General features: G+C 37.7%; 4 protein-coding genes and 1 long non-coding RNA gene across 7 annotated transcripts; 1 reads left to right on the top strand and 4 right to left on the bottom strand.

The window, feature by feature from the left end:
• Nucleotides 1–3,598: 3,598 nt before the first annotated feature.
• Nucleotides 3,599–14,009, top strand: LOC126825515 (uncharacterized). Its single transcript, XM_050555163.2, has 6 exons — nt 3,599–4,004; nt 6,265–8,551; nt 8,975–9,681; nt 10,295–10,378; nt 10,544–10,651; nt 13,317–14,009. The coding sequence occupies exon 2, from the start codon at nt 6,268–6,270 to the stop codon at nt 7,804–7,806; it is 1,539 nt and encodes a 512-aa protein (XP_050411120.1). The 5' UTR covers nt 3,599–4,004; nt 6,265–6,267; the 3' UTR covers nt 7,807–8,551; nt 8,975–9,681; nt 10,295–10,378; nt 10,544–10,651; nt 13,317–14,009.
• A 7,542-nt stretch (nt 14,010–21,551) lies between these two features.
• LOC126825220 (uncharacterized) lies at nt 21,552–24,589 on the bottom strand (the record flags this gene model as incomplete). Its single annotated transcript, XM_050554785.2, has 1 exon — nt 21,552–24,589. A coding segment is annotated over one exon (1,413 nt), but the record flags the coding sequence as incomplete, so codon positions are not given.
• A 3,662-nt stretch (nt 24,590–28,251) lies between these two features.
• Nucleotides 28,252–29,241, bottom strand: LOC130013211 (uncharacterized). The gene is made up of 2 exons (XR_008788574.1): nt 28,731–29,241; nt 28,252–28,640 (listed from the first exon to the last, which is right to left on the bottom strand). It is a non-coding gene; the product is annotated as an uncharacterized LOC130013211 (long non-coding RNA).
• Nucleotides 29,242–38,271: 9,030 nt separating this feature from the next.
• On the bottom strand, nt 38,272–42,578 carry LOC126825510 (putative ankyrin repeat protein RF_0381). 2 transcript variants are annotated; one of them, XM_050555154.2, is made up of 2 exons: nt 42,477–42,578; nt 38,272–40,919 (listed from the first exon to the last, which is right to left on the bottom strand). In XM_050555154.2, exon 2 carries the CDS (start codon nt 40,777–40,779, stop codon nt 39,136–39,138), a length of 1,644 nt encoding a protein of 547 aa, XP_050411111.1. In that variant the 5' UTR covers nt 40,780–40,919; nt 42,477–42,578; the 3' UTR covers nt 38,272–39,135. The 2 variants fall into 2 exon arrangements, with proteins under 2 accessions (XP_050411111.1, XP_050411110.1); XM_050555153.2 differs by lacking the exon at nt 42,477–42,578 and adding an exon at nt 41,306–41,453.
• Nucleotides 42,579–45,854: 3,276 nt separating this feature from the next.
• Nucleotides 45,855–55,040, bottom strand: LOC126825522 (ankyrin repeat domain-containing protein 50). Of its 2 annotated transcripts, none has more exons than XM_050555171.1 (2): nt 54,914–55,040; nt 45,855–50,007 (listed from the first exon to the last, which is right to left on the bottom strand). In XM_050555171.1, the coding sequence occupies exon 2, from the start codon at nt 49,765–49,767 to the stop codon at nt 48,664–48,666; it is 1,104 nt and encodes a 367-aa protein (XP_050411128.1). In that variant the 5' UTR covers nt 49,768–50,007; nt 54,914–55,040; the 3' UTR covers nt 45,855–48,663. The 2 variants fall into 2 exon arrangements, with proteins under 2 accessions (XP_050411128.1, XP_050411129.1); XM_050555172.1 differs by lacking the exon at nt 54,914–55,040 and adding an exon at nt 52,680–52,776.
• Nucleotides 55,041–110,671: the final 55,631 nt, after the last annotated feature.

Genomic DNA, 110,671 nt, shown 5'->3' with positions numbered 1-110,671 from the left:
AAAAAAGTTTTAACGGATGATAAATTAAATGAATGTAATTCAAATAAAGTACAGGAAATTGACAACTTGCGTAAGGCAAAATTGAAGAAGGAAAAGGGAATAAAAAATGTACAGAAAGCTCTGAACATAGACTGTAAAAGAGAAGAACTTGCAGTTGTACCATATCAAAGAATTATATGTAGAGGTTTTGGGTATGGTTTGTCAGAAGAGGATTTAGACACACTCAATACTCCACACTGGTTGAATGATCAAGTGATAAACTTCTATTTGAAAGCTGTAGAAGGAGAATCACAACTTTTGGGCAATAATATTAAAGTGTTGGACACATTCGCATATGTAAGAATAGAAATGAATTGCACTGATGCTATAGAAAGTTATGCAAACTGGAATTTATTGAACTATGAAAAGCTGTTGATACCAGTACACACCCCTGGACACTGGAGTTTAATAGCAGTGTTTGTACAATTGAGAACAGTAAAGTATTATGATTCAGTTCATCACCCTAGAACGGGAATCAAATGTATGAGAACTGTAAAGAAGTTTTTAAAAGGAATTGATGTAAATAGTACCAGAGACTGGGAATGTGTATATGAGAAAAATGTTACACAACAAAATAATAGCTTTGATTGTGGGGTACATATGTGTATGAATGCAGAAAGAATATTGGCCGGGAACACCCAGCAGTACAGTACCAGAGAAGTAGCGGAGTACAGGAACATAATGCTTAGCACAATAATGAATCTTGGATGTTAAATACACACGAATACAAAAGGGTGTATTGTTATCTGTACATCTAAGAAGGAATTGCTAAATCACATCATGAAACTGAGGTTTGAAAATTAGGTGGACATTTTGTAATGTAGAGTCAGGATTGACATATTTTCAAAAACATGAGCAGAAGGAAATCGCATGCAGATCAAGAATGTTGGAAGTATGGTGATTGTGTAGTTAAATGTCCATGGAAAAGAGAACATTCGATGTAACGATTGGAAAGTTAGCAAAGTAAATCATAGCCATGTAATGAATATAACAGTATGGAGTTGCATAAGCAAATGGATGATAGAATGAACGGAATTTTTGGGGTGATAGTTTTTCACTTTTGCAGAAAAGAAATCATGGAACAATTATTTCATTTATATGTCATAATGCTACGTTTATAAAAAAAAATGTCAAAGCAATGTGCACTCCACTAAAAAGTAAAATTTAAAAGAATCCAACAGAATTTAGAAAAAAATGGTATTGGCAATTTAATAAAGTTTAAAACCACGCCCTAGGAATAGGTAGGGAGCAGTACAGGAATCCTTTCAATGAGAAACGAAATTGCTGTTTCACAACTTTGATCACATAGTTTAATATACATTTTGTATCTGTAAAACATTTATATCCAACTGCAGTTTGTCACTGTTATTCATTTCAGGATACCATTATCTGTTATTTAAATATTGAGAAAATGAGTTTGGTAACCTTAAGCAAAGAGCTGCTTTGGAAATATATACAAAAAGTAATCTTCTATTTCTAATATTTGGGAAAATAAGTCTTTTAACTAGGGATTCCTGCATTGTTGTTGGGGGTGGGGGAAGGCTACAAATTTTTTTTCAGGGTCTTAAAAGTTCTAACAGAAAGTGTATTCTGCAAAACCTCTGGACTTTTAAAAGGGGTAGATGTATAAGAAAAGGAAGAAAGATTCGTTCTATGGTATATGCTGTAAGTAACGGAAATTAAGCGTTCCCACTAAGACACAATGTCTCAAACAAATGCTTAAATGTGGCTGCTTGTAGACATTTCATATTTCATTCTCATCATTTAAAAAAAAAACCACCATGTCATTCATCTTAGGAATGTTGACGTATATTTCCAAAATTAAATGAAATGGAGTTTAACGTCCTTATGCTGTTCTGCTCCTAAACCTGTGCAAATAAAGACTGTCGTTTTTCCAAGGTTTTCAAAATAATCTTTGAGTTTCCTAACCAATGAGTTAAGAGGTTAGATTTATTGATTGCTTTCTGTAATGGTCATATAGAACTGTCCGTAAACAGGGGCGGATCCAGATGGGGTGGGGGTGCCAAATCCTACCCTGCTCAGCACCCCAAAAAAAATAATGCCTTGCATCAATGAAATTAAATCACAATATGATCCTTCATCATTATAAAAGAAAGTGATTTCACTCTTTAAAAAGCTGAATTTGTATGTATGCCTTGGGCGCCGATTCCGACTTTATTGCCAACTCAAAATATATACTGAGCGCCATAGTAAACGCATCACTTAGTTTTTCTATGGCGCTCAGTATATATGTTGGGCTCTATAAATATGACAAACTGGGATTTATTTCTTTTGTAAACTTTGAATTGATGCTGAACTCCAAATATATATGACATCTAAACTTGGACTTGAAGCTAAGCTCAAGATTTATATATGATCAACTCCAAATATACGACTTTCTTCTTGTATAGATGACAAACTAACTATAATATATTTGGAGTTGATCATGTATATTAATTTTGAGTTTACCATCAAGTCTAAGTTTACATGTCATATATACATTATATGCGGAACTTTCTAAATACAAGTTTCTCATTTTGGTGTGTTTCACATCAAAATAAGAAATAACGCGTCCGAAATTGACACACGGGATCACATGCTAGTGACTTTGATTGCGGCTCCACGTACTTGGAAACTAGGGCATTATATTGCCGCCCCAACACTCTGCTGCACCCCTACTTTTAAAATCCTACAATATCAATAAGGCCCTGTACACCGCACTACATTAACGTCATCTATGGTCCGAGTCCAGTATTGCCGACGCATAATATTATTGAGTCTTTTTAACTGTGGTTTAGGATTATATACTACGGTCATGTTAGACTCAATTTGGATCCAATAACCTCTCATCGTCATCTATATTTGACGTCAAAGCCTTACAAGTTATGGGTCGAAACGATTCCAAGACTCCAATAACAAAATAGCAAAATTTTAAGACCAGTAATCCGAGTCTAACTTAGCACGTATTTAGAAAGTTCCGTATATAATGTATATATGACATGTAAACTTAGACTTGATGGTAAACTCAAAATTAATATACATGATCAACTCCAAATACATGACGTTCTTCTTTCAAAGATGACTAACTAAATAACGTATATATGGAGTTTAGCGTCAATTTGACCAAAGAAATTAGGCTAGGTTTGGCATAGTTATAGAGTTTGACATATATTTTGAGTTGACAATAAAGTCGCAATCGGCACCTCATATATGCCTATGTAATTTAGAGACGATGATGCCTGATTTCCTTAACCGGCAGGAACCTGGCAAACCCCCTCCTGGGGATTCCTGGATCCGCTCCTGGTAAACTGGTTTCTTATTTTCAAAACATCGGCACTTATTATTTAGCACTCAAACTAAATGCCAGATTAATATAGCCATTCATAGTTGACCATGTTTTCAGTTTCTTTTTTTTTTTTCTTTTAAATTGATTTTTAAATGGTTATAACTTGTCAATTACAACATGACCATTTATTTATTGACTATAAATTCGAAAAACTAAGGCGCATTATTGTCTTAATATTTGAAGATAATGATTTATAGTATACGACACGCTGTTATGGATGTAAAATTATAATAACGCATATGTAATGCGACAGCGACGAATCTTTTTCTCGAAACGTGACGTCAGTCGATTACTCTATGTCGTGAGACCATCAGTTCCATGTTCAACACTACTAAGAAACCCCAATTAAAAGCTACTGATTATTTTCCCCAATCGCTAAAGTTTCCAGCCAATCAAAGAATGCGAGCGCGCTGGCTCCGCCTCCCAGCTCATTATTTATTTCGCGCCGTTTTCGTCACGTGATTCCCAAATCTCGTGAATTCTGCGACTGATTTATACTCACTGCTGCCATTTGCACATTGGCGTTACTATTATGTAGATATCAGTGATTGCAGCGGCTAAACAAATTTTCAACTTTATTTATTCAAGACCTAATTTATCATCGGAAACAAATATTGGGGTAAGTACGCTATTCTGATAAACCTACTCATATAACCGATTTATCAAATGAAATGAAAACGAATAATGTACAATAACTTGTCTTGACTCTTAATTAAATAACCGATTAACAACGACAAACCCCACATCAAAATTTGAATATATAAATTGGATTACATTGTCGTGTTCAATCGCTATAATAATAGAATTATAAAAACCCGGGCGACTGTCTTTTAAAACTTGATCTGTTGTGTTACGTATCGGTAGGCCTATTGGCTTGCAATACATGTAGCTATTGCTGAAACGGTAAACGGAACTTTGAGAATATAATAGGACCTCACCTAATCTAACTAATGTAGTCTTTATGCATAAAACACTATGCCAAAGCTAAATCTGCCTCAACCGAGGCTAATATCTTGGTTTAGGGTGTGGCAATTTTACTGAACATTTCAGCATATTCTGTTAAAGTTATCTTATTTAACTATTAGTATAAGGAGAACTGTCAACTTTTTATCCAATCTCCTTTAATCCCCCTTCAATACTTTCCCAATATTCTCATGCGTTACCGGTACTAGTCTTTAGTCCTGATGATAACATTAAATTATTAGGCTGCTGTGTGCACTGTGTAAATAAATTTATTTAAACTACAGCTTTTGCCTTTACTTTGATAAGATTGCATTTTCTAAATCCACAAAAAAATTTCATTCAGTTAAAGAAAGTAGCCTAACAATGGGATTTAATGTCTTACATTTCTACACCACAGTTAAATGAAGGCCCCTTTTGATAATCTGAGTTTTACCAGAGAAAATTCAATTAATTTCCCCATTTCATTGAATCAATGAATATCATTTCCATACCTATCAAAGATAATACTAATAATAGGGAATGTTTAGTAAATCATCTAAAGCCACTGGACAGGCCCAAAGTATTTGATGATTCACACAACATATATATAAACAAGAGAAAAACCATGTTGAGCGCACTCAGCAAGCATGATTGACTTCACTTCAATTTGGACTATTCACAAATTTCACATAAAATAAATATAGAAATTACAATTTTAATTTTTTTCTTATGTCAATGTAAATTAGTTTACACATTCATATGAAATAGGCATAATGGCAGATTAGATAAATAAGCTGACAGTTCTCACTATGATGGTTAAGGTAAAGAGAATATACTGAATTTTCAGACAAATTCCTCTGTTCTGAACCAAGATATTAGCGATTGACATTTATGCATAAACTAAAACATAACTAAAGTCAATAAAATAAAAACAAACCCTTGATTATTCATTTTAATGTTAAATCTTCCAACACAAAATGTACTCAAAATACTCAAATCCAATAAATATCGCAGCTGATCGGCAGCATTTAGTTGATTATGTTTAAATTAACATCCTTTTCAACCCATTTTTGTCCATTTTAAATTTTCAAATATAGCCTATAAAATTTGTAATGGTATATCTTGAGTACGTATAAGCTATAAGCCTATAATCCAACTTGCATGACAAAATTCACGATGACATATATCAATCTTCATTAGCCCTGACAGTGCAAAAAAGAGGATGTTGAACCATTTCATTTAGAACAATGTAAAGAATGTTGTGTAGGACTTAATTAAGTTTACCAATATACCACCAAATATTTTAAATCAAAATATTGTAGATGTCAGAAAAATGTAAGACTTTAGAAAAACATATTGAAAGTTTCAAGGAAAAGCATGCTAACAAAGGAGATAATTTTGAAATGATGATAAGAGCTGCAAAATATGATGTAATCGTAGGAGATAAACCTGCATTAGAACGTGATTTGGATGTATTAAAGAATGAATTATCTGTATACTGTAGAAACATAAATGCATTTATAGCACAGATAAAAAATGATTGCAGTGGGATAAGTAATGAAACAGAAGTTACTGACAAATTAGTGGTTGAATTGCGTAAGAATTGTAAGTCATTAGAAAAGAAATTAGCGGAAACACGAGATGAATTGGATGAGTCCGCAATGATTAAAATGTTGCAAGACGAAACGCCAATAGCATCAACACCGAAAAGAGACGACGAGAGTACAAGTAGAGAAATTCAGGAAAAAACAATTGACAATTCAGCTATTGAACTGAATGAACTGTCTGATGAAAATCAAGATAGATCAGTATTTCAAACAGAAAGTCAGAATACTGCAGTAGATTTGTTTAAGAGGAAAGCATCTTGTGAGAAAAATGCAGAAGAACCATCTAAAAAGGCAAAAAGATAACACTGTATACATGTTTTCTATTTACAGTGTATGAGTGAGGAAAAGAAAGACAAAAGTGGCCACCCCAGCCTGTCGGTGGATGAGAATGAGATAGAGGAAGTTGGAAAAAGGGAAGTAGATATTGAGACAGAGGAAACAGAGGTACTTGGGCTTGACAAACATTTGTCAAGCAGTTTAAGTAAATTGAGCATGGATGAGGAGCCAACAGCCATGGATAGAATTTTGAAATTGCTGACAGAACTTGAACAGAAAGTAGACAAGAACACAGAGGCAATAGAGAAAAGCAGTAAAATGAATCAATTGAATGTATCCTTGCAGCAGCAGGTACAACAACTCACGGAAGAAAATGGAATTTTACGATCAGAAAACAGAAAATTGAAAGAGAGAAAAGATGAGGACAAATTTGCAATGAAAAGCTCACATGGAAAAAAAAGAATAGTTTCATTCAATGAAGAGCCTATGGATGACGACAGTTTGTCACCTAGAGAAAGCAGGGGAAAACTTCTAGCATCCGAAATTGTAAAGTCTAGCTTGAAAAGTATTCCTGATGAAACTGTACATGCATGTAGATCACCAAGTACCAATACTCAGGCACAATTGTCTGCAACGGAATTAGTAGAGCAGAGTTGTAACAGAATGAAGAGAGGTTTGAAAAGAATGGGAAGTACCGACAGTATTAGCAGTATTGGAAGTACAAGTGGAGTTTCTGGAAAAGATTTCAGAATATTGAAAGATGGAATGAAGATGGAATTGGACAGTAAATGCGCATTGATAGGGGATAGTAATTTGAAGCCATTTACCACAAGTAAACAGTTGGTAGAATGGGTAAGAGAGGAAGGTGCCATCATAAGATGCTATGGCGGAATGACAGTATCAGAATTTCTCAAGAATAAGAAAACCTGCATACCTGAAAATGGGAAAGTGAAGCATGTCATTTTGAATTTAGGAAGCAATGATCTTAGCAGCTGCTCTGATGTGTTGGAAGAATTGACAAAAACAGGGGATGAAAACACAGTAGAAGAAATTTTTGAGGTAATTGCTGGTCATATCGTATCTGCAGCGAGAGTTTATATGGACTTGAGAAAGAATGTTGGTGTCCTTTTGCCAGGACATAGAAAGGGGTTGAAAAAAGAATATGTAGTGAGACTGAATAAGATATGTAAAACGAAATTGGAAGATCTTGGAATTGATTATGTGGATGTGGCAGAAGATATGGAAGATAATGGAGGAGTAAGAGTATGTACAACAGGGGATGGTATACATTTCAAGTTTACATATGTAACTAGAATTGTAGGTATGTTGTTTAACAAAATGGGATTGGATTTTGAATTACCTACAGAGGCCCTGGAAGTTAGTTGGTCAAGGACACTAGCAGGACTTTGTATGAGATGTGGAAAAGACAGACATTCCAGACTGACATTTTGTAATGTAGACTCTGAATGTGCATGTTGTGGAAAAGATGGACACAAGGAAAATGTGTGCAGGTCGCGGTTTGAGCAATGTCAGGGATGTGGAAAGTATGGACATTATGTATTTAAATGCCCGTGGAAAAGAGACAGGAAGATGTAAATATTTGAAATAGTGCAGCATAATGTATGAAGGAAATGAACAATATGGAAATGTAGAAAAAAAGGGATGATAGAATGAAGGGAATTGTTGGGGGTGATGGTTTTCCACTTTTCAGAAAAAAAAACATAACCAATTACTTCATTTATAATATAAATATAATTAAATCTATAGTGTTCATCCTGAATTATTACAAAGTCATAACAGTGTGCACTGTGCACTTCATTAAAAAGTGAAACATAATGAAAAAAAAACCACATGATATTGACAGTTTTATTTGCTAAAGTGAAAAACGACCACCCTAGGAATAGGTAGGGAACAATGCAGGAATTCTTTCAATGAAAATACAAAATTTCTTCTATGCTTGTATCAAATAATTAATCATATATTCAACTTAAAATTGACATGAAATTACCAACATTCTTATCCACTTAAAATTAACAAGCTTTCATATTCCAATATTTTGAAATTGAACCCTGCAACCTAATCAAAAAATACTTTGGAATTAGATACAAAAGCTAATCTCTGATTTCTTTTAGCTAAGATCTCCTGCATTGTTATAGGGGTAGCTGTAGGGGAGAAGGGAGGCTACCATTTTTTTTCAGATTATTAAAATTCTTTCAAGATCAAATAGAATTTGTATTCATACAAATTCGTACAAATCTGGTGGACTTTTAAAGCAGCTACATACAATGTATATCAGAAAACTGAAGAGAGATTTGTTCCGATGGATGTGATGGCATATACTGTAAGTAACTGAAAAGAAAATTAAAGCTCAATAAATCTAACATACAAATTTCAGCTTGAGCCTTTTAAATGACAATTTTGCTCACTCAAATGTTAGTGTTGAACTCTTTACTGCTGATGTAATTTATCACACACAAATGCAAATTAAACAAAAGTTTCGGGAAAAATTATGCAAGACTTAGAAATAGAGCTAATTATTCTTCCTGTAACGGTTCAAAAAGTCATAATGTAAAATGAATAATTTGAAAATTTTATTCAAATTTCTCTATTGCGGACAAAGATATTAGCCTTTGATGGTTTGACAAGATGTGTACATGTATAATAGTGCAATCAGCGTTTTGGTTCTTCAAAGTTAGTCACACTCCTTTATTTTTAGATTATATCAAAATATGCCTGAACCATTTTAATCTTTTTAATATTGTAGAAATTCAATGCCATCGATAGTACCAAGAGATGTAAATATTTGAAATGGTGCAACATATGTATGAAGAAAATTAACAGTATGGAAATGTAGAAAAATGGATGATAGAATGAAGGGAAATTGTTGGGGCTGATGATTTTTCACTTTTCAGAAAAAAAAACATAAGCAGTTATTTCATTTATAATATAAATATAAGTAAATCTATAGTATTCATCCTGAATTATTACAAAAAGTCATAACAGTGTGTACTATGCACATGATATTGACAGTTTTATTTGCTAAAGTGAAAAACCACCACCACAATGCAGGAATTCTTTCAATGAAAATACAAAATTTCTTCTACGCTTGTATCAAATAATTAATCATATATTCAACTTAAAATTGGCATAAAATTACCAACATTCTTATCCACTTAAAATTAACCAGCTTTCATATTCCAATATTTTGAAATTGAACTCTGCAACCTAATCAAAAAATACTTTGGAAATAGATACAAAAGCTAATCTCTGATTTCTTTTAGCTAAGGGCTCCTGCATTGTTGTGGGGGAGTAGGGAGGCTACCATTTTTTTTTTTCAGATTATTAAAATTCTTTCAAGATCAAATAGAATTTGTATTCATACAAATCTGGTGGACTTTTAAAGCAGCTACATACAATGTATAGCAGAAAAGTGAAGAGAGATTTGTTCCAAGGGATGTGATGGCATATACTGTAAGTACATGTAATGGAAAAGGAAATTAAACCTCAAAAAATCTGACACACAAAAGTTAGCTTGAGCCTTTTAAATAACATTTCTTTGTACACTCAAATGTTAGCGTTGAAGACTTTACTGCTGATTAAATTTCTCAGACAAAAATGCAAATTAAACAAATTTTTAAGAATGAAAATTGAGACTATATAATTGAATGCATGTCGGAAACCGAAATGTGCTTCAATAAAATTGACATCAATAATGTTGACAATTATATTGCGCATGTGTGGGCCGCTTAATTCTCACTCCTTTATTTTTGAATTGTATCAAAATATGGCTGAACCATTCTAATCTGTTTAATATTGCCATCGATAGTTGATTATGGTCTAAATCAGTTAATTATTGTCTTAATTGATAATTTAGGAAACATTTCGGCCTAAAGAAAGATCTGTAATAGGCAGAGTTTCACTTACATAATGTGTCTTTAAATTTAAAGTCTTTCAATGGGGCAATAGTTTTACTGGGGATAAAATTCCATTTGAGGAAAGATATACATACTTATATGCAAGACACTGTTGTACATAAATTGTTTCATGTTTCTAATTTTTTTATTTCAATTTTTTCTTTTACAAGCAACTATGCATGATGTTCATGGATTGGAGATGACTTTATTAATATATGGTGAATATGTACTACAATCAACAAACATAAATTAAGGTAAATGCTATGAACATTTAGATATATATAATTTATTCTAACTTTGCATCTTTTAAGTTCACATATTTTAAACTGCTCTTGTACTTTACACCTAATAAATTTTTACATATGTTGTCAAACTATGCCTGTTTTAAAAACTACATTTAGATTTTTTTTATATTATAGGATTCAGATAATAAACAAAGAAACCAGCTTTTGTGGCACTTAGCTAAAAGTCATGTAAAATACAGAGAACAGTAAAAATACTGAGAAGAGTAAATAATCCATGTAGATGTAAGTAACAATTATAATTGTTATCCATATATAGTAAAATCAATGCCAAATGTCATTCATGTTTTACCTAGGATCAGCTTTGTTGAAATCAAGCAAGCTATTATCTTTTCTGGAATTCCATAATACACTCATTGGAACCCATTTATACATATAAGCGCACATGTGCTCGTTTATCAACCCCACCTGACCAAACTGATGAAGACAGCCATGTAATGTTCCATCAAATCTTGTGCACACAAAGCACTACATTGCAAACATGTTATAACATGCATACCAATGTAGAAGGTTACATTAAAGTCATTTACTTTCAGAAAATTCCAATAAATACTGTTACTGCCCTTCATCAATTTAAAAAAATCTTGTTGACACTTTAGAAGCAAATGTTATCATCCAAATGACTTGAAATATATACTGTTTCTTTTGATGAAATAAAAAAGTCGATTAATTTTCAAATTCCCAATAAGTACTGGAAGAGTTATGTCCCTTGATCGGTTTAAAAAATCTTGGGTTTGTTGAGGATTCCTATACATAAGATAGCAAAGTAAACCAACACCTTAATTAGGGTTTCACACTGCGTAGCTTGTGTGAAACACTATTGTTTTTGTTAAAATTATTATTCTTATTATTATTATTCAGATTCCAATTTGAATAGATCTCAGCAACTACGTGTCGCATCGTTATGATTTCTTCGGTTTTACTGGGAAAGTGGGTGTGACTTAGAGGATAAAGCTATTTTGAACGTTCTGCGACAATGCGAAATGTCCGAAATCACCAAATTATCGTTTTTTAAAATATTGCAGTAATTTTAACAATAATCATTGAATTTTAACTTTCGATACATTTTGGCATAGCTGGAGACAGGGCACATAGCTACGCTACTTTCGATTTTTGATTTTCGGCAAATCTTCGAAGATATTAGGCGCCAAATTTCGAAAATTTAAAATTTTACAAAAAACTTTTTTATTTATGAATATTTTTTAGTCGTATTGTGCACAGAATTAAAGAGTCATCTGACTAGTGCAAAAATGTTAAAAAATTTTGTCTCAGTAATTTTCCTTGGCCGCCATTGGCTAATTCAGTTTTTCAGTCCTAGATTAATTTTTTATTGATCGATTTGTATAAAACAAAGTTCATATGCTTCGTTGTCTCAATTGTCATTTTTTTTATTACCGGAAGTGTTATCTGTCAGCACCGGAAGTGGCATAATTTTACCAAAAACTACAATTTTGACAGTTAGGTACCATTTTTCGAAAACAAATATTATTTTTTTGAAAAATTATTTGACTCAAAGAGTGTGCCCTTTCAAGGCGCAAAAAATGTCGGAAGCAGTTTTTTTAATTTCGATTTCATTTTCGAGCAAATTCGATTAAATGGCTAAAAATGGTGTAAAATTGACCTATTTACAACCTATTCAGGCTTTTCAGATTTTAAAATATTTCTTCGTAACTTTTATAAACTTGTAGCTATAATCCATACGAAGAAAATGTATGTTAAAATTAGTTTGTAATATAAGCAGTTCCCAAGAAATGGGCAGTTCTGTACAAGTCACTGTTTTCGTTATTTTGCCTGTAAAATAGTCAATTATTATTGGATTTTTATAAAAGTGACATCATTTGATTCAAAAAGCATGTAGTGTCATATCAAGTTGATTACAATTTAAAATTGACACCGGAAGTGACGTCATTTGGTCAAAAACTGCATTTTAAACTTTTTAAATCAATGTTTTATTCAACCATGAATAACTTAATATGTATTAATAATTTTAACTTTTGGTTTAAATTCACATATAAATACAACTCATATGGTCATATAGATATCATAAAATTGTTTCTAACTTGTTCGGTTGCCGAGAAATAGACGGTTTTCTACAGGTCACTTTTGAAGGTTTCGGGGCCATAAGTGTCAATTGTTATTCGATTTTCATAAACGTTACACCATGTTATACCTAATGCCATTTGTGATTTCATACAAGTAATTTAAGATTTTCATTATCATCGGAAGTAACGTCATTTTGGCAAAAACTGAATTTTTAGCCTTCAAAACAGATATTTTATTCGAATGAGTCTGTTTTGAAATCTTTTTCAAATTATGGTATTTGATGCCAATCAACAAATAGAATGAACCCATACGATCATACAGATACCAAAAAATAGTTTCTAACTTGTACGGTTGCAGAGAAATAGCAGATTTTCTACAAGTCACTTTTCAAGTTTTTTGGTCTTTAAAAGTGGCAATTATTATTCGATTTACATAAAATTGTCACTATATGATATCGTATGCCATTTCTGATTTCATAAGACTAATTGAACATTTTCATTAACACCGGAAGTAATTTAATTTTGTCAAGATCATTTACAAGTAACAAATGTATAAAATGACTTGATATTGCTGGATTGATTGATTGATTCTACGTCCATTTTATTTGTGTGCAATGTTAATTTGGAAACCTGTTTAGTGGTTTCGTTGGTACCGGAAGTGACATATGTTCAAGTGTAACTTGGCACCGAAAGTGACATGTTTAAGAGTAACTTGGCACCAGTGAAACCCGTCATTCCTGCATGCAGGTCTAGTTTACAATCTTTTTACCAAAAAAAGAAATTTTTCTGCAGATGTTTTATTTCTGCAGATGTTGTTTTATTTCTAATTTGTTTAATTTTTTTTTCAGATTTTGTTGTTTTGCTCATCCTACTTTTCTGAAGATAACAAGACACCAAGAAATTATGCCAAACACTTCTCAAAGTCCATGCTTTTAGAATAAAGACAGTAATTCTTTTAAAAAAATTGTTGTGTTAATGTGAATGAAATGTTGTACTGATAGCAGTCCTACAACCCAGTTTAATTTGACAAGCCCTCCACATAAACTGGATCATATCGATCAAAGCAACAATATGGACTGTATATTGCTGCTAAGGTGTATTGCTGCATTAGGATTCTCTTTACGTCGTGTAGTGCACATTTCTTAATGGATCGTCTTTAAACTTGGGTTATGTATTCCTTATAGCCTCAGGATAACTGCTTAGCCGACTCCCAGGTCGCAATTCTTAATGAAGCCGCTCGGTACTTGGCATATGTATTCCTTATTGCCTTAGGGAGTCCACTATTGATTTTGGTGAATGTCTCAACCCCCAGGAGCAGAGTCACGCCCACTTTTTGCCTTTGGAATGTGAAAGGCACAATTCTGAATGCATTATCTTGGTATACTTATTAATAAGTTATACTCTAAGGACAGGAACTATTGATGTTGATGCACGACCCTCAACGCTAAACAAACCAAAAGCCTAGCCTTCTTGACAAAGTACCTTGTCAATCAAAGCAGAATTGGAATGTGGACGTATATTGTAGCGTTAGCGTTATGTTTAGTAAATTCCATTACAACCCGAATATTTTAGGTACCACACTCCCTAGAATCCCTACCAGAGGTGCTAGCAAGCTAGCAAGAAATCCACCCCTCTGCAGGATTTTTTTCTTCTGTTTCAGGGCGACTTTACGGTCCGCTAAATGTCTTAGACTACGTTTGTGTTTCGACAATCGTTTCTTGTGGTATGCCGAGAGTCGAACTCTCCCTTTCAAGATGTTAAGACAACACTCACACAATGCGTCAATGACTGGTTTACTTGCGTTTTTAATAATATGTATTCGCTGTCTTGGTTTGACCCGCTTGAGTGCTTGTAATAGCTTGGCGTGACGATCTAGACCATACATTATCTATTTTCGGACAACTGTGTGTAGGTACAGTCGAAAATCAATTGCTTTTATACCTTTGGTACGTACACCGTGGGGTTATCCCTAGGGAAAATACTACTCCGAAGTCTCAAAAAGGTCGGGGGTTGTACTCTTCAAATCGAGAAATAAATACGAATAGGGTTTCCTTGTAGCGTCCTCGTAACTTTCACGAACAAAATTAGTTTTCCCAGGGTACATCTGCTTGGCTAATTGCGTTATAGCAGACATGTCTCGAGGGTTCTTAAATATAATCATGTAATGGGCATTGAGACTGATCGTCCTGTGATGTTTACCTTTATGAAACAGATTTTGAACAATATAAATGACGGAAGTATTTTCGTGGTGACTTCCGCGGGTAAAGAGTTTTGATACTTTGTCCGTTGTCTCGTCCATCAAATCATCAATGATCAATAGTGTTCTTTCCTTGGGGTTTAGACTAGCGGATAACCCTTCGACAAATTCTACGATACCCGCTAATTCTTCGTACAAAGGTTGCCAAACACCGTAACACCACACGATACGATCTATGGGTTGATCGACAACTTGTGGTAGTTCTAGAATCAAGCGCCTGACCAATTGACGCTTACCCGATTGTGTGGGCCCTGATATCATACATGTAAATGGGGTCTTTAGCCTTACATCCATTTCGTTAGCCGGGGTAAAAATAACTAATTCCATTTAAAAATGTTTAATCTTTTATTATATCAAAGTACAAATGTAATACATATAGAAAATGAAAATTATAATCATAAAAAAAAAAAAAAAAAAAAAAAGTTATTTAGTCAACGTGTGAACACATTCTAGGATTTGAGGTTTCCAATACAACGTTGCGTGTAGAAACAACTCTTCGCTCTGATCGCGAATCTCTGGGACGAATCGTGCTATCTGTAAAAAACGATCTTTGTTCAACTCTAGAAAACAGGATTCGAAGTACAAGTCCACAAAGTTGATTTCATCGAACCAATAGTCGATCCCCAGGCATGTATGTTCAAGCTGCCCTCCACGACCGTTGAGACAACCTTCACAGCAACCGGTTACACTTTTTGAAATCTCCGTGTTGATCATGTCTCCCAATATTTGCACAACTAACGTACGTATATTTTCGGCAGGACAGTAATGGTCGTCATTGACATGCATATGTTTTGAGCACATGGTGCACGGTACGAGGTGTGTAACGTGTTCCTCCGCATCTACAAGATCCTCGTGGAAAATGAGTTGATTTTCGGCGTGGACCCCTTCTACGCGTACTTCCGTGCTGTAGCAATCAGGCTGGTCCCATCCTTCATTGTTTGCTGCAGAAACACATTCCTCTGGAGTATTGTGCCACGCCTGTCCAGATTTTAACAAACTCCAATCCTTTACCCCGAGACCCGACTTGGCAGGCGAACAACCATACACATGATAACGGCCGCGCTTGAACGATCTTGTAACTCGAGACACGCCCGTTAGGTCGGAAAAGGTTTTTTCGGGTATCACCAATTGTCTACCATTTTTTCTCTCCAGAACCATTTGGCGGGCGGTTCCCAGTTCACAGCTTAACTCACTGTTGATGGCAAATTTGGTAGGTTTTGTACAGGATAAATATCTTTTGAAACGATCAACAACCCGACTCCACTCTTTTAATGTCATCTTAAAAACCATTTTACGCTTCAACCCTAAATAACCAGCCTTCAGTAATATTTCAGGGGTTGTATTATCATTGTCCCCTAAACTCAATGTCAAACCGACTGAAACATCTGATATCTTGGGTGAAGCCATGCTGTTTCGTATGATAACTCAATAGTTAGGCATCTATTTATATATATACATACAACTCGTTATATTATTGGTTCGCACAGACCGACCAATACAAAATACGTTGGACAGAAATTATACACAAGTCTCCGCCTTTGCTAAGCCTACTACACCTAGGGGTGATTCCTCACCCGTAAAATTATTTTCACACAACTCTTTGAAGCTAACTTTCAATGCCTCCCATTGTTTCACGTTTAAATGAACACCCTTTCGGGTAGGTTTTGGCATTCGTTCCTCTTCACACCACCAAAATTTACGAATGTTGACTCCAGGGTATTTGTTGTCGATCGTTACGTACACGTCATTACCAATAGGCACTGATTTCTTTACAATGTTTTTTTGTAAATACTCATCTATCTCTGAGGCAGTGTTCATCAAGGCCTGCCATTGCCGCTCGAAAAACATGATACCATTGGGTGTTGGATATCTATCACTCTTAAAACCGTAACCATACAGTCTGATGTGATAACACACATCTTCTTGCCAAATACATTTTACAACCAAATAATCATTTCCAATATCCTTTCGATACAAGTCAATACTCATAATGTTAATCTCTTGTTTTCAACTTCATAAAACAATTCTACATTTGAACGTGTAATCAACCCCCTTTTATACCTAGATTTTCGAAACTTAAAACCAAAATTTAACTACACCCTGTCACAAATATGTAGATTAAAACTATTGGCTTAGAACAAAATCGACAAAATCACCTGTCAAGCTTAATGGCGGAGGTCATTGTCCCTTAATACAGGTATAGCTACACTTGACGTGAACTCAATGTAACCTCTACACACCTGCCTATAAAGCGAAATATCTTCCCCCCCTACCCTCCAATAAACAATTCGAGGACCCCATACCCTCGTTACAAAAGTCAAACCTTTTTTATTATTCATAACCTCATTGTTCAGTCAACAATAACCATATTCAAACTATAAATAGAACACCTGTGGAATGCTCTGACGTCAGACCTTAGGAATGTGTGACGTCAGACCTTTGGAATGTCTGGAATTCCAAAATTGCTCCAGACTACCGCACATACTACTAACGGATAATTTGCTGGGCAGGAGAACTTCCGCCTTCACTTCACCAAACTGTAATAACTGGATAACAACTAAAGATACCGGAACAGCAGCAACGAGCTGTGATTTATCAAACGAAAATCTGTGCGTAGGATGGGAAACAGCGCAAGTAAGGACTTGTTAAGAGCATGCAAGTGTGGTGATACTTTTGATATTCTTCTGTTTCTAAAACGAGGGGCCAATGTTGAGTATAGAGATTCCTATGGCAACACTCCACTATTAACAGCCATCACGAATAACCATGCAAATCATGTACAGGTGTTATTCAACAATATATATTCCTGTGCCAACCCAGATCACACTGACACGAATGGGAACACACCTTTATTTCAAAAAAAAATAATAATATACAATCGGGAAAACCTGTATATTTTATATGCGGTATGAAACCACAGTAGGCCTAAATGAAATTCAATTATCAATGCGCGTATTCTAATGTGACCTTGAAAGTAGAGACTACATCAACTTCCGAGGGGGAAAGTCGACAGCACGACAGCAAGCCAAAATCATAGGTCGCTAATATCGCCTTTAATACTAGACTTTATCATACAGACTATTTTGTTAACGCAAATTGCATGTATTTAATTGCGACCTGGCAAATTGTGACTACAACCACTTCCGAGGCGAAACTCAAAAAGTCGCCAGTACGACAGCAAGCCAAAATGATAGCGTCGCTAATAGCGCGTGTGTTTATTTTCTAATTTCTAATTTTCGAGTTGCATTTTGGCTTGCTATGCGTGTTGGTGCCTTCGTACTGACATCAATAAGTACAAAAATATGACTAAGTCAAAAGTCGACAAGACGGTATACAAGCCAAAATGCAAGTCGAAAATAAGAAATTAGGAAAAAACGGGGAGCGCTATTATCGCTGTGTGTTATTTCTTAATTTCCTATTTTCAAATTGATTTTGGCTTGTATAGCGTGTTGGCAGCTTCTTTCTGACATCAATAAATACAAAAAGAGGGTATACAAGCCAAATTGCAAGTCGAAAATAAGAAATTAGGAAAAAACGAGGCGCGCTATTATCACTGTGTGTTATTTCTTAATTTCCTATTTTCAAATTGATTTTGGCTTGTATAGGGTGTTGTCGCCTCACATTTTGTCGTAACTTTTACTTTTCAACTTTTTGCGTTCTGAAGGGGGGGGGGCGAATGGTTAGCACGTGCGTGCTGTGGTTTCAAATCCCCGGTTGTATGTGACAAGCAGTAGGGTCGCCTGTCCAACCTCGTGGGTTTTCTCCGGGTCCTCCCACTGCTAAAGACCCCTACTCGCAAGCGAATTAATGAAATAAAATGAAACCATATGTTAGTCCCAAAATGACCTAGTTTGTGTCGAGTGGACGTTAAACTCCATTTCTCGCTCTCTCTCTATACCACATTACACTCAAATTATATCTAATGTATACCACATTACACTCAAATTATATCACATTACAGTCAAATTATATCCAATATATGCCATATACACTCAAATTATATCCAATATATACCACATACACTCAAATTATATCCAATATATACTACATTACACTCAAATTATATCCAATATATACCACATACACTCAAATTATATCCAATATATACCACATAAAACACAAATTATATCCAATATATACCACATACACTTAAATTATATTCAATATATACCACATTACACTAAAATTATATCAAATACATACCACTCAAATACATACCACATTAGACTAAAATTTTATCCAATACATACCACATTACACTCAAATTATATCCAATATATACCACATAAAAGTCAAATTATATCCAATATATACCACATTACACTCAATGGTACAGGACGGAAGGACTGGCGAGCGACAAGTTATAGTCGTTGGAATGGAACGAAAAACCGAGACCCCGTGTACACATTGGTATGCACGTAAAGGATCACTACGCAGTTGGAATTCTATATAAAAGTAGGCAGTCTTCTTTAGCCAAGCCGAAGCATAACAGTAGGACGTTAAACCCCAAACAATAAACTTATACTCACGTATACCACATTACTACATTACATTTAAATTATACCCAAATTGTACAACATTACACTCAAAATATATCGAACTTATACCACACTACACTCAAAATATATCCAATATATACCACATTACACTCAAATTATATCCAATATATACCACATTACACTCAAATTATATCCAATATATACCACATTACACTCAAATTGTATCCAATATATACCACATTACACTCAAATTGTATCCAACTTACTCTTAAACTGTATTATTAAAACTACTAAATAAAGAGTTTTACTTGTGCTAGAAGACGTTCATGTAGACTAAATATTTGTTGTTAGTTTCTATGTTATATCGGGGTATTCCCCTTTCTATTGATGCTATACAACGTGACATAACCTGTCTCTATTGATGGTGTACACTTCACGTGACCTTTCCTGGTATATTGAATAGATTCATTCAGTGATTATACATTGTTAATATATAAATGACGAATGTAAGTGACGTGTACAAGTTACTATTTATAACTAATATGTATACAGGTAATATAACCACCATAACACGATACCTTGCCTGGTAGGTAATATCACGTGTATAACAATATACCTTACCTGGTAGGTAATATAACCACCATAACACGATACCTTATCTGGTAGGTAATATCACGTGTATAACACCATACCGTGCCTTTACTTGTAGGTAATATCACATTTATAACACTATACACTGGTAGGTAATATCACGTATATAACAGTACACCTTAGTTATTTCCATTAAACGTATGGTATATTGTGTATACATAGAAAGGAGAGACACAGTCGTCGTACTAGAAAAATACTGGATTCCCTGACAAAACACCCGTGGGGCGCCCACTGCACCAAATTGTAAGGATATCACCAACTGGCAACTTGTCGGCTTATTGTCTGTTTCAGTGACGTATGTGTTTGAGTGACGTATGTGTTTAAGTGACGTATGTGTTAATCAAATGGGGAGGGGGTGTGAGAACAATTAGATACTTAAACGACGCGGGGTCACGTGGCTAAGTGGGTAAGACGCTGCCTCGCTAGCCTGGAGGTCGGGTGGCCGAGAAAGTCCCCCCCCCCCTTGTCAGTGATGCAGGACAGAGGGCCTGACAAGGACAGTCGTCTAGTCGTTCGGATGGGACGAAAAACCGAGGTCCCGTGTACAAATTGGCGTGCACGTAAAAGATCCATCGATGTTGGTTGGCATTCGTAGTGCCGATGTCCGGGCAAAATTTCCCTCATAGGACACTGTTTGGCGTATGCCCGTCTTCATTAGCCCAGGTCGGAGCTAAACAGTAGAACGTGAAACCCCATTTCATTTCATTTCTTAAACGACGTAGGGTAGTTTTCTTGCGATTAAAATGTTTTGAGAGGGATTTGAAGCAAACTATTAATTTAGTTTAAATATGATTGTAGTCACACCGTTTGTACGTGGAAATGCATCTTTAATTGTTGTATACACATGTAGTATTGTTTATTAGAACGTAGAACAGTCCGTCATTACCCTGAAGACCGTCCATCACTTTGTGACCGCCTTCACTGTCTTCTCTAACACACTGTATGATGGATTTCCACTTCAGACATCTTTGAACATTTTCGACTTCGTCTCCTAAACAATGGCCTATACTACATGTAGATGTGACTGGTTGTAGTGGGAGGTCATGTCAGGGGTAGGTGCGGATTTTGGCCCTATGACGTCAGGCATTTATTAATCAATCAATATTGACGTTTCTAGTGGTTTACCCACAGTTCCGTGCAACGGAGGCCAAGAAGTCGCCGTAACAGATGGTTTCATTGGCTAATCCCTCACGCTATCCAGAACGCAGGTTATATAACAACTCTTCCAGATCCAAGTTCAGTAAAGGCAAATTAACCGAAATTTTGAACTATAAAAACGAAACGAAATAGGATCTGTGTTTTAATCAGATTGCTAAACCACTTACTTGATTTTATCCAAAATGTATCGGATGCGATGCATATTCCAATAGAATCATCACTAGTTCACACCTGCTCCTTTGTGCAATACCGTGTAGAAATTTTGAATTGATAGTATCGAAACATAGTTATTGATCCAATAGATTGATGGTAGTAACCGTTAGGATTTGAAAATTAATTCAGACATTTTCGATGAAACCAAACATTCGAACTAAAGATGGCACTGCCTTTACAATTTAAAACTAATGCCATTTATAATCAAACTATGAAAATCAAATCATTAATTCTTTCTTTAATAGTCTTTTCAAACTTAACATCACAATTATATATGTAAGCATTTATTTAAGAAAAAACACTCCTTGCTCATATAAAAATAATTAACAAGAATAAATGATTCAATGTTATCATAAATTAGCAGTTACTAAATTTGAGAAAACTATGGCGTCTAAGGGAATCTAGAAAACCGATGTAAATAATGATCCGTATTCAATTCACCACACGATACATGGATATGTTTTTGTAGGGGATGGCGATTTAAATAATGATCCGTATTCAATTCACCACACGATACATACATGTGTTTTTATAGGTAATGGTGTTTTATTTCTAGCTGAAAAATACTTAATATAGGCTTTGAATTTAAAGTCTTTGTTTATAAATATGAAATCCTACTAAGCATAATATCTGGTGACTGACTGGTACTATATAATAGAATAATATCAGGGTTTGTACAATATCTGGTGATTGGTACTATCAGCTATTATAACATAATGTTAGAGTTTGTACAATATCTGGTGATTGGTACTATCAGCTATTATAACATAATGTTAGAGTTTGTACAATATCCGGTTATTGGTGCTATCAGCTATTATAACATAATGTTAAGAGTTTGTACAAGATCTGGTGATTGGTACTATCAACTATTATAACATAATGTTAGAGTTTGTACAATATCCGGTTATTGGTACTATCAACTATTATAACATAATGTTAGGGTTTGTACAATATCTGGTGATTGTTACTATCAACTATTATAACACAATATCTGGTGATTGTTACTATCAACTATTATAACACAATATCTGGTGATTGTTACTATCAACTATTATAACATAATGTTAGGGTTTGTACAATATCTGGTGATTGGTACTATCAACTATTATAACATAATATCAGAGTTTTTACAATATCTGGTGAATGGTTCTATCTATTATAACATAATGTTAGAGTTTGTACAATGTCTGGTGATTGATACTATCAACTATTATAATATTTGTTCTATTATTAACCAACTTTTGTTTAAAACAATATTTTATTCAGGTTGTCTGAATGGGATTGGGGAACAGGCTTAGGCTATGTAAAATCCTCTTATCTCCTGGTATCTATTAAACTGTACAATAGTCTGCTGGACACAGTTCGCAATGTTTAATACGAATTTTACATCAAAGCAAATTTGTAGCAACTATTTTATGACTTACCCGGAACTGAAACAAATTTAGTTTCATGTCAGTAGTAAATATAAAGGTTTGAGTATATACATACTTCCCCCAATCCATATCTTTGCTGATTTGAAATTTAGATTCCCATTTATTCTCGTTTTTTTTAAAAACATTTCCCACTGAAGTTAAAATTAAGTTTACCATTATTATATTTTTGTGATAAGCTTTATTTTGGTAGCCTAGCAATTTATGAAATTAAGTTTTCAAACGTTATATTATTGGAGAAATGCAGATGTTTGTAAGATTCAATTAGTTGGCAGATGACCATAATGTAGCAATGATGGCTAACTAATCTAAGCCTACTCCTATATCTCCCGTTATCACAAAGGCAATTTACCTGTATTTATTATTTACATATAAAAAACAGTATACAACTCCTTGCTAGCATCTTTGGTTGGTCAACATTCGGGGAGTTGGATGGCCGAATGGTTGGTCAACATTCATGTAACCATTCAGGGTTTGTCGTTTCATTCGTGAGCATGGTTTCAACAAATTCCATCACAAAGTTCCCGAAGACTTCCGAATCTGTGGCTACATGTTAAACACGTTCTGAATCTCAAGCATCGACAGTTCCTTGTGGAATTCCATTTAATGTTGTGGCACAAAAATTGTATCTGAACGAAATTTTCATGAAGGATATCTTCATATCTTAGAAACGATTTAAGTTTATCAGGCAGGGGCAATAACCCTACATTAAACCACATATTAGGCGGACCTAGGGATTCACAAATCACATTACGGGTTATACAAACAAGGGGCATAGGACTTGAAGCAAGTTCTTGTAATGCTTTTAGCGAGGGACTAAGATATGGCGCCCGATCGGAAGCCATGTTTTGTAATTTGTTTACAATTACATGGTAATTAAAAGCTATAGACAGCTGTGAGAGTCTATGATGTAACTCGTGGTTTTTTATTAAGTTGGACATGTACAACAAGTACAGTATGTTGATATTCTCAAATACGCAAAGATCTACGTCGTATTCAAGACGTATTTTGGGGGGCATGAACTGTGTTCGCCAACGATACATGTGGGCTATACCATACTGTATTACATGTTTAATTATTACGATACTGTGTTTAAAGCGATTGTATTGGTTAAGATGCAAATTTAATGCTCTTAAACAATTGCCAAAAGTCAGTTCATGGCCATTTTGGAGTAAAATTCCCGCCATGTCATAGTTTTCAGCATGATATGCGACATCTAATAACGACCGACCATCCTCCAGAGCACCGAAGGGACTGGCATATTTGATGTATTTTTTAACCCGCTCAGTATCTCTATATGACACAGAATAATAGATGAAAGCTGTAAATCTGGTCTGATCGTGATTCTGGTGAAGACCAGCTTGTATTAATGTGTCCACCATTACAAGGTCCCCATTACAATAAGCGTCTGACAGTAAGGAGGGTTTGACAGGCGTACCGTGTTGGATTAATTTTGTGACCGATTTTATGTCACAATAACTCACAGAATACTCCATACATTTATGTAAAAACGTGTCCACCTTAAATCTGGTGGGTTTGTAATTCTGGTTAAGACCAGCGTCTATTAAAGTGTCCACCATTGCCATGTCTTGTTTACGGTAAGCGTATTCTAGTAATGAAGCAGCAATCATTGGAGTGTCCTGTTGGATTAATTTAGTCGCTGATTTTATGTCACGATGTGGCGCAAAATACTCCATACATTTCTGCCAAACAGGGTTCACATTATCGGAACCGAGAAGTTCTTTTAATACACCGAATATAGCTGCGTTGAGAAGAGTTGTAGCAATGTCCAGTGCTGTTTCACCTTTCTTGTTAGTGAGGTTAACATCAATACCACTGGAAACAAGTAATGTAACAACTTTAACATTTTTAAATCGGACAGCCAGGTGTAGTGCAGAATCTTTAAACCGGTTCGTCTTATTTATACTGTCACGCCATCTGAGACCATTTCTGTTCGTCTTCCTCCTGCTGCTTCCATATTTACTGCTGAACTCCAGGCCATCTTTCAGGCTTTGGAGTATATCAAATTCTCTTCATCCTTAAAACACATTATATTTACTGATTCTTTGTCCTCTTTACAGGCAATAAACAATAAGCAGCTTGTACACCCTTTAGTAGCAGACATTTATCGTCTGCTACTATCACACGAGTTTAACGGCAAGGACACTGTCCTTTGCTGGCTCCCCAGTCATGTTGATATTAAAGGGAATGATCAAGCAGACTTAGCTGCCAAGTCTGCTTTAGATCTTCCCATATCACAATTTCTTTTACCTTTCACCGATTTTAAATCGTCCATTAAATTATTTGTATATGACCGCTGGCAACGGTCTTGGGATCTTGCAGACACAAACAAACTTCATCACATTAAGCCTCTCTTAGGAGACTGGCCAAGCTCCTATAGAACCAGCAGGAGAGATGAAGTGGTTTTGTGTCGCTCTCGCATTGGTCATACTTTTTTAACACACATTTTCATCTTAAAGCGAGAGCCTCAACCACAATGTGTTCACTGTCATGTTCCTTTGACAGTGAAACACATCTTGATTGAGTGCAATCATCTCAAACATATTAGATCTAAATATTACCGTTGCCAGTCAGTACGTCAGCTATTTGCTCAACCGGAGCTTTATGATGAATTGCTAGCATTTTTAAAAGAGACAAACTTTTATTCAAAATTTTAATTGTATATATTTATCATATATTGTTTTTTTAAATATTTATATATGTAAAGGAATTGATATATTTATTTTTAAGTATATTTTCTGTGATATTTGTTTTTATTTACATATATGAATACATTCCTGTGATATTGTTTTAATTTGTCTCGTTAAATTCACCATATGTTTGGCGCAATATAGCCCGGTTGGAGCTGACGTGCCATTAAACAACATTTCATTTCATTTCATTTCGTCTTATTTAATTGGCACCCACTGTTTATCAACAATTTGACAATATCTACATTATTTGCTGCCATCATTAAAGGAGTGTTCGCAGTCTTGTCTCTGTGTTTTGTATTGGCAGTGGATTATTCATTATTCAGTAACAAATCTACACAATTTGTATGATGATTCTTGATAGCTGTAAGCAGTGGTGTATTACCATATGAATCGGTATATTCAACGTTGGCTCCACGTTCCAGTAACGACACAATGTTACCATAATCACCATCCTTACATGACCTCAACAGTGCCTTACTGTCACCCATGCTGATCGTGGTGGTTTCTATGTTAAATCTCCACACTCCACATCTGTGCTGACTAGTTGTGAGTCTAACACGTGTTGTTCTTCGGTCAATCCAGTAAGCCTGTCACGTCTCTGATTGTATTATTGTTCTAAATTAGAAAAAAAGCATTAAAACGTAAAAATCCAAAACCAATAGCCAATATTATTACTTGCCTGTCGAACTTTGTGGGTTTTCTCCAGATTATCCGCCCCCCCCCCCCCCCCCACTGCTAAAGACCCCTACGTGCAAGCGAATTATTGAAATAAAATTAAACCATGTGTTAGTTCCGAAATGACCTAGTTTGTGTCGATTGGACGCGACCCCCCCCCCCCCTCTCATTTTCTATATTTTAGAACAACAATACTGGGTGAACTATAAATGTGTATTAGTGACAAACGCGACTAAAAGTCATCACCCGGGGCGATATTGTTTATACACGGCACCACGAAGTCAAGACTTTAAAAAACGGATAATTTGCTGGGCCGGAGAACTTCCGCCTTCACTTCACCAAACTGTAATAACTGGATAACAGCTAAAGATACCGGAACAGCAGCAACGAGCTGTGATTTATCAAACGAAAATCTGTGCGTAGGATGGGAAACAGCGCAAGTAAGGACTTGTTAAGAGCATGCAAGTGTGGTGATACTTTTGATATTCTTCTGTTTCTAAAACGAGGGGCCAATGTTGAGTATAGAGATTCCTATGGCAACACTCCACTATTAACAGCCATCACGAATAACCATGCAAATCATGTACAGGTGTTATTCAACAATATATATTCCTGTGCCAGGAAAAAACGAGGTGCGCTATTATCACTGTGTGTTATTTCTTAATTTCCTATTTTCAAATTGATTTTGGCTTGTATAGCGTGTTGTCGCCTCACATTTTGTCGTAACTTCTACTTTTCAACTTTTCGCGTTCTGAAGGGGGGGGGGGGGGTGGTGGCCGAATGGTTAGCACGTGCGTGCTGTATCATACGGCCTGTCATTGAGTCAACTGGCGTGGTTTCAAATCCCCGGTTGTATGTGACAAGCAGTAGGGTCGCCTGTCCAACCTCGTGGGTTTTCTCCGGGTCCTCCCACTGCTAAAGACCCCTACTCGCAAGCGAATTAATGAAATAAAATGAAACCATATGTTAGTCCCAAAATGACCTAGTTTGTGTCGAGTGGACGTTAAACTCCATTTCTCGCTCTCTCTCTATACCACATTACACTCAAATTATATCTAATGTATACCACATTACACTCAAATTATATCACATTACAGTCAAATTATATCCAATATATGCCATATACACTCAAATTATATCCAATATATACCACATACACTCAAATTATATCCAATATATACTACATTACACTCAAATTATATCCAATATATACCACATACACTCAAATTATATCCAATATATACCACATACCCTTAAATTATATTCAATATATACCACATTACACTAAAATTATATCAAATACATACCACTCAAATACATACCACATTAGACTAAAATTTTATCCAATACATACCACATTACACTCAAATTATATCCAATATATACCACATAAAAGTCAAATTATATCCAATATATACCACATTACACTCAATGGTACAGGACGGAAGGACTGGCGAGCGACAAGTTATAGTCGTTGGAATGGAACGAAAAACCGAGACCCCGTGTACAGATTGGTATGCACGTAAAGGATCACTACGCAGTTGGAATTCTATATAAAAGTAGGCAGTCTTCTTTAGTCAAGCCGAAGCATAACAGTAGGACGTTAAACCCCAAACAATAAACTTATACTCTACGTATACCACATTACTACATTACATTTAAATTATACCCAAATTGTACAACATTACACTCAAAATATATCGAACTTATACCACACTACACTCAAAATATATCCAATATATACCACATTACACTCAAATTATATCCAATATATACCACATTACACTCAAATTATATCCAATATATACCACATTACACTCAAATTGTATCCAATATATACCACATTACACTCAAATTGTATCCAACTTACTCTTAAACTGTATTATTAAAACTACTAAATAAAGAGTTTTACTTGTGCTAGAAGACGTTCATGTAGACTAAATATTTGTTGTTAGTTTCTATGTTATATCGGGGTATTCCCCTTTCTATTGATGCTATACAACGTGACATAACCTGTCTCTATTGATGGTGTACAATTCACGTGACCTTTCCTGGTATATTGAATAGATTCATTCAGTGATTATACATTGTTAATATATAAATGACTGTCACAAAATTGGACCTTTGGTTCTTTTTTGGGGCGGATTGACAGTCATGTACTTATAGTTCACATTAACAAAACACAGTATAATTTAAATATCTTTATATAACTACAATATAAGTCAATACAATTATAATATGTATATATATATATATATTTATGTAATTATTCTCTAATAATATCACCGTCTCCACCGATTCAAAAGACCACTAATCACGTTTATATGTTGATGAGATGACGATTTGATGGTACACGCGCACACAGCAGTCACCAACCATTTGACTCTCCACGGCACATTTAAAAAGATGATTAAGATGATAAGGTTGATGAGTTATTCATTCGTGTATATCTTTTAATTACCATAAAATAACTAACTGGAACAATAACGACCAGACTAACAATATAGGTAACACTATCCGTAGCACATTAACATTATCAGAATCAGAATCAGAATCACAATCACAATCAGGTCACCTATAAAACATAACACAATGTTTAACAAATAATCAAATTATTTCTATTCATCCACGATTATCAACATTACAAAAATCAAACAATACTTACAAGTAAATGTACTAATTATTGCTCATAATCACACAGATTACCATTATAACGACACACAGTCAAAACCAACGAGACACACAGTCTAACACCCATTTAGTTGAAATATATTTACGAACGATTCATGAATGATATGACCAATGAATATGTGTGATTCTCCCAAAATCCATTATTAGAGTGACAATATAAATTCATATCTCCCACCACGTATACTACAGTTTCACTCACAACCAATCAAATCACGACAACAAAACAGGCAGTTCACATGCATTCAATGCAATCATATCTGCAACCAAACATGTGGATTACTCAACCTTGGCAAATAATAACTATCATACATCTTACAAATAACAATAAAATCAAATGTTTATAATCAAACTTTATTACCACAATCTGAAAACATGTTCACCAGTTGTCATAAACTGTAATAAACAACAATAACATATATACTATATTTATTAATGTACAAATACTTGTGACCTTGAAACATTCAGCAATACCAGCGTGAATATATATGTATTATTCAGTACATCCACGACAAACCACATTGTAACCTATCATTATCTAATAAAGATATTGTCATACGTGACAATGACGAATGTAAGTGACGTGTACAAGTTACTATTTATAACTAATATGTATACAGGTAATATAACCACCATAACACGATACCTTGCCTGGTAGGTAATATCACGTGTATAACAATATACCTTACCTGGTAGGTAATATAACCACCATAACACGATACCTTATCTGGTAGGTAATATCACGTGTATAACACCATACCGTGCCTTTACTTGTAGGTAATATCACATTTATAACACTATACATTGGTAGGTAATATCACATTTATAACACTATACACTGGTAGGTAATATCACGTTTATAACAGTACACCTTAGTTATTTCCGATAAACGTATGGTATATTGTGTATACATAGAAAGGAGAGACACAGTCGTCGTACTAGAAAAATACTGGATTCCCTGACAAAACACCCGTGGGGCGCCCACTGCACCAAATTGTAAGGATATCACCAACTGGCAACTTGTCGGCTTATTGTCTGTTTCAGTGACGTATGTGTTTGAGTGACGTATGTGTTTGAGTGACGTATGTGTTAATCAAATGGGGAGGGGGTGTGAGAACAATTAGATACTTAAACGACGCGGGGACACGTGGCTAAGTGGGTAAGACGCTGCCTCGCTAGCCTGGAGGTCGGGTGGTCGATCCCTGCATTGGCCGAGAAAGTCCCCCCCCTTGTCAGTGATGCAGGACGGAGGGCCTGACAAGGACAGTCGTCCGGATGGGACGAAAAACCGAGGTCCCGTGTACAAATTGGCGTGCACGTAAAAGATCCATCGATGTTGGTTGGCATTCGTAGTGCCGATGTCCGGGCAAAATTTCCCTCATAGGACACTGTTTGGCGTATGCCCGTCTTCATTAGCCCAGGTCGGAGCTAAACAGTAGAACGTGAAACCCCATTTCATTTCATTTCTTAAACGACGTAGGGTAGTTTTCTTGAAGCAAACTATTAATTTAGTTTAAATATGATTGTAGTCACACAGTTTGTACGTGGAAATGCATCTTTAATTGTTGTATACACATGTAGTATTGTTTATTAGAACGTAGAACAGTCCGTCATTACCCTGAAGACCGTCCATCACTTTGTGACCGCCTTCACTGTCTTCTCTAACACACTGTATGATGGATTTCCACTTCAGACATCTTTGAACATTTTCGACTTCGTCTCCTAAACAATGGCCTATACTACATGTAGATGTGACTGGTTGTAGTGGGAGGTCATGTCAGGGGTAGGTGCGGATTTTGGTCCTATGACGTCAGGCATTTATTAATCAATCAACATTGACGTTTCTAGTGGTTTATCCACAGTTCCGTGCAATGGAGGCCAAGAAGTCGCCGTAACAGATGGTTTCATTGGCTAATCCCTCACGCTATCCAGAACGCAGGTTATATAACAACTCTGCCAGATCCAAGTTCAGTAAAGGCAAATTAACCGAAATTTAGAACTATAAAAACGAAACGAAATAGGATCTGTGTTTATATCAGATTCTTAAACTACTTACTTGATTTTATCCAAAATGTATCGGATGCGATGCATATTCCAATAGATTCATCACTAGTTCACACCTGCTCCTTTGTGCAATACCGTGTAGAAATTTTGAATTGATAGTATCGAAACACAGTTATTGATCCAATAGATTGATGGTAGTAACCGTTAGAATTTGAAAATTAATTCAGACATTTTCGACAAAACCAAACATTCGAACTTAAGATGGCACTGCCTTTACAATTTAAAACTAATGCCATTTATAATCAAACTATGAAAATCAAATCATTAATTCTTTCTTTAATAGTCTTTTCAAACTTAACATCACAATTATATATGTAAGCATTTATTTAAAAAAAAAAACACTCCTTGCTCATATAAAAATAATTAACAAGAATAAATGATTCAATGTTATCATAAATTAGCAGTTACTAAATTTGAGAAAACTATGGCGTCTAAGGGAATCTAGAAAACCGATTTAAATAATGATCCGTATTCAATTCACCACACGATACATGAATTTGTTTTTGTAGGTGATGGCGATTTAAATAATGATCCGTATTCAATTCACAACACGATACATGGATTTGTTTTGTAGGTGATGACGATTTGAATAATGATCCGTATTTAATTCACCACACAATACATACATGTGTTTTTGTAGGTAGTGGTGTTTTCTTTCTAGCTGAAAAATACTTAATATAGGCTTTGAATTTAAAGTCTTTGTTTATAAATATGAAATCCTACTAAGTATAATATCTGGTGATTGGTTCTATATCTAATATATGATAATGTTAGAGTTTATACATCAACTATAACATAATATCAGAGTTTTTACAATATCTGGCGACTGGTTCTATCAACTATTATAACATAATATCAGAGTTTGTACAATATCTGGTGAATGGTACTATCAACTATAGCATAATGTTAGAGTTTGTACACTATCCGGTTATTGGTGCTATCAACTATTATAACATAATGTTAAGAGTTTGTACAATATCTGGCGACTGGTTCTATCAACTATTATAACATAATGTTAAGAGTTTGTACAATATCTGGCGACTGGTTCTATCAACTATTATAACATAATGTTAAGAGTTTGTACAATATCTGGTGATTGGTACTATCAACTATTATAACATAATGTTAGGGTTTGTACAATATCCGGTTATTGGTGCTATCAACTATTATAACATAATGTTAGGGTTTGTACAATATCTGGTGATTGGTACTATCAACTATTATAACATAATGTTAGAGTTTGTACAAGATCTGGTGATTGGTTCTATCAACTATTATAACATAATGTTAGAGTTTGTACAATATCTGGTGATTGGTACTATCAACTATTATAGCATAATGTTAGAGTTTGTACAATATCTGGTGATTGATACTATCAACTATTATAACATAATGTTAGAGTTTGTACAATATCCGGTTATTGGTGCTATCAACTATAGCATAATGTTAGAGTTTGTACAAGATCTGGTGATTGGTACTATCAACTATTATAATATTTGTTCTATTATTAACCAACTTTTGTTTAAAACAATATTTTATTCAGGTTGTCTGAATGGGATTGGGGAACAGGCTTAGGCTATGTAAAATCCTCTTATCTCCTGGTATCTATTAAACTGTACAATAGTCTGCTGGACACAGTTCGCAATGTTTAATACGAATTTTACATCAAAGCAAATTTGTGACTTACCCGGAACTGAAACAAATTTAGTTTCATGTCAGTAGTAAATATAAAGGTTTGAGTATATACATTCTTCCACCAATCCATATCTTTGCTGATTTGAAATTTAGATTCCCATTTATTCTCGTTTTTTTTTAAAACATTTCCCACTGAAGTTAAAATTAAGTTTACCATTATTATATTTTTGTGATAAGCTTTATTTTGGTAGCCTAGCAATTTATGAAATTAAGTTTTCAAACGTTATATTATTGGAGAAATGCAGATGTTTGTAAGATTCAATTAGTTGGCAGATGACTATAATGTAGCAATGATGGCTAACTAATCTAAGCCTACTCCTATATCTCCCGTTATCACAAAGGCAATTTACCTGTATTTATTATTTACATATAAAAAACAGTATACAACTCCTTGCTAGCATCTTTGGTTGGTCAACATTCGGGGAGTTGGATGGCCGAATGGTTGGTCAACATTCATGTAACCATTCAGGGTTTGTCGTTTCATTCGTGAGCATGGTTTCAACAAATTCCATCACAAAGTTCCCGAAGACTTCCGAATCATGTTAAACACGTTCTGAATCTCAAGCATCGACAGTTCCTTGTGGAATTCCATTTAATGTTGTGGCACAAAAATTGTATCTGAACGAAATTTTCATGAAGGATATCTTCATATCTTAGAAATGATTTAAGTTTATCAGGCAGGGGCAATAACCCTACATTAAACCACATATTAGGCGGACCTAGGGATTCACAAATCACATTACGGGTTATACAAACAAGGGGCATAGGACTTGAAGCAAGTTCTTGTAATGCTTTTAGCGAGGGACTAAGATATGGCGCCCGATCGGAAGCCATGTTTTGTAATTTGTTTACAATTACATGGTAATTAAAAGCTATAGACAGCTGTGAGAGTCTATGATGTAACTCGTGGTTTTTTATTAAGTTGGACATGTACAACAAGTACAGTATGTTGATATTCTCAAATACGCAAAGATCTACGTCGTATTCAAGACGTATTTTGGGGGGCATGAACTGTGTTCGCCAACGATACATGTGGGCTATACCATACTGTATTACATGTTTAATTATTACGATACTGTGTTTAAAGCAATTGTATTGGTTAAGATGCAAATTTAATGCTCTTAAACAATTGCCAAAAGTCAGTTCATGGCCATTTTGGAGTAAAATTCCCGCCATGTCATAGTTTTCAGCATGATATGCGACATCTAATAACGACCGACCATCCTCCAGAGCACCGAAGGGACTGGCATATTTGATGTATTTTTTAACCCGCTCAGTATCTCTATATGACACAGAATAATAGATGAAAGCTGTAAATCTGGTCTGATCGTGATTCTGGTGAAGACCAGCTTGTATTAATGTGTCCACCATTACAAGGTCCCCATTACAATAAGCGTCTGACAGTAAGGAGGGTTTGACAGGCGTACCGTGTTGGATTTTATTTGTGACCGATTTTATGTCACAATAACTCACAGAATACTCCATACATTTATGTAAAAACGTGTCCACCTTAAATCTGGTGCGTTTGTAATTCTGGTTAAGACCAGCGTCTATTAAAGTGTCCACCATTGCCATGTCTTGTTTACGGTAAGCGTATTCTAGTAATGAAGCAGCAATCATTGGAGTGTCCTGTTGGATTAATTTAGTCGCTGATTTTATGTCACGATGTGGCGCAAAATACTCCATACATTTCTGCCAAACAGGGTCCACATTATCGGAACCGAGAAGTTCTTTTAATACACCGAATATAGCTGCGTTGAGAAGAGTTGTAGCAATGTCCAGTGCTGTTTCACCTTTCTTGTTAGTGAGGGTAACATCTATACCACTGGAAACAAGTAATGTAACAACTTTAACATTTTTAAATCGGACAGCCAGGTGTAGTGCAGAATCTTTAAACCGATTCGTCTTATTTAATTGGCACCCACTGTTTATCAACAATCTGACAATATCTACATTATTTGCTGCCATCATTAAAGGAGTGTTCGCAGTCATGTCTCTGTGTTTTGTATTGGCAGGGGAATATTCATTATTCAGTAACAAATCTACACAATTTGTATGATGATTCTTGATAGCTGTAAGCAGTGGTGTATTACCATATGAATCGGTATATTCAACGTTGGCTCCACGTTCCAGTAACGACACAATGTTACCATAATCACCATCCTTACATGACCTCAACAGTGCCTTACTGTCACTGTTGCCCATGCTGATCGTGGTGGTTTCTATGTTAAATCTCCACACTCCACATCTGTGCTGACTAGTTGTGAGTCTAACACGTGTTGTTCTCCGGTCAATCCAGTAAGCCTGTCACGTCTCTGATTGTATTATTGTTCTAAATTAGAAAAAAAGCATTAAAACGTAAAAATCCAAAACCAATAGCCAATATTATTACTTGCCTGTCGAACTTCGTGGGTTTTCTCCAGATTATCCGCCCCCCCCCCACTGCTAAAGACCCCTACGTGCAAGCGAATTATTGAAATAAAATTAAACCATGTGTTAGTTTCGAAATGACCTAGTTTGTGTCGATTGGACGCTACCCCCCCCCCCCTCTCTCATTTTCTACATTTTAGAACAACAATACTGGGTGAACTATAAATGTGTATTAGTGACAAACGCGACCAAAAGTCATCACCCGGGGCGATATTGTTTATACACGGCACCACGAAGTCAAGACTTTAAAAAACGGATAATTTGCTGGGCCGGAGAACTTCCGCCTTCACTTCACCAAACTGTAATAACTGGATAACAACTAAAGATACCGGAACAGCAGCAACGAGCTGTGATTTATCAAACGAAAATCTGTGCGTAGGATGGGAAACAGCGCAAGTAAGGACTTGTTAAGAGCATGCAAGTGTGGTGATACTTTTGATATTCTTCTGTTTCTAAAACGAGGGGCCAATGTTGAGTATAGAGATTCCTATGGCAACACTCCACTATTAACAGCCATCACGAATAACCATGCAAATCATGTACAGGTGTTATTCAACAATATATATTCCTGTGCCAACCCAGATCACACTGACACGAATGGGAACACACCTTTATTTCAAAAAAAAATAATAATATACAATCGGGAAAACCTGTATATTTTATATGCGGTATGAAACCACAGTAGGCCTAAATGAAATTCAATTATCAATGCGCGTATTCTAATGTGACCTTGAAAGTAGAGACTACATCAACTTCCGAGGGGGAAAGTCGACAGCACGACAGCAAGCCAAAATCATAGGTCGCTAATATCGCCTTTAATACTAGACTTTATCATACAGACTATTTTGTTAACGCAAATTGCATGTATTTAAATTCGACCTGGCAAATTGTGACTACAACCACTTACTTCCGAGGCGAAACTCAAAAAGTCGCCAGTACGACAGCAAGCCAAAATGATAGCGTCGCTAATAGCGCGTGTGTTTATTTTCTAATTTCTAATTTTCTAGTTGCATTTTGGCTTGCTATGCGTGTTGGTGCCTTCGTACTGACATCAATAAGTACAAAAATATGACTAAGTCAAAAGTCGACAAGACGGTATACAAGCCAAAATGCAAGTCGAAAATAAGAAATTAGGAAAAAACGGGGAGCGCTATTATCGCTGTGTGTTATTTCTTAATTTCCTATTTTCAAATTGATTTTGGCTTGTATAGCGTGTTGGCAGCTTCTTTCTGACATCAATAAATACAAAAAGAGGGTATACAAGCCAAATTGCAAGTCGAAAATAAGAAATTAGGAAAAAACGAGGTGCGCTATTATCACTGTGTGTTATTTCTTAATTTCCTATTTTCAAATTGATTTTGGCTTGTATAGCGTGTTGTCGCCTCACATTTTGTCGTAACTTCTACTTTTCAACTTTTCGCGTTCTGAAGGGGGGGGGGGTGGTGGCCGAATGGTTAGCACGTGCGTGCTGTATCATACGGCCTGTCATTGAGTCAACTGGCGTGGTTTCAAATCCCCGGTTGTATGTGACAAGCAGTAGGGTCGCCTGTCCAACCTCGTGGGTTTTCTCCGGGTCCTCCCACTGCTAAAGACCCCTACTCGCAAGCGAATTAATGAAATAAAATGAAACCATATGTTAGTCCCAAAATGACCTAGTTTGTGTCGAGTGGACGTTAAACTCCATTTCTCGCTCTCTCTCTATACCACATTACACTCAAATTATATCTAATGTATACCACATTACACTCAAATTATATCACATTACAGTCAAATTATATCCAATATATGCCATATACACTCAAATTATATCCAATATATACCACATACACTCAAATTATATCCAATATATACTACATTACACTCAAATTATATCCAATATATACCACATACACTCAAATTATATCCAATATATACCACATAAAACACAAATTATATCCAATATATACCACATACACTTAAATTATATTCAATATATACCACATTACACTAAAATTATATCAAATACATACCACTCAAATACATACCACATTAGACTAAAATTTTATCCAATACATACCACATTACACTCAAATTATATCCAATATATACCACATAAAAGTCAAATTATATCCAATATATACCACATTACACTCAATGGTACAGGACGGAAGGACTGGCGAGCGACAAGTTATAGTCGTTGGAATGGAACGAAAAACCGAGACCCCGTGTACACATTGGTATGCACGTAAAGGATCACTACGCAGTTGGAATTCTATATAAAAGTAGGCAGTCTTCTTTAGTCAAGCCGAAGCATAACAGTAGGACGTTAAACCCCAAACAATAAACTTATACTCTACGTATACCACATTACTACATTACATTTAAATTATACCCAAATTGTACAAAATTACACTCAAAATATATCGAACTTATACCACACTACACTCAAAATATATCCAATATATACCACATTACACTCAAATTATATCCAATAAATACCACATTACACTCAAATTATATCCAATATATACCACATTACACTCAAATTGTATCCAACTTACTCTTAAACTGTATTATTAAAACTACTAAATAAAGAGTTTTACTTGTGCTAGAAGACGTTCATGTAGACTAAATATTTGTTGTTAGTTTCTATGTTATATCGGGGTATTCCCCTTTCTATTGATGCTATACAACGTGACATAACCTGTCTCTATTGATGGTGTACAATTCACGTGACCTTTCCTGGTATATTGAATAGATTCATTCAGTGATTATACATTGTTAATATATAAATGACGAATGTAAGTGACGTGTACAAGTTACTATTTATAACTAATATGTATACAGGTAATATAACCACCATAACACGATACCTTGCCTGGTAGGTAATATCACGTGTATAACAATATACCTTACCTGGTAGGTAATATAACCACCATAACACGATACCTTATCTGGTAGGTAATATCACGTGTATAACACCATACCGTGCCTTTACTTGTAGGTAATATCACATTTATAACACTATACACTGGTAGGTAATATCACATTTATAACACTATACACTGGTAGGTAATATCACGTTTATAACAGTACACCTTAGTTATTTCCGATAAACGTATGGTATATTGTGTATACATAGAAAGGAGAGACACAGTCGTCGTACTAGAAAAATACTGGATTCCCTGACAAAACACCCGTGGGGCGCCCACTGCACCAAATGTTAGAGTTTGTACAATGTCTGGTGATTGATACTATCAACTATAGCATAATGTTAGAGTTTGTACAAGATCTGGTGATTGGTACTATCAGCTATTATAACATAATGTTAGACTTTGTACAATATCCGGTTATTGGTGCTATCAACTATTATAACATAATGTTAGAGTTTGTACAATGTCTGGTGATTGATACTATCAACTATTATAATATTTGTTCTATTATTAACCAACTTTTGTTTAAAACAATATTTTATTCAGGTTGTCTGAATGGGATTGGGGAACAGGCTTAGGCTATGTAAAATCCTCTTATCTCCTGGTATCTATTAAACTGTACAATAGTCTGCTGGACACAGTTCGCAATGTTTAATACGAATTTTACATCAAAGCAAATTTGTAGCAACTATTTTATGACTTACCCGGAACTGAAACAAATTTAGTTTCATGTCAGTAGTAAATATAAAGGTTTGAGTATATACATACTTCCACCAATCCATATCTTTGCTGATTTGAAATTTAGATTCCCATTTATTCTCGTTTTTTTTAAAAACATTTCCCACTGAAGTTAAAATTAAGTTTACCGTTATTATATTTTTGTGATAAGCTTTATTTTGGTAGCCTAGCAATTTATGAAATTAAGTTTTCAAACGTTATATTATTGGAGAAATGCAGATGTTTGTAAGATTCAATTAGTTGGCAGATGACCATAATGTAGCAATGATGGCTAACTAATCTAAGCCTACTCCTATATCTCCCGTTATCACAAAGGCAATTTACCTGTATTTATTATTTACATATAAAAAACAGTATACAACTCCTTGCTAGCATCTTTGGTTGGTCAACATTCGGGGAGTTGGATGGCCGAATGGTTGGTCAACATTCATGTAACCATTCAGGGTTTGTCGTTTCATTCGTGAGCATGGTTTCAACAAATTCCATCACAAAGTTCCCGAAGACTTCCGAATCTGTGGCTACATGTTAAACACGTTCTGAATCTCAAGCATCGACAGTTCCTTGTGGAATTCCATTTAATGTTGTGGCACAAAAATTGTATCTGAACGAAATTTTCATAAGGATATCTTCATATCTTAGAAACGATTTAAGTTTATCAGGCAGGGGCAATAACCCTACATTAAACCACATATTAGGCGGACCTAGGGATTCACAAATCACATTACGGGTTATACAAACAAGGGGCATAGGACTTGAAGCAAGTTCTTGTAATGCTTTTAGCGAGGGACTAAGATATGGCGCCCGATCGGAAGCCATGTTTTGTAATTTGTTTACAATTACATGGTAATTAAAGGCTATAGACAGCTGTGAGAGTCTATGGTGTAACTCGTGGTTTTTTATTAAGTTGGACATGTACAACAAGTACAGTATGTTGATATTCTCAAATACGCAAAGATCTACGTCGTATTCAAGACGTATTTTGGGGGGCATGAACTGTGTTCGCCAACGATACATGTGGGCTATACCATACTGTATTACATGTTTAATTATTACGATACTGTGTTTAAAGCGATTGTATTGGTTAAGATGCAAATTTAATGCTCTTAAACAATTGCCAAAAGTCAGTTCATGGCCATTTTGGAGTAAAATTCCCGCCATGTCATAGTTTTCAGCATGATATGCGACATCTAATAACGACCGACCATCCTCCAGAGCACCGAAGGGACTGGCATATTTGATGTATTTTTTAACCCGCTCAGTATCTCTATATGACACAGAATAATAGATGAAAGCTGTAAATCTGGTCTGATCGTGATTCTGGTGAAGACCAGCTTGTATTAATGTGTCCACCATTACAAGGTCTCCATTACAATAAGCGTCTGACAGTAAGGAGGGTTTGACAGGCGTACCGTGTTGGATTAATTTTGTGACCGATTTTATGTCACAATAACTCACAGAATACTCCATACATTTATGTAAAAACGTGTCCACCTTAAATCTGGTGGGGTTGTAATTCTGGCGAAGACCAGCGTCTATTAAAGTGTCCACCATTGTCATGTCTTGTTTACGGTAAGCGCATTCAAGTAAGGAAGCAGCAAGCATTGGAGTGTCCTGTTGGATTAATTTAGTCGCCGATGTTATGTCACGATGTGACGCAGAATACTCCATACATTTCTGCCAAACAGGGTTCACATTATCGGAACCGAGAAGTTCTTTTAATACACCGAATATAGCTGCGTTGCGAAGAGTTGTAGCAATGTCCAGTGCTGTTTCACCTTTCTTGTTAGTGAGGTTAACATCAATACCACTGTACACAAGTAATTTAACAACTTTAACATTTTTAAATTGGACAGCCAGGTGTAGTGCAGAATTCTTACATTCGTTCGTTTTATTTAATTGGCACCCATTGTTTATCAACAATCTGACAATATCTACATTATTTGCTGCCATCATTAAAGGTGTGTTCACAGTCTGGTCCCTGTGTTCTGTATTGGCAGGGGAATAATCATTATTCAGTAACAACTTTACACAATTTGTATGATGATTCTTGATAGCTGTAAGTAGTGGTGTATTACCATATGAATCGGTATATTCAACGTCGGCTCCACGTTTCAGCAACGACACAATGCTATCATAATCACCATCCTTACACGACCTCAATAGTCCTTTACTTTTACGGTTTCCCATAGTGCTTGTGGTGGTTTGTATGTTAAATCTCCACACTCCAGGTCTTTGCTGACCAGTTGTGAGTCTAACACGTGTTGTTTTCCGGTCAATCCAGTAAGCCGTTTGTTTTTGACTGTTACGTCTCTGTCTGTATTATTGTTCTAAATTAGAAAAAAAAGTATTTAAACGTAAAAATCCAAAACCAATAGCCAATATTATTACTTGCTTGTCGAACCTCGTGTGTTTTCTCCGGGTTCTCCGGTTCCCCCCACTGCTACAGACCCCTACGTGCAAGAGAATTACTGAAATAAAATAAAACCATATGGCCTAGAAATGGCCTAGTTTGTGTACGTTAAACACCATCTCTCTCTCTCTCTCTCTTTCTCTCTCTCTCTCCATTACTCTCCAATTATACCCAACTAAAACGTACAAAATCAAAACCAATAGCCTATATTACATTACACCTCAATAATACCCAACTTATACCACATTACACCCCACGTATACCACATTACATTAATTCCCTACAACTCAGTATACTACTTACGTGCAGCCAGTTTAAATGTATATCAGTAATGATTAATATTATCGATCTACTGTTCATGTTTGTTATTGAAATACACAATCTGGGGATTCCCCTTTCTGTTGACGACATAACGTATATACAATGTAAAATAACCTTTCCTAGTATACTGAATACATTCACTGACTGCGCTCGTGAGAATGGGGTGGGTTTATGCAAACACTACGCCAGTGTGTTTATAAATATCCATGTTTACGGTTGAATACGTCGCGTGGGTATAACATTTCAAATAGTATATATATTTATAATACAAAAGATGACCTCATATCTGTATTATAATTCTATATATTGCGCAATATCTTTCTCGAGATCATCAAACAACTTACGTACAGACACGTGAATTTCAATGCAATCGTCACGCGAGTCCAATATTTCAATAATTTACGCCAGGCAAGTTTTTCGTACCCTGGTACGACAACATGAACGGTTGACGTCACATCTGTATTTTAATATAATACTAGCAGGATACCCGGCTTCGCTCGGGGGTCATAACTCCGAAACCGGAAGTGGTAGACTAACGCCACCTGGCCTATGTTACTCCCCGGTCCGAGCTACCCCTATACCCCAAATTTTAGACTCGGGGCAGACCTAGTGTAGCCGCCAACCCCGAACAGACCGGCTTCGCTCGGGGGTCATAACTCCGAAACCGGAAGTGGTAGACTAACGCCACCTGGCCTATGTTACTCCCCGGTCCAAGCTACCCCTATACCCCAAATTTCAGACTCGGGGCAGACCTAGTGTAGCCGCCAACCCCGAACAGACAGACAGACAGATACCCGGCTTCGCTCGGGGGGTCATAACTCCGAAACCGGAAGTGGTAGACTAACGCCACCTGGCCTATGTTACTCCCCGGTCCGAGCTACCCCTATACCCCAAATTTTAGACTCGGGGCAGACCTAGTGTAGCCGCCAACCCCGAACAGACCGGCTTCGCTCGGGGGTCATAACTCCGAAACCGGAAGTGGTAGACTAACGCCACCTGGCCCATGTTACTCCCCGGTCCAAGCTACCCCTATACCCCAAATTTCAGACTCGGGGAGGACCTAGTGTAGCCGCCAACCCCGAACAGACAGATAGACAGACAGACAAACAGACAGACAAACGACAGTCACAAATATATATATATAATAAATTACGTTGTAGCAGCTTTGCGGAGCATTGGTGCCTTGAGTCGTGTCGTGGAGGATTTCATAGAAGACAACAGTTTTCTTTAGTTTTAATGGACTGATACTGATACGGGAAAATAAAAGTGAAACTAGAGCAATGGGTGTATTGACAACAAATTATGGTTTCTAATGCAGGAGAGCTTTCAAAGTTTCACTCGGTAAACCTCGGCAGGTTCCGTTACTGTACATCTAGCCTCGGCTGTATGACGGTAAGTGATATGTACCTACGCCTATATAATTGCGATGCGGCACCGGTTTACTTATTAGAAAAACTTGTCGCTTTTAAAAAGAAGTTATCAAAATTGCGTTGTTCGAAGCGTGTGTAGAATTTTAAGTGCAAAGTTGTCCTTGTTTGAAGAAAATCGGTTAAACTTGAAAGAAAAACAGCTTCAGACTTTGAAATGTTTGTATGATAAAACATTCTTCAAAGGCGTCGTCATGGTCAACGCCGTTGGTAATCCGGGAACTTGAAAGTAGTTCCAATGGCTTACTTGACATACAGCCGAGGCTAGATGTAGGGTACTGAAATCTGCTGAGGTTTGCCGAGTGTCAAAGTTGCAGTATTATAGTCTCGGTTAGATTAGTCTCTCTCACATAATTATGTTAACAAAACCAATCCCAAATTATATTATGTCATGTATGTGATATAACCTGCTATAATGTTAGGGTGGGGCCGAATGGTTAGCGCGTGTGCGTTTTATCATAAGGTCTGTCTTTGAGTCAACTGGCGTTGTTTCGATTCCCCGATTGTGCGTGACAAGGAGTAGGGTCGCCTGTCCAACCTTGTGGGTTTTCTGTGGGTCCCCCGGTTTCCCCCCACTGCTAAAGACCCCTAAGCACAAGCGAATTATTGAAATAAAATTGAACCATATGCTAGTCCTGAAATGACCTAGTTTGTGTCGAGTGGACGTTAAGCCCCCCCCCCTCTCTCTCCCCCCTCTCCCCCCCCCCCTCTCTCTCTCTCTCTCTGCCCTATAATGTTAAAGTATATGAACAATGTTATCTTGTTACATTATGTTATAGAATGCTTGAGATCTAAAATCCATGTAATATTCAGTCCTTATGTTTGTCTCCCTTAATAGCTGAACAAATCGGAGCCTATGCCTTATATGGTGGCATTCAATTTTTATAAGCCCAAATTTTCATGTGGAGGTATATTGTCGCCGGCCAATCATTCTGGACATAAAAGCCTGGAACTTTTATACATTTAGATCCAGTTCTCCGTTTGGGGTATTTTTGTTAACCGCCCAATGATTTTTAGAGAAATAGCTAAATTTAATTGCCAAAGATTAAAAGGTCATTATAGCCTATTTTAGATGACTACACTAAACCCTCTATTCGATTCTACAAAGGTAAGCCTCCTTAATTCGTTTCCACAAAGGTAAACCTCCTTAATTCGTTTCCACACAGGTAATCCCCCTTAATTCGCCTCCACACAAGTAAGCCCCCCCCCCCCTATTTTGCTTCCACACAGGTAAGCCCTCCAACTTTGCTTCCACACACGTAAACCCCTTTCATTTTCTTCCATACAGGTAAGCCCCCTTAAGAAAATCTTAGCACATGTTCCATGTTAGATCGCTGAGCAACAAGGCTGAACACGGCTCACTCAAATTATTAAAGATATTTGCGCATATCGGACCGTAGAAATGGTTCCACTACTGATGTCTTCCGCCTTACTCCAGCCACAGTAGTGGCTCGTCCTATGGAGTTCCTTTGCGCAAGTTTTTTAGTCAAATGACTATAGCTCCCTTAATTTACACATAAACTGACCCAAAACTGTACTGCACATAGCTTAACATATAATAAACCAATTCTCATTGAAATAAAAATGAAGTCTTACCGCATTATGATATGAAACCCAACTGCTACGCGAAATTTCTCGCCTACCGAACTTATTTCAACTGACAGGTGTCATGGCGGCTTTCACATTATACGAAACATGGCTTTGAAAATGTAGAACGCATTACCACAAAGAAAAACTGTTCGGTAACTATTTTAGTGGTGCAGTCTTCACTATTTGTGATAGAATTACTTATTTCAATACAAACTGTAATGATATGTGTTGACAATTGTGCGTTTGAACCTATTTGAACTTGCGTAAGGAGTATTAGACTGTATCAATTGTAGCGTTAAACACAGTTTAACGATATATTTAATTGTAGCTAATCGGACCGTAACTTCATGGATTATTTCCCCTCATTTTACGAAAAATCACATTTTTAGCTGCGTTCGTTGTACGTTATTACTGACGTGAGCCGTATCAGGATAATCGGTATTCTATTCACCACAACATCATATTGTTCACGTTACAGATACCATCAAGTCTTATTCACCCTTATATTATGTAGCTGATACATAAAAAATGGGATTAAACGTCCTATTTTTCTGACGTAACAGACAACATTGGGCCACCTTGACCCTTTTATTATGTCATATAATACCATCCTTGTTGGCTCGTATAAGTTCATATTATTTTTAATAAATTTATATCCCCACTACATATGAATAATAATTACACTATACATGTTCTTTCAGGTGATAAATGGGGTGTTTTGATCAAATAAAATGAAATAAAATGGGGTTTATCGTCCTACTCCGAGTAGGCTAATGAAGACAGGCAAAAAAACATGCGCCATATTATAGTGTGCTATGAGGGACATTTTGCCCGGGCAGCGGCACCATGGCCTACTCTTGTATCGAATTCTAACTGCCAAGGGCTCTTTTACGTGCACCTCGGTTTTTCGTCCCATCCGAACGACTGAACAGCTTTGCTTGTCAGACCCTCCGTATGTTTTGATCACTTAATATAGACGGTGAATATATGTTATAATGGCATGGGTAAATATGAAATCAGGTTTAATGCCCTGCTGTTCTGGGAATTCAAACTGTCATGAGTTATTTTCCGTGCACACAAATATGTACCATCCGAACGACTTAACGTTACCCCTTGCTCGACCCTCTATGATGTACCACACACAAGGGGTGGGGAGGGGGCATCGGGTAAAATAGAAAAAAAAGTGGCAAAAATACTTGATTAAAAAAAAATAATTGAATAACCTTTAAAAAATATACATTGTTTAAACATAATGAAGCAGTTTATTAACAAGAAATGAAAAAAACATTTAAACAACATACTTTATTTAAACATATTGTAATTAGTTTGTTTTAAAACATGAATAACCATTAAACAACATGCATTATTTAAACATATTGTAATTAGTTTGTTTTAACAAAATGAAAAAAAACATTTAAACAACATGCATTATTTAAACATAATATTGTAATCAGTTTATTTTAAAAAACGAAAAAAACATTTTAAAAACCTGTATATTTATATACATTGTTTAAACATAATATTACCAGTTTATATTTTTAAAAAAATTATAAAACACATGTATATACATTGTTCAAACTATTCATTACAACAGAAGCACCATATTAAATGTTAATTGGTATCTAATTTTACCATAAGTAATTAAAGCACATAATGGAAGCCCGAATAAATAATATTTTTCATCCAATACTAAAATTAAACAATAAAATAAAATCGTATAGTAACAATTACAACAACTACTACTAATAATAACAATTTGTGTTACAGAAATTATAACTACTAAACAATAATAACAATTTGTGTTACATAAATTATACCTAATAAACAATAATAACAGCTTGTGTTACAGAAATTATAACTACTAAACAATAATATCAGCTTGTGTTACATACATTATAGCGAGTTAATAATAATAACAATTTGTGTTACAGAAGTTACAACTACTAACAATAATAACAATGCGTGTTGAATAATAATAATGCGTGTTGAATAATAATAATGCGTGTTGAATAATAACAACGTGTTCTGAACTATAATAACAATAATAACAATGCGTGTGGAATAATAACAATGCGTGTGGAATAATAACAATACGTGTCTCAGAAAGTACAACTAATAACAATAATACCATTTAGTGTTGCAGAAAATAAATCATTTGGTGCGTATTTCAGCAGTGTGCGATTTTTCCTATTCCTTCACTAGTTCCCCCCCCCCTTTTTTTTTACCCGTGTCACTTTTAGCTACTAATACAGACTCGGATTGGGATCTAATCATGCGATGTGTTATGTAGGGGCACGGCACCATCTATGTAAAGTAGGGGATTGGATGGCCGAATGGTTAGTACGTGCCCGCTGTATCATAAGGTATGTCATTGAGTCAACTGGCGTGGTTTCGATTCCCCGGTTTTACGTGGCAAGGTGTAGGGTCACCTGTCCAACCTCGTGAGGTTTCCTCCCAATGCTGAAGACTCCCACGCGCAGATGAAATAAAATTATTGAACCATGTTTTAGTCCAGAAATGACTCTCTCTATCTCTCTCTCTCTCTCTCTCTCTCTCACCCACTCTCACTCTCTCTCTCTCTCTCTCTCTCTCATATTACAAAGCCATATTACAAAGCCAGTAAGAAACATAAAATTCAAATTATAATCCACTAAACAAATTAATATGATTGCCATACTGATAACAATTTGATGAAAATATATAAGAAATGAGATTGGATTTGAATCCAACTCTTGTAGTATGTTCACAATGTCGAGAGCTTGGGAACCTACAAAATAACTCATAATCTAATTCGACATGTTGATCTGGAAGGTAATGTTAAAGGACTATATTGGTGTCAGTCATTATCACATATGGTCAAATAAGTCCCAAATATAATTTTAACACGGAGTTCATTGCTACGATAGATGCGTAATGTAGGTTTCAAGTATCGGAAGTGACGAACGCAAAAGGAAACAGGAGTTATCCTTATATATATAACTGACTGTGACGAGTTATTGAGTAGTATGAATCGTGGGTCAATATAAACCCCTGAACATTAAAGGACAATATTGGCGTCAGTCGATCATTATCCCATATGTGATAGAACTGGTTAAACACGTCCCAAATATGATTTTAACACAGAGATTATTGCTACGATAGATGCGTACACCAATATTGTCCTTTAATGTACAGGGATATATATTGACCCAGGATTCTCACTACTCAACTTTTCCGAAGAATCGCTTTTACTATCCCGTATCCAATAAGTTGGTAATTCCTTCTCACTTCAAATCTGGTTCATCAAAACAAACTAGAAATTGTTTCCAACATGAGCTTAGTAAGGTCAAAACCAATCTGTGCTTTAGATTTCTAATCCCCCCCCCAACCCCTTTTCGATAGGTTCTTAAAAAGATGTACTAGACGCTGCTACATTAGTTATTTTTGTACACAAGATTCAATAAAAAAACATTGGTCGTTTCCAAATTATGTGCATCCTTCCCAAACTTGTCGAGTTCGATCAGGGATGTCCATCCGTCCCAAACTTGCCGAGTTTGATCAAGTATGTCATCCTTGCCAAACCTGCCGAGTTCGACCAAGGATGTCCATGCTTCTCAAACCTGCCGAGTTCGACCAAGGATGTCCATGCTTCTCAAACCTGCCGAGTTCGACCAAGTATGTCCATGCTTCTCAAACTTGTCGAGTTCGAGCAATTATCAATCTGATTACAATACAGATCTATATTTCGTTTCGTTTTTTATACTTTCGATGGCCAACACTACATGAAGATCTGACAAGTTATAGTGGGAGTTCACGTCAGGGGTCAAAAGACCGATTTATGACCCTTTGACGTCAGACATTTGATTTACCAATCAGCATTGATGTTACTAGTGGATTACCCACAGTGCCGTGAAAGATACGCCTAAAGCTCGTCGTAACAGACCGTTTCGTTGGTTTATCTCGGACACCATTCAGAACACGAGTTAAATAACAACTCTTCCAGATCCAAGTGTAGTAAAGACAAGTAAAACGAAATTTCGAACTATAAAAACGAAACGAAATAGGATCTGTGTTTTAACCAGATTGAGCAATTATGTGCATCCTTCCAAACTTGTCGAGTTCATTCAATGGTGTGCATTCTACCCAAACTGGTCGAGTTCGTTCAATGATGTCCATCTTTTCCAAACTTCGACCAAGGATGTTTACCCTTCCCACGCGTGTCGAGTTCGATCAAGGATGTCCATCCGTCCCCAGCTTGCTGAGTTCGATCAAGGATGTTCATCCTTCCCAAACCTGCCGAGTTCAACCAATGAAGTTCATCCTTCACCAACTTGTCGAGTTCGATCAATGATGTGACTCAATACAGTCGCGATAATATTCGTAAGGTGTAAATCCGGGCTGATCTCGATTCCTGTCAATATCCAATAACAAGGCAACCGTTTCGGTGTTTTTGCAACTGTCGGTTGGATCCAGTAATGACTCAACACGATTCAGGATATTGATGTAACTTTTATGTTTCAACAGCTTTTGAACTCGAGTATGGTCATAATGCTTTACACAATAATATATCATCGGTGTACTACTTCCCTGGTCAATCTTATGTTCCAGGCCCTTCTCGATTAAAATATTCACCATTTCGAAATCTCTATTAATATAGGCGATGTCTAGCAACGACGCATTAAAGGGAATACCGCGTTCAATTAATATTTTAGTCCACTTTGCGTCACGATATTTCACTGGATAAAATAACAAACATTTACAAGTGGATGAATCCTGGTTCAGGCATCTCTGGATTAAATTCTCCACCATTTGTGAGTCTTCTTTACGGTAAGGGATTTCTAGTAAAGCAACCTTCAAGGATGTGACGTGTTCAAGTAATAGTTGGGCCCGCGCCCTGTTATCAGACGCCAATGCATGTTGAAGCATTCGTGTAAGAATGTTCTGGTCGAAAGACTTGAAATTTTGTTGTTTGGATAACAATATGTTGCCAATCGGCCCGTTGTCAAGAAGGAGAGCCATGTCTAATGCGGTCTGGCCATTCTTATTCTTTAGTGTAACATCAATACCACTTTTCACAAGTAATTCAACCACTTCAGCATTTTCAATTCGGACAGCCAGGTGTAGTGCAGAATCCTTAAATCGATTCGTCTTATTTAATTGACACCCACTGTTTATCAGCAATCGGACAATTTCTAACTTATTTGCCGCCACCATTAAAGGTGTGTTCCCAGTCGTGTCAGTGTGATCTGGGTTGGCACAGGAATATCTATTGTTGAGTAACACCTCTACATGATTTGCATGGTTATTCGTGATGGCTGTTAATAGTGGAGTATTGCCATAGGAATCTCTATACTCAACATTGGCCCCTCGTTTTAGAAACAGATGAATATCAAAAGTATCACCACACTTGCATGCTCTTAACAAGTCTTTACTTGCGCTGTTTCCCATCCTACGCACAGATTTTCGTTTGATAAATCACAGCTCGTTGCTGATGTTCCGGTATCTTTAGTTGTTATCCAGTTATTACCGTTTGGTGAAGTGAACGCGGAAGTTCTCCGGCCCAGCAAATAATCAGTTTTCTAAAGTCTTGACTTCGTGGTGCCGTGTATAAACAATATCGCCCCGGGTGATGACTTTTGGTCGCGTTTTTCACTTATGCACATTTATAGTTCTCCCAGTATTGTTGTTCTAAAATATAGAAAAGTAAAATGTAAGACATTTAGAGAGAGAGGGAGAGAGAGAGGGGGGTGAGTTTAACGTCCAATCGACAAAAACTAGGTCATTTCGGGACTAACAGATGGTTCAATGTTATTTCAATGATTCGTTTGCGCGTAGGGGTCTTTAGCAGAGGGAGGAAACCGGAGGACCCGGAGAAATTCCACGAGGTTGGACAGACGACCCTACTCCTTGTCACGTACAACCGGGGAATCGAAACCACACCAGTTGACTTAATGGCAGACCTTATGATACAGCGAGCACGTGCTAACCATTCGGCCATCCAACCCCCCACATTTATAGAGTAAAATGGTAAATATACATTATACAAGAGCTAAATCTGCCTATTGCAGGTCTTTCGTTAGGCCTGACATGTTATATAAACTATTAATTAGACATCAATTAACTTATCAAGACCATAATCAACTCTCGATGTCATCGTTAGCCTGCGATGTTTAGTGGATTTGAATATGGTTTGTGATGGATGATTTAACGTACAAATAGATAATCGGCACTTTGTTTATGATCGTACCAACGGTAGCAATGGCGATCGAGGCTAGTCTAAAATTGAATCGCTTATATCTCGATTCAGAGCGACGCAATGTGACTAAAATTTTCAGCAATTTCTGTTTTCATTATCTTTTTTGCAACTGTTATAGCGAGAACTGTCAGCACTTTGTCTAATCTCATCTAATGTCACTTTAACTAAGGTCTATGTATAATACCGGCTAGCAATGATCTATTACAATGTGGCCCATACCAGCGCCTTCATTTAGCGTGTGGGTATGATAACCACCAAATATACATATTCGTACATATAATGTAAATTACGGGTATGATAACCACCAAATATACATATTCGTAGATATAATGTAAATTACGGCGAGTTCTGTTCCTATGCCCAAACTAATCCTATATTAAGCTAAGCAATTGAATTTGTTAGGTCGACTAAACCTTATGGTCCTAAAGCAACGGATGACACGAAAAACCGAGGTCCCGTGTTTACATTGGAATGCACGTAAAAGATCCCTTGGCAGTTGGAATTCGATATAAAAGAAGGCGATAGTGCCGCTGCCCGGGGAAAATTTCCCTCAGAGCACACTGATTGGCGTATGCCCGTCTTCATTAGCCCAGTAAAGAAGCAGAACAGTAGGACGTTAAACCCATTTCATTTCATTTCATTTCATTTCCTAAAGCAACGACCGCGAGTTATACAACATCTGACTATAGCTCGCTATTTACCTTCACTGAAGACAAGTGAACAGCAGCGTCCAAGCAGAGGTTGTGACATAAACACACTCAAATCAAACATAGCGTCCTCCACGGGAACTTTGATGTCGAACGAAACTTTTATTTTGTGGTCTTAATCCAAGAGAACAAGCATGCCTATCCGGAAGCAAACCCATGAGTATCCGGAAGCAAACCCACGAGGTTAGGCGGGCGAATCAGCTTCACGAGACGAGAGTTAACTTAGCATCATTTCTATTTAGTTCTTTCATTGTTAACCTACTGAATGTTGCAACTTTAAATCACCCCTTCCGAGGTTCCGGTTGGCGGTTTGTGTGTGATATTTCCCGCGGTTATTATTAGCTGAAGGATGCAATTATTAAAGGGAGCCACTGTATGGCGTATTCCCGTCTTCATTAAAACCTATGACTTGCATACAGAGCATATAACAGTCCTTCATTAGTCTTTGTTCGTCGGACACGCTACAGGTCACAATTTTTATCCGATTTTGACGAAACGTAAAAAATATATGTTTATATCCCAAAGATTTCGGTTTTTATCCATCTTAAAATTTGTTTAAATATATCATCCTTACACCCTTATGATTCGGATCGAATTTGCAACTGTCCGACAAAATGGCCGCTTCTGGAACGCAAATAGTGTAAAAGTATGTAATACTAAGGTTGTTGACCCGCTAGAGGTCACATGTTTTGTCCGATTTTGATGAAACTTAAAATATATGTTAATATCCCAAAGATCCCAGTTCCTTTGGATATTCACACATATCAGCCACTGATTATACGAAAAATCCTATTCTTGACTGGCAACCGCTGGTTGAGCCTATTATTATCAAATATTATGATTTATTTTTATATAGCTGCACTGACAGTAAATTTTTAGCGAAAAATGAAAACAACGCATCGATACTTTGATTAGTTTGTACATTCATTAAAGCGATAATTTCATATTTTTAAATTATATTTTTAAAATGTATTAAAATAAAGCCCTAAAATAGATGGTATCTTTAAACAGTTCTGCCTTGTTAAAGAATAATCCTATTAATCCTATAATTCACTATTGCCATTGAGAAATTGGCAAAAATATCATTTTCAACTTCAAATTTAAACATTTGAAAATAGCTATTCCATGGGGGGAATAGAAAAACATATTTCCGGGATGAATGATTTTTAAGTGTGAAAATGATAACCTATGATCGTATAATAGTGAGTTGAGAAACTATTGAGCAAAAGACAAAGAAATAATTGTGTTTTGATTTTCTTAGAAAATATGAAATTATCGCTTTAAATACACTTGACGAAACTTTTAAAAGTCTGGGAATTTCCTAGAAAATACGTGACACAATCTCAATAATAACACAGATTTTGGGAGGTCTTGCTCTCCATATTGTTCGTACGAACCCCAATAACAAATCTACTGAATCCATATGTTAAATCATCCAATCCATAAATATCTCCTCCCATAATTTCTCCCGTGATTTCTCGACTTCATCTTGAACAATAAACCGATTTAAAATCAAGGTCAAGGATGAGCGTGTTCTAACTGATCCACACGCGCGTTTATATTAACTGACACCAAGAGGACTAATCCATTTTGAAGACAGGGGTGTTTAGTTACTCATCTCGCTCTCTTCTCTCTCTCTCTCTCTCTCTCTCTCTCTCTCTCTCTCTTTGTTTTCTATGTCTGAGAGCGAGAGAGAGAGAGAGAGAGAGAGAGAGAGGGGAGCGAGAAATGGGGTTTAACGTCCACTCGACACAAACTAGGTCATTTCGGGACTAACATATGGTTTAATTTTATTTACATAATTTTCTTGCGCATGGGTTCTCTAGCCGTGGAAGGAAACCTGGGGACCCGGAGAAATCCCACGAGGTTGGACAGGCAATCCTACTCCTTGTCACATACAACCGGGTAATCGAAAACGCCACGTGACTCAATGACAAACCTAATGATGCAACACGCACGCTTTAACCATTCGGCCACAACGTTGTAGTGTCAGGGCACTAGGTGCCGAGTTCTTCCAATTTACGATCAAGTAACATGATTGGTTTTTTTTTTATTAATTTATACCAACAATTTAAAAAAAAATTACTCGGCATAGCTCCAGGCCCCTGGACAAGTGTCCCAGCTGCCCACCCCCACGGGCCCTGATTGTCGTAGATCTGCATGTTTCGTAGCAATGAAATGAAATTAGGTTCAATATCCTACTGTTCAGCACCGGCTAATGAAGTAGGATTCATGTTTGATAAACATTACGTGTATATAGGATAAGACTCTATACAGGAAATGAGATAAGACAAGTAGACATGTATATAACAGTTAGTGACGATATACGTGATATAATTATATACTTATATTATAACACAGTGTACTTATATATATATATAGAAGCGTATTGCCTATATACTGTAACACAGTCAGTGGCGTCACGCGTGACAGTTTGCTGACACATGTATCTTGTCTTAGCTATGAGTTTTTTGTTATATTCGACTCAGTCGATATGTGGACGATAATTTTTAATTACATATATATATTACAGTTTAAGAATAAGTCCAAAATGTCCAACATTAAAGCCAATGACAACGTCTTTTTGACTTAAGCTTTTGAAATGGATTCATCTTCGACATTTGTAACCATATGTTAGTCCCGAAATGACTTAGTTTGTGTCTAGTGAACGTTCAACTCTCTCTCTCTACGAACTTTCAATATTTATAGAATGAAATGGAGTTTAACGTCCTACCCGCTGAGCCATCGTGGCTCGCGGCTAATGTTATGTTAAGGGAACATTTTCCCCGGGCAGCAATCGAATTGCACCGTCATGGGTTAATTTTCGTGCACCTCGAAGTGTACATGGGACTTCGATTTTTCGTTCAACCCAAACGACTAGGCGCTATACTTTGCCAGGCTCTCCGCCCTGCATTACTGGCAGGAGCGAGCGACAAGGGAAACGAAATGAAATAAAATGTGGTTTAACATCCTACTTTTCTGCTCCGACTGGGCTAATGAGGACGGGCATACGCCATACAGTGTGCTATGAGGGAAATTTTGCCCGGGCAGCGGCGCTACGGTCTACTCTTATATCGAATTCCATCTGCCAAGGAATCTTTTACGTGCACGCCAATGTGTACACGATTTTTCGTCCCATCCGAATGACTAGAGAGCTGTCCTTGTCAGGCCCTACGTCATGCATCACTGACACGGGGAAACAATGCCGGAAAATCTGGATGAACTTTCTCGATCAATGCAGGGATCGAACACTCGAACTCCAGGCTGGTGAGCCAGTGTCGTACCCACTTAGCCACCGTGGTTCCGTACAACTAAAACTTATTTACATATATTTAGTATGTCGTATCTTGTTTTATTAAATCCCGAACTACAAGGGAGGATACACGGTAAAGAGAACACTGCAAATAATTCCCTAAACTGACGTGTAGGCTACTGTTAATCTACATCGGTTACATTGAGGATTTAAAATATACATACATACGCTTCGTTGTTAGTTGTAGGCCATGTAGACAGAAAGAACTTAGCTAAGAACCTCACATCACGGACAGGTCCCTATAATCCCTGGAATTCCCACACAACTGTTTGTAAAGATCCTTTAAATCCCTAAAAAAAACAACAACAAATAACTTACCCTGTTGTAAGAGGCGTCCATGTATCTCCTTGAACGGTTGAATCCCTCGATTAACCATGTGGAACTATTATGACTACTAGTGTTGATAGATATACACACATCTACATGAACCTGCTGTTAAATTATAGACATACTTTCATCTCACCCCTATATCAGTATCAGGGAAATACCCTTTTAATAAAATTAACACTCATCTCGTATATCTTGGTTTAGACAATATTGTATTACTTCAAAGGTATGTATATAGACTATGAATATAATAACAGAGTGAGGGAGGGCGGGAGAGGAGGAGGAGAGAGAGAGAGAGACTGAGAGAGAGAGAGAGGAGGGGGGTCTTTAGCATTTGGGAGTGGACGGGAACTGGAGGAACCCGGCAGGCGACCTACTCTTTGTCACGTAAAACCGGCGAATCGAAACCAAGCCAGTTGACTCAATGACAGACCTTATGATACAACGCGCACGTGCTAACCATTCGGCCATTCACCCTCACCCCCACCGAATATAACAAACAATGCTGCTTATGTGAAAAGTTCATAATTACAAGTACTGGATCGAGTAAACAAACGTATTTTACAGGTCTATTTCATATAGCCGCCTGCAGATTTCCCCAAGGTCACGAGATGTAAACAAGGTTATGGTACGTTAATGTTGCCGACGAAGTTTTGGGGTTAGGTTTAAGAATTGGAGGGAGAAGTTGAGTCTTCATATAAGCACTGATTTAGGATGATGAAAATTTAGTTCGTGGTAGGTCTTGGGTTAGGGTTATACCTAGCCCTGTTTACATCTCGTGGCCAATGACAAGGTCCCGTGTACACATTGGCGTGCACGTAAAAGATCCCTTGACAGTTTGAAATCGATATAAGATTACGCCGGGCAAAATTTCCCTCATAGCACACTGTATGGCGTATGCCCGTCTTCATTAACCCAATTCCTACGTTAAACCCCATTTCATTTCATTTCCGTGGCCATAATGTACACACAACTTTATGCTGGCTTGTTTTCAAAAGATAACACATGTTATAAAAATAGTTACCCATTGATTTGAAAGTCTACCTTGTGGTTTTTGGTAGTAACCTAACAATTTTAAAAATGTTTATTTAGGTTTGATATGATGATGTACGGCCTGTCGAGAGATAACAGCTGTTATAAACTATGTGTATATGGGTCTCATTTATTAAAATATATGGAGGTCCAAATTCGATTTGTTTTACTGAATAAGGGGGGTTGGTTGGCTGAATGGTTAGCGTGTGCACGCTGTATCATAATGAAATCCGTCATTGAGCCGGTTTCGATTCCCCGGTTGTATGAGACAAGGAGTAGGGTCACCTGTCCAACCTCGTGGGTTTTTCTCCGGTTTCCTCCCACTGCTAAAGACCCCTACGCGCAAGCGAATTACTGAAATAAAATCAAACCATATGTTAGTCCCGAAATGACCTAATTTGTGTCCAGTGGACGTTAAACACCATTTCTATCTCTCCCTTTTACTGCGTAACACGTAAGGAATATAAAAAAGAATAAGAAACAAAATTAGAAGAATTGACATGAAATGGGGTTTAAGTGCTACTTACTGTTCTGTTCCAAGCCTGGGCTAATGAAGTCGGACATACGCCATACAGTGTGCTATGAGGGATTTGTGCTCGGACAGCGGCACTACGGCCTACTGTTATATCGAATTCGAACTGTCAAGGGATCTTTTCCGAAAAAATTACCAGTTTGCGTTCGATCCAACGCTAAAACCATATTTATTTGTCCGTTTACATTTCGAAATCAGTACAATAACATCACAGCGTACAGGAGTACCATAACATCACAGCGTACAATAACACCACAGCGTACAGAAGTACCATATCATCACAGCGTACAGGAGTACAATAACACCACAGCGTACAGGAGTACCATAACACCACAGCGTACAGGAGTACCATAACATCACAGCGTACAATAATAACACCACAGCGTACAGGAGTACCATAACATCACAGCGTACAGGAGTACAATAACACCACAGCGTACAGGAGTACCATAACATCACAGTGTACAGGAGTACCATAACACCACAGCGTACAGGAGTACCATAACATCACAGCGTACAATAACACCACAGCGTACAGGAGTACCATAACATCACAGCGTACAGGAGTACAATAACATCACAGTATACAGGAGTACCATAACATCACAGCGTACAGGAGTACCATAACATCACAGTATACAGGAATACAATAACATCACAGCGTACAGGAGTACAATAACATCACAGCGTACAGGAGTACCATGACATCACAGCGTACAGGAGTACCATAACATCACAGCGTACAGAAGTACCATAACATCACAGCGTACAGGAGTACAATAACATCACAGTATACAGGAATACAATAACATCACAGCGTACAGGAGTACAATAACATCACAGCGTACAGGAGTACAATAACATCACAGCGTACAGGAGTACCATAACATCACAGCGTACAATAACATCACAGCGTACAGGAGTACAATAACATCACAGCGTACAGGAGTACAATAACATCACAGCGTACAGGAGTACAATAACATCACAGCGTACAAGAGTACCATAACATCACAGTATACAGGAATACAATAACATCACAGCGTACAGGAGTACAATAACATCACAGCGTACAGGAGTACCATAACATCACAGCGTACAATAACATCACAGCGTACAGGAGTACAATAACATCACAGCGTACAGGAGTACAATAACATCACAGCGTTCAGGAGTACAATAACATCACAGCGTACAGGAGTACAATAACATCACAGCGTACAGGAGTACAACAGCATCACAGTATACAGGAGTACCATAACATCACAGCGTACAGGAGTACAATAACATCACAGCGTACAGGAGTACAATAACATCACAGCGTACAGGAGTACAATAACATCACAGCGTACAGGAGTACAACAGCATCACAGTATACAGGAGTACCATAACATCACAGCGTACAGGAGTACAATAACATCACAGCGTACAGGAGTACAATAACACCACAGCGTACAGGAGAACAATAACACCACAGCGTACAGGAGAACAATAACATCACAGCGTACAGGAGTACAATAACATCACAGCGTACAATAACATCACAGCGTACAGGAGTACAATAACACCACAGCGTACAGGAGTACAATAACACCACAGCGTACAGGAGTACAATAACACCACAGCGTACAGGAGTACAACAACATCACAGCGTACAGGAGTACAATAACACCACAGCGTACAGGAGTACAATAACATCACAGCGTACAGGAGTACAATAACAACACAGCGTACAGGAGTACAATAACATCACAGCGTACAGGAGTACAATAACACCACAGCGTACAGGAGAACAATAACACCACAGCGTACAGGAGAACAATAACATCACAGCGTACAGGAGTACCATAACATCACAGCGTACAATAACATCACAGCGTACAGGAGTACAATAACATCACAGCGTACAGGAGTACCATAACACCACAGCGTACAGGAGTACAATAACATCACAGCGTACAGAAGTACAATAACAACACAGCGTACAGGAGAACAATAACATCACAGCGTACAATAACATCAACGCTTATGGTATATGTAATTATAATTTTGTGTTATATTTAAAATGAGGCGATAAATATTTCTATTCACAACAATAAAACAATGTGTAACCAATCGGTATCAATCACAAAAAAAACCAAAACGAAGCAAATGAATAATTAACAATTAAAAATATTTTAGGTGGTTTGTGCGGGTAAAAAGGGTGGGGGGGGGGGCAAGTACAATAATGTCACGGTACTCGGTATCCAGTATAACTCGGAGTGTCAAGTAAAATTAATAATTATCTGTATCCTGCGCATTCGGCAATTTGATTACATCGCCGTATTATTTTGTTATTATTATATTTAAGGTTTTTGCTGCCCGGGCAAAATTTCACTCATAGCACACTGTATGGCGTATGCCCGTCTTCATTAGCCCAGTTTAGGAGCAGAACAGTAGGACGTTAAACCCCATTTCATTTCATTTTCAGTCAAATTGATCAATCTTGACAATCTGATTCAAACACAGATCATATTTCTTTTCGTTTTGTATAGTTTAAAATTTCATTTTACTTGTCTTTATTATACTAGGATCTGGAAGAGTTGTAATATAAACCGCATTCTGGATGATGTGAGGGATTACTCAATGAAACGGTCTGTTACGGCGACTTTTTGGCGTGAGGTGCACAGAACTGTGGGTAACCCACTAGAAACATCAACGCTGATTGGTTAAGCAAATGTCTGATGGCATAGGGTTAAAACGCAGCTCGAATGACCTGTAACGCGATCTTCAACTAGTGTAGGCCATCGGAAATTTGAAAAACATATATAGATCTTTTAATCAGATTGTGCATTCGGGGATGTCATTTCTAAAATGGTACAGTGGTCTGTATTCTTTTTATTAAACATGCATTATGCAAGAGCAAAATCTGCTTATTACAAGTCTTTCTTTAGGCCTGAAATGTTATCTAAATTATCAATTAGACATTAACTAACTTATCCAGATCATAATAAACTCTCGATGTCAAGGCTAGCCTTCGATGTAGGCTGGATTAGATTCCTATATGCCGCTAACGGCCAAAGATAATTAAATCAGAAAAAGTGGATAATCGAGACTATGCTGTTTATATTAATGATTTTAGTAATGATAACCGAGACTATGCAAAAATTTCACCGGCTTCTTTCTCGGCTCATAGTGGATCAATTTGACTGAAATTTTCAGCAAATTAACTTTACACTATCTAGTTTTTAACTATTATCTCCCATAATGTATCTTTAATCAGAGGTTTCAAGTAAAAGGAACTTAGTGGTCCACATCCTGTTCTGTTTTGGTTACCAAATAAAACGATGTCACAGCGGCCTATATTCTGTTCTATCCGGTTCTTCTAGTAAAATGATATCACACTGGTCTGTATCCTGTTTTACTTTGGAGAGGGGGAAACTAGATAATGAAGCTAAAGTGGCCTGGATTCTGTTCTCGGGTAGAGTGGGTCAAGTGAAATTTATAGACAAATATTATATTATTTATTTACTAATTTATTTGTATGCCTTTACGAGAGCAGGTGAGATCAATTCCATGTGAAGATGTTTACATCGTGTCTGATACGAAAAACTTCTTGTAATTCAGAAACTATTATCAAAAGAAAATACCGGAGTGACTCCCCTTGAATCGTTATTTATTTTAAACGGTAACACGGTAGATCATCAGAAGCTATCAGACTCAACTTGCCAGCTATTAAGTCATATAAAACATATAGGGATAGAGCATTTATGTACAGCGCACCGAAGGCTTGGAATAAATTACCTGTTACAATTAGAAATATTAAAAAATACGAGTCCTTTAAATCATTGTTAAAAACGTTTTTATTTAAATTACCATTAAGTTTTAAATGTTTAGCAATGCTGAAATAATTTACTTCAATTTCTACCCACAACATTGTAAAGCGCGTGGAGATATTATTTATATATTGTAATGCGCTATATATGAATAAATTATTATTATTATTAGAAGGCATCAAAATATCTTGATGCTAGCATCAACTTTTTCCAGCCTTAGGGGGATCACGTGGCTAAGTGGGTAAGGCGCTAGCTTGCTAGCCTGGAGGTCGGGTGTTCGATCCCTGCATTGGTCGAGAAAGTTCATCCAGATTTTCCGGCGTGGTTCTCCCTTGTCAGTGATGCAGGACGGAGGGGATGACAAGGAAAGCTGTCTAGTCGTTCGGATGGGACGAAAAACCGAGGTCCCGTGTACACATTGGCGTGCACGTAAAAGATCCCTTGGCAGTTGGAATTCGATATAAGAGTAGGCCGTAGCGCCGCTGCCCGGGCAAAATTTCCTTCATAGCACACTGTATGGCGTATGCCCGTCTTCAATTAGCCCAGGTTAGGTGCAGAAGAGTAGGACGTTAAACCCCATTTCATTTCCAGCCTTAGACAAAGTAACCAAGGTGGGATATTGCTACAAAATAAAATGGAGTTTAACGTTATAATTTTCTGCTACCAATTCCAAATATACCATTAGGGCTTATATACATTAATGTCAAGCTGAAGGTAAAAATATATATATTATATAGCAGGGATTATACATAGATTTTTGTCAAAAAATTTATATTTTTATGAATAGTGGAATTTTACGATTTTTATATTTTTAAATCAAATTTTAGGATTATTTTATTATGTTTTTAACCAATTTTATTATATTTTTATAATGTTTTTATCACATTTCGTGACTTTTTCTGTTTTTATACGTCCACATAAAAATCCGCACGAGGACGTATATAGTCGTCGCCCCTGTTCTGCCGTCGTCCGACACTCTACAGGTCTCAAATATAGTGTTATCTTCCAAAGATCTCGGTTCCTTACGATATTGGCATGTATCAGATCGTAACTTCGTTGATGCTGGCCCCCGATTGTTTTTTAGCTTGTGCATACCCGAGAGGTCACAATTTTTATCCGATTTTGATGAAACTAGAAATACCCCAACCACCTTGGCTCCTGTCGAAATAATGCATTTTATCCTATTTAAAGAACCGTTCGAATATATCACCGTTAAACCATAATGATGTTTGGGTTCGAATTTCATGAAAATCAAACAATAACTGCCAGACAACATGGCCGCTCCCTGTACGCAAATAGTGTTAAAGTATGTAACATCAAGGTTGTGGACCGTCTATATGTCACAATTGTGATGAAACTTAAAACATGTCTTTATATCCAAAAGATCTCAATCCCTTTCGATATTAGCCCATTTCAGATCATAACTTTCTGGATTACGGCCCCTGATTGAACGAAAATAGGGGTTATTTTGTTAGCTTGTTCTTTATCCATCTCGTACAAAATGTGGGTGTATTTTGCCTAGCAACCGCTGGTTATCATTATCAAATATTATGATTTTTGTTTTTATATAGCTGCACCGACAGTAAATAACTTATCGTCGGTCCATGAAGTGGTGTTCAGCCAGTGTTAAGTCCCACCAGCAGCACTGATAGTATTAACGGTCGCATTCATCTTTTCCTATGTTCAAATACCCACATATAATTGACTGGACACTGTCAAATAGAAACTGAATGAGAGCAGCAAGCAGGGGATCATATAATGCCTGAATGATTTTCTTATTCACATCCAGATTTATTAGTATAGAAATGGATTACTGGAAGTATTGATGTATGGTTGATTTTATATTTATGAGAAATTTTATGAGAAATAGTGATATTTTATATTTTTTATTATTTCCATTTTATGATAATTTTATGAGAAATGACATTTTATGAAAGTATAAATGTTTTTTACATTGTACAGTCCCTGATATAGACACAGACATACGAAGAAGATTCATACGAATTTATAAACCTTCTATGCGTTACCCCATGTAGGCCTTTCCATGCGCGAGTTTTGTATTTCCCGAAGTCCAGAAAAATCGCTGAAAAGTTTGGAGTATCACATATGTGACGATTTCTTTTTACAATATGGCTAAAAAGGCTAAAAATGAAACTTATAATAATTTACCAGACCTGTGGCATATGGTAAAATTGCAGTATTTGAAACTACAGATCTATTTTAAATGATGTTTTAAGATTAAAATGTACACAAAATTTCAACATTCCGACGTATCCGCCAATATTACTCTGTTCATTAGCAGTTATCCATCAAAATTTAATTGATTTGCCAGTGATAAAACTTTTGGGTGGATGTTTATCTTCCTTGCTTTAATTTTTGTTGATTTCGTTTCTTTAACTGGATTGATACCAACTAAAATACTGAAGATAAAAACCAGCGGCTGCCAGGCAGGATACGCCCACATTTTGCAAGACATGGATAGAGAACAAGCTAAAAACAAACGGGATTTTTTGTACAATCAGGGTCAATAATCCAGAAAGTTATGGTCTGAAATGCGCAAATATCAAAAGGGACTGAGATATTTATATGTTTTAAGTTTCATCAAAATCAGATAAAAATTGTGACCTCTAGAGGGTCCACAACCTTCGTAGCATACTTTTACACAATTTGCGTACAAAGTGCGGCCATTTTGTCGGGCAGTTTCATTTAGATTTTCCCGAAATTCGAATTCAACCTCCATTATGGTGGAATTGTGATATATTTAAACGGTTTTTAAAATCGGAAAAAAAATTGTGACCTCTAGAGAATCCGCATGCTAAAAATGCGATTTTTCGAACAATCAGGAGCCACAATACAGGAAGTTACTTTCGGATATACGCGATTATCAAAAGGAACCCTTGATCTTAGTGTGTAATGGTGATATATTCACAAGTTTTTGTTTTTTTTAAATCAGATAAAAATTGTGACCTCTACATGGACAGCAAGCTAAAAACGTGATTTTTTGTACATTCAAGGGCCATAATTCAGGAAGATACAATCCGATATACGCGAATATCGAAACGAATCAAGATCTTTGGGTTATAAAAAAGTATTTCAACTTTCATTAAAATCGGGCCCAAATTGTGACCTCTAGAGGGTCCACAACCTTGATTTACCAGATGTTTACACTGTTTGCGTACGAGGGGCGGCCATTTCGTCCAGCAGTTTTGGCCTGATTTTCACGAAATTCGAAGTCAACAAACCTTACAGTGTAACGGTGATATATTCGAACGTTTTTTGAAATCGAATAATAACTGTGACCTCTAGAGGGACCACAAGCTAAAAACGCGATTTTTTATACAACCAGAGGCCATAATTCAGGAAGTTACAATTCGATATGCGCGAATATTGAAAGGAACCGAGATCTTTGGATTATAAACTTGCATTTCAAGTTTCATCAAAATCTGATCAAAATTGTGGCCTCTAGAAAATGTTGGCGCATAAAAACAGATTCAGATTCATTTAAAAGAATATGCCAATGGGTAGATATGTTTCCGTCCTATGTGAGTGACTATGTAGTGTTCCTTTCAATATATTCTGACCTAAACCACCAAGAGAGAGCAGGGCAGAATATACAAACTTTCTCATACAAAAATGGATTGGAACATGGAATCACCTTGTTAGTGAGCAAGCACTGTACACACAGAACCACCACAGTTTCCCTTCAAGATTAGAGCTTTAAGAACAAATTTTGGACTCTTCTATGGAGCCTTACAATTAAAGTTATAGAATTAATTTAGTTTTGTGGGTGTATGAGAGGGGTTAATCATATTGATTATCTCTGCTTACCCCAAAAATGTGACAGACAAATCCATTGAAATAGTCCCCTTCTTTCTTTGAAAAGTGGGGGTTGGATGGTCGAATGTATCATAAGGTCATCCATTGAGTCAACTGGAGTGGTTTTGATTCCCCGGTTGAACGAGACAAGGAGTGAGTCGTCTGTCTAACCTCGTGGGTTTTCTCCGGTTTCCTCCCACTGCTAAAGACCCCAACCATGCAAGCGAATTATTGAAATTAAATTGAACCATATCTAAGTCCCGAAATGACCTAGTGTGTGTCGAGTGGACTTTACCCCATTTTTCTCTTTGGGGGACAAAAAATGGGTATAACACCATACAGTAGGTTGGTTATGCATGGAAATCAATAGGCGTTAGGCTAAGGGTAGAGTGATAAAACAATCTTCCGCTAAAGAGTTTACGAAGAAAAAAATCCATTAAAAACTGAAGCCTCTGTTGCATTCACAAGTTTTCGGGGATGGAAGAAGGGCTCCGGAACGAAAGGTTACAGAATGTTGAAAATCAAATCATTAGGGTTGACCCTCTCAAGACCTCAATTCTTCACACAAAAATCTGTGTTTTAATCCGATTGTATTTGTTCTTACTTGATGAATTTTCAAAAAAACAAAGATGCACTTCCCTTACACCGGGTCGATAAACAATAATTTAACACTTACCAACATCGATAAACAATAATTTAACACTTACCAACAACACAAATAACTGGTACTTTATCTTTTTGACCTCTTACGACAGATTTACTATACGCAGTATCATTTGTTTCCTGAAATATGAGTTCAATGCAAAATACGGTTAATGAATATAATATTAATATTTGGATAATAAAAGAGCCCTTCTGGCTGTTGAAACTAAAGGTATGATAGCATTATGATTACGAAACCAGGAAGCACAAACTAATTAATTGCTCCGCTACATTTTTCAGTGTTTGATTGGGTTTTTTTTGTTCGTGACCGTCCTATTTGTTACTTATATTTCTCAGATATTTTCATTTGTGCTATCAAAGTCAAGAAATCAATAAAATTTAAACTTTCTGAGGCAGAAACTTATGAATATAATAAAATAAAACCAAGTACGAACAATCCAAACCATTAGACAAAATTCGAAGTCCTAAAAAACGGTATATGCAAAATAGTACATGTAATAAGGCAAAATAGTGTAATCAACATATGGACTGTTCACCGTGTACAAAATACACGACAAACAGTGGTAACAGGTGTCCGGAAGAGTAAACTTACCCTGCCTGGCGCCACACCCACCATAGCTGCATCCAATCTATTAGACGAAATCTCGGTAAAATAGTGTGATTGACCAATGGACTATCGGTATGCAAAATGAACGTGATGAACAGTGTTAACGATGTAGTAGACAGACATTATCAGGTAGATATACTATTCAAAAAAAGTAGGGGATATTTGATTTCGGAGGCATAATACTAAAATATGCAAATGACTACGAAAAAAGTCACTACAGAAGAAACATTTCCAGTTACATGTGACGCCCAAACGCACCAATAGCTACCGCATGAAATGCATGTGATCATCATGGGGGTCCAATCCAAGATTTGCACGACTCTGACTTTGAATGTTACAGTCATTGTGGCATTGAATTCCAGGGTGGAAACATCAGTTTAATTGTTTTAGTGACCAGAAAACAAATTTTGATATGCGTCGGCTTACCCAAAATGAAAGGTTACGTGCCCTTGGCATGCTACAGATCGGCACAACACAGGCGGTTGTGGCGCGGACGATGAATGTTTCTCAGTCTGTCATAAGCAGGCTATGGTCCAGATACCGTGATACACAATCTGTACAGGACAGACCACGCTCAGGTCGACCAAGGGCGACAACTCAAGCCCAGGATCGATTTATCCGTACCTTGGCCTTGAGAAATCGTGTCATCACAGCAAATCAGATCAGCGCTCGTCTTCAAACAGACACTGGTGTGAGTGTGAGTGGCCAGACGATTCGGAATCGACTGCATAGGGGTCACCTTCGCGCCCGACGTCCTCGCGTGATCCCTTGTTTGAGAGATCATCACATTCAGGCAAGACGTCGTTGGTGTAGGGATCGTCAACACTGGGATAATCGACGCTGGAGCAATGTGATGTTTTCAGATGAGTCAAGGTTCACGGTTGATTTTTTGGACAGACGTAGGAGGGTGTGGCGTCGTCGAAACGAGCGCTTCCAAGACGTTAACGTCATCAGACATGATCGATTTGGGGGTGGTTCTGTTATGGTGTGGGGAGGCATCACTGTTGCTGGAAGAACGGCTTTACATGTTGTTGCAGGGCGTGTTACAGGCCAGTACTACCGGGACAACATCTTGGCAGTCCATGTTGTGCCGTTCGCACGACGTCATGGCCGCCGTTTCATCTTCCAGGATGACAACGCAAGATGTCACAGGGCCAGGATCGTTACAGGTTACCTCCAACAACAGAACATCACCACATTACCTTGGCCAGCACTGAGTCCCGACCTCTCCCCCATCGAGCATGTCTGGGACATGCTTGGACAGAGGTTACGTCAACGTCAACAACGTCCTGCCAATGTCCAAGAACTTGCTGCTGCGTTGCAACAGGAATGGGACAATCTGGACCAAAATGACCTTAGACGTCTCATTAGGAGTATGCCACGTCGGATCAATGCTTGTTTGGCAAACAGAAGAGGATTTACCCGTTACTGACTTGGTTGTGATGCTGTGGTAACTTTGCTGTTTGACCCCGGGTATCATTTTACCCTTATAATGGTCAGTCTGTGCCTTACTTAGTCTAACGATCATTTGGAATAAATCGATGAATGTGAACTTCATTTCATTTTGTCATTTGTTTCTTCGTCAGTTTCATTAGGTGACTTTAATAACACTTAAAAATCAAATATCCCCTACTTTTTTTGAATAGTATAGTATACGCGTCAATTAAATATATCTAGAATAATAGCCGAGAGAGACATGTTATATTTACCAATCAAGTCAATATGACGGCCATAAAACTTTTTAAAGGCTTTAATAAGTTTAGTTCGCAAGTAACCCTGTCGTTGAAGCTTAGATGACAAATGTCTCGATCTACTTTAAAAATCAGAATAAAAGGAACAAGCTCTCGCGTAACGAATTAGCTGAGACACAAACACTCCATCCCCATTCCATGGCTAGCTAGCAATCAGTAGTACTTTACGGATGCATTTTGTTGCAGAGAAATATGAATTAAAGAATATATGTCTGAATTATACAGCCAACTTAAGCCAAAGAATAGAAACTGCTTTGGGACAATTCAGCAGGAAAGTAAACAAAAAAAAAATACAATGAAATGGGGCTTAACATCATACTTTTCTACAAGCTATTCCGTGTGTAAATTTTGCAGTGACCGGAGTGCTATGGCCTACTATGACTTTGATTTCCCCCTGTCAGGGAATTTATAACATGTTTCTAATGGCATGCAAGGGGCCTCAGTTTTGCAGACCATCTGATCAACTACCCTGCTAGTCCCTGTCTGACCGGCAATACTGACAAAACGGAAAAGGCTTGAAAATTCTTATGAATTTCTGATTAATGAGCCAGCAATGTTGCAACAGCAGCCCAAAAAAGGAAGAAACGAGTTGTGCTTACAGGGAAAAGTTGAATACAGATTCCTCAAATGATGTCATTAACAGCAATGGAACACATTGTGACAGATACACACCCCCCTCTACATCTGTAGTAGAATCAATTTCTTTAAAAACATTTTTCAAAGTATCAGATTTCACATTTTCACCCATATACTTCAAAATTTTCTGTTTCATTGTTTTTGATTCAATTACGTAGTTTTTTTTCTAAATCAACACCAGTCAACCGTTTAAAACGAAGGAGGGCATATTTTTTTACAGACAAGATATGGATACTCTTGTTTAACTGTCTCCACACGCAATGGTTCATTAATCATATGTCGTTGGTCGGCGGCGTACGTTTCTTCATAAATTCGTCAACCTTTTCAAGGTTTTGTTGGTTAATGTGTTTGAGGAATTCATTTTTCATGAATTTCTTCTTCATGGTAAAATCCTCTTTTTCTGTTTCAATGTTTACTGAAGGTTTCAAAGAACTCTCTATGCATCCATAATTGCTGTGTGGGCCTGCACCTTTTTTTACGGATTTTAAAGCTTGATCTTCGGTTCGTTTTCTATTGTTGTTAACTTTTTCTAACTGCTGTTTGTACAGACTGATGTGACCTTTCCCTATCACTCTTCCATTACTTTTATCACAAAAGGAGGCTTCATGCCGTTCTACCATTTTCATTCTTGGGAAGCTGACGAACAAGGTAGCAGGCTTGCACTTTGGCTGGAAGTGGAGGCACCAATAGGAGATGAATAAGATTCACCTCTTTCAAAAAATGACGAAGGACCTGTTAAAAAAAAGAGATAAAGCAAATTAAATGATGACTAAACATCACTACAATAGGGATAACTGCTGATTTCGAGGCCTGGGAAAATAAGTAGGTAGTTTGGAATTATTAATTATATCTATCTAGTCAGTTCAGTAATACATGTATCTATATTTCTAAAGCAGTTTGACAGATATAGTGAATCTCCAGCAACTGGTTTTTCCATACTTTATCCCAGGACTCGAATTCAACAATTTCTAGTATATTGTTATTACAAACTAGTATTTGTTTTTAATCTTTATACGCCCACATTGAAATGTGGTCGTATATTGCTGTCACCCCCATCCACAATTGCTTATGGACATTCTAGGGGCCAAAGGTAATATACGAATGACTGTAAATTCATACCAGTTATCGGTTTTTAAGTCGTGTGATTGCTCTCGAGCACTGCAACGTACCTGAATGTCGACCGAGGGGAGGACCTCCCCTCCCCTTAAAATTGAAAATCAATCTCCTTTACAAAGTCATAGGCGGTTTATTATCATTTATGAAATCAGGAATGTCCCCATTACATGCAGTTCAGAACCATTTCCCATACACACAACTAATCACTCTCCTTAACATCAGGTCATTCTCCATAATTTCTAAATCACTCTTCTATCGAAACCGAGAGAGCTTTTTTTATGGGAGCGATTTTGTTAATTAAGTGGAACATTTTTCGGTTCTCCTCTAAAAGACAACAGCGACTGATACACAGTGTTCCAGGCCCCCCCCCCTCCCAAAAAAAAAATTGTTTCCCGTGACCCGACCGACCCATTACAAAACCTGCCGTCTCTTAATTTTCTTCTAGTGTCAAGAGAAATAAAAAAAAAAACGTTTTTGTTCACCAAGCGACCCTTCAGAATACTCTAAACCTATCGGATTCGTGAAAATATCTATTTTATTTGTTGCTATAAATAGATATAAATGTCATCGTTCTTTGAATCTGCATTTTCCGATCGGAATAGGCGGGTACAGCGAACGTTTATTAAGAACTGCCATACTGTTGACGCGAGATTGCTAACGGACGTGAACCACGGCTGCCAGGCAGGATACGCCCACATTTTCGAGAGATGGATAGAGAACAAGCTAAAAAGAAAGTGATGTTTCATACAATCAAGGGCCATAATTCATGAAGTTACAATTCGATATGCGCAAATATCGACAGGAACCAAGATCTTTGGGTTATAAACATGCATTGCAAGTTTCATCAAAATTGGATTAAAATTGTGACCTCTACGGGTCCACAACCCAGATATACCATATTTTTACAGTATTCAGGAAGTTACGATCCGATATGCGCAAATATCAAAAGGAACACGCATTTCAAGTTTCATCAAAATTGTTACCTTTAGTGTGGCCACGCGCTACAAACTCGATTTTTCGTACAATCAGGTGCCATAATCCATGAAGTTACAGTCCGATACATGCCAATATCAAAAGAAACCGGGATTTAAGGGAGATAAACCTATATTTCAAGTTTCGTTGAAATTGGAAAAAAATTGTGACCTGTAGAGTGTCCACAAACAAATTGTAGACGGACGTACGGACGGAAAAACAGAGGCTATGTTCACATGAAAATGTGGGCGTATAAAAAAAACCCATTGAATTTAGCTTCTTGGATAAGATTTTCTATTTAGCTATATATTTCAAGTAACTAATGTGACCGAGCCTAAAGACACGGCCACAGAAAATGATAATTTAAATCGTTTGTTTGTTGTTGAAGAGACTTTATTTCGCCCACCAATACAATTCACACAGGACATGCTTTGAGAGTATGTTCACAGATGAAGAACTTGACGTCCCAACAGAACCACTGAGATGCATGTGCGACACGCAATAGCGCCATAAACGTGGGAAGGGTTCGTTGTCAAATTTAACGTCCACTCGACACAAACTAGGTCATTTCGGGACTAACGTATGGTTTAATTTTATTTCAATAATTCGCTTGCGCGTAGGGGTCTTTAGCAGTGGGGGTGGACCTGGAAAAAACCCACGAGGTTGGACAGGTGGAAGAAGTGTAGAGAAAACTGATATATCAAATGAATCAGGATTAACTTTGCTAGCGCCTTGCAATGTTGAAGTGAATTTTTCAGAAGTAGAACGGTTTTGAAGCGGACAGCAGTTTGAGATCACAAAACCAGAATCCTGAACTCCGTGAAACTGCTACTGAAGTTTTTGGGACTAAAATGGTGTGGCGCCATCAATGTGTGTGTATTTCTCACAAATGCGTCACGGATCGAACAGCTTACACATGGAAAAGGTCCGTATAACATCTTCTTTTTTTTAACCTTCTTTTTGCTATTTCAGACGCTGAAATATTGTGCCATAGCGTTTGGATGAATCTATGTGTATCCCAGAACGATAAAGTGAATCGTCGGTGAAGTGTCAAAAGGGTGTATCTCGGGAAATTAGTCAAATAAACTTTTTTTGCATTTTTAAAATCTCCCAATTAATATGCACATTTATGTCTAAGCTGTGTATCTCTACGCCAATTAGAACTGTTCTCGGTATCATGTGTCCAAATGTTGTATCTTGATTTGTGGAAATTTTGAAATGCAACAAGTTCTATTTCTCAATCTTTAGAAATTCTTAGATACACTCTTTTGACACTTCACCGACGGTATGTGATGTGATTTTAACCATTATAAAGACTGGCATGTAATCATTATTTTTGATGAGTTTTTCTCGGAATTTTCATATTTTTCCTGTCTGTCTGCATGCTGGTGCTAAATTAAGGTAGTTCACCTTGCAAATGATTCGATGGTAAAGGGGTATTTAATCTCTAATAGCTAGGCGTCGTGTAAACGCAAAACGTAAATGTAAAGGAAATTGGCAATCCTTGGGTGAGATTTGACGGGTAAATATTGAAGTCAACAAAAATCTGATCTTAGTAAAATAGTTACATGTTGTCTTTTTTATCACACATTTTTGGCAGATAAAATATTCCAGTTGGCGGAAAAATGTTTTTTTTATATACAAATTATAAATTTCTGCGGAAAATTGAAAGCAATTGTGAGCCCTGCAGCCTATGGTACCAATATCTTATTCTACAAAATGCCTACTCTTGTTTTTATTCATATCGGTCCTTTTGCTTTTTTTGGTTCGACTGGGATTAGCCCTTTCAGTGTTTTTGTTGAATTCAGTTAGCGTAAGCCTTTGGGGGTACAGTTCTCCATCATCCTGATCTAACTTCTTTCGCGTACTTCTAAGGCAATGTTTCTCAACCGTTTTTGGCCACGACACACCTTGGAACACATGAAAACATAGCGACATACCTGACTAAATAATATACATGAAAAATATCTGCATTTTGCAAAATAAAAACCTGGCAAGTCGTAGCCGGCATACAACCGTAGACACAGACTAGTCAAAGAAACATAGAATGACTCGAACTAAATAAAGAAAAACACAGCTATGAACTTACTAGTAGACATCAGAGAATACTCAATTGGGATCAAGTAGCTTTTCGCATTTTCTTAGTGTGCCGTTCAAAATTTCGCGGCAGACTTAGAAAGATCTCGCGGAACACTGGTTGAGAATCGCTGTTCTGTGGATTCATATTGCAATTTATGCGCATGTCTGATTTTCTTAATTCAAGCAGAAATAACCTTCAACATTTGACTACTAATCACCATGGAAATGAAAGATTGTCGAGAAAATCATTCTTTGTCCTTCGCTGACAAGAAAAAAACCGCATGGTAATAAATTTCTAAATTGACGTGGAGAAATAGCTGTCGATAACAAAAGTACTGACAATGTGCAATTACCTGAACTAAATTATCTTCACAGCATCTTACAAGCATTTATTTTGAAGTCAAATAATACTAATCGTTCTTACTTTGACATTTACCTTCGTCCCAGTTTATGTTTTTAAAGAAAACTCCATGTGTTGTATAACAACCAGAATGGCAAACTTAGTTCGTAGGCTATCGTGCGCAAGGCATATTGTTCCTATTGTATTGTCGGGGGGGGGGGGACCAAAAGCGTGTATCTGAGCGAAAATGTCTAGGAGTGCCAAAACTCACATAGATTTAAGGATCAAAACATTATATTATGTAATCATTTTCTCAAATATTTTTGTAAAGAATCCACGTGTAGAGGCGTTTAATCAGTATGTTGATATCCGTTTGAACATCCAGTGCAGATACAAGGAGGGAACGCTACTTATTTAAGAGAGAGATTGCATTTAACGTCCACTCGACACAAACTAGGTCATTTCGGGACCAACATAATATGGTTCAATTTCATTTCAATAATTCGCTTGCGCGTAGGGGTCTTTAGCAGTGGGAGGAAACCCTACTACTTGTCACGTACAACCGGGAAATCGAAACCACGCCAGTTGGCACAATGACAGACCTTATGATACAGCGCGCATACGCTAACCATTCGGCCATTCACCCCCCCCCCCCGCTACTTATTTGCAATTGTATAGAGCAAACACGTATTATTTCGGAAAACTATCCAGCTTGACCTTCTTCAGTTTCATAGATTACACACAATACATTTGCGCTCTCAGTACTGGTAATACTAATTGTTCGAAGATTTGGATGATTATACACCACTTGCTGTAGTCTGCTTTTAAAGGCCAATAAAGGGGTAACTTTGGCTATTCATGTAAATAGGTTTTAAATATAACAATTACCACAATGTCATTGACAGGTGAAAAGGTTTGAAAACTCAAAGATTCAGCGACCGAGCGTGAAACGGAACAGAAAATAAATAGAACTGTCAACGGTCATTTTATTTATAGAACAGGAGTCCAAAGGGGTCAACCTAGCTGAAAAGTGTACCAATTTCACCTATATGGTATCAGTGCATGAATATCTGGTATCATCAGAAAGTAAGTCTGCCGGGTTTCTATAGTGGGCGTGGTTTTGATTCTGCGCGTGAATTCTTCAACAAGATTAGCTAAAAAGTGTACCACATGAGAATGGTACAGCAGTGTACCTTACATCTTCAGGTATTACAAAAACACTCTGGCAAGACATTTGTAGTGGTGCGGTACCCCCGACAGAGTTGTGTAATTGCCAGACATATATAGTGGTGGAGTATCCCTGACAAGAGTTATCTAGTTTCCATTCAGGCTAGATTAACTGAAATCTGTACCGCCTATAAATGACCGCTGTCCGACAGTTTGTGCGGTGGGTTGTCCCTAGCAGACACACCCCAACTAGATAGATTAGCGGGCACTGTTCCCTGTTCCCAAAAATTAAATTTGTTGCCAGGATGCGCAGAATACTAATACCGAGCACGTCACAATTTATATCCGAATTAGATAAACTAGTAATGGGTGTTTTATAACCGAAAGACCGTAACTTCATGGATTATGACCCCTGATTGTACAAAAAAATCATGTTTTTAGCTTGTGGACACTCTACAGGTCATAATTTTTTATCCGATTTTAAAAACCTTTAAAGTATATCAGTGTTACCACCTTATGACGGTTGAGTTCAAAATTCGTGAAAATCATACCGACAATGGCCGCTATTAGTGTAAAAGTATGTAATACCAAGGTTGTGCACCCTCTAGAGGTCAGAATTTATCTGATTTTGATAAAACTTAAAATATGTTTATATCCAAAAGATTTCGATTCCTGTTGATATTCGCGCATATCAGACCATAAAATCCTGGATTATGTATTGTTTAATGGTCGAGAGCGAGACATTAAGTAATATATTGTAACAACATGAGGGCCGTAGGCCCGAATGTTTTTACAATATATTACGCAATGTCGTAAGCTCGAGACCATTAAACATCTTAAAATACTGACACTCCGCACGAGCTTTTACGTCACACTAGTCCAATATCTCACTGGTATGAATAAAGTACTATTGGCAAGTTGCCCGTACGATTATTTGAAGTAATGGTACGCCAACATCAAAGGGTGACGTCACATCTGTATTTTAAGGCCTCTGATTGTACGAAAAATCGCCTTTTTATAAAGCTTGTTTTCAGTTTATCACTTACAAAATAAGGGCGTATCTTGCATGGCAACCGCTTGTTTGTCAATTGGTTGCCGTGTGTTTTGCGGTTACTGGTACCTGCACGTTGATGCGTAACGTTGAGCTTCATATCGGTATCAGTAGGCCCACTACTTTATAGTATGACTCGTATGAGATATTTAGACTTCTACGTACATCTATCCAATAAACACAACACTTTTACGTTAACTCCAATTTCCTCTTAAAGAGTCAAAATCAGTCACTGACATCAGATATTGTTATGTTGTATGAAGCCATAATTATTTTTATGACTTTATAATATTCAGGTGAATACATGATATGGCCATTAATGCTGATATGTAGTAATGCATTAACGATATCATTCTTTAAAGAACTTCTCAGCCTATTATTGACGAGCCGGTCGTGGCTTACTCGCCTTTCAGATCAAGCTTTTGAAACCGCCATTTGGATTTTCATTATTGTCTATTGGACAATTTCAGATGATTTATTTGATATGGCTGGTGGAATGTCTGCTTTCCATTGCATCAAATTAATTTTTGTAACTCTGCAGTGAGTTCCTGCAAGAGAACCTGATCGGAATCATCGTAAAAAAGACTAATTAAACTTATTTCCTGAACTCTAAAAGTCACGTTGTCTGTTCGCGATGGTAAATTGCAGGGATTGAAAACTAGAAATGCGGACACGACTGGAATAGCTGAACCAAGTCTCTTCACTATGTTTTCAGATTGTTCCGTTGATTTAACCAGGTGGGCATTACAGCGGTCATAAGTCTACATGTTAGTTCAAAATTTGTTATTGTTCTATCAATAAATATATTGATCTGAGCTTTACTATTACCCATTTAGACAACGAATCGAGAGTGTATTGATATGATGGCAATATATCTGCTTAATTTATTTCCCCTCTTTGAAACGCGTTGCTCAAAAGGCACTGTTTGGTGAGAATGTCGTGTAAAATATATATTGTACCTATAAATTTACAAATGCAATTTTTTAGGAGCCCAGATGCTGTTGCATCCCTTTGTAGTTCCCTAAAGGTTTCCAGAATTCCGGAAATGTTGGCAAACACCAACGATACTGTATTTCCAAAACGAAAGCTAATGTGTATTACATGCTTTGCTTGCTTTCATTTAGAGACCGCATCTTCTGGATTAAATACGTGATCAATTTTTGACTGGCACTTAAGGTATGCTGACAAATTTTCCATGGTTCTTTACGTTGGACTCCCTCCATGTAATTCAAGGAAGCGTTTGTGTCTGTACATGAAAGAGCGACGCGATGGTAGATACTTCTAGTAACTTTATTGCAAGGCTATTTTTGCCCCCTATTATTACCGTTGCACCATCTGTGACCAAGCCTTTAGGTTTTGATAACTGTAAGATTGTTTTTTTGCAAGAGCGTCACAGAGGACTTTAAACAACGCTTCGGCCATCCAACCCCCTGATTGGTTGAGACTTTAGAACACAATAAATTTGGTTCTTATTGGGTCAGTGCGATGAAATGAAATGGAGTTTAATGTCCTACTATTCTGCTCCGACTGGGCTAATGAAGACGGACATACACTATATAGTGTGCTATGAGGGAACTGTTGCCCGGACAGTGGTACTGACCAGATAAGTATCAGGAGGCAGGTCTGGTCTGAAATAAACAGAAACTAAAACATAGACTACCTACACCAGAGTTCAGGTAACAACGCTTAAAAACATAAACATGGCGGCACGTTAACTGGGTGTTCATTTGTTTGAAGTACTTATTTCTGTATCTGGATTCAAGAAAGATCGGTCGTTTCCTAGTTTATGTCATCCAGAAAAATATTCTACGAATATTAGTCTGGCTGCGTTGTCAACATATGAGAATAATAAGTCATTGGCTAGATTTTCCAGTCTTTTACATTAACATAAACAAAGTCTTACGTGAGGTAACTAGACTGAAAGAGAGAGAGAGAAATGGGGTTTAACGTCCACTCGACACAAACTAAGTCATTTCGGGACTAACATATGGTTTAATTGTATTTCAATAATTCGCTTGCGCGTAGGGGTCTTTAGCAGTGGGAGGAAACCGGAGGACCCGGAGAAAACCCACGAGGTTGGACAGGCGACCCTACTCCTTGTCCCGTACAACCGAGGAATCGAAACCCCGCCAGATGATTCAATGACAGACCGTATGATACAGCGCGCACGTGCTAACCATTCGGCCATCCAACCCCCCAACTAGACCTAAAACATGGTGTCGACGCCAATGAAATTAATTTAAGCATGCCATTTCAGAAAATCTATTTGATTGCACTGCTAGTTCAATTTCAATATCCAACACTCGTATTTTGTTTATTGTAAAATGTATCTCTTCATGGCCCATATCTATGGTTTTTTTCTAAATTAATCCCAGTTCGTCGTCACGATTCATGATTATTCATAATAATACAAGAATTATGGGATTTATCGCAGGACGGGGCGCAACTCTTACTTGACTTGGCCCAAGATACTGGATAATCAACCACATTAAAAACCGAACTCCCGGTTACGCCTGAGCATGAAGACCAGGGGGTTCTGGGTGACCGAAACTAGTCGTTTCCATATTTTTAATAAGTCACGCGATATCGTACATTTGCATATGAAAATTAGTGTTGTGTGCAACATCTTGTAATGAGAGAAATATGAAAGGCGAAATTACTTGTGTAAAATGTCAAAAACATTTTCCATTTAAACATTTGTCATTTGACACGTTACATTTCCCGTTTTGCATTTAATTTACGCCTTAGAGGTATTTTGACCTTATCATTACCGGTATTAGGACTTTTATATATAATCATTGTAAAAGACAGTGATGCAGGACGGAGGACCTGGCAAGGACAGCTGTCTAGTCGTTCGGATGGGACAATAAAAACCGAGGTCCCATGTACACATTGGCCAGCACGTAAAAGATCCCTTGACAGTTGGAAGGCGATATAAGAGTAGGCCGTAGTGTCGTTATCCCTGCAAAATTTCCCGTATAGCGTATGCCCTTCTTCATTAGCCCGGTTCGGAGTAGGACGTTAAACCCCATTTCATTTCTGTTCTCACTATAAGTCAGCAAAGTATCCGTACAATTCCAACTATTGCTAACTTTTTCTAGTCTCTATCATCAAGAAAAATATTTCACTACATATAGCCCAATTTAATTGGCCAGGCAAAATAGTGGAAGTCGTGGGATATCATCGGCTCGAATCTGGATATCATTCGAGATTGTTCATATCTGTGACCGCATTTCAAGGATATCTCAGACTAGGTTGACAACGAAAGTGTGCAAAGTCATCCCTGGAGGTGGACAATCGCTAATCAAATCTTGAAATTTAATTCCGGCATAAATTGACTGTGGTTAACCTGACAACGTACAAATGTAGGCCTGATTAACAATAAACTCTGGATGGTAACCGGTTTTTAAAATAACACTTAAGCGATAATACAAGTTCACCAGCTGCAGTTTAATTAGCGTTTCAAGTACTATGTACATAACGGCTCCAATTGGGCGATTGACAAAACATTAAGGAGACATTTCGCTCGCAAAGTTTTACTTAAAAATGGAATTGGCTTTACATTCTAATATTTTACACCAGCCGGTCTGTTGAAGACGGGTGTACTGGCACATTTTTCCCCTGACAGCGGCCCTACTGTCTACTCTTATTCCAAATCCCATCTGTCAAGGGGTGGAGGGGATGGCCGATGGTAGGCGTGTGCGCGTTGTTTCATAGGATCTGTCATTGATAGCACTGGCGTGGTTTCGATTTCCTGGTTGTACGTGACAAGGAGTGGGGTCGCCTGTCAAACCTCGTGGGTTTTCTCCGTGCAAGCGAATTAATGAAATAAAATTGAACCATAGGTTAGTCCCGAAATGACCTAGTTTGTGTTGAGTGACCGTCAAACCCCCCTTTCACCTGTCAAAAGTTCCTGTACGTGCACGCCAACGTCCCATCTGAAAGACTACATTATGTACCACTGAAAGAGGGAATATCTCGACTACTTGTATCGAAATCGGCATCTCCAGCCCAGCGCCTTACTGACTGAGCCACCGCGGTTCCCGTTGTACTTTGGTACGCTCCTCCACATTGATGTACTGCTATAGGGGCATCACTGCACAGCGCGGTGGGGATCGGCCTACACTTAACAAGTAATTTGTATCTAGAAGTTATTATTAATAAAGCCTCGGTGCATCAAGGGTTATTATTAATATAAAAGCCTCAATGCGTCTGAGGTTTAGAAGTAACAAGGTGGGTGTGGGGTGGCCTAAATTCCAACCGTCACTTCTATACAGGGTTCATTCTAACTAAAAACTCAATGCCCCTTAGTGCAAGATGTAATTTTTATAAATTTAGTATTTAATAAGGAATGAAGGATGTTCTTTAGGTAGTATGATAGACTATTAAACATACATTATGACGTCACATTAATAATGACGTCATTGTATTAATCATATTAAACATACATTATGCAAGAGCTAAATCTGCCTATTGCAGGTCTTTCTTTAGGCCTTAAATGTTTTCTAAAGTATTAATTAGATATTATTAATTAACTGATCCAGGCCTTAATCAACTCTCGATGGCATCAGATTTCTCCGATATTAAATAAATTAGAATGGTTCAGCGATACTTTGATTTAATCAAATATGGAGGACCGAGACTTAGCTTCGATCAACCAGTACGGTGGTTGAAATTATTGCACACGTCTGTCAAACCTTCAAAGGCTAATATCTTCGCTTGCAATAGAGTAATTTGAATGAAATTTTCAAATTATTCATTTTACATCATCTACTTTCGAACTATTATAGCAAGAATGGCTAGTTCTTTATTTAAATCTTACATAATGTATCTTTAAATAAAATAAACCTAAAATAATCCATCCAATAAAATATCGTGAAATGGAGTTCCGAGTCTTACTTTTCTGTACGATCCAGACGGATGAATATTGAAATGCGCAATAAAGTGTTCTATGAGGCAAATTGTGCTCAGACAGTGGTTCTCTTCGTCGAATTCCGCGTGCCAGGGGTTCTTGTACGTTCATCCGAATGTCCCAAGATCTGAAGTGGTCCATCGTTTAATCAAAGCGGAAAAGCTCAGGTGAAAGTGGAAAAGTTCCAGCGGCCTTGACATTAAACGAACCTTGAACTTTGCAACCCGATTATCAGTTGAAATGCGCGGGGCTGTTGGTATTCGCGATGTTTTCTATCGGGGAATTCGAGAGTTCTAGAGCCGGATTCTAGACCAATCCAGATTAGTTTCGAAAAATGTATTAAGTGAAGCCCTTCATAAAATGAACAGAGTTAAAGCGAGACGTAGCCCTCCATTGTAAATCATCGCATCAAATAGGCGTTTAAATTAAATAGGTGCTGACTTAGAAACTTTCGCTAATCCGTAAAACGTTCATTTCTACTCCGGGGGAGAGGGGACTGAATGGTTAGCGCGTGCGCGCTGTATCATAAAGTCTATCATTAAGTCAACTGGCGTGGTTTCGATTCCCCGGTTGTACGTGACAAGGAGTAGTTTTGCCTGTCCAACCTCGTGGGTTTTATCCGGGTCCTCCGGTTTCTTCCCACTGCTAAAGACCCCTACGCGCAAGCGAATTATTGAAATAAAATTAAACCATACGTTAGTCCCGAAATAACCTAGTTTGTGTCGAGTGGACGTTAAACCCCATCTCTCTCTCTCTCTCTCCCTCTCTCTCTCTCCCTCTTTTTCTCTTCCCCATTAAGTTGACGCGGGAGCGGGGACTCTGGGAAAGATGGAACTAACCACAAAAAAAACCAGTTCATTCTGTATTTAGGAACGCTGGTTGTCCTTTTAGATCGATGTTACTGTATTTTATTTATCGAATGAATAAACATTGGGAAATTAATATCCGCGGAAACAAGGACCGTTATATCGACTCTAATATTAGCCAGATCGTCTCTAATATTAGCCAGTGTCAAAAGCTAGCTGGATAATTTTATCGAGAGATAAAAATCCCCACCAATATAATATGCGAACATGAAACCGGTTGGTGTACAATGAAGACTGTTGCAGATTTGTGCTAATAGTGAGGCTCCGCACTCCGCAGGTAGTACGAACTACGAAGTGTTTTTGTGCGGACGTCATCACTTCGTGTGATGTCATTGACATAAGCGGTGTTTGGTTCGTCTATTTTCTACGACGAAATCGGGAATGTTCGTGGTTAAGATTTTCTCGCTGATTTGTGGATGACATTTGTATTTTTGCGGTTTTATAGACAGCTTGGACATTCAGTAGAAGGTTAATGGACGTCAAAGTGCTCGGCAATTGTTCTGATTTTGGGCAAATTTTCGGGCTGTGAAACTTGTTTTTTTCCAACAGTCGGCGATAAAATCGTACTTCGGACGTCGCATTTTGGCGGAAACGGAAATCTGTCAAAAACGAAGTACGAAGACGTGTTCGTAATTCGTAGTAGTTGCGGAACCTCTCTAATATGCGTTAAGTGGTGAAGCCGAACACACAGGGCGTGGGTTAAGGGTCTAGAGCGAGGTATTAAATAATAAAATTAAATATATTAATGCTGGATGAGTGTTACATCAACATATTACGAATTGTCTTGTTCTAGATTATTAAACAAATTCAAATACAGATGCACTGTCTACCACGTGGATTTCCATGACGTCACCTGTACATTATTTGAAATAACGGTGCGCCAACATCACAGGATGACGTCACGTGTTTGTTTATGGTTTAAGTAAACGAGACTGCATTGGACTAATAATAATGAAGCGCGCGAGTGTCATGTAATATTGGGTGGCTGAATGGTTAGCCTGCGCGCGCTGTATCATAAAGTCTGTCATTGAGTCGACTGGCGTGGTTTCGAATCCCCGGTTGTACGTGGCAAGGAGTAGGGTCGCCTGTCCAACCACGTGGGTTTCCTCCCACTGCTAAAGACCCCTACGCGCAAGCGAATTATTCAAATAAAATTAAAACCATGTTAGTCCCGAAATGACCTAGTTTGTGTCGAGTGGACGTTAAACCCCATTTCTCTCTCTCTCTCTCTCTCTCTGTCATGTAATATTAAAAATGGCGACTAGGGCTCTAGTTGTATAACCTTTTTAAAAAATAGACAATTTATTTAAATTTTCTGTAAGCCACCATTTTGAAATCATGTGATTTTATTGTTTATAAAATGTCTTTATTTGGTAGTGTGCGGATTCTGTTTCTAACATGCGAGCAGTACATGATAAATAAGAAACTTCGTCACGGCACCGAAAAAACCGATACATGGGGCAGATGTGACTATCCCATCGGGAACTCCCAGAAATCGTGACCATCGAGTGGCCGGAACGTCGATGGTCACGTCGCTGTAAATACGCGGTCTACTCCATAACACTTATACAACTGTTCATTAAACATAAATTATGCAAGTGCAAAATCTGTCTATTGCAGGTCTTACTTTAGGCCTGAAATGTTATCTAAATTATTAATTACACATTTATTAACTTGACAAGACATCACTCAACTCTCGATGCCATCCTATGGTTCCGTTTCCATTGTAATTGAATCCGATCTACAGTTCAACAGCCATTGATGATTAAACGCAAAAATGGATAATCGAGACTATTTTTATTTTCGTCACAACGGCAACAATGACAATCGAGGCTACGGGTTTTTTAAAATGAGTATTTCTCAGCTTAGGGTGAAGTAATTCGACTGAAATTTTAAGAATATTCCCTTTACATTATCTAGTTTTAATGAGAACTGTTAGCTCTTTATCTACATGGGGGGTTGGATGGCTGAATGGTTAGCGTGCGCGCGCTGTATCATAAAGTCTGTCATTGAGTCGACTGGCGTGGTTTCGAATCCCCAGTTGTACGTGACAAGGAGTAGGGTCGCCTGTCCAACCTCGTGGGTTTTCTCCGGGTCCTCCGGTTTCCTCCCACTGCTAAAGAAATAATATTAAACCATATGTTAGTCCCGAAATGACCTAGTTTGTGTCGAGTGGACGTTAAACCCCATTTCTCTCTCTCTCTCTCTTTATCTACATGCCATCTTCCATAATGTATCTTTAACATTGCTAAGCTAACTATGATAACGTGACATTTCTGATTAGTTGTCTTCCCTTGTGACCGATTCCTAGGCCAATTAGAGATGGTTTTATCGCGAAAACGTGAGAAACCGACCATTACGTACTATTTCTCCCTTGTGTAAGTTGATCCAGTCGCCTTGATATTTAAACCCGCTGTTTTTCTTCTTATAAACCTATAACGGTAATTCTTTTTGATCTTTGGGGTATGAAGGGAATAGCTTGCAGTCTGAAAGTCCTTAGGGGTGGGGGCGGCCTGGAATATATACGGGTAGGTTTTGTTTCATAAGAAAACATGATAATACTGGAATTCTGGGGATACAATCATTTTAAATACATGTAAACATAGACGGTTTATAAGCAAGATGCTGGAAAAGAAAGATTGAAGAAAATAACCCGAGAAAACGAAAAACCGAGGCCGACTAGGGTGAACTATCCGTTTTCGAAAATATTATCCGATGCCCGTTTGGATGATGCATAACAACTTCTTAGGAGTAGAGAGAGAGAGGACAAAAATGGGGTTTAACGTCCACTCGACACAAACTAAGCCATTTCGGGACTAACATATGATTCAATTCCATTTCAATAATTCGCTTTCGCGTAGGGGTCGTTAGCAGTGGGTGGATACCGGAGGACCCGGAGAAAACCCGCGAGGTTGGACAGGTGACCATACTCCTTGTCACGTACAACCGGCATTTAGCCATATGACTTCAGACATTGATTAATAAATCAGCGTTGATGTTTCTAGGGGTTTACCCACAGTTGCGTGCATCGCACGCCAACAAGTCGCCTTAACAGATGGTTTCATTGGCTAATCCCTCAGGCTATCCTGAACGCAGGTTATATAACAACTCTTCCAGATCCTAGTGTAGTAAAGACAAGTAAAACGAAATTTTGAACTATAAAAACGAAACGTAATAGGATCTATGTTTTAATCGGATTGCTAAACTATTTACTTTATTTAATCCAAAATGTATTGGATGGGATGCATATTCGTAACAGACCGTTTCATTGGCTAATCCCTCATATCAACTAGAACGCCCGTTATATGACAACTCTACCACATCCTAGTGTAGTAAAGACAAGTAAAACGAAATTTTGAACCATAAAAAACGAAAGGAAATAGGATCTGTGTTTTAATCAGATTCCGGAAACGCCGGAGAACGGACAGAATTCTCCAAACCCTAGCATCGGAAATGTAACCATAACTTTTCTAACTGCGTTTCGTGTTATATATCTATAATAGTACAGACGACCGATAGTTTGTTCGCTGATCATGTAATCTCTTCCTATCTATTCTCATTAAAACAAATTCATGCCATTTTGTCTGGTAACCCATCGTACTTTAAGCGGTATATTTAGTCTACCATGGCGGAGCCATATGATGGGTGAGAAGGTGTCCTCGGTAGACTTTCTGTTGGCACTCCATAAGAAATTATCTTTCGCCTTTGGATAGAAGATGCGTAATTGTAGATTTTACCACAATACAAGTTCGCTAGACATTAGAATTTATACGGAGCACATGTTGGAAGCCGAGTAGTTCAGGATTTATTTATTCAGTGTGTCATCTATGCAAGCCGCGGGGTAGAGCCATGATCGTGTGGGCTAATGTGTGAAACAATGTCTATGATTTGGCGTAGAAAGTCTCAAAGAAAGATTTACCTTTTTGAATCGTATACAAACAAATCCCGTGCAAAGGTTAGGGAAAGAGTGGAACCTTTCAGAATATATGACCTAGCTGTGTGCTCTCCCCTTGCCCTCCCCACCCCATCCCATATCAACCTTAATATCAGTCAAATATAACAATCTGATTAAAACACAGATCATATTTCCTTTCGTTTTTTATTGTTCAAAATCTCTTTTCGGACAGAACTAATGGACATATTGTCATTACTTACAGTATTGGTAGAAAAAAACATCCAGGCTTTGAAAAGTGAAGTCACCAATTTATACAGTCCCGGTTTTCTACCGATGCGCCTTTGGCCCCCACGGGTACTAAAAGGCCTGCTCTGTCGCTAATCTCGTATGAGATTACGGTCGCCTCCCCCCCCCCTCGGGTTTCTAAAACGCCTGCTCCGCCAACGCCAGTCTGGTTTTGATCCACGTTCGAGGGAAATCAATGACTGCCTTTTTACGAAACATGAAGTCAATATGATGCTGTTGTTAGTTATACAGGATCACTAGAGGATAACTCTGGATAGCCAATAATTGTCACAACATGAAATAATATCTCATTCACATCAGGTATAATAGCACTCAACGGTCAAATAAATCGACTGCGGTTTGTTAATAGGTTTGAGTTAATACTGAATCGGGAGTAGTTAGCCTAAAATGATAAACCATTAACACCAATAGGAAACGAAATTAGTTTTAACGTTTTACTTTTGTTCACTAACCGGGATAATGAAGTATACTAGAGGTACATTTTGCCCAGGCAGCGTTGCTACGGCATTTTTGCGATCTTCAACTGTTCCTGAAATGTTCTAGTTGGGTTGGGAGCAAGGACTTCAGATTCTGCATGTTGAACAACACCCAGTGCGGCACAGTTCCTAATATTTGTATCATAAGGGGGTGCGGCGCCTCGGGAGCCACGGTGGCTAAGTGGGCAAGACGTTGGCTCGTTAACCGGAAGGTGGGGTGTGGTGTTCGATCCCTGCATTGGACCGAGAAAGTTCATCTAGATGTTCCGGTGTGGTCCCCCCCTGGTCAGTGGTACAGAACAGAGAGCCTGACAGGGGACAACGTATAGTCATTCAGATAGGACGATAAACTTAAGTCCTGTGTACACATTAGCGTGCACGTAAAGGATCCCATATAAGAGTGGGCCGTAGTGCCGCTGCCCGGACAAAATTCCCTTCATGGCACACTGTATGGCGTATTCCCGTGTTCATTAAATCCCATTTCATTTCATTTCACATGTTAGAGTCGATTTGTAGCACAGAGGAGTCCCAGTGTGTGATTGACACTGAAATGGAAAATCAGAATTTGAAATGAAAGTTGAAAATCGCCTGCAAACCACGTAGGGTTTTTATTTCCTCAAGGGTGCACAAAACTCCAAAAGCCTTGTTTGCGTCCCCTTTAGTTAGCCCAAGTCTGAGGGGAGGGTAAACCCAATTTATCTCTTTCGATTTAAACCATTACACTCGACACATTGAACTCACGTGTTTTTTTTGTTTTCATCAAGGGTGCACCAAACCCTTGTTTACGTCCCCTTCAGTTAGCCAAAGTCTGAGAGGGTGGGAGTGGGAGGATAAACCCAATGTATCTCTATCGATTTAAACTGTTACACTCACCACACGTTAAACTCACGTGTTTTTTTTTTCTTTTCATCAAGGGTGCACAAAACCCCTAAACCCCTGTTTATGTCCCCTTCAGTTCGTCCAAGTCTGAGAGGGTGGGGAGGGTAAACCCAATTGAACTCTATCGATTTAAACTGTTACACTCACCACACGTTAAACCCCTTCTCTCACCGCGATCAATATAACATTATAATGAAACTTTTCAAAAAAAAGACGTATAACCGCGACGAGTTGGAAGCCAGGACAGCAATCTCAATTACACACTCACGTTTCTTATAAAAGGAGGGAATATTACTTGATAATCACTGGCTGGTTTGTAAGGTCTCGATCTCTCTTCGCGTATAATATGTCTGATACTGAGGGGGAAAAAAACTTGAATTTCCATTTTTTTTTTATCGTCAATGGTCAAATGATTATTTTGTTCTGGTAATACGATTTCAAACGGATGTCGAACGTTTGTGTTTCGTTGATTCATTAGCTGGTGCATAAGGTCTCATTTCCAGTGGGGAGGCCTGAAATCAGATGCCCTACTTACTGTCAGACTGGACCCAACAGTTAGCGTAATATTGGCCTCCAGGTCTTGTATAATATTAATATTGAGCTCCCTCCAGGTTTTGTATAATATTAATATTGAGCTCCAGGTTTTGTATTATATTAATATTGAGCTCTAGGTTTTGTATAATATTGAGTTCCAGGTTTTGTATGTTAGAGAGAGAGAGAGAAGGGGGGGGGGTAACGTCCATTCGACACAAACGAGGTCATTTTGGGACTAACATATGGTTCAATTATATTTCAATAATTCGTTTGCGCGTAGGTGTCTTTAGCAGTAGGAGGAAACCGGATGGCCCGGAGAAAACCTACGAGGTCGTACAGGCGACCCTACTTCTTGTCACTTTCAAGCGACGAATCGAAACCGGGTCCTCCGGTTTCCTCCCACTGCTAAAGACCCCTACGCGCAAGCGAATTATTGAAATAAAAAATAAAAAAACATATGTTAGTCACGAAATGATCTAGTTTGTGTCGAGTGGACGTTAAACCCCATTTCTCTCTCTCTCTCTCTCTCTCTCTCTCTCTCTCCACAAATGATTACCCCAGATGTTATGCTATAATTGTACGATCAACTGTTTTTTAAAAAAACTGTGTATGCTGTCCTTGGTGGATGCAATGGAACAATAAAATCTTATCTTATCTCTTCTTATCTAATGTAATCCGGCGACTGATTTCAAATCAAAAACTAGTGTTTACCGTAAACACGAATTGAATCAAACAATGTATAATTTAATCTATTTATTTTGGGATCATACTGTTTTATGTACCCATTTACACTAAATAGGAAAAATTTGTTATCCAGATATGCTTCAAACTTTAATAATTTTAAAAATTGATATAATTTAAAGGAGAAAAACGTTAATATCGAGGCTAAGTAGCTAAGTAACTCGCTCCGATGTCATCTCCAGTGCTGTTGGCGGTCAAGCGAATATTTATTGCTGATCGGTTCGACATTTGATCGAACCCTGTTAGAGGGTTTTCACGGGGTTATTTTTAGGTCAAGGTAACCATTGGGGTTATGTTTAAGAATTTGGGGGAGAGGTCAAGTCTCCACATAAGCACTGACCTAGGATGATGTAAGGGTTGGGATTAGCGCTAGCCCTGTTTACATCTCGTGACCTTTGACCAAACTGGAAGTTGGCCTTATCAAATAGATATAACCCCTTGATCAACCCCGGTATTATTTTATGGGGACATTACAGGGTCATGCAGTAGACAGGTTTATACGAATTGTTATAAATATTATGGAACATTCATTTTAAATGAAACGAGTTGGACTTACATTGGTTTTATAGAATGGCAGATCCAAGTAAATTATCAAGTAGTCTGGGCGATCGATATACAGAAACGATGGAGTCGTGTGGACAGGAAAAGAACCAAATAGAAGTTGACGATGTCTGAATTTACTTAATCGTATTGACATTCCATACCTACTGACTACTTAAAATAGAACAGTGTTATACGTCATTCATCATCAGATGGATGAATTGGTTTCGTCCATACCAAAGAACATCCTCTAATGCTAGGTTCCAACTACTGTTATAGGGTTGTCCCTAATGGGTCCTTTCCTTGATCTGTTAGGTGCAGATACGTTCGAAATGAAATGAAATGAAATTGGGTTTAACGTCCTACTATTTTGCTCCGAACTGGGCTAATGAAGACGGGCATACGCCATACAGTGTGCTATGAGGGAAATTTTGCCCGGACAGCGGCACTACGGTCTACTCCTATATCGAATTCCAACTGTCAGGGGATCTTTTACGTGCACGCCAATGTGTACACGGGACCTCCGTTTTTCGTCTCATCCGAACGACTAGACAGCTTTCCTTGTCAGCCCCTCCGTCCTGCATCACTGACAAGAGAGAACCACACCGGAAAATCTGGATGAACTTTCTCGGCCAATGCAGGGATCGAACACCCCACCTCCAGGCTAGCGAGCCAGCGTCTTACCCACTTAGCCACGTGATCCCCCATCGTGACAGTAGGAACCTAGCATACGTCTATACGCATGGTATGGCACAATCTGATTCAAACACAGATCCTATTTCGTTTCCGTTTTTATAGTTCAAAATTTCGTTTTACTTGTCTTTACTACACTAGAATCTGGAAGAGTTGTTATCATTGACGTATTCTGGATGGTGTTAGGTATTAGCCAATGAAACGGTCTGTTACGGCGAGCTTTAGGCGTGTTTGCACGGAACTGTGAGTAACCCATTAGAAACATCAACGCTGATTGGTTAATCAAATGTCTGACGTCATAGGGTCAAAAGCCGCTCGTATGATCCTGACGCGACCTATCGTTACAACTTGACAGATTTTCATGTAGTTTAACTACATCGAAAATATAAAAAAACGAAACGAAATATAGATCTGTATTTTAATCTGATTGGGAATGGCATACTTTGACTGAAAATTGTTGTTGTTGTTGTACCTTATATGACAAAACATGTTTCAAACTAATGATTGTATTTGCTATCTAGTGTCATATAATAATGCCACCTTTCATGAAAGAGTTCCTCCCCTTTGTTCTTTATTGTAGTCTTTGGGAGTTATCGCCCATATGTGGAATCTTTTGTACTTAGAGAGGTTGAATAAAACATGGCCTATCTCACATGTGGTTTTTAGATTCAATACATTTTAATCCATGCCATCGATGGCGAACCAGAGAACTACCCCCAGGGCACTAGACCGATAGTGGATTAAGGGGGGCGGAGGAGAGGGTGGTACATGTGGCCCTTTCCAAGACTCGTATACCACAGACCAATTCCTGTCCGCTACCCTATCAGTACAGAACGTTATAAGGCCAAACCATTGATCCAATAAAAAAACAACAACATAATGTTCTACTGCCACCAAATGGCTGCGATATATCTAGAACATCCCATACAACATCCTCAACATGGACTCAAATATATCTAGAACATCTTATACCACGTCTTGTTTCTTCGGGAAACTCGTATAGCTAATAATTGTAGTGATACTTTTACTTAAATCGATCTTTAGAATGATAATTACGTCACAGACTATACAAACGACCTTGACCTGAAGAATTCTCCCCGGGGAATCATTTGTTGAGAACAATCCAGAAATTTATATGATTTCCGATAACAAATAATCTAATTTATATTTTTAAAAATAACCCCAAAGGTTTTCCGGCTCATTAGCGAGAGACAATATAAATTAAATTAGCCTCAATGTATGCATATGGATGAAATGACAATGCTTAATGAAGATATGTATGTTTATACCCCAGGCATTCTAAGATATTTTATTGTAACACACAAAATATAAACCCCGATTTGTTTACGTATTAACTTTTATACCCACAGGGTGGTAACTTAATCAGTCAATATTAAATAAAGTTGTGTTGTTTTTTTTTTTAAAAAAAACCCAAAAAACTTCCAGGTCTTTATGTGTAGGATAAAGCATGAGACTGGGGTTATGCTGGGGAAAGAAAGACTGAAGAAAATAACCCGAGAAAAAGAAAAACAGAGGCCGGAAGGCCGAGGTTTTTCGTTCGAGGTTTTTTTTCTGAAGTCTTTCTTCCCCAGCATAACCGAAGTCGAGGACTTTATCTTGCTTATAAACCGTCTATGTTTAGATGTACGTAAAATGAGAATATCCAAGAATTCCAGTAAGCAAAACCTTATATCATGTTTTCTTATGGAAAAAAACCCTACTCTGGAAGAATAAATCGTTACAGGTTTAAAGAAAAACTTTCAGAAGAATAACCCCAAATTTCTCTCTATATATATTCTGACCTCAAGTTACTCCAGACATAGAATATACCCCAAAGATCAAAGAGATTTACCGTTATATGTTTATAGATTGGTCTTTATTAGCCCAGTCGTTGCAAAAACCCATTTCATTTCATTTCAATTCATTTCACTAAACCGTGGATTATGTTGAAGCTAGCGGGTTGGGTGGCTGAATGGTAAAAACGTTATTGAGTCAAGTAGCGTGGTTTCGATTTCCCCCAGTTGTACGGGACAAGGAGTAGTGTCGCCTGTCCAACCTCGTGGGTTTTCTCCGGGTCCTCTGGTTTTCCCCAACTGCTAAAGACCACTACGCGCAAGCGCATTATTGATATAAAATTGAACCATTTGTTAGTCCCGAAATGACCTGGTTTGTGTCGAGTGGACGTTAAATCCCACCTCTCTCTCTCTCTCTCTCTCTCTCTCTCTCAAATAAGTAGCGTTCCCTCCTTGTATCTGCTCTGGATGTTTACGCGAATTATTGAGATAAAATTGAACCATATGTTAGTCCCGAAATGACCTAGTTTGTGTCGAGTGGACGTTAAATCCCATCTCTGGCATACTTTGGTTGTACTTTTACGCTGTATGCCTCATGAAATATTCAAAGGGGTGCTTCGCAAATCAGAACATGCTTCAATAGACTAACGAGAATAAATCACATTTGATGTAATTCCCTGGACAATCTAAGAACACTTGCAGGAATCGACCGGATGCCAGTAGACAAACAACCTCAATGCCACCATGACTACTGTTATAATATAACCAGGGTCAGCTCTTATCGATTGTTGGTGATCAACATGTCGACATAAATTGATGATTATGTTACTGAATATACCAATCAACGTTTTCATATAATAGACTTAACATGCTTACTCATTAATGATTGACAAATTATATGTCCATCTTCATTAATAGTATTAAAGGCGGGGGAATGTGCTGTGAGAGCAATTTTGCCCGGGCAGCGGCGCTATGGCATACTCTTATATCGAATTCAAACTGCCAAGGGATCTTTTACGTCCTACTATTTTGCTCCGAACTGGGCTAATGAAGACGGGCATACGCCATACAGTGTGCTATGAGGGAAATTTTGCCCGGACAGCGGCACTACGGTCTACTCCTATATCGAATTCCAACTGTCAGGGGATCTTTTACGTGCACGCCAATGTATACACGGGACCTCGGTTTTCGTCCCATCGGAACGACTAGACAGCTGTCCTTGGTAGGCCCTCCGTCCTGCACCACTGACAATCTCGATGAACTTTCTCTGCCAATGCAGGGATCAAACACACGACCTCCAGGCTACCGAGCCAGCGTCTTACCCACTTAGCCAGTAGAGGACAATGAAGGTTTAATATAAATGTTAGAAAGACGTAATGTCTGATCTCATTTTGCACACAGAGAACTACCAACTTCGAGAATAGACCTCTGCCCTAAATGGCCGCCATATCCAGCAATATACGGTTTTGTAATGCGGTCCTACTCCGGTTCACATATGTTATACACAAAAAGACTAATTTAACCTTTTCAATCTTATGAAATGAAAGCAAAATATATATGTACTTCTCGAAATATGCTTAGTGTTTTCGACTAAAATCGTCGATTTAGGACTTACAATGTCGGTCAACTAGCCTAGTGTCTGTTCTCAAGCGGAGCTCACCGTAGACAAACAGCGTAAGTTTAGTATGGTTTCTCGTAATGAAATGAAATGAAATGGGGTTTAACGTCCTACTGTTCTGCTCCTATACTGGGCAAATGAAGACGGTCATACGCCATACAGTGTGCTATGAGGGAAATTTTGCCCGGGCAGCGGCACTATCGCCTACTCTTATATCGAATTCCAACTACCAAGGGATCTTTTACGTGCATTCCAATGTATACACGGGACCTCGGTTTTTCGTCTCATCCGTGTCCTTGTCACGCCCTTGAACTTTCTTGGCCAATGCAGGGATCGAACACCCGACCTCCAGGCTAGCGAGCCAGCGTCTTAACAACCTAGCCACCGTGGCTCCCCGTTTCTCGCAATATTATGGTCTCGAGCATGAGACATTGCGTAATATATTGAAACAACACTATGGACTGACGTCCCTCGTACTGTTTTCAATATATTACTTAATGTCTCGCTCTCGACCATTAAATCGCACCTTTAAACCGTTTTACTGTCTGATATGCAAACCACATCTAATAATAGAATAATGAGTTTATTTTGTATTCCGAACTGTTAGGTTGTGTTTTCTGTTATGAATAACAGTTTTTAATAAATGACAAGTTCAATAAAAGATACGTCTTACAGAGCCGATCCTCAATTATGGCGAGAACCATCACTACAACAACAGCAGAATAGATTTTACATATAGCATATCTCCTGGAACAGGATCTGTACTTGAATTAGATGTAATCAGTACTGTAATTAGATGTAATCTGTACTGTAATCAGGTGCAGTCTGTCACGTGATTAGATGTAATCTGTACTGTAATCAGCTGTAATCTGCCCTGTGATTAGATGTTAATATGTTCTGTAACCAGGTGTAATCTGTCATGTAATCAAATGAAAAATGTATTACAAGTAAATGTAATTTAATCAATTAAACAGAATATTTGCCCAGACGTTACCAAGGATTACATTCTGGGGCTACATATCAATTTATGAACATTTTTTGGGATTAATGTCACGACATTTTCTTTTAAAATGCCATAATTTGATAAATAAGCATTAAAGCGTATTGAATCCAAAACTTAGTCGACGCTGTTTATTAATGTTAGGTTCCCACTGCCGTGCGATGCGTTACGGTGGGATTGTCCCTAATGAGTCCACAATCTGGTACGTGCAGATACCTTAGGATATGTTTCGATACGATCAACACGATTGCTAACACTGACCTCAATATATGATAAGACCTGATAGGATCACCACGATTATTCCACGATTAAAACCACGATTTCGATCATAGCACGAATCGTGATAGTGGCAACCCTAGCATAAGCGAATAAATCCCAGAATAGTACAAAAGCCGAAGGACTAAACGCGGGGGTCGAAATTGACGAGTGAAAGAGCACTGGTATAAAGACTAAAATCTCGAGTGTTCGACCTTCAAACTGAACACGTTGCAAATTATGGACATTCATAAGACACGCCAGTGAATGGATCTGACATTCAATAAACATAGTTGTTTTTAGACCTGAATTTATTTATGAGCATTGATTCCTGCCTCACATATGTCGTGTCTTAGTCTTTCATTGAAAGAAGTAATTTTATTTTCCGATATCTTGATTACTGTAGCTTCAATATAACAAGCAACTGTATTGTTAATAAATTCAAATAAAATTTCCTTTATTATTTATAAACACACGTATAACAAGTTATAACATTATTCCACACATAAACATGGTGATATACCGGTTGTTTTAAATAATTATAAACTGATTATGTATAGAATATTACAGTGTGTCGTCATTAATACGTTTTATATAACAATAATTGGAACAGGAATTGTAATGCATCTATAATTATTGTCTCAATACACAACAGTAATTGTAATTACTCTATAATTATCTTTATATAACAATTATTCTAACAATGGTATAACAATTGATGTAATCAATGCATAATGGATATTGTAATTAACTTATATGGTTTGTTGTAATTAATAGATAACAGTTGTTGTAAACAACATAAAACAGTTGTTATAATTAAAGTATAACAGTTTTTGTAATTATTGTATAACAGTTGGTTTAATTAATCTATAACAGTTGTTGTAACTAACCTATAACAGTTGTTGTAATTAATATATAACAGTTGTAATTAAAATATAACAGTTGTTGTAATTAACGTAAAACAATTGTTGTAATTAACGTAGAACAATTGTTGTAATTAACGTATAGCAGTTGTTGTAATTAACATAGGACAATTGTTGTAATTAACGTATAACAATTGTTGTAATTAACGTAGAACAGTTGTTGTAGTTAACGTAGAACAACTGTTGTAATTAACGTATAACAGTTGTTGTAATTAACGTAGAACAAGTGTTGCAATTAAAGTATAACAGGTGTTGTAATTAGAGTAGAACTATTGTTGTAATTAACGTAGAACAATTGTTGTAATTAACGTATAACAGTTGTTGTAATTAACGTAGAACAGTTGTTGTAATTAACGTATAAAAATTATAGTAATTAACCTGTAACAGTTGGTGTAATTAGTGCAAAAAAACATAACATTTAATATAATAGAAGTATAGCCGTTGGTGTAACTAATATCACATAATTAATATAACATTTGTTATAATTAATTATTGTAATTAATAAAGTAGCAGATTTTTATTTTTTAAATTAATGTATTATGGTTGTTGTAATTAACGTAAACAATTGCTGTCACAATTCTTGTGACGTTTTAATTGTAATTAATATCCAGCGTTTAATCAACATTTAATAGAACATTTTCTGTGCGTGCATTACCGGTATTGTGTAATTTGGTAAGCTTACATCATAACACTCATATTTACAGCGCATTTGTCTGATCTTGCGTTTTGCACGTTTAAAGAACAGTTGTCATCGGCGTACATTGTCATTTTCTTTAAAAAATACATACATAAATCACTTAACCGTAATGTATTACCGTCAGGCATGTGTAGACAATATCAACCCAATGATGTTCTTTAGTAAACAAGGAGTAGGGTCGCCTATTCAACCTCGTGAGTTTTCTCCTGGTCCCCCGGTTTCCTCCCACTGCTAAAGACCCCTACGCGCAAGAGCGAATTATTGAAATAAAATTAAACCATGTGTTAGTCCCGAAATGACCATGTTTATGTCGAGTGGACGTTAAACCCCATCTCTCTCTCTCTCTCTCTCTCTCTCTCTCTCTCCCTCCCTCCAAGTTTATCCCAACTATCCCAACTATCCACTTACTACCAAAACCGACCTGCGGCTGACATAGACCACAAGCCAATCGTCAATCAGCGATTTCAATAAATGATTTCACGGTCATCGGATACAGACGCAGCGGAGAAACTATAGTGACGTATTTGTCTCACGGGATTTACCTCGTGACGCCCCATGATGGGTCAAACAATCACAATTCGGCAATAAAAGAAAAATATATAAATGTTTCATAAACTTCGATGAATATCTATGGTAAAGTTATATCTGTAATTTACGAACGGATATTAACAGTGTATCAATTTCCCAAGAGAGTCGACCAAAATGAACCACGGGTAAATAGTTAGTGAATACTTGGGACAGAATGTCATTGAAGTGGTAATAAAGTTAAAACTAAGTTCATGTAACATTTCGTTACGTGGTATTTTCCTAAGCTACCATTAGCAAGCATGGTGCTATTATTGTTCAAGTTACGTGGTATTTACCTAAGCTACCATTAGCAAGCATGGTGCTATTATTGTTCAAGTTACGTGGTATTAATCTAAGCTACCATTAGCAAGCATGGAGCTATTATTGTTCATGTAACATTTCGTTACGTGGTATTTACCTAAGCTACCATTGGCAAGCATGGAGCTATTATTGTTCATGTAACATTTGGTTACGTGGTATTTACCTAAGCTACCATTGGCGAGCATGGAGCTATTATTGTTCTATAACACAACACAGTTCTATGGATAACAATCACTATATTATATACACACGACGTTTCGACAAGATTTCACCAGTCGTTATCAAGCATACAAATTACAAATGAGGAATGAGGGAAAAAAATTGTGACAGTGTTATATATAGGTACATTGAACAATAATAGCAGAAACCATAAGTTAACCATCATGAAACCCTAGCTTAAATGGTTACTAAGAGAGAGAGAGAGAGAGAGAGAGAGAGAGAGAGAGAGAGAGAGATGGGTTTAACGTCAACTCGACACAAACTAGGTCATTTCGAGACTAATATATGGTTAATTTTATTTCAATAATTCGCTTGCGCGTAGGGGTCTTTAGCAGTGGGAGGAAAACGGAGAACCCGGAGAAAACCCACAAGGTAGATATTGGTTACCATAGTAAGTATACTAAGATTAATAATGATAGCACATAGTATATAGTAACTACAGCCGATGAAGGCTTAAAGAGGGTTATTGTTATCCATGGAACTGTGTTGTGTTATTTTCAGTCGCTAAATGCCATTCAATGATTGTATATATATTAATGTCCTATCGGAATCTAGTCTCGATCTCCCAGCGTCCACACTAACATAAAAGTGTTCTGGACAATAGAGTGTTAATTGTGTATTTTGTATCTGAAATAAAATAGAACCAAGTACGAACAATCCAAACCATCAGACAAAATTTGAAGTCCTAAAAACGGTATAGGCAAAATAATGTAATCAGTAAATGGACTGTTCACCGTGTACAAAATACACGACAAACAGTGGTAACAGGTGTCCGGAAGAGTAAGCCTACCCTGACTGGTGCCACACCCGCCATAGCTGCATCCAAACCATTGAAATGAAATGGGGTTTAATTTTTTTACTGTTCTGCTCCGACTGGGCTAATGATGACGGGTATACGCCATTTGCCCGGACAGGGGCGCAACGACATACTCGTATATTATATCGAATACCAACTGCCAAGGGATCTTTTACGTACACGGGGTCTCGGTTTTTCGTCCCATCCAAACGACTAAACAACTGTACTGATTTGGTATCTGACTGTCTGGATGTACGTGTGTACAATATAAAGAGACAATATGCAAGAGGTAAACTTGCTTTTTGCAGGGAGTTTTTCTAGATTCAAAAGTTATATAAATTATTTAGACATTAATTTTATCCACATGAACAACTCATGAACAATTTTCAAGATCATCGGGTGGTTTGGATATTTAGTGGATTAGACTATTCCCGCCATATCTACGTTAAATGATAATATGGACAACAAAGAAGTGAAATTCGAGCCTTTGTTTATTATCGTTGCAATGGCACGTGATATCGAAAATATAGAATATGAATCGTCAATCGTCGGAAACAGTTGAGGCTATTTTTGTCAAACATTCTAAATTTCGGTCAGAATGTAGTAATTTGACTGAATTTTCAATATATTCATTTTGCGTTTTCTACTTTTGATGCATTATAGCAAGAACAGTCAACCCCTTTTATCTAATTCTTACATAATGTCTCTTTATCTTAACGAAAGGTGAAGGTCACGTTTGACTTATGACGTACATAAATCTCCAGTTGGTATTTGAGACAGTATATACAATTCACAATATACAATCCAGGCATGGGTAGTGCTAAATGATAAGGCCAGCTCAATTTTTCGTCATAGGTCACGAGATGTGAACAGGGCTAGCGCTATTTCCAACCCTAACCTAGGACCTAGCTTCAGTGTTTTCCCTAACCTACAATCTCACTAACAATCACGTGACCTAACCTCAGTGACCTTGACAAAAATTGAGCTGGCCTTAACAAATAGATTTAGCCCTGCCAATATTCGTTGTAGTCCAAGCGAAGGGATAGACTGGAGAAATCGAGACTAATTGGCATTTTGACCAAACTCGACATTTGATTGGTCATCAAACCGGAAGTACTAAAATATATAGTAACAATAGTAACAGCTCAATACTTACCAATGTAATACATGTACGAGTGAGAAGCCAAGAGATATAGAATACCGTTGATTATTTTAAAATTTAAATTAGCCAATTGATAACAACCCAGAAATCATCAAACACATATTAGTAACACCATTTAGCCACTTATAACACACCATAGCATAGAAACACACTAAAGCACTTGAAAACACATAAATAACAAACAACGAAATAAATAACACATAAATTACGTCCGTAAAAATTTACAATCGCGAAAAAAATATTTAAATTTGTTAAATACTTGTTTTTCTGCAACCATGAGATCCTCGAGATATCACAAAAAAAAATCGTTCTGGCAGAAAAAAAACCCCATCATGTCTGTAATACACATCAAACACAGCAATTGTTGAGAAACATAAAAAGTGCAAATCCTCAAATATTGGAAAATCCATGCTTATTAGTTTTGATTTTAAAGCCAGTTTTCACAGAGGGGGATATCACAAAACATACGCGTGGGGGTAGCATTGTATCAATGTTATGACGTAATATAATGTTAAAAAACGAGCCAATCGGCCCACCAAGAACCATATGTGTTGGGTAACGAAGATTATCGAAGACTCCCGGGTGCTTCGGTATTCTGACATCCATGAATATTCACACCTGAGGCCTCCTATATTCTTATACTTCAGGCTTTAAACACATCGTAAATTACGGTTAATGAATCACTCAGAAAAACCGACACCAACATCTGCTTCACGTCAAGTTTTTTTTTGTATGGATTTAGTTAATTAAACCGGAGTTTTTACGTATAGAATATAAAGTAGATTTGGTTTAAATTCACATTGTATAGAAATATAGTTCACAGATGTTATCGTTCAACTTTATTTTTTACTTTCGTTTTCCCAATCTCAAATTGAATTCTTCTTATATTTAACAGTACTGCTGTATTATAGTTCTGTTTGTTTGGTCTGCATTTTGTAACACAGTTCCAATTCACTATCTACCATTCTATAAGGTGGTCTCATTTCGATATATTGCAGGGTTCCAAATTGTAACCTAAAAAGTCACAAACGTTCAGTAATTTCAATTAAAAGAGAAACGCCGTTTTTCCTTAAATAAACTCACAGAATCAAAAGACTCGCAACTTGCCATAAAAAATGGTTTAGTTTCATATTTACCAGTCATGCTATTTTCAATTTTTAGTTCCAGTATTTCTGGCGGGGGGGGGGGGGGCGAATGGTTTGCGCGTGCGCGTTGTACCATAAAGTTTGTCATTGAGTCAACTGGCGCGGTTTCGATTCCCTGGTAGTACGTGACAAGGAGTATGGTCGCTTTTCCAACCTCATGGGTTTTCTCCGGGTCCACCGGTTTCCTCCCGCCGCTAATGACTTCTAAGCGCAAGCGAATTATTGAAATAAAATTAACCATATGTTAATCCCGAAATTGACCTAGTTTGTGTTGAGTGGACGTTGAAACATCCCTCTCTCTCTCGATCCCTCTCTATCTCTCTCTCTCTCTGTCTCTCTCTCTCTCTCTCTCCCCTCTCTCTCTCTCTCTCCCTCTCTCTCTCTGTCTCCAGTATTTCTGGTAATAATCCTTGGAACTATCAGCATATCTGGAATGTCACAAATCTTATTGACGAAATCGGCAAACAAGCAAGCAGTAGGGGAATTCTCTTCTAGATAAAACAATTTGATTAATTAGAAAACATTTACCGTTCCTGTTATTTCAGTTTTAGTTCCGAATTTCCTGAAGATAATCCTTTGTTGAATGAATCTCCAATATCACCAATCATCAACATTAATATTGACATGATTTGATTAAACTAACTCCAACTCCATGTCACATTCACAATCTCATTAGTGTTTGCAATCCCATCCAATTTGAGCGAAATGAAATGAAAAGGGACTTAAAGTTCTCCGCTCCGACTGGGCTAATGAAGACGGACATACGCCATATAGTGTGCTATGAGGGATATTTTACCCGGACAGCTGTGCTATGGCCTACTCTAATGTCGAATTCCAACTGCCAATAGATCTTTTACGTACACGCCAATGTATACACGGGACCTCGGTTTTTCGTGCTATCTGAAGGACTAGACAACAGTCCTTGTCAGGTCCTCCATCCTGCATCACTGACAAGGGAAAACCACGCCATGCCAGAAAATCTCGATGAACTTTCTCGGCCAAAGCACGTAAAACACGCGACCTCCAGGCTAGCGAGCCAGCGTCTTGCCCATTTAGCCACCGTAGCTCCCCAGAAATAAAATGAAATGGGGTTCAATGTCCTATATTTCTGCACCAACCGGACTACTGGAGATTGACATACGCAAGGCAATGCACTAGGCGGGACATGTTGCCCCGAGCCTACTCATCACCCATGCCAATTAGGACAAATTAATGTGACAAGGTCATACATTATTAAAGTACATTTCGTTCTATGAATATTTCGTGATGTTATTGTACTAGAACATAATGCTATGGATAATCTGGCAGGCTGTTCGTCACGTTTTGGGGGAATTTGATGATTTGGAGCAGAGCAATATGTCGCTAAATAATCAGTAACTCATCCGCGTATAGCTTACACCACTGAAAGATACATTAGCGTGCTAATGGCATTGCTAGTGAAATATCGAATTATTGCCCTGGGTCAAGTAGACTTGATGTGTGAGGTTTCTCGTCGAATCAGCCAGCGTATTGGTTATTCATTCTAGCATACTTGTAACTCTAGAATTCTCATACACGTTTCTCGGTCACTGTTCTAAAAATATAAGAGAGAGGGAAAGAGAGAGATGGGGTTTAACGTCCACTCGACACAAACTAGGTCATTTCGGAACTACATATGGTTCAATTTTATTTCAATAATTCGCTTGCGCGTAGGGGTCTTTAGCAGTGGGAGGAAACCGGAGGACGCGGAGAAAAGCCACGAAGTTGGACAGGCGACCCGACTCCTTGTCACGTACAACACGCCAGTTGACACAATGACAGATCTTATGATGCAGCCCCCCCCCCCCCATCAAATATGATAAGCCGAGTGTCACGCATAAGATAAGACTTTTGTCGAAATTCAAAAACATTCGGTATCCATTTTAACGCTAAGAATAGTATGGTTTTTAATCTAAATCCAATGACGTCGATGAAACTTCTTTACTTTGAGAAAAACTTTCCTTGAAAACGGAGATTGTTCATTTATATCAAAAATAGTTACGTTCATTACCTTATTAGGTCATGGCATGGTAATATGGTTTCACAGTATAAAATACAACTGAGGCGTATTAAGTTTTCAGTCCATCATCCCATTTAAGAGCGCTCACATATCTAACCTATGTGTATTATTTTATTGCTAAGCGACTCTGGTAGTTTAATAAATTATGACTTTAAATCAAAACGTTGTTACCTACATATTATAATAAGCCAAAATCTCTGACGAAGGATGGATGCCGGTGGATTGCTTAGTTACACCTCACAGCCGCCATTTTCACAAACAAAACAGATATTAGGGGAGCACAACAGAAAGACAGTTAATACAACTCCGCAGAAACAGGAGAAATCATTTGGTAAAATCACAACAAAAATAGATATATCCTTTGCAGTAGAAACTAATCACAATGATATTTAAAAATTTAAAAAACAACTAACGGTCCCTGACGGGCGCTATTCTGGTCCTTTATCCATATCCTCCAGCCATCTTCGAATTCGTCCCTCGCGCAAACATTTCTCCCCACGTTTGTACGAGACTATGTGAGACTTGCTGGGATCCGGAAATTTAGATATTCGATCTGTTCTTTGCGAATTGGGATCGCCCACTAATTCATCCGTGGATTCGGAAGGTAAAAGAGCTAGTTTTTGAGCCGTAATATCGTTATTATGAGTTTTGGCACTTCCGCTAGAATCTTGTTCGCCTTTCAAATTCGCGCATGACTGAACACTCCTAGTGACGCCCACTTCCGGATCCGTTTTGTCCTCTTCTGGATATGACATGTACCGCCGCAGACAGGGTTGTTTTTCTAGTGAGGAATCGGCAAATTTTTCCGCTATAGAATTATTGCTGTCACTAGACGAATCGTTAGAGAGAAGTCCTATACTCCGAGCCGTACACTCACTATTTAATGATAAAGCACTGCCTGTCCTGCTTGAACTTCCTAAAACACGAAGTGAGTTATTCGAGTCAAAGTTTTCTAACCATTCGTACTCCTTTTTAGCATCTAGATCCACCGAACGTCTGGTTGTTCGTGGTGAACAATAAACTCCTAATTTACACCCGGATTCCTCTAACTGACTATCCGTGAATCTTTCTAGAGCTAAATTCGGCATACTGGAGGCTGGTTGTCCGAGATCACAATAAGCTCTGGGGGATGGTACACAGTCTTGTTCATTCCGACTGTCATCCAGGACTATCTTCGGTATATTTGTCATGTCGGAGGTTTTCGGTGCAGACGACGGGCGGCGTTTGTATTCTCCTAATTTACGAGAATCTGTAGCCATCCCTTGGAAACAAATATCGCAAATATAAGCTTCACCATTACTGCTGCACCACACCACGTCTAGTACTTCTTTACTCCACGTTCACTTCTGTTCGATCGATTTCCCGCCGCTCTTCTGGTTGTCGCGTGAATGTTTGCGGTGATCACTACGCGGTATGTATAGACCATTTTCCCGCTTTGTAGTCGGTTTGACTAGATTCCGCTTGAAGATTGCCAAGGAATGATAACATAGCGATAGAAATGCAAGAGAATACGAAACTAAAACCTCTAGTTACGAGTTAGAGAGTAGTAATCCAATAACACAGTTTAATCGACTAGTGGCACAACTGAAAGAGATGTTAATACTCGTCAGGGAGAGTGAGATAGAAATTAGCACCAATTCTCATCACATCAAGACGTGTCCAACACGATACTTAGTCTCTCCTATACACAGTCACATCGGTAAATACCTTAATGGTTTCTCGTGTTAGTCTTACTATGTACGACGTAGGGTTATTGACTATCGTATATAGTCTTTGGTTTTCATGTTGACGAATACATTATACGAACACACACACACACACACAGATAAACTCTAGAACTTGTAGTGGTGAAATCAATTCGGTCGATATCAAGTTAGCCAATCTAAAAAAAAAAACCGCGATAATATTTTGTTGATATCTTCTTAAAAGATGTGCCCTGAAACGTACCGGAAATGAGATTGAATCGATAATAATGACAGATATATCTGTGTATGTACTGTTAATTACTCTATATTGATTGATCATTACTGCTCTTGGTTACAACATAAACAACCACATTAATTGAACCTTCTTTTGATTTAGATCAAAATAACATATTGAGAGAGAGATAGAGAGAAAGAGAGAGAGAGAGAGAGAGAGAGGGGATGAGGTTTAACGTCCACTCGACACAAACTGGGTCATTTTGGGACTAACGTATGGTTTAATTTTATTTAAATAATTCGCTTGCGGGTAGGGGTCTATAGCAGTGGGAGGAAACCGGAGGACCCAGAGGAAACCCACGAGGTTGGACAGGCGATCCTACTAGTTGTCACGTATAACCGGGGATTCGAAACCACGCCAGTTGACTCAATGACAGGCCTTAAGATACAGCGCACATAAAGTACTGAACTAGGTGGAATGATATGTTATGGATCAGACTATTTATCTCACGTCCAAACGTGTATATATATATATGAATGTTATTTACATCAGGAAGAAGTTAGATAAGAGAGAGAGAGAGAGTGGGGAGAGAGAGAGATGGGGTTTAACGTCCATTCGACACAAACTAGGTCATTTTGTGACTAACATATGGTTAAATTTCTTTTTAATTGGCTTGCTCGCAGGAGTCATTAGTAATTGAAGGAAACCGCGCCACTTGACTCAATGACAGATTTTCTGATCCAACGCACCCCCCCCCCCCTCCCCCGAGAAACCCGAACTGTCTAAATTAATTTACAGTTCTTCATCCGTTAATTAAATACAATGAAATGGGGTTTAACATCCTACTGTTATGGGTTAATGAAGACGGGCTCACACCATACAGTGTGCTCTGGGAGACATTTTACCCGGGTAGTGGCGCTACGACCTACTGCCAAGGGATCTTTTACGTGCACGCCAATATGTACACGGGACCTCGGTGTTTCGTCCCATCCTAACGATTCGTAAAGATGGCGCTGCCATGGTAGTGTATAATCGTGTATTCCATCCCGATTCGTAAAGATGGCGCGGCCATTGTAGTGTATAATCACTGATTGCATCTCATTATTACAAACTGACACGTGGAATATGAAAATGTGACAACATATTAGCAAAGCATTATGGTGTATATTTTGATCCGTTTCTGTTTGGGGGCTATGTCGGGTGTTCGATCCCTGCATTGGCCGAGAAAGTCCAACCCCTAATTCCGGCGTGGTTCCCCCTTGTCAGTGATGCAGGCCGGAGGTCCTGACAAGGACAGCTATCTAATCATTCGGATGTGACGAAAAACCGAGGTCCCGTGTACACATTGGCGTGCAGTTAACATTCGATATAAGAGTAGGCCGTAGTGCCGCTGTCCGGGCACAATTTCCCTCATAGCAAACTGTATGGCATATGCCTGTCTTCATTAGCCCAGTTCGGGGCAAAACAGTAGGACTTTAAACCCCATTTCATTTCGTTTCTGTCTGGATGATATCAGAGATTGTAAGGTAATATAAATATATATATTTCACCGAAATGGACAGATAATTTTCATAACTCTTGCTACGGGACTATAATAAGATAATATATAGTATTAAGTGATGTTTACAATATATCACATGTAATATATCTTTATCACGTTCACCTGTTCATGGTCTTGTAAGATATCTAACAGCTGTGCACTGCTTTACTTCATCGTAAAAAATAATATCAATATGTCAGTTTCCAAGGTTGTACTAACGCCGTGTTAAAGTCGGAATTTTAAACGAACATGATGATTTGACCAGTTCTAATGGAAGGTGGCGTCATGGGTCATACCAGCGGCTTGCAACCCTTTGACGTCAGACATTGATTAACCAATCAGCGTTGATGTTTCTAGCAGAACACCTACAGTTCCGTATAGCACTCCAAGAACCCGTTGCAACATACCGTTTCATTGACTAATCCCCACATCAACCAGAACGCGGGTTATATAACAACTGATCCAGATTCTAGTGTAGTACAGACAAGTAAAACGAAATTTTGAACTATAAAAAACGAAACGAAATAGGATCTGTGTTTTAATCAGATTGCATCCACACTAGTTCAGATGGGGCAAAAAACCAAGGTCCCGTGTATATATTGGCGTGTACGTAAAAACTCCCTTGGCAGTTGGAATTCAATATAAGAATAGACCATAGTGCCGCTGCCCGGGCAAAATTTCTCTCATAGCACACTGTATGGCGTATGCCCGTCTTCATTAGCCCAGTCGGAGCAGAACAGTAGGACAGCAAACCCCACTTAATTTCATTTCATTTTCATTTCCTTTCGTTTACTTTTAGTATGCAATCTAATTAATAGTAAATCTTATTTCGTTTCAGCTCTATTTATTTTTTGTGGAATTTATACTGCATGTGTTTACCATGTGTTTGTGTTTATCATAGGTATGCATAGAGATCTTGTGTATGTTTCGTTGAAATCTATAGTTGCCATAGATCCACACTAGGGATTATCTGCCCTTAATATGTAGATTATGTTTCTTGGTCAGGTCAGATTGACTATTGGAATCACTTGGCACGAATTATCCCAGGTCAGATTAACTAATGGTATCACTTGGCACGAATTATCCCAGGTCAGATTGACTATTGGAATCACTTGGCACGAATTATCCCAGGTCAGATTGATTATGGCAACACTTGGTACGAATTATCCAAAGTAAAAATGTTAAATAATCAATTTGGGTACATTTTTTGAGCGTGGATTAAGTCGTGATAAATTAGATGCTGTTCAGAAAATGCATCTTTATAAGAATGCCTTTGGGACATAGTTCAATAGTAGCAAGATATTGCTTGTGATTTTAATATCTAATTTGATTAAAATCGCATGGATTGTCTTGTTATGATTTCCAGATGGGAAAAGTTTTTCCTATAAATACGCGATTTAATACATTTCTTCCAATATGAACGTAATTTTGCTTTTAGTAAACTTTAATATCTAAATGGATATAATATTTAAAGCTGTTCTTTCCTCGGCCATTCTGTATCTAAAGGGTATAGTATCAGACGTTCTAGAATGGGTGAACATCTCCTGCATTGTGCATAACATCTGTCATTTCTTATACCTAATAGTTCGATGGATTGGACCTGGGTGCATAGGGCTAAATCTATTTGTTAAGGCCAGCTCAATTTTTGTCAAGGTCGCTGAGATGTAAATAAGGTTAGGGCAGTGGGAGGTAATAATGGGCAGGTAACTCTATGTAATTGACAGGCTAGATCTATTTATTAAGGCCAACTAAATTATCATCAAGGTCGCTGAAATGTAAATAAGGTTAGGGCACGTGATTGTTGACAAGATTGTAGGTTAGGGTTAGAGTAAGCATTGGGGCTAGGTCCAGTGTTAGATTTAAGAATTTGCAATTTTTTCTATGTGCGGGGGGGGGGGGGTAATGGCCAAATAGTTAGCGCGTGTGCGATGTATCATGAGGTCTGTCATTAAGTCAGCTGGCGTGGTTTCGATTCCCCGGTTGTACCTGACAAGGAGTAGGGTTGCCTGTCCAACCACATGGGTTTTCTCTGGGTCCATCGATTTCCTTCCACTGCTAAAGATCCCTACGCGCAAGGGAATTATTGAAATGAAATTGAACCATATGTTAGTCTCGAAATGACCTAAATGACGTTTCCCGCACTCTCTCTCTCTCTCTCTCTCTCTCTCTCTCTTTGCGACCATGGATTGGTTTGGTGATGTTGTCCTCATGGATCCAATAATTTAACTAGGTATGCCTTTGAGGTGTAATTATGTGATTTTTACGATCCCATCTGAAATATCGAAGACAATTCATAGTTCAATCACCTGCTAATGCTTCTATAATAAGATTTTATTATAATAATTATGTTGCTAGCGTCATGGCTTAGAAATGATCTCTTCGAGTGATTGTAGAGTCAACGACACTATTACGGAAGGTTTTATAATTAGACTGACTATTGGAAACACTTGTCATGGACTATACCAGGTCAGATTTTGAGGTTTACGGAAGTGGAGCACAAGAGCGTGTATTGACTGAAGTATGACGTTAGTCAGTCACACACCGTTAAACTTGTTTATTGACACGGTGGTGACGGTTACCCTTGGGTTATTGTTGTAGCCAGTAGCTTCTGAAATCAAAGTCACAGTAATTAGCCACAATACAGAGTACATTATTAGAACTTTAGAACGTGCACTAATACTCAATCAGAATATTAGAACTTTAGAACGTGCACTAATACGTGATCAGATTATTAGAACTTTAGATCGTGCACCAATACGTGACCAGATTATTAGAAATTTAGAACGTACACTAATAGGCCATCAGATTATTAGAATTGTAGAACGTGCACTAATACGTGATCATATTATTAAAACTGTAGAACGTGCACTAATACGCGATCAGGTTAGAACTTTAGAACGTGCACTAATACGTGATCACATTATTAGAACTTTAGATCGTACACTAATACCCGATCAGATTATTAGAACTGTAGAACGTGCCCTAATACGTGATCAAATTAATATAACTTTAGATCGTGCACTATAATACGCCATCAGAATATTAGAACTTTAGATCGTGAACTAATACGCTATCAGATTATTAGAACTGTCGAACGTGAACCACTACGCCATCAGAATAGTTGAACTGTAGAACGTGATAAGGTTATTAGAACTTTAGAAGGTGAACCACTACGCCATCAGATAATTAGAACTTTAGAACTAATGAAACGTAGTTCTTATTATTTATAACACAGTCAGTTCCAATGATATTAAACTCTTTAACCTTGTACTGGAAATAATAACTGTAATTTGTGTTTTAACATTCAGCTTATTTAACTCCTATTATCATCTTTCACTCAATTACCTGATATAAAACCTATATTTATACAGGTTGTCAAACTATTCTTTAAAATCAATAATACACAATATTGATCTTCTCGTAAAATGCATTTAATTTCAATGAATAGCTAACTGCATCAAGTCATATACAGGTTTTTTCTTTTAAAAAAAAATGGAGAGAGATAGAGAGAGAGACAGAGAGAGAGAGAGGGAGGGTTGGGGGTTAACTCGACAAAAGCCAGACCCTTTAATTAGTCCCGAAACAACCTAGTTTGTATCGAGTGGACGTTAAACCCCATCTCTCTCTCCCTCTCTCTCTGTCTCTCTCTCTCCATATGTCTCTCTCTCTCTCTCTCTCTCTGTCTGTCTGTCTGTCTGTCTCTCTCTCTCTCTCCATCTGTCTCTCTCTCTCTCTCTGTCTGTCTGTCTGTCTGTCTCTCTCTCTCTCTCTCTCTCTCTATCAATTACATACACCTAATAATATAAACACCAGTTCAATATCTAGTCCAGAAAAAATTATAGAATCAATCGCTTTGTCATGGTTGTAGAATTATTATTGTTAATTTTTATGATTCTTTATATTTCTACCATGCAAATTCAGAAATTAAAAGACTAACTTAGAATTTCTGATTTGAGGTGGGAGTAAAAATGGCTGAAAATATCATTTATTTTAATTCTTCTGTAATGCTTCTGTTGCTTCGCCAATACACAATTTAGGTCATTTCGGGACTAACACATCTTTCAATTTTATTTAAGTAATTCGCTTGCGCGTAGGGGTCTTTAGCAATGGAAGGAAACCGGGGGAAACCTTGATAAAAACCCACGAGGTTGGACAGGCGACCCTACTTGTCACGTACAACCGGGAAATCGACAGACCTGATCATACAACGAGCACGCCATCCAACTCCCTCTGCGAATGAAAACATTTCAAATTAAATTCATGAATTCGTGATGGAATGTAACATTTTTTCGACAAGATTACATAACAATGATTCTGGCCATTGACGTCAGTCTGTTCATTAAAAGAAAAATGATGAAAGACACTAGAGAGAAGAAAAATGAAGTTATTTCTGCTGAAGTTAACGAAGCGTGTATTTTTCATTTGATGTGAGACCCTAGTATGTTCTGTAATGTCTATTCCCTACATGACATATTGGTAATATCGACCGTTTCATTGTCTATTGGATATAACATTATACAGTATTTAACAGACAACATGACCATAAACACATAAAAATAACCATAATCGAAGAGAGAGAGAGAGAGAGAGAGAGAGAGGGGGGGGGTCACGTCCACTCGACACAAACTATGTCATATCGGGACTAACATATGGTTCAATTTTATTTCAATATTTCAATAGGAGGAAACCGAAGGACCCGGCGAAAGTCCACGAGGTTGGACAGACGACCCTACTCCTTGTCACGTACAACCGGGGAATCCGAACCACACCAGTTGACTCAATGACAGAACTTATGATACAGCGCGCACGTGCTAACCATTCGCCCCCCCCCACCCATCAAAATAACGACAAGCGAAGATGGTGGAATTGTTCCTCGAATTAGAAACATATCTACGTATTATAAACATGATAGTCTATTATGCATACCCTACCTCGAAACCCACTAGAAACATCAACGCTGATTGGTTAATCAAATGGCTGACGTTATAGGGTCAAAAGCCACTCGTATGACCTCTGACGTGACCTATCACTATAACTTGTCAGATCTTCATGTAGTAGAGGCCATCGAAAGTATAAAAAACGAAACAAAATATAAATCTGTATTTTAATCAGATTCATCTAAAGATGTAGTTTGTAATCTTCTTAGAGCCACGGTGGCTAGGTGGTTAAGACGCTGGCTTGCTAGCCTGGAGGTCGGGTGTTCGATCCCTGCATTGGCCGAGAAAGTTCATCTGGATTTTCCGACGTGGTTTCCCCTTGTCAGTGGTTCAGAACGTAGGGCCTGACAAGGACAGCTGTCTGTCTAGTCCTTCGGATGAGACGAAAAACCGAGGTCCCGTGTATACATTGGAATGCACGTAAAAGATCCCATGGCAGTTGGAATTCGATATAAGAGTAGGCGATAGTGCCGCTGCCCGGGCAAAATTTCCCTCACAGCACACTGTATTGCATATACTCGTCTTCATTAGCCCAGTTCAGAACAGAACAGTAGGAAGTTAAACCCCATTTCATTTCATTTCATTGTAATCTTCTTCTCGTTCGGGTGAAGGTCTTCTAAAAAAAAACGAAAAACGAAAATGGGTTAAAGCTCTGCCAATTCGAGTACGATCGATTTGAAATTTGTCAGGCCCGTTCTTTTGACATGGATTTGTTATATGACGTTCCGGGTTCATATAAGGCTCGTTCTTGTTCCGTGGTTATTATTTGGTTCTTCTTGAACATTTTTTATTTTTGTTTTTATCTTTCTCCAAATGGCGTGGGGTCTAACTCCAACTTCTTTATCAATATAAGAAAGAGAGAGAGAGAGAGAGAGAGAGAGAGTTAAGCCAAGCTATACTACTTCTATTTTTCTTCTTACAGCCGTTCATAATACATCAAGTGTAAAAGGCGGAAATGATGCTTGATTTAACGTCTGCTTCTTACAGAATAAATAATGTCAAGGTCATTCTCTGAACTCAACTTACGCAATAAAGAGAGAGAGACTCCTGCTAAAGCGAATTATTGAAATAAAATTGAACCATGTGTAAGTCCCGAAATGAAATGACCTAGTTTGCGTCGATCGAGTGGACGTCTCTCTCTCTCTCTCTCTCTCTCTCTCTCTCTCTCTCTTCGTGTAGGCATTAGTCTGGTTTGTTTTGCTCAGCTACTGTGTCTAGATATGTAGAACATAGACAATTCATGAAGGAATCCAGTTTCAAACGGACATGAACTGAGATAAACGCCCACTTTACTAAACCAGGCTAATCTGGTTAAAATACAGATCTATATTTCGTATCTGGTTTTTTTTTTTTTCGTTTTTTTTTTTTGGGGTGGTGGTGGGTGGGGTGACCCCACGCC

The sequence above is a fragment of the Patella vulgata genome, chromosome 6 (assembly GCF_932274485.2).
Source record: "Patella vulgata chromosome 6, xgPatVulg1.2, whole genome shotgun sequence".
In the NCBI taxonomy this organism is placed as follows: domain Eukaryota; kingdom Metazoa; phylum Mollusca; class Gastropoda; family Patellidae; genus Patella; species Patella vulgata.
The sequence above is the reverse complement of the archived record's forward strand: the minus strand, read 5'-3'. Positions and strand labels throughout refer to the sequence as shown.

Coding starts and splice junctions, on each gene's coding strand:
- LOC126825515 (XM_050555163.2), top strand. CDS start 6,268: ATGAGTGAGGAAAAGAAAGACAAAAGTGGCCACCCCAGCCTGTCGGTG.
- LOC126825510 (XM_050555154.2), bottom strand. CDS start 40,779: ATGGGAAACCGTAAAAGTAAAGGACTATTGAGGTCGTGTAAGGATGGT.
- LOC126825522 (XM_050555171.1), bottom strand. CDS start 49,767: ATGGGAAACAGCGCAAGTAAAGACTTGTTAAGAGCATGCAAGTGTGGT.